Source organism: Pogoniulus pusillus, chromosome 26 (genome assembly GCF_015220805.1).
Source record: "Pogoniulus pusillus isolate bPogPus1 chromosome 26, bPogPus1.pri, whole genome shotgun sequence".
Taxonomy (NCBI): domain Eukaryota; kingdom Metazoa; phylum Chordata; class Aves; order Piciformes; family Lybiidae; genus Pogoniulus; species Pogoniulus pusillus.
In genome coordinates, this window is record NC_087289.1 from 7797063 (window position 1) to 7941241 (window position 144179).

The following is a 144179-nucleotide window of genomic DNA, read 5'->3' on the forward strand; positions in this document are numbered from 1 at the left end:
GATTGCTCTCTTAACTGAGATAACCTTCCTCTGGTATGTGTGTTCCAGTTGTATCACAAATGCCACTGAAGAGAGGGGAGTAAAATCTAGACTCTTGCTTTTAGCTCTTTTCCAACTTTCTAGAAATAGCATTCCATCAAATCTTCCCAGCCTGGCTATCTGTTGAGATGAAAAAGGGAATTCATGAAGCTGCTTTGGTGTTAAAGTAGACAGTTGTGATAGATGCAACAACCCTGACCATCCTTTTGATCTAATCCATAATACGATTGCTCAAATGCTCAGATCTTGGGCATACTTCCTCCTTCTTTGTTTCTTTTTCTTTTCCAGTTGTTTGATACCCTGATATCAAACATGTTAGGCTGTCTGGTGTATTAGACACTACAGTATCTGTTTTCACCAGTGATTTGTTGCCACAAGACTCATCATCTGAGCCCAGAAAACTGAGAGTGCTTTAATCTGCTCTTTGCACAACTATACATGCCCACTCGTTCTGTCCTGGCTCAGTAGAGTTGTACCTCTGGTCCTTGGCTTTTCCTGATGGGCTGAACTGGTACTTTGGAAAAGACTTCCTCTACTTAGCATTTAAAATGCTGTTTTAAACAGTGAGGAAGACAGAAAACAAATATATTCATCAAAAGGAGGGATTGAGGAGAATTAATGCAAACAGATGAAATGTACAAGAAAAGAAATAGGAACCAATGAGGAGACAATGATAAAAAAAGCAAAGTCAAGAACAGCAGGAGAACAGCAGCAGAAGAAAGAAAGCTTCAACCAACAGAAAAAGGTTCAAAATTTAGGCTTTGATGAAGAAAGAAACAACAACAACAACAAAAAAAAAAGAATGAAAAAGATGAAGCAAGAAAGGAAGGTGGATAAAATGGGTGATAATTGGGGAAATGCAAGAGAGAAACAAGAGTCTTAGGGAATATATGAAAACATGTGGTTGTCCTCTCTGACATTCACATATCTTTCCCTCACTAAAAAAAGAAAGGAAGAAGAAAGGGTAAAACATATCAGCAACGTAACCCAGAAGAGTAATTCATATCTAACACAATATTTGGGAAGTCCAAGTTCAAATCTATTCCTTGCCAACTGGGAGCAGGAATTTGATTACAGTTCTTCTGCTGTTTGAGCATGTCTGTACCACAGTACCACAAAGTCAGTGTTGCATCACATCAATATATTGGACTAAGTTCTGAATGGAGCAGTATTCTTAAGGGCAGCAACATAGCCGTGTAACACAGCATTACACCCTACTCTTCAAGTCCTTAGCCTCTGTTGAACACCAGACAAGCATGGGCAAAATGTTATCAATGTCCAAGGTAGCTTATCCTGACCTCCTTGTATTTCAGCACACTGGGAAATACACATGTAATTCTGGCTTCTGCTGGTGAAGCTGTTATGCTTCCCAGAAATATTTACTGCTCACAGAGCTACAGGGTGTGTGAGAGTGACAGTGTAGATTTTGAGCCAGTGAATCCATGCATACTGATCACCATCACAAACACAATGGCTTTTTCTGTATAAAATAAAACTATGCTTATTCAAATCAGTTTACAGGAATGGAAACTTAATAAAAAAATATCATCTTCATTTCCACTTTATGGGACCAGGTTGAATATCTTTTAATTCATACAACAAATGTTTTAATAAGTGAATATTTTCATCATTAAATTACATTTTATTTTAAATTAAAACAAAATATGTTTTCTAAATGCATGACAATAATTCGAGATGACTTAGCTACCCCTACTTGTTCCTCTGAGAAAATAAAGTCTCAAATTCCCTAAATTCCACACTCTGGAGCAATTTAGGTCTCCTTAGAGATCACAGTTTGAACTACAAATGCAATAAGGGCTGCATCCTGCTGTAACTGAAATCCTTCCTAAGTCTACTTCTGCTTTTCAATCTCTCTAATTTTTCATTAGATCAAGAGTCACACATTTTTGTTGGCAGTAAAGCAATTCCAATTTGAACTGCCTTCTGTCTTCAATAGGAATTTTCCCAAAGTACAGAAATAAAAATGTAAAACTTTGCTGTGTTTCATTACTTTCATTCTTTTGAACATTGCTTCTCTGAAAGCTCTGTGTGAAATTATTAGAAGACAGGTTTTGAAATGCTTGTGAAAGTAGATGCATATATGGGACTCAAAGGGCCTTATTTAAAAAAGAAATTTGCCAGTTACCCTGCTCTCTGGTTGGTTATGCCCATTCAGGGATACAGAATCCATCATTCCTATGATTATTTTTACATCTGAACTTTTTTTTTATACTAGATAGACTTGAAACTTTCAGGGTCATTTGCCCAGCATGTAGTTGAATGTCCTGTGCTATAGATTCCAATTAGCAAGACCATGTTCAATGGTCCTACACCACCAATGCTGTCTAACTGCTTTCCACTTGGCTTTATATGTTTCTTCTTTGTTGCAGCTGCAACCAGGTCTATCTACCCTTTGATAGAAAAATTTCAATTACCCCAGGGAGAAGCTTTTAGCTTTATTAAGCATTGAAGTCTACACATTTGTTCTTCTGTTGAAGAACAGTTCAAAAGGAGAGTTTCTGAGGAAGTAATCTGATAAATTAGGGTAACGCTTGTGGACTTTTCACTGCTAATGTTTTTCGTGTAACCTGAGCCCAAGAATCTGCCAACTCAATGTATGGTTAAGCATTTCTTTAACACTTTTAGCCCCTGACAGATGTTTCTTATACTTTACAAGTAAATGGCTCTCCAGTGGGTTTTTTTTTATGCTGTGCTCTCAGCATAAAATTGATGTCACAGAAGGCTGGGTAGCTGTGCTCTAGCCTTGATAGATAGTGACAGAAAACTGTTCCCATCTGGGAGCTTTGTAGTGGCCTCTGAGTAAACTAATGGTTTCCTTTCTTAGATGACGGGTGTCAACTCCTCACCTCCTTGTTACTAAGAGTAGCATTAGTTATCAAAAAAAAAAGCAGGACTGTGTAGACCAGATCACTAATCTGCCCTCACTTTATTGTGATTGGCCTCTTAGGGGAGTGGGGTGCCCAGCTGAGGTGGAAGAAAGCTAGCAGTAACACTGTGGTAACATCTCTTTGTAGATTAAGAAAAGGAGCTGCTCTTCCTCATGCTGTCAGTCTTGTATTATTTCATTGGTGGGTTCATTTACACAAGTAAATAAGGCTGCAATTTATGCTTTTTCCATGTGTGAAAATTCCACAAAAGTTTCCTGTTGTGGGTTTGAAGATGATTTTTTTTCTCTATCTTGGAAGTTCATTTATTTGAAGTCCTAAATGCCTCTTGAGAGAGCTGAACATACAAGCTAACAATGTACACCTGAAGAGCAAACGTGAGTTACACAACTAAAGAAGATAACCTTGCAGTTGTATGGAAATCCTGTCACTCTTGCCTTTCTGTTTAAGCTTCATGTGATAAAGTCTTTCTGCTTTCAGAAAAGTTCTGGTTCTTCACTCATCCCTGTTCTGTATGGCAGAGGAAAATGCCATATGGAGTCTGTGAAAAGGGTACACAACCAAATGAAATGAATACCACCAAATTGGAAGAACATTAGAATTCTTGGATCAAAGGTATTTTTCTAGGAATCCTCAGGAGTGAAGAAACAAGAGAAGGAACAGAATAACCATGGAGAGAATCATCATCAGTAAGTTTGCAGGTGACACCAAGCTAGGAGCAGGTGTCGATCTGTTGGAGAGTAGGAAAGCCTTGCAGAGGGACCCTGATAGGCTGGATGGGTGGGCAGAGGCCAATGGGATGAGATTCAACAAGGTTAAGTGCAGGGTTCTGCACTTTGTCCGCAACAACACCAAGCAGTGCTACAGGCTGGAGACAGAGTGGCTGGAGAGCAGACAGGAAGAAAGGGACCTGGGGGTACTGGTAGATAGTAGCTGAACAGGAGCCAGCAGTGTGCCCAGGTGGCCAAGAGAGCCAATGGCATCCTGACCTAGATCAGGAACAGTGTAGCCAGTAGACAAGGGAGGTTATTCTTCCCCTGTACTCAACACTGGTCAGGCCACACCTTGAGTACTGTGTCCAGTTCTGAGCCCCTCAATTCAAGAGAGATGTTGAGATGCTGGAATGTGTGAGAGGCCTGGAACACAGCCCTGTGAGGAGAGGCTGAGGGAGCTGGGGTTGTTTAGCCTGGAGAAGAGGAGGCTCAGGGGTGACCTCATTACTGTCTACAACTACCTGAAGGGAGGCTGTAGCCAGGTGGGGAGGGCAGTCTCTTCTTCCAGGCAAGCAGCAACCGAACAAGGGGACACAGTCTCAAGTTGTGCTGGGGGAGGTCTAGGCTGGACGTTAGGAGGAAGTTGTTGTCAGAGAGAGTGATTGGCATTGGAATGGGCTGCCCAGGGAGGTGATGGAGTTGCTATCCCTGGAGGTGTTGAAGAAAAGCCTGGATGAGGCACTTAGTTCCATGGTCTATGTGACTGGCTATGGCTGGGTGCTAGGTTGGACTGGATGATCTTGGAGGTCTCTTCCAACCTGGTTGATTCTATGATTCTCCAAACCAACAATCTTCCCAAAGTTTGAAGCCACAGCATCCCCTTTTTTTGAGCACTGTTAGGTAACAGCCACTATCAGTTTTGAACAGGTAGTAAAATTCACATAAGGAAATCTCATCTGGCTAAACACTGCCCTATAAATACATGTGTTATAATCTGTTTTTAACACACAAGATTATATTCTCATAATACAGCTAAATATTACAACTGGAAATTTTGAATGAATTAGGCTGGGTGTTAGGAAAAAGGTCTATACAGAAAGAGTGATTGCCATTTGGAATGGGCTGCCCAGGGAGGTGGTGGAGTCACCATCCCTGGATGTGTCCAGAAAAAGTCTGGATGAGGCACTTTGTGCTATGTTTTAGTTGATTAGAAGGGTTAGGTGATAGGTTGGACTCGATGATCCTAGAGGTCTTTTCCACCCTGGTTAATTCTGTGATTCTGTAATTACTGCTCTTCACTCCTGTGCATCCATCATCAGGCCAATCTGTTACCTACATCTCTTTTACAACATGCTCTACTGTCCTTTTGGGTAGACACATTAAACATTTTTCTCAGCAACTGATAGTCTCACTAAAATCAACCAACCAAAAAAAAACCTCACAAATGGAAATCCCCAAACTGTTTGCTTTCTCATAGGAAAACACTATCTCATGTGCCATAAAAATACTAAGATAGAAATTAATTCTATACTAAAGCCCATAGAAGGATTCCTGTTGACATTAAAGCTCTGTGTTCTCTTTGATAGTGAGATAGCACATCATACTTGATTTTCTATGTATTATTTTCTGCAGAGCAGATGTATTGCCATTGCTTGTTAATGATTCTGCACAAAATTAAACTGATTTAAAAACAAAGGATATTTACTGCACCACTGAGTTTGTAAAATCTGCAACCCAAGATCTAATCTTGGACTTGAAACTCTAGTTAGAGCTTGAGTTTCCAATGTTTTCTCATGCTGTGCACACATAGTATTTTAGGCTTTCACGTCCAGTCAGTTAAGACCTCTCCACTTCACCTTTTAACTGGTATCATCAATGCAGCTGCATTCAATGCAACTGCACACAAGTAATTACATGAAACTTAATAAATAATTCTGTTGACAGGACAAAAGAGTGAAAAAATCATTGCCTCACTCTCTGGTTGAGTCTGGAAATATTAGCTGGAGTAGAATACACTTTTAAGGCAGCAGCTTAGACACAACATAAAGCAAGGGTTAACTTATTTATAAAACAAATCTCAGCCTGTCCCCATATCAGAATAGAAATAAAATCATAAACAAAATCCCCAATCTCTTTTTGATACTCCGCATTTTCTGAGTAGTCTGGTAACATTTTGGTGACATTTTGGCAGGTTAACATTTTAAAAGCAATGTTAAACCCCATCATTTTAAAAGAAGACTTGTTAATCTGTAAGGGAGTACAATCCTTCTGAAGCTGCCTTCGGTTCAGGTGCCAAATCACTACTGCAAAGCTCAAGGTCTGTGTTGCTGAATCAGTCACTGCTAGCACCAATGTTTAAAGCATCAAGAGAAAGTACTGAAGGAACGTCTCGCAGGTGCCAGACAGAGAGATGTCTATATTAAGACATATGCTGAACTGTTAATTTTTAGCTATCAGCAAAATCAAACTAAGAATCTGCATGCTCAGCTGAGGACATCAGTAGTGCAGCGTGTTCATGCTTCAAAGATAACAGTTGCTTTCAGAATGAAATGCTGAGTTTTTTTTCTCCTAGGTTTGAGCTCTTCATTTCAAAACCTATTCAAAGCTGGTTATTAAATAAGCAATGATTTTTTTTGTGTTTACCTCAGTGTAAGAGCTACTGGATTTTCTGGGATGTGAGGTGGCTTAGCGCTGCCTATGTGCATCAAGAGGAAGGAGTTTCTTTTAAAAGCATTTAAAATTCACCAAATGGAAACTATAACGTTCATTAATGCTGAATTCAAGCTGTGAAGTCCAGCAGAACATGGACTGAAGATGGCCATCATCTCTGTCAGGGTACATTTGACCTGTAGCTGGAGAAGGCCAACTTCACTCACCTTATGTGAAAACACTACAGTTCTCCGTGGTCTAGCAGACAGCTCTTATGCTGGTATTGGTCCATCAGGGATTCCCATTGTAGCTGCAGCCTGTCTCCTTCCCTGCCCAGAACTTTTGCCTTTCCCTTCTGCAGCCACCTCCTACAGATACAGAAAATTAGGTGTAGTGATGAGGACCATCAGGAGAGGTGAAAGATCAGTGAAGAGGTGGAGGGTAATGCTACTTACATATTGGGGGTAATTTCTTTTCCCTGCCTCATTTAGGAGATGACCAAGGTGGTACTGCTACATGTGGCAGTGTGCAGAGGTTGAAGGTTGCTTGGGCAGGCAAATTGCTGGTGGATGAAGCAGAAAAGGTAGGTTTAACTCCTGTGTGAAAGAGGGTAACAGCTGCTTGCTAGGAAAGGAGACATTGGCTGCAGCTGTAGATGGGAGGAGGGGGTGCAGGTTACAGGGCTCATAAAATTGAGATTCAGCTCACAGCTGAAGGTGCTTTGCATTGTCATAGAACAGCAAAAAGCAGGTGAAGAAGACTTTAAATGAGCAGAAGGGCTCTATCAGGAACTCTATGCTGATCAATATGACAGACTATTTTTTGCAGCACAGTGCTTTCAGTCAGATGGTACCTTCTCATCCTGATACAACTATTCATCATTTGAGTAACTTTTATTTCATGGACTTCTATTGAAATCTCCTGCCAGAATCATCCATACTAGGGAACAGTCTAGATGACCTGCAGAGAAGTCCTCCTCACTACATAACCTTCACATGCTATTAAGCAAAGATCTCTTTCTTACTCAAATAGTAGTTGGAGAATTTCCCAAGTCATAGTGCTATTTCTAAAGCACCAATGTTAAACAACGTCAACAAGAGGCAGATAAAGGTGCTAGTGAATCACTTTCTTTAGGACTGACAGTTACTCAGTGTAGCCTACAGTGTGAGACTATGAATGGAAGGGCCTGTATGTTAGAAATCACAGAGATGCTCTACAGAGCATAAGACAAATAAATATACAAAGTACTGGCGAACACTTCAAAGAAGCCACTTTCTGCTGCAAGGATTCTGTGACAAGCGCAACCAGTGCTTTTCAGCATCTCCAGCCACTCTCTCATTTCAGTTAATTAAGACACCTCTAAGCTTGATCATTATAGTAGTTAAAAAGGCAAGAAGTCATTTCTGTCTCTCTGGCTAACGATGGTATCTCACAGGCTGAGAGGACCACTTCAATGAAGTGGCATTGTATTGGTGGGCTGGGCACTCATGCACAAGCAGAAAACGTTTGTGTCTTAATGCATTTTTTCCTCTCCAAAGAAAAGATATATTCTTATAGCCTTCTTGTATTATTTCCACTTCCTGCATTACTCCACTTCAAAATATTCTTTCTAGAACATGTCTTCAGCCCTTTCTCCACACAACTAAACAGTAGGTCAGACACTAAGTGTATTATAGTCTCTGGCACAGAAGCGCCACTCTAAAGGAACATTCAATCATTGCAATAAAGAGTAAATAAACAAAACAATGAACCCTGCTGATTAGTCTCTTGCAGAGTATAGTTGCTGTTCAGCTGACAAATTAAATGCCAGGCAGAAAAGAACGCTACCAGTATTACTATACATATAAATACTACTATGGAGAAGGCAGCAGCAGTCCTTGCCCTCATCCCATCAACAACATTATCCGGCACCATCTAATGTGATCTCTACTATCAAGAGTTGTCCAAACCTTAAAAGAATCTATTCAAAGTGGAGAAGGAACAGAGAGATGTTACCTAGGTGAAGGATACAACGCCCTTACTTTCACTGTGCTTTTTCATCCCACCAGTAGAAAAGCTTTGTCTGTGAATATGGCTACTGCATGGAGGGAGTGAAAGAGAGATCGTGCGCATACACATCTTGCAAAATTAATGCCACAGTGTCAAGTTCAACAGGAATCTCATTTTAATAGGGAAAAATACTATTGCCATGGAACCAGTCTCCCTGGAAACACATACACACCCCAACAGCAGGTACTTGTACCTACAGGACAGGTGGCTAAACTATGTCTAATCCTCAAAAACCTCTAATCTCATACACATTACTGCCTCGCAACCATGAAGTTATGTAGGACCATCAAAGACATAAAGCTTGTGGCATGCCTCACAGTCCAAGTGACGCCTGGTACTCACCAGAAAATAGAAACCTCTGCACTTTTAATTGCAGAGCTTCAGAGCAGTCTGCAGCCCAGTGTGTGAGCTTCTTTTGGAGCTGTGAGGAAAGCCTGTAGTGAGAAGCACAGCAGCAGTGACACCACTTAGTTCTGAGGATTACTTCACTTCTTCTTCCAAGTCACTATAACAGTAAAGACAGAAGAGTTGCAGATTTTTTTGCAATCTTCAGTATTTGCTTCTTCCTTTACCCAATTCTATCCTTGTTTTCCTTTGGTAAGAGACATCCAAAATATTTTCAGTTTGAGTTTAGGATATGATAATACAGTTAAGCCTGATCAGTATAAGCAACTGGAGTTTATCTGGGAAAAGTGTCAGAAAATTTAAAGTAGCCTAAAATGATTGTTGGACCAGCTTACTTTTGAGAAAAGAAAGGTATTAGCCACCACAGAGGAAGTGAAACAAGACCTTCATACCTTTCTCAGGAAGTTTTGTTCAGGTGCTAAAGGTTTGGGTTTTTTCATTTCCCTATCCAAATTCTAAGCACTTTGAGCTACAGATTCCGCAGATTAAATTCTTCAGGGTTTATAATCAAAGAGCTCATAAAGAATTATTTAGACTCCACAGTCAATTGTTGGAACTGATAATCTGATTATCTAATTCCAATCTGATACATGAATAGATAACAAACATTTATGTAACAAAATACTTCAGTTAGGACTCATGCAGTGTGCCTTAACTTTAGCTCAACACAGGGCAACAATCCATTTCTGACAAAATGTGCTACTAACAGAATTAAAACTGCCTGAGGTGAAACCCTTCTTATCACTCAAGCAGGTTCCTAGACTGAGGATAATGCAGCAACCAGCTGGAGAAAGTGACTGCCCTGTTTCCCTTAACTCCATCATCTATTTCTGAGTAAACTCAGATCTTTTCATTTTATTTTCTCCAAGCAGTGAAGAGAATCTCATACACTGCATTCCCCATAATATTCAGTGTTTACACTTGGTGATGCATTACACTGCCTGTCACAGTCTCTGCTCTTTTGGCATAACAGCAGTGAATTTACACAGGGCAGACACCTGCAGTGATCTGAACAAACTTCCCATACTCAAAGTAATTTTCTGTAACCCCACTCAGCAGGTAATGATTTAAATATGAAGCTATTACAGGACTGCTTGAGCTCTTCATCTAATTGGGACCTTGTCTCCATCAGGAGAGGAAAACACAGGGAACTGAGGTTATGTGGTTCCGCCTCTAATCCATCCAACTTCTCCCTTCATGTCAGCCTTCTGCTGAGCTAGCACCTATGATGATTTCTGTTCAAACAATAGGCAAAATTTAGCTTTACCAGAACTCTGCATTCTTTTCTCTTCAAGGTCCTTTGACCTAGACTTAATGGATATGAAGTTCTTGTTAAAAGACACACGCAGAAGCTTATACTTTAAAAGGGACTAAATAGATGCTATGGTTACTGTTACTGCCTTAGCTTTCAAAAGCTGTAATTGTGCTACCACACAAACCCTAGAGCCAGGACAGTTATGCAAAGGCACAAGCTTTTAAGGGTCACCACACTACATCCAGCTGGAGAAGTGCTGTCATTTATATTTTCTGCATATCATTTCTTCACCAGTAAACCCCGGAATGTTCTAAGGCTGGTAAAAGGTAGCCTGACTTCAGAAGTGATTTCCCTGTAATTTTACATGATATTTGAAAGGGAAAGCGCCTACAGGAAATCTGCATTCTGACCTCTACCACTCTAACCTCCAAAAACTTGATGGGGCTTCACGTTTGGACACAGCACGAACACAATGAAATCTTCTTTCTCTCTCTATTTTGTGATGCTGCTGCCATCTAGAGCATAAAAGCGATATTGTGCCAAGAAACACCACCAGCGTTATTTAATTAGTAATGCGTTTTCTATTAGCAGCCAGCAAGTAGCATCGTAAGCATACATTTTCCTCTGTTTTGTTCCACTGCTGCCACCTTGAGTTATGAAACAAGCATTTAACTTTTCTAACCACAGCTGTGTAATCAGTGGCTATTTGTGTGTGTGTGTGTGAGATCCCTTACTTTTCCACAATATTCTCATTGCTTTGGCTTGTCTCTTTGTCCTCAATGTCTGCATATCCCAAGTACTGCATCTAATGTTCTGTCTTAAAATTAAAAAAAAAAACAAAGTGGTTAAGCCAAAGAATTAATTTGTTGCAATTTTAGTTTTTTGAAGGTTATCTTTAAGTAAGAAAATATCAACTTGACTTTTTATTTTTTTTTTCCCTGGTTGTAGGACATCATTCATCATAAAAATCGGACTTTTGATTTGTATGAGACCCCTAATCAGAATTAATAGGGAAAAAATAGGCTGCCCCCTAATTGGAATTAATAGGGGGGGAAAAAAATAGGCAGCCATTGTCATTAACAATGACAGGCAGCTGCTGTTACCCTGTAAAAAACCCCAAGATTTTACAGACCTCTTTGTGTGTGTGTGTGGCATAGAAAGCAACACATATGCCTTGGGGACTGTAAAACAATCAATAAAAGAAAATAATGAATAATAGGTTACCAAATCTGCAGTCACTAATGCATGTGACCTCCTTGTATATTTGAAGTTTCAAAAGAAGTCTCTTTTGATGCCTAGTAGGTAACTACAGAAATTCCTGGAAGAAATCCTAGGCATTCTTGTTCTTTTAGCCTATTTAATTTTTAGACAGCTTTGGATGACTGCACTGGAGGTAACAGCAACCCTCCAAGATCAAACATCCACCAACTCTTTACCTGGATTGTTCCTTCCTCTTTGCTGATGTAATCACTTTCATTATCCCTCTTCAGGTGGCCTCGACAGCTTACTTTGTTGGGAATCCTTAGCTTGTCATGTGTAGTGGAAACAGTAGCACTTTCTATATCTTTGTTTGACAGCTCTATTACAGTGCCTCAAAACTCAGGAATTTAATACATAGGCCTCCTCAATATCTAATGGCAAATTTCATGGAAAAAAAAAACTTTTCTTGGACTTTGATCACAGAGCTTTCTCTAGCTGGCTGTTCTTGGTTCCTAGTTCCTCTGACTGTGCCCCTTGCCTTCTTTCACCTACCTTGAAGTAAAGCCCATGTCCTGGTTTTGTCTTTTCAAACTATCTTTATGAAAACTAGTCGCAGCTCTTGTCACAATGGCTTCACCTTAATAGCCACATGAAAGTCACACAGGCTTCTGTATATCCTCCAAATAGCTCACCCCAGGAAAGCTGCTGTAGATAACACAGGTAGCCAAATGAAGGAAGGTTTTATTCTCAGGTTGGTGTAATTTGTCTTTTTGGTAGTAACGTGGACACTTTTGAATAATACATCCAATCAGTTCCAGTTTCTCAAAGAACGTCCTAGGCATAAATGCATAGATATTTACAGACTGAAGCAGAATTAAATGAGAAGGAGAGCTAAACAGGGGCCATGTGAAGCTCAGCTATAGAGATGGCTGATCCAGAAGCTACAGTATGATCTGTAATTGTCTACAGATAAAAGCTATTAACAGCGTGCAGTGTAACAACAAAACATCTCTTCTCTGCTTCTCTTCTCATTGTAGATACGAAAGAATTGGTAATGGTGTGAAACACAGGTCTGGAGGAAAGAGCCATGAGAGTCCAATATGTATAAAGGATGAAGAGCAAAAAAGGTGTGGGGATGGAAAGAGGCCCTGGGAGGCTGGAAGGAAAGACTCAGAGCTGGCAATGTGTGGGCATTGTGAGGGCACCCACAGTACCTGCCGTAGGGAAGGACAGAGGTGCTCAGGGTGTTGCTGAAAATTTCAGAGTGGGAGCATGGTGGATAAGACCCTTACAAGCTAGACAGCCAAATATGAATATTGCTCACTGTAAGGAAAGGCCTCAAAAGCAGTCTCCTGAAGTATTCCTCACCCTGAATAGTGATTACTGTATGAAACTATTCAAGAAAAAGAATCCCAGGCAAGCTTAGAAATAGCCTTTTTGTTAATGGTGCAACAAAGGCATTGGCAATAGGTTGCTGTTTTCTCCTAACCTCAGCTATGTATCTGAGTAACAATAAAAAACATGAGATGTGTAAACTACATAATCACTACTTCCAGTAGCTATCATAACCCCTCACTCATACTGTCTGCATCCTCCTAGACTATGATGAGTTTTGTCTCAGGAGCTGTAAAATTGACCCAGGGGTGAATGCTAATACATGACTTTTATGAGAGTGGACTCTTATCTTCCTGGGTGAGCAACCACTGCCTGAAATGTATCTTTTTTCCCCAGTCTGCAATAGGGGTCATTTGTTATCATGTTTCATTTGGTAACAATCATTTGAGGACCTCTTGTTTTTGTTAGATATTGGCAAATTTTTTTTCTTTTCCTTTGGTCTCAGATGTGGTAAATCTAATAAATGTTACTCTCAGTTTAAGAAAAAGGTATTAAGTTGTTGGTGCTTAAAAAAATCCATTTCTCTGGTATTTATGCTGATTTTTCTTCTAGTACTTGTGACTCTGTGTATTGTATTTCCACTGATACAACAAAGAATTACAAAAATGAGGCAGTTGCAATTTGTAAGTAACTACCTGTGAAGTTGCCAAATTATGCTCAGCCTTTGCCAAATTATAACAAGCCTTTGTTATTCAGCATATTCTATTCTAACTCGTTATTTTAAATGAAACTGGATCAGAAGGTTGCACCTCTGGGTGATCATCTAGTAGAAAGATTCATCCTATATAAGCTTCATGAGGTGTTTTTGTCCTTTATGAGGTCTTCTAAAATGATCAATCATTGGTTTTTGGAACTTCCAAAAGGGTTTCCCCCCCAGCCCCATGTCAGTTCTCCTTGTAGCATCAGTCATAATTCAGTCAAACTTCAGCCTGAGTGGAACATTCACCTAAGTCACTTCTCAGGTACCTCAGCATGTGATGGCTCTTTATAAAGGCTTATCTTGTGTGCAACTGTCCTTTCCTTTTGGTGTACTTTGGTGTAGTGTTAATCATTTTCTGACTCTTGATCTCTGTTATGTGTAATGCAATCTGTCTCTCAAAGTATGAGAGTAGATAAGCAATCCAGAGATAATTACTTATTCTTCTTCTAGAACCCTAAAGATTCATGTCATGGCATTTTGATGGCTTCTAATTGCTTGACTGGGTAAAGGCTGAACAGAAAATTTGGAAAGAGGTATCTGCAAAGTGAAACTCCTTTGATACTAAAATAATGGCCTCTTTTTTTTTCCCAAGTAAAATAACAATACTTCTGCATTTCAAAATACATTCATCATATCTGCCACTAGCTTTGAATTCTCATCTTGTTTTTTTAACAACGAGCTTATCAATACCCTAGTTGATGTCTGAATTTATTCAGAAATTAGAATCATAGAATCAACCAGGTTGGAAGAGACCTCCAAGATCAGTCAGTCCAACCTAGCACTCAGCCCTAGCCAGTCACCTAGACCATGGCACTAAGTGCCTCATCCAGGCTTTGCTTGAGCACCTCCAGGGATGGTGACTCCACCACCTCCCCGGGCAGCCCATTCCAATGCAAATCACTCTCTCTAGGAAGAACTTCCTCCTAACATCCAGGCTAGACCTCCCCTGGCACAACTTGAGACTGTGTCCCCTTGTTCTGTTGCTGGTTGCCTGGCAGAAGAGACTTACTATTTTAACTATTTAGCTTTCTTTTGGGGTTAACAGTTCATCACAACAGAATTTATATCAATGTGTTACCTTCTGCTAAAAGCACACAAAGAACTTAACAAAGTGCTTAAGAGATTTAAGAAAAGCATTTGAATCCTGATGAGCAGAGAAGGTTGAAAGCTTGATTCTGCAGCCAGCTCTTCAAGTTCACATGGGATTCCTGTTGCATTGTTTCAACTGCTATTTTCAGGCATTAACAGTTCTCATTCTGTTTACATCATTAAGCAAGCATAGGTTTTGCTTTTGACACTAAGTGGTCAGGCTCATAATGCCTCTAGTAATTATCTTCCACTGAATAACAATATTTATTTTCAAATTTACATCCAGGAACCAATCAGGTACAAAATCCTGCTTTGACAGTGTATTCAGAGCCTCAGAGAGAACTGCTCCCATGTGATGATAGCTTTGTCCTCAAGCTCATGTATGTGTGTTTGCTCTTATAGGTTAACAATTTTTCCTGAGTGGTACATGTTTGTATTATATAAGCAAGTGACACAAAGGGAAGAAAGGTAGTACAGTTTATTAGACCAAATGCTATCAATGGGAAAAGGCCCCTCAATTCAAGAGTGATGTTGAGGTGCTGGAGCGTGTCCAGAGAAGGGCAACAAGGCTGGTGAGGGGCCTGGAACACAAACCCTATGAGGAGAGGCTGAGGGAGCTGGGGTTGTTTAGCCTGGAGAAGAGGAGGCACAGGGCTGACCTCATTGCTGTCTACAACTACCTGAAGGGAGGCTGTAGCCAGGTGGGGGTTGGTCTCTTCTGCCAGGCAACCAGCAACAGAACAAGGGGACACAGTCTCAAGTTGTGCCAGGGGAAGTATAGGCTGGATGTTAGGGGGAAGTTGTTCCCAGAGAGAGTGATTGGCATTGGAATGGGCTGCCCAGGGAGGTGGTGGAGTCACCGTCCCTGGAGGTGTTTCAGAAAAGCCTGGATGAGGCACTTAGTGCCATGGTCTAGGTGACTGGATAGGGCTGAGTGCTAGGTTGGACTGACTGATCTTGGATGTCTCTTCCAACCTGGTGGATTCTGTGATTCTATGGTTCTATGACAAGCTTTTCATTGTATAGCCCTGTCTTTGAGTTTGAAACAGATACAGCAAAATGTAAAATGAGGTCAAATAAAATGATGCCAGCTTACCTACACAAATTATTGCATCCCCTCTCATGGAGCTGTTTTGAAATATTTTGCAGTTGTCCTACATTTGTGAAAACAAATTGATTGTTCTTTTTAACCTTTTGTTTTCTGTAGTTGTGCCACAGCAGATCTTTCTAGTCAATACCCTTCCAAGTCCATAACTTTGCTAACACTTTAACAGAAAGGAGACTTTTATAGTAGCTTTCAAAATACTCTGATGATTTACTGCAATAATTATTTTGGCCCCTTTTATTCATTCTACCATAAACATTTAGAATCATAGATAAAATGTAGATAAAATCCATACTAGATTGCCAATTAAGGACCACCTTTTGCTAAATTCATCAAAAATCTAAATATAACGTAGATAAAATTCATATTAGATTAACAATGAAGGACCACCTTTTGCTCAATTAATCTAAAATCTAAACATAATGTAGATAAAATTCACATTAGATTACAAATTAAAGACCACTTTTTTGCTGCAGTCATATATAATGTGAATATAATCTAGACAAAATTCATATCAGATTGAAAACCAATGTGTAACATCACTGTAATTTAGACAAAATCCATGTCAGATTACAGATTATATGCAGATTTAGCAGGAAATGGTCCTTAATTTGTAATCTAATACAAATCTTGTCAATATTATATTTCTATGACATAGGAGTTCAGCAAAAGGTGGTCCTGATTTGGTCTGATTTGGTCCAGATTTGGTCTGATCCACCTCATATTATATATTATCTAGGTCTGAAACGTAATGACCAATGATTTATCCAACAAGTCATTTATCAAGAAAAAAATGTTGAATAATATTATTGATCAAAGCAGCCTTGAAATAATTACCTTCAAAACACACCACACAGCAAAAAAAAAACCCAAACCCCACAGTTCCAACTCCTATCCTTGGGATTACTTCAGCACTCTACTTCATGACAGACTCTGGAAATAGACATTGTTGGCTGCCCTGGATTGAAATGTAGCTAGTGAAGTGAGATGAAGAATCACAATCATCCATTCTCTAGCTCTGTAAATGTCTGAACTGTAACAGCCTCTAGAGAAAGAACTAGCTCACATGCTCCACTTGTCTTACCTGTGAGGCAGCTAATGCACAGGCTGAACTTCAGGCAGAATTTTAGGCTTTTAGAGAACTTTAAAACCTGAGATACACATCTCTCCAATGTCAGACAACAATTACATGGAGCATCTGAGCAGATCTGAGGAAATTCTGGTAATTAAGTTGCACTTTAAAACCAACCTCCTCTGTAAATCTAGTTCCACAATAAATACATTATAAACTCTACCTAATATATTTCATCAAAGTACCTGGTCACGGCTTGTACCCCAGAGTTTATCAGAAATGCACATCTCTGGGTTTTACTGTTGGGGTTGTCTGACAGAGAAGAGCAAAGTTAGATCCAGCAGATACGTATCATTTAGGTATTACATTATATTTTCTGCTGTAGGGAATTTCATTCTAAAATAACAATCATTTTATATCAGAAAAAAAAAATATTGTTAACCAAATCAAATTATTTCAGGATGGAGTGACTTGTAGTTTAAAAAAGGACCACTAAGCTGGGGAAATTACTTCAGAATAACAAAAGGAAAATAATTACTCTGGGGTAGTTACGCAAGCTGATTTCAAAATGCAGCATCAACAGAATATGCTCCAAAAGCAGGCTCTTACATGCTTGAGGTAGTAGTTAACTTACAGCAGTGAAAATGCAGAAAAGTCACTGAAGTCCTGTGTTTGGGTGCCTCTTTGCTATGCTATGTTTACAGTATCATTATCATAATTTTATCATTATTTAGTTGTACTACAATAAGTTCAGACACTTGAATCGGGTCACTCTGCTAGGCAGTGTTGAAGCAGACTTGATGTGGCATTCCTTTCCCAAAGCAACCAGGGCAACTAGGTAAGTAACAAAGGTAAAGTAGTAACTTCTAGAGGTGCCTTTATGGGGAATTATCCTGCTGAAGACAAAGGTTTCAGGCTTGAATTTAGAATCAGATTGCTATTGTCCTCGAAAAAGAGCTTCCTCCCTATTGCCCGTTTCTTTTTCTATCTGATTTCATTGTGAAGACACAAAGACAAGAATTTGCAAAATCACACCATTTCCATGGCAACAGATTGTGATGTTGTGATGCCCACTGCTGGAGCAAACAAAACAAGAGACCAAGCTGGCAGGATAAGGAAGGATTAGGAGCAATTTATAACCACAGAGATGCATTTCTAAAAGTCGTTGCTGGATCATATCATATATCATACATCATATATTGTCTGAATCGTAGACATCCACTACTACTTACCCTACCATCCCCTTCCTCAGGGCATGTCTCTTTACAGAAGTCAAGAGGATGAGTTAAAAGGTTGATCTAATAAATAATAAGTTCCCACAAATTCTGCTTTTTGGCTTTTTTTTTTGGAGCTGGATTGGACAAGAAAGCACACCACTATGCATGTGATGTAGCTAAGTATTACTATTCATGTTTCAAGGGGGCTATAAAACAACTTGCTGCCATGTATTTATCTAGCATCATGTACTAGATCTTCAAAATATCTTTCAAGGGACTGATAAATGAGAGAATCCTTGTCCTATTTTAAAATAAATTACTATCTAACATTCTACTGATTCTTTAGATTTGCAACTGCCCAACAGGATGAAGTCTACTTAGAAGCAGTGAATTTTTATTTTCTCTAGGAGAGAGAATCCTTTTCAGGGTTAAAATTTGAATCAAAGTTCAAGGTTAAACATGATTTAAAGTCCAAGTTTTAAATAATTAGGATAGATACAAAAACAAGTAAGAGGGGAAAATGAATTCTGCTTCTTTATATTAATAACTTACTTGACTATACCATTATTTGTAGAAATATAAAATATTATCTTTAAAACTCTGGAACTCAATTCTGCTGCCACTGAAGCCAATGGAGATTTTGTTTCAATCATCCCCACTGTCAGGTTTATATTTAAAAAAAACATTTTATTATAAAGAGACATATATTTTAAAAGTGTCCCTTTGATAAATGGCAAGAGCAGAATGGAATCTTTGAATAAGCTCTTTGAAGCCTGCAGTTTTATGAGCTCAGTGCCTTCAGAAGCTTCTAAAGTAGTTATAGACAAATGGAGGCAGCTAAGGCTTTGCACGCTTACTTCAAACATCAGTGAGTGACTAACATAAAATTGTAGTGGCCATTAAAACTTCAAAGCAGAAGTGTGACCTGAATATTACTTGTCATAGTGCAGGATTTGTTATTGGAAGATCTGATCAACTTTTTAAATGATAATGCTTCTACCAAATGCCAAGATCACAACTTAGATAAATTATTCTGCCTCAAGTAAAATTTTATCCCTGAGATTTCACTTGTGATACCAATGAAAGCAAGCACTAGCTGGATAGTCATATGATGCTGGCTCCCCCTTCTTGCTTCCAGCTAAGTCTTGTCTTTATCTTGCTAAAGCTGCTGTCCTCAAAAGCTGTTCCACCTTCTTCCCACCTCTCAGTGGTGTCTTTGCCCAGAAAGCTTTCCTTCTACTGCAGGACATAAAACTGTTCTCCTTTCTTAAAAATCCTCCACTTTTCCCTCCCAGTGTTTCTTGAGCTATGACCCCACTTTCTAGCCACCCTACAGACACAATCACACAAATACTCATGGTAATTAAGATGATGAAGAAGTTGCTGCTCTCAATGCATCTTTTGGTTATCTTCCTCTGTGAGAACTGTGGTAATTGTTTGTGTGGATTGATAATCCTTTGAAAAAATCCAATGATCTAATAGTCTTTCATATACTTATCTTCCCATTCTTTGCTAGATATCATCTGTTTCTTTGTCAAGTCCTTTTGAATCTCCCTTCGACTATAAGGTCCTCAAATGTAACGACTTCTTTAATTATATTAAAGAACAAAAGTAAAACATGTTTGTACTTACTGTGATATGTAGTGGTGTTTACAGCGTAATAGTTATGTTCCATTCTTCCATTCTCTGGAAAATAACCAGAATGAAACAGAGAATGTGAATGACTGCTATTTACATATCTGGAGAAAGAAGACAATCTGGTCTTTTACTATTTTTTTGCAACACACACTAATCCTAACGTCTTATGACCTGTATTTTATCCTGTCGTGGGTTTCAAGGTCACTGTGTGATTTGACAGCTGAGTTGCATGTGTACAGTTGGATGACTGACTACAAAAGTTATGGCTTATTACTCATCCTGAAAGGTTGAAAAACACAACAGTGAGAATATTTGTTACTCATCAGGAAGGCCACCATTCTGTTAGGCCAACCACAGGGAGTTTGGAGATACCAACCAGAACTGACTATTGACTTTGATATTCAGTAGAAAGCAATCTGGGAACCATGACTACAGACAAACTCAAGGATATCTGCAAGTCTTTCATTCTTAAGTATATTCTTAAGAAAATTACATGGCCCATGGTTGCATCTACTGTTTAAAAAGAATAAGCTAGGAAGTCAGGAATACAGGATATGTAAGTGGCTTTGAAGCACAATTTTAGGTTTGTTAGTGCAGACTTCAGTTCCATTATTGCAGGAAGCCTGCAGGGTCAGCAGAGGGCCTACATAACTTTGGAAATCTGCAGACCTTGGTTTAGAAAATATAAATTGTCTATAGAACAAAATGAAAATGGGAGCCTCCTGTCTTCAAATGAATTCTTAGCCACTCCCATTAGCTGTGAGAAGCCTTTTAGCTTGCCAGAGTATCTGCAGGAACATCAGTCATAGTTCTTCTAGCTACAAGCAATGACAAATGGGCGCATTTCTCATATTGTTTTAGCAAGTAAGGTTCCCTATAATTAGGAAGATTCAAATGCAGGTGCAATGGCATGAGTCCCTACAACTGAGAAAGAGTAAAGTAGTTTAGAAAAACACACTCCAAGTACCAAGCTTTTCAACTATTGTAATACATCTGTGAAATGTGGATCACAGCAGGGAGATGCCTATGAGTTTGGTAAGCTGTAACACAGAAGCAAGCATTAGTTTTGTCATGCATATAATAGTAATGTAAGTTTGAAATGTTGTTTTGAATTGCTCCACGTGCAACTCTTATTACATCAACATTAATCCTTAAAACCAGTCTAATATTTCATGTGCAGTAGCCAGAAAGCAATCTCCAGAGATAACCTAGGTAATACATAGTAGGGACTTAGGTTGCTGAAATCATGTTCTTACTAGAAGAAAGAAGAAAGATCTTTACATTTTGGGATTCAGGTTAAAAATTCCATGAGACAAAAGCAACAACTAGCAGCTCAGAGAAGCAACTACAAATAGTCTTTGAAAAGTACTTCCACGTGGCAAAATATGATGAAGCTAATTGGCTACATTGTCTGAAGGTTTGTGAGAAGTAGGAACAGACACCATGATCAAGAGGGATTTCTCCTCTTTCTGGCTGTATTTTCACTTCTGCAGTGAAGAATATGACTCTGCTAGAATTTCTGTGTTATTTTCACACTTTGGTCTGTGTAATGTTAGGAGTAAGTTGAGATGAAACTTGCAATCATAGAATACACTGTTGCTTCTCTAGAAGAAACCCTGCATCTCTAAATTAGCCTTAATGGCCCCTCTGGTATTCTGACAGGAGGCAGCTTCATTTACAAATATCACTAGTGAGGATGAGGAGAATTTTGCAGGTAGTAGGAACTCTTTGATGTTGCTGAAATGAGAATTGGCTGTATGAAAGTACAGCTCCACCTACATATGTGCATAATAAATTAGTTGACAGCGTTTTCACGAGTCTTTCATGATGTCCTTTGGAGCAAGTCCTTTGGAGCAACCTACAGTGACCAGTTTAGCAGAAAGTGCTGAGAACATAACTGCCATCCAAGACTGAATCAAAGGTCTCTTCTGCAGTTGTGTCTCCTGACAGTGGCCAAGAGCAAACACAGAATAGTAAGGATAGGGCAAAAGCAGAAAAAGATACATTCCCCTTAGAATGGCATTGGTGACCTCTGAAAAAACAACACCTGGGGAATTGGAAGAGATAGGAAATGTACACTCCACTTATTCATCAAATGTATGCTCAAATGTAAGCTGGTGAAGGCCCTAGAGAATAAATCTTATGAGGAGTGACTTGAGGGAGCTGGAGCTGTTGAGTTTGAAAAAGAGAAGGCTGAGGGGAGACCTCATTGCTGTCTACAACTACCTGAAGGGACACTGTGGACAGGCTGGAGCTGGGCTCTTCTCACAGGTAATCTGAGACAGAACAAGGAGGAATGGCCTCAAGCTGAGGCTGGGGAGGTTTAGATTGGATATTAGGAAAAAGTTTTTCACTGTGAGAGTGGTCAGGGACTGGAATGAGCTGCTCAGGGAGGTGGTGGAGTCACCCACCCTGGATGTATTTAAGGGTCGTTTGGTTGTGGTGCTTAGAGATGTGGTTTAAGGTGAATCTTACAGAGTAGGGTTATAGGTTGGGCTTGGTGATCCTGAGGGGCTTTTCCAACCTGGATGTTTCTGTGATTCTGTGAAAAGAAGATACTAAAGTCCATTTGGCAGGTTCCACACATATGTTAAAGGCATCAAAGTGCCAATAGTAGCTAAGGAAAAGAAATCAACAGCCAGATGGTAAGATCTGCAGAACAGGTCTTTACATTACAAATTCTTTGAGGTGTCTGTCTTCCTGACTGCAAGGTTTCTGTCACACTCTTCTGTTTGTTCTTCAGATAGATAGCTCTGAGGGCTTGATCTCCTGAAAGCTTTTTCCTGAATACTGAGTATAGAGCTGAGAGCACAGACGTAAGTATTGTAATCTTCAAGAATTAGCTACAGACTTGCTCCCACATTACAGTAACCTTTTTGGCAACTGGAGCATCAAAGGCACTGTCATGGTCTCTGCACTTCTCCTTGCCCTCAGCCCCGCTCTGGCTACCCCCACTCTACCCAGTAGCTTGTTAGAGGGCTCTGAACAGACACTTGGGCATGTAAGTGCAATGAAATTTTGTGAACAGGTAACATGCTTCTAAACTTGTTTTCCAGAGGATGCCCATGGAGTAGAGGAAGGGACAACACCTTTTCTCTGGGCCTCATATTCATCCAGTTTGTGGTCCTTTACTACTTTACTACTACTTCCTTCCAATATAAGAAGCCAAGAAGAGGAGAAATAATGCCACATTTTATTAATATCTTTTTCTGAGCAAGAGGAATTTCTGACCTTACAAGTATAATACATCCACAAGTTAATGAATTACTAGGTCATATGAAGTCAGTTATCAGTTTCAAGCATCTACTGAGAACAACAATTAGCAGAGCTCCATCTTTTATAAATCTAGGAAATAACTAGATGAATGATTTCAATCATTCACCACTTTGATGCACCAGTTTACCACCTCCTTCTTCTCAGGCCTGAAGAACTACCTCCACAAATATGCATAATTAATTTTCTATGGAGAACTGTACTTTCCAGGTACACAAAGGACTTAACCTTCCTTTACTTCAATAATCTTTCAAACATTTCTGTATGCATTTGACAAGAAAAATATTCATACAGAATCATAGAATCAACCAGGTTGGAAGAGAGCTCCAAGATCATCCAGTCCAACCTATCAAATAGCATGAGCATTATATTTATAGATATGTGTGTGTATACATAGACACACAAATTTATAGTTATGAAAATGTACATCCACATAAATGTCCAGAGATTGCTCGAGGTGCTTGCTTGGGCCATGCACAGTAGCTTGTGTTGATGTGTAATGAAGCACCACTAGACAGAACAGTCACTTGTGGCAGGTAGCTAAGAAATTTCAATAAAGTAAACTCTCAGTATTATCAAAATTATACATTTGGGGCTGTTAGCATGGCCTAGAAAAAGATGAGGACAGGCTCATCTCATTAAATGAGAAGAAATAGTGGAATTAGCTTGAATCTAATTACAAGCCACACTATCTAATGTAAAAACATGACTGTTTTTTCACTCCCATTCATTTTGGCTAGTAATTAGTTTTGGCCTCTAAAATGCCACCCTTTAATCATCCAAACACAGATGTGATTTGCCGTGCAATTTAATCTTGCTTTAATGAAGAACTAATGGACGCATCGCAAATTACTTTCCCTGTTGGAGAAAAATTCTATTTCCTGCTTTTCAAAAGATCAAGAGTATCTTGTGATAATAGCCCAAGCGGCCCTGGCAGCCTCCTCGCACAGAGCAAACAAGCTCTTTTACTCAACTCCCAATTCAATGGAGAAAAAGAGGCTACAATTAGCAACAAAGCAGGGGAAACGCGGCATTACAGCCGAATCACTTTCTGCAGCTCAACCCCCAGCAACCACTGCCTTGTTAGAGCCAGGTCTAAAGTGTCAGGAGCGAACAATGTGCTGTGATAAATTACTCTCTTCAAACAGCTGCACTGCTAATTTTCAATTATACACACAAATGGCTCTCAGATTGGAAGAAAATGGAGTGCATGGGGAGAACAGTAGTAGATTTCTATGTTTGTTTGGTGGTGAGTGTGGAGGCGGGAGAGTGACATCCTGAAAAGAAAGCTGTAGCATGTGGAGTTGGTATTTCAACACCGGATGATGAGCCCTCCCAAATCTTACAGAACCTGGTGGCTTCCTTTTCATGTTTCTGCTAGGCTGATGGAGGAAAAGAAACAGAATCAGCTAGATCAAGTTTTAGAGTTAAAAGCTTTGACCAATGGCCACATCAATAGCCTTGGCAGCAGATGCAAAACAGATGAACAACTTAGAGGAATGGGTTCAGATCCTAAGAGAGCTGATTCCCTTTCTCAGCTTTTCAACAGAAAGGCAGTGGATTCCATGTGCTCCTTTAGATGGGACATGTACTGAAGTATGTGAAGCCATGATTTGATGTGGACAATGATCATAGGATGTGTTCTGGTGCCAGCATCAGTTTACCCATAATGAAAGTAGAGCTCATTGCCATACAATGAAGCACTGTACCAGATCCAGATGCTATTGGATTCAGATGATGAATTCTCCAGAACTTACTTGGGGAAAAGTGCTAGTGAAAATGTTTAGGAGTTTTGTTTAAGTCCCAATTCCTATCTTTATGCCTTTGGAATGAAAAAGGCAATATGGAGGTACAGTTAGGATTACTGTGAACAAGATGTGGCTTGGCTTCAACACATTACAAAGAACTGCTAGTGGCTGTTTTCCTTTGCCTTAAAAAAAGTCATCAGGTATATCTGACCTTGGCCCAATATGGTAAAGTTTTCATTGATGCTTCAGCATGATTTCTTTTCTAAGAGGTGTGAAAGGAGTAATAGACCTATACAAAATCAAACAGCTTGCACCCAAGTAGAAGAATCAGTTCAGTCCAAGTTTTGCCAGAAAAAAACCCAACATGGTTTTCCTTGCATTATTTTACTTGACCTTAATTTTGATGAATGCCAGCACTGGGGGGGGTAGGAGAAGAGGCAGGGCTGGTTTATGTTTTTACCTGCACAAATTGAGGTAGCTTTTAAAGAATGGATTTCTTTAAGATCTGACACTCAGATATCATGATTTGATTGTTGCTGTCAAATCTGATGTCCGGAGAGAAAACAATTCAAATCCTTTAAAATTTTGGGACATTTAAAAGAAGTTTTCCTAAGTCTAGGGAGAGAATTGCTGAGATACTGGAACGTGTCCAGAGAAGGATGACGAAGCTGGTGAGAGGCCTGGAACACAGCCCTGGAACACAGCCCTGTGAGGAGAGGCTGAGGGAGCTGGGGTTGTGCAGCCTGGAGAAGAGAAGGCTCAGGGCTGACCTCTTTGCTGTCTACAACTACCTGAAGGGACACTGTAGCCAGGTGGGGGTTGGCCTCTTCTGCCAGGCAACCAGCAACAGAACAAGGGGACACAATCTCAAGTTGTGCCAGGGGAAGTATAGGCTGGATGTTAGGGGGAAGTTACTGGCAGAGAGAGTGATTGGCACTGGAATGGGCTGCCCAGGGAGGTGGTGGAGTCACCGTCCCTGGAGGTGTTCAAGAAAAGACTGGATGAGGCACTTAGTGCCATGGTCTAGTTGACTGGATAGGGCTGGGTGCTAGGTTGGACTGGATGATCTTGGAGGTCTCTTCCAACCTGGTTGATCCTATGATTCTACAAAAAGTGATTTTGGTTGATGGGAGCAGAGAATCTACAATTTGAAAACAGCAATAAGTTATCTAAACCAATTACAAGGTCCCTAAAGTTCTTTATTTGTAGTATATCATCAGCCATTTACTAAAAATGGGTACTGAACACAGCTCCCACAAAGGCACAGGAGAGATGAGAGCTCACAGATTAAAGTGAACCATGCAAAGGTACATTCTCCACAACTGTTAAGTTACTGCAGGTCTCTTGATTTCATTATGAAGCAACAGCAGCATGATTTATGTCCTGGAAAGTTCTGGTTCATAATGATTTCTCTTTCCACACCTTCCTTATCTTAATACTAACCCTAAGTTAAGAGTGAATTTTGAAACAGATTTTATGGTAATTGTGGTCCACAGTATCCTAGAGACAGTCAAATATGACATATATGATTAAAATGTTTATGGAAAGGGTTGGCACAGTCATCAGATTTGTTTCATAAATAGCTATCATTTCAAATTAAATGGGCAAAAAAAAAAAAAATCTAGTTGATTCTAATACTTTTCAGCCCTGCTTTTTTTCCTACTTTCAATAAATGCTAACATTGTGTCTCCTAATTATAGAGTGCATTACCACACAAAAAGGATTATTTTTAAATTTCAAAATGCCAGTCACCATTTAAAATTACTTTTCTCAAATATGGCTCCTCAGAGAAGCTAAAGAGAGAAGAGAAAGTAAAGGGGGGTTGGAATGAGAGGGGGAGAGAGAGAAGATGCAATATTGAATTGTAACAAGACACTTTTATTTTTTTGCTGAAGTGGGATTTCACTCCCTCTAGTTTATAATCGTTACAGAAATTTAAACCTCAAACCATTTCAGTCCAAGCTTATACTAAGCTTGTTAGTGGTTTCTGATGCTGCATGTGATAGTGCTACAGCATTACCATAAATCAGCAGAATTAACTATGATCTTCAGAAGCATGCCTGAAAGTGGGTGACAGAAGTCTGCAATTTGGTGCTCTGAATATTATGATAACATTCTATATTAAATGTTTATAATCTACTTAGAGCTGAGCTTCAAGTATATTTTATATTTGTGCTTTGCCCAATATTAGAAATCGTGGGCTATTACAGCTTCCCAGCCCTATGTTGTTTGCAATGTCCAAAATTACAGAAAATATAAAAACACAAGGTGAGCAAGTTTGTTTTCCTACAAATGCAGTGTTATTAATATTAAGAAGTTAAAGTTACCTACAGGTTTGACAATTTATATGCACCTTGCAATAAATACACTTTACTCCTTTCCATTCACATAGAAAATAATCTACAGCACTGACTGGATTTCAGGAACTCCATCCTAATACAATTTACAAACTCTCTGCTGGTGTTGGAGATACAGACTCAATTTTCCTTCCAGTCTTTGTAAAAGTAACATATCTAAATTATTCATCTAGAAAGTAAATAATGATGACAGTTTGCAGAGAATAAAATCACCAACTCGACAGTTTGCTACAATCAAGGTTGCTACATTACACAAAGAAATGTTCTGATCCTGAGCAAGCATGATCCAAAGATCTAAAAAAAAATAGCACTGCCTGTACTAGATGGGGGATCTCATTCTTTCCCTGCTCCAACTGCTAGCCTCTCAACTGGAAAAAACAAAGGATTGGAGTAGCTGGTACTTTCCTACCCTTCTATTTAATTACAAGTGGCTGCAGGATAGCAGGAGTGGATGTGCTTTCATCAGAATGCTTACTGCTACATAAACAATCCCAAGAGACAACGAACTCTGTCCTCACTAACATCCATCAATATCTCTCCATGCCTCCTAGCACCAGCTGATAATCTAACTTCATGACTTTTCAAGTAATTCTGGGAATGAGCTAGAAAACAGTGCTGGGATTGTTGTTGAAACTTATGGTTAAGAGCATCTTACTTAGGGTTTAGACAACCAGAAGCAGACACTAAGTAGGTGAACAGGTTTTGTTTTGTTTTTTCTTCTCTGAGAGGACCCCATCCATACAAACATCAAGGAGCTGAACCTACCATGCTAGTTACAGCATGGAGGGTCTGGCAAAGATACCTGACAAATTTTATTGTGTAACAAGATTATTTGATTCTGATTTTAGAGAAGTTTAATAATTAAAAAAGCGTGAGCTAACAAGTCCTTTGCTGTTCCTTCGCCTTCTTTAGGCTCCAAACTGCCATCCAGAAAGACAAATGGTGAACAGAACCAAAAGGCAATGTCCACAGCATGCGAGTCCTGCCTTACCAGGTACACCTAAATTACTAGCACCCTGCCCATATGCTCTTACACAATGCTCACGAGGCAGGAGACCAGACCAAAGGAGACATAAGCAGTGTGTCATGTTTGGGGCTGCTCTAAAGCTTGCTCTTTCAGAGCACCACAGGGCAGCAGTAAGAAGTGTCAGCAACTCAGTCCTGTAAGTTAGCATATTCACTTAGCCCACATTGAGCTGTTCAATATGCAGAGGGCTGCTTTTTGATTTTAAAAATGACCTTATGCTGCTGCTGGAAAAGATACAAAGAACACCAAACCACCCAACATACTGATTCAAATATGGCCAAAAAAAAAGGGAATTAAAGGCAAACATGTCTGAAAATAAAAAAGTAGTTTTGAGGGTTGACAGCTACTGAAAAGAAAATCACCTTCTGCAAATATTGCTTTCTAAATTCTAATCAGGCACTAAGACCTATTGATCTGCTGTCTAAGTGGTGGTAAGTGCAAAGCCAGAGGTGCCTGGAGACAGCCTAGGCAGCTTCTCAGGCTGTCTCAATCCTCTTGTTTTTCCAAACAAGCATGCCCCACACTTACCTCTTCATCCATCTGAATTTTGTCTAAACTTTTTCTCCTACTTATGGTGTTAAATCTAAGCCAAAATAAATCTATGTATCTGCCTAGTTCATGAATCTTCAAGATTAATTAGACTTGCAAATAGGGACGAATCAATATAGCAGCATCTGTGGATGAGGTTTTCACACAGAGGCATCATAAAGTGAGGAAGCACTGTGTGCCTTCTCCACCCCTAACAGGAGCAGGCTTTGTCAGCAACCTATTTCATGTTTTATCTGGATATGAAATCTAAACTCTCTTCTCCCCCAGCTCAGATTTCACCCCTCTGCTGTACGCTCCCCGCTTGTAACTGCACTCAGACATCTAAGGATTAATCCTCAGTGGGCTGGCTTTTCTCTTTCTAGAGCCACACATGGTTAAACCAGGTTGATTTTGCTGCAGTTTGGCACCACAATTAGCCAATGACCTTGAAGGTGCAGCTTTGCCACTGTTTAAGAGGAATTACACCAATAGGAAAATGACTGCACCCCATAATATATGGCAGGTAAGAGGGAAGAAAATGCAACCTATTCTTTCCTTACTTTAGTTCCCATCTAGAATGTTTGTTTTTTTCTCAGTGAGAATACACTGAAGTGTAGATGAACACTCTGGCAAGTTGGTTTGCTGTAAGTTTTATTAGAGCTTTTAAGTTTCTTTAAGCTGCAGCATTTTCCAAGTGAAGGACAGGAGCAGGGATTTACCCTTACGACATCCACTGAAATACATTTTTGTGCTGGTATGAAGACTACGAATTAGCATTTTGTGATGTTCCTGAAATTAGAAGCCCCATGAACTAACCACTTTATGATATTTATGCTTTGCTTCATAATGCATTCTCCACAGATGAATCAAAGGGCCAAATGCAATTGGAGTTGTGAGATAATAAGGCATGAAGTGGTGTGTTTGGAATTAAATTTACATAAGACGAAAGATGGTGGGAAAAGTTTAGGATGACAGCAACAATCGGTGAGCATACCGTGGTGCTGGCTCCTTCAGAAGCTGCTGAACAAAATACCACATCATCAGCATGAATAATTAAAGCAGTATCTGAGGAGTCAATCAATTTTAAAAGGAAGATTAGAAGTTTTCCAATATTTTCCCTGACTTTTATGATTAGAGCTGTATCTGGGACCTATATCTAGGATTTCTATCAGATGTATTTCCCCATGCAGCTTGCTGGCTTTGCTTCTCTCTTAGATATGTGTTCTATAGTTAGCAGAAGGTCTGTTGGATTAACCTAGGCAGAATCCTGCACAGAGCTCCTGGATTCAGGTGAACCTACAGTCTCAGCCTTTCATTTTCCACTTTTCTGTTCCATGGGTGAAGCAGCCTTGTGTCCCTGACCCCACTCTGCTGCTCCTGAAAGTCACTGGAAGGAGGCAGTCCCTACCTTGTAGAATTACAGTTGTGGCACAGTAACACCTGCGAGTCTCATTGCTCATGAACTCCCAGAATGGAAAAGCACAAAGTTATAATTAGTACCACTCACATATTCAAAGTACCTTACAGATATTAATAAATCAGCATCCCTCTTACCCTCACATCATAGGTTCCAGCTCATCCTGCTAGCACGTGGGGGAAACTGAGGTATGGAGAAATTAAAACATTTCAAAAGCAGCTTTTACTTTCTGGAACATTTGAGGTTTCTGATTTCAAAGACTTTGCATGTCTGCAGTTTTAAGCTGAAATGATTTTCAAGGAGTGTGAATAATGAGGCCTTTTGAAGGCACAGCTATTTAGGCACAAAAATTAGACACTCCTTCAAAACACAAGTGACATCATGCTCCCTGCTCCCTCTCTTCCTAGGGTCATGTGCCCCTTTGGTGGAAGAGTCAAGATAGGAATTAAAAAATTCTCAATTCTTAAATCTCTTCCACCACAAAACCCAGTTAAAATAGTCATCACCATCTAGGAATTATACTTCTCAGATCCATTCCTGATTGTGCTGTAGCAATCTGTCAAAGAGAGGAAACCACGAAAGTCACAGTAAGACATTCTTACAAAGAGGATGGAATCTCTCTGGAGTGGCCAATGCACTGACTTTAGTGGCTGGTGTCAGCTGTAGGAGTCATAAAATCCAGAAATTAAACTTCTGAAAAGTTTTAAATTGTCACATGCTCACTTTTTCTGCAGCAAGCAGCACTAAATGTCTCTGGAGCACAAAAGGAAGAGTGACTGATTTCAAGCAGTGAGTACTGCTCCCCTCCCCAGCATGTGCTGAACCACGGCTGATTGAGGACAGCATCCAAATAAGTGATGGAAGAAGAGAAGGAGAGGAAGTCACACTTCCAAGGAGTCTGATAAAACATTGTTGTGTTCAAATCACAGATAGGTTCAATGGAGAGGCCGTTTTGACCTGAATGTTATCAATTTTTATCCTGTGGATAGTCTCACCAGAAGGTGGGCAAAGTGACAGCTCATCACAGCACAGTTACCTCTAAGTATTAGATTAAAAATGAGAAGGGTTTCCTTTGGCTGATGAGCACAAAGGCAGACTTTTTCAGATTTTCCCTCTGTGCCCAGGTTATACAACCTTTAAGACAATAACAAAACCTCACATCTTACTCATTAGGATCTCTCTGAGTTTCAGAACACTGTGAAGTTGGAAAATATCTTCAAATGGATGTTTCTTAAAGAGATTAGAAAGCAGAACTCTAGTTAGCTTTTGTCTGTCTGTTTAGATGAGGGTGTTATTCTAAGAGAATGCAGGAGATGAATGATCAACACTGAAAACCCTGACGCTTCTTTAAATGCCTTACTTTCATTTTTAAAGAAATATGACAGCAAGAATTAGTACTGGCTCTTCTGCTTCAATAATGGTAGTCATGTTGAAATGACAACAAACATCATTACATTTACATGCATATTTATGTAGACAAAAATTGTCATTACTTATTTTGGTGGAACGTTTTCTAATTTGCCCTACAAACAAATAAAATCTGTATAAGCTGTTTTTAGCCTTCAGCAGTCTGTCAACACAAGCAACTTAGAGCTAGACTTACTGACACTTACTGGGGAGTATCTCCTTCCATGTTTAAAATGCTTAAGATTAAAAATATAGTATCTGTTTTTTCAGTTTTTAATAATACTGTGAAAATACTTTTTGATTGCTGGCTCCAAATGAAAAAGGAGATGCTTGGATGCCCTCAAATGTTGTACATTTAAATGAAAATAAGGGCAAAATAAAGACATATTCACGTGCCTGTTTGGACTTCAATGTTCTCACTAAGTAAGAAATAAAATATGACCAAAAAGAAAAGAAGATGCAAACTGGGGGAAAAAAGTGCACCTTTTTTTACTCCATTTGCCAAGAAATCTTTTTCTAATGTTCTTCTACTGTCCACTTTATCTGTCCTCACTTCTATCTCTTCCCTCTGCTCGACTGACTGATATAATCCAATATACTTTGTACTACCCTTACAGAAGTCTTATGGTTAAGGGTGTAAGTGCTAGAAGCACTTTAGCACTGAAAGAGATGAATTGGCTTTTCTTAGAGCTACTTGTTGGAATATACAATTGGACAGAAGATTCTGGAAGTATCTGGGCAGACTATGGAATAGCTGGAGAGAGCTCCAGTTCTACTGGGCAGACCATGGAATAGCTGGAGAGAGCTTCAGTTCTACTGTGCATAACTAATATTGGCTTTAAAACAAAGATAAAATAAGGAGACTATACAGACAACAGCAGTGGGAAAAAACCTCAGCCTGCTGTTGTATTTGGTTTGTCATGACATTTTTTCATCAAGAGATTGTATATCAGCTTTCAACAGAGAATGGGAAGGCAGAGAACCTAACAAGATGAAATCTCAGATATTTATGACCAAAATTACCTGACAGATCTGACTGCAAAAACCTCCCAGATGCTACAGATAATCTTCTAAGTTTCTATGCTACATGTTAGCACCTGGTCAAATTAGCACTGGTTAGATCATTTCATAGAGAGGTATGATACAGAATGGAGAAGGGCTGACCCTTATGTTTCACTCTTGCCATGCTAGCAGGATACAGCTGTCAGCAGATGGTGGCAACATGTCTGTGCACCTTATAGAGCAGTTTCAGATTTGTTAATATTTCTTCATGTATTTCTTCTCTTTTACACATTTGCTAAGTGACAAGTGCAACATGGAGGGACCTTATGAAGCACAGTGTGTAAAGAGTCTTGCATTCTATTCGCTTGAATGTTCCCATTTGATTTCTAACCATTACCATTTAATACACTAACTGTGAGTCCTTGTCGCAACAGAGCCAAACTGTCCCTCTTTGTGCTGAGGCTGAGCAAAGTCTGAAGGAATACCATTGACCTAAGCAGAACTATTCTGTATTTGCTTCAGTATGGCCAAGAACAGCTTTTTTTTCACCTGAGAACTTGCAGTTCTCTTTAATATCAAGTCTGTTTTCAGTATTGGTTACCTTGGGCCAAACTCTGCTTTTTAAGTAGAGCATTATATACCTGGATTAGCTTCACTTAAGTAAATATGGACATTCTACATTTATACCCCTGCAGTTTACCTAAAGATTTTCCTATTTCTTAGGGCCTTTAGTAGTCAAGATAGCTCTGTAAAAGTATTGAATGTGTAGCAAATATAAACTTTGCTATCACAGTAACCCAAGAGAAAAAGTCATGTAAGTGTGACATACGTGAGCACTGATAAAAGAAACTGAATAAGCTGCTAAAGAACAGCTGGACACAGTCACCTCACATGGGTCAGGGTTACAAAGGACTATCTCTGTCATATGACTTGGGTCAGTGTTATTGGTTCCAACAACACAGACAGATCTTTCCTCTTTTTTGAAATTCAAATGTGAACAAAATATATTGCTAACTGCAAAGAACTGGTACAAACTAATTCATCCCTTTAAAGTGATGCTAACTCTTGGTAGCTGCTGCTTGCTTCTTGAATTGTATCAAAGAAAAATCATTTTAAGACAAACAACCTCTCTCTGCCCTCATCCTTATTGCAAAAGATGATTTAATATTAGATGAGCTATAGATTTAGCATAGTCTTTCTCCTTGTCTCAAAGAAAAATACTGTGTGGCAAATGCCATTTATTATTAAAGAGGATGCAAGAGTGGCCTTATGTATTGTTGAGTATCATAATTAAAAGAGAAAACTCTCAACAGAGATTTATAAGGTAAGAAAAGCTCCATTTGGCTAATTCAAATGATTATATTTGTTACTGTTTTAAAATGCTTTGAATAATGGGTGCCTAGATTCTAAATATACTTCTGTTAATGAGTAGTGAAAATGTAGCAAGCAGAGAAACACATAGTTTGCTTCTCTCTCTCCTCATTTAGATTAGAATAAATTTGCAACACATTGATTTAGTTTTAGTGTTGTTTTCTTCATAAAGATCTAGCCTTACTCGAGGTGACAGAGGTAACAAGGCAGGCATATACAATAGATTTAGTATCAGTGATTGAAATAATGTGAGGAATAACCAGACAGAAGCCCTTAATTTTCTTTCTTGACTAAGGAGGAGGGAAACCTAAAAGTAAAACATATTCTCATCAGGAGGGGAGGAAAAAAAAATAATTTAAAAGCTTGACATAAATGAAAACAATTCGCTTGTGCCAGTGTCCTTAAGTGCCACAAACTCTTCTGCTTCTGCTGCTACATTCTCTAATGATATTACTGCATATAGCACATCTCATCTAATCTGTTAGTAAAATCCTAAAGTCACTTATGTCAGTCTCTAATGCAAGCCAAATGAGTCTCCCCAGTAATAAGAAGCTTCGCAGAATTAGTTTTCGTTTTGCAGAAAATTGCCATTGGGGCTGGCACTTTTATCTAAAAATTTCACTCGTGCATAAGCAAAAAACTCATATATTATTTGGTTACATTCCATCAGTATGAGAAATAACATTGTGAGAATTCTATGCATGCTAATGATATATAGAAATCCACCTGCTTTCAGATAAAATGAGTTTAATTTTCTGTTGCCCACTGCCTGGTTGGCCTTTCATAAATTACTTATGCACAGCTATTATTAAAATAGAGGGAAAGCAAATTAGAAAGTCCTCATATCTCTCCACTGGATTTAACCAAGGCAGGGCTGTGACAGCTAGAGTCAGCGTTTTTGAAAAAATTCTGCTCTCTTGAAAAATTTTGCATCTCTATACAATTCTATGCCACTGTTGTAAACGTTCTGACCTGCCTTCTTACCAAATTAACCTAAATCCTTTCTATTTTTCAACATTAATGGAATCCTCTAGAGTCCTGCTGATATATATTAAAATATATTTATTGGTTAATTTGAATTCCAGCATTTTGTACCTCATTTCCCACTACTTCTGTTATATCTGAACAGCCCGGAGCTTTAGCATTAGAAACTTACAAATTAAGATAAATATATGTGACAATTATCAGATCAAAACAACTTAACTTTCATTGGAATATATGATTGCAAATTTCCCTTCCTGATGAAAGAGAAAATGAGGACTGTCTGCTTGAAACAGTTAATTGGATTTGAAAGTACTGTACGTTTCAGCAATCGGTGCAGCTTTTGGTTGGTCAATGACTACTTGACCTCCTGGTTTTCCAACAGACAATTGGTTTTCATTTCTTGAGGGTCTTTTAAGTCCATAGTTCATGGTGACTTTAAGTTTAATTTGCTGTTAATGATATTATTTTGCTCTTTTAAGATAAAACTTTCTTGTGATGTGCTGAGCAGCAGTGGCAATCCCATTACTGTGTGAGGAAGGACACCTTCTCAAATTGCATTCTTTTAATATTGTCTGTATGGTTATGCTATTTCTAAATGTCATTTTAACACTTTGGGTTTCTATTTCATGTGCATTTAAACTGATAGCTACACTGCTCCTTGAAAAAATCCCAAATGTAACCCCCCCCCCTCCATAAAAGCACTTGTGGTCACTTGCCCAGTCCAACCTTCCTTTAAAGTAACAGGGTTCTGATTCCAATCAGCTACTGGTTTAATGCCTTACACTTCAGTAGACTGACTCCTGATTAGGAGTGGCGTGGGTTAGTTTGGGCCAAGGACACACCCTACAGGTTTCAGGCTCAGTCTCTCTATTTTCAAGCCCATTAAATTTGCATCTCTACCATGTAACAGTGCATTAAGCCCATCCACACAGCAGGCGATTTTCTAATGCTAACAACAATTTTGTCCATAGCTGACATCCCTAGCGCTTTGCTAAACCCAGCCAATCAATGCTGGCACTTGCTAAGAAGTCTCTGCAGTTCTTATACTAAAGCAGCTTTCCTAACGACTTGAAGCAATTATTTTGGAGGCATTTTTCACTACATTTACATAAAATGCAGATTTATTTGTTATCTGCCATAAGTATTATTTTTGTTTCATGTGAACAGGAGGTGCTCCGCACTGAGTTCTCTTTATGGCAGGTAGCAAGAGCACAGTGCCAAGGCTTTGGTGGCCTTTTGGACTTGGTAAGCTTGTCCTCTGATGCAGTTGCCTGTGTGAGCACTCAAGGTTTTACACTGAGTTTTAAGCCAGAAGTACTATCTTGCAGAGAATGAGTGTCTACCTTTGTAGGCAGATAAAAAAGAAATGTGACCATCTAAGCTTTACCCATATCAGTAACTTGTACCTCCCTCAGGGTACTCATGTAGAAAGCCAACCAGAGTGTTTGGCACCTGGATCTTACAGAATAACTCTAAGGAACTTATGTGTTTATCATCCCTAAAAGAATGCAGAAGTTTTTAATTCTTGAGAGTACTCCCTGATGCTGAGCAGCTCTGCAACAAATGGGATAATTCAAACATCTCTTGCACAATGTATGTTATGAATCATAAAAAGTTTTACCTGGATAGAATACACAACCCAAACACAAACCTATGACTGCACATAGTTTTCACTAGATTCCTAGCAAAAACTTGGGTCTTAACTGCCTAAAACTTTCCAGAACTGGTTCATATGTAAGCATCCAAACATAACTGTGCATTACATAAACCTATAAATCTCAGAATGAGTCACATAAAGGTTGAAATGCTTCTTAATATGCAAGATCCTCAAATTCCTTTCCCTATTAATTTTAGAACATATACATTTGTGCTAGTTTGAGCCTAGCTGGGATATTTTAGTGAGAAGAATTAGAGGCTGTGAAATGGAAACAATGGTGATGTCTACTTAACTCATAGGCTTGCTGAGATGTATAAAAACAAGAACATAAACATAGATAACGGAGTTGCTCTTGGGCTCTGGCTGCATGCACTTCTCTCTCTAACTTGCTGCCTAACTAATCCATCTGCTTCCTGACACCCCTGGCTAAGCCTCCAATCTCACCTTGAACATAAGGCAAAGTCTAGGGAAAGTAGAGGGGTGGGAAGAAGGTGGAAGGATGGTTGAGAGCCTCTCCTGGGGACTCTGGTTTCTGGGAGGGCTGTTGTGTTTCTGTATTACTTTTTAACTTGTATATTTCTGTATTTAGATAGATATGTTGTAAGTACCTGCATGTATATTGTGCTAAGCTGTAAATATATAGCTTCAGTTCTTAATTTCCAGCATCTGAGTCTAGTCTGGGTGGTTTTCTTAAGTGTGGGGAAGCAGGTAACACACAAACCATCACAACAGTTGATCTAATTTCTTATAGTTCTGTTATCTAATCAAGAGGACAGATGGCTAACTGATGAAATGCCAGTTTTTACCAATATCTAAACCATTAAAAATCTCCTTACTCAGCTTCTCCAAAAGAATTATTTGATTTAGCTACACATATTGCTAAGAGATACAAATATTGACAAATTTGTTTCTGATTTGGAGACCTGTACACTGTATTTCCTTCATAATCTCCAAAGTTAAAACTTTGCATCCATCTCAGTCCATCCATCAATGACAATCTTTCAGTGCTCTTTAATGCACAGTGTTAAGTTGTAAACACTGTGATAAAGTTGTAAAAATGAGCAGGCAGGATGTAATACTGGGTTTCACACACAAAAATATGTATTGTCATAGAATCATAGAATCAGTCAGGGTTGGAAGGGACCACAAAGATCATCTAGTTCCAGCCTCCCTGCCGTGCGCAGGGACACCTCACACTAGATCAGGCTGTCTAAAGCCTCATCCAGCCTGGCCTTAAACACCTCCAGCAATGAGGCTTTGACCACCTCCCTGGGCAACCTGTTCCAGGGTCTCACCACTGTCATGGTGAAGAACTTCTTCCTAACAACCAGTCTGAATCTACCCATTTCTAGCTTTGTTCCATTTCCCCATGTCCTATCACTACCTGACAGCCTAAAAAGTCCCTCCCCAGCTTTCTTGTAGGCCCCTTCAGATAGTGAAAGGCCACAGCAGGGTCACCTTGGAGCCTTCTCCTCTCCAAACTGGACAGTCCAAACTCTCTCAGTCTCTCCTCATAAGAGAGCAGCTGCAGCCCTCTGACCATCCTTGTGGCCCTTCTCTGGACATGTTCCAGCACATCCATATCCCTCTTGTAATAGGGGCTCCGGAACTGGATGCAGTACTCCAGGTGGAGTCTCACCAGTGCAGAGTAGAGAGGGAGGATTACTTTCCTCGTCCTGCTGGCCACACTTCTCTTGATGCAGCCCAGGATCTGGTTGGCTTTCTGGGCTGCAAGAACATACTTCTGGCTCATATTGAGCTTCTTGTCCACCAACACCCCCAGGTCCCTCTCCTCAGAGCTGGTTTTATGCTTGAATAAACTGAATTGCAATCTACTAAACATTACACAGCACTGCTATCCACAATAGCGGATTATTCCCTTCAGTTTCCTGTCCCTCCTGACAATTCGGTATCGGTAAATCACACCACACATTTTGACACAACTCTTCCCCTATGCAGTCGAGGCCCCTAAGCAGTTCATTTTGAGGCCTTAAACACATACACTGCCAAGCCTTTGGACACAGTGATACAAATCATCTGTGATGAATTACTGCAATTTAGGGATTACATGATGGGTACACACAAGAATTCTGGTTAGGATCCCACTATGATGGATGTTAAGCAGAAGTTTGCAGATTAAATAATACAAGTGGTAGACCTATCTGTGAGCATAACACAATATGCTACATAAATAGCTTGTGAGGAATCCATAGACTGATACACCTTCTCCTAAAACAATGGCAGATAAGTTTCAACACTAACCAATTCCATTTAAAGAAAAAAAAAGTATGTAAAACTCTGTTTCCAAATCGTTCTTGAACACAACAATGGAAGTATTCACTCACCTGGAGGCAGCAATCAACACTGAATAAAAGCCTGTCACGAATTAAAGAACATTCTGGCCATAAAGAACACCAAACACTATGACTTCTCTCTATACTCTCTCAAGTACAGAATGTCCTGTGCACTAGTAGAGGACATCCTATGCTTTAAGACTGTTTATATGCTATAATTAAAGGTCTGTCAGAGTTTCCATTAAATCCCTGATTTTCAGGGTTTAATTAATAATAACACTGAAAATTAATGTGAGCAGAATTAAAGCCACTGTCATAGCTGTACTGTATATTAATTCCTGATTTTAAGTCTCTAGAACATGTGGGACTGATCCAGCCTCCTCTCTTTAGGAAAAAACTCCTGTCAGAGGGAAAACCTCTTTCAATGTAGAATTCCTCACTCGATATTTGTTTGAACATAGGAAGTGCAATGTGGCTCTGAAACCAGCTAGAGCATTTAGACTGGCAAGTTAAACAAACATTTCTGAATGTCAAGAATGACTCAGTTGCACAGAGTTTGGAAAGAACTGTGTTCAGTGCACATCAAAACTCATACACCCTAAACCCAATGAATGTTCACAACTCCTCAGTCAATCCACTCAATGCAATCCCTTTATCTTTGAAATATTAGCATTCTTCATTACCTTTTTTTCTAAGCAAGAACTAAGATGTTGGCTCCATAATGGAAGATGGAGAACATAGGTAAGCACTGGGAAATGAGCTACCCCTGAAAGCGTGAGAGCAAATCAGATGTTCTGTTTCTGAAACAAAGGGTACTAGCATTTTGCATTTAGGTGCAACTCATTTGCAACACAGAATGTTCCCTCAGATTATTCCCTGAAAATAAGCACTGGTATCTCACCAGACAACACAAGGAAATTTAATCTTTTGCATAAAAGGATCAAATGAAATTACCTCGGTGTGGAAGTCTGGAGAGGGACCTGGCAGAATACTAGAGGATATTCATTTCTCTTCCAAGTAAATAGTATTACAGCTGAAAAATGTGAGAGCATGAAATTTTCTCAACACTGCTGTGAGAAACAGACCCAGAAACACCAGACGCATGCAAAATACTACAGTGAAGGGTGGAGGCAGTAAGTTCAGAAATTGTTTAAAATGTTGAGAATATTTTGTTTCACATAAAACACACTTTTTGGGGGACCCAAACTCGTAGATGGCATTATTTTATCTTTCATTAAAAACCTGTGTTGGAAATTTGTATCACACACTTCAGAGGTTAAAAGGCAAAATAAAAAGGGTTTGATACTATTTGCTGTTAGGACTGCTAACTAGGTCAAGGAAGTTCAGAAGTAAAAAGAAAATCATGTTACAAAGAAAAGTGGGAATTAGCATGGTTAATGAAATCTACTCTGTCTCCTTACTGAAAAACAAGGTCCACTTAATAAAAAAAATCACATTATATCCTATAGAGAATCACAGAATCAACCAGATTGGAAGACACCTCCAAGATCAGCCAGTCCAAGCTAGCACCCAGCCCTGTCCACTCAACTATACCATGGCACTAAGTGCCTCATCCAGTCTTTTTTTGAACACCTCCAGGGATGGCAACTCCACCACCTCCCTGGGCAGCCCTTTCCGATAGCATGTTCATAAATAAGATGAAGCATGGAATATAATCTGTTTTCAGTAAAGCTAGACACATTTGCAGCACAACACTGAAAAAAAAGTAATAGAAGGCAGGAAATAATTATCATAATGATAATAATGATAATGATGATGATGATAACAACAAGAAGAACAATATTTTTTAAATAGCATGCTGCTTCTATTGCAATCTTGTGTCACTAATGTCTTGATATCTAAATGTGGGCATCCACTGTGGTTGTCACTGTGTAATTCACTAAAAGACACAGTATTTAATCTGTAGATCTCAAAAACTAAACAGATAATATAGACAAAATGTTGGAAAAGAAAGAGTTATCATAGCTTTATCAGTCTGGAACTGAAGCTATAGTTCCAGAACAACCTACACCAGAAATGCAACTGCAAAGCTCTGCCTCTGCCCTTCTCTATGTGCTTCTGAGACACTTGCTGAGCTTTTCTGGTTCACTGTTCCAGCATTAAACCAGCCCTACAAAGCTGAGCATACTTATGTTAGGTTAAGGTACTGACCTAGACCAGTAAAAGGAAGGCGACAAATACCTGAGGCAGGAAGGGGGACAAGTGTGTGGCCAGGTGGAAGAGGATAGAGGGGAAGGACTCCTGCTCTTGGATGAGTCAAAGTAATTTATCCAAATTCACTTGGAAATTCTATGGTGTGCATCATATATTTTTTCTATTATGAGGATAAGTAGCTATAAACAGATCCTGGATAAATTTAGGATGGACATTTCAAGATTTTTTTAATCCCTAGAGAGCCAAAAGTTTGCATCAGTAACTCTGTGAGGTTAATAAGAGAAAAATCTCCTAAGGAGATTTTAGATGGAGCTTTGCATTATATGAGGTAGTTGACAGAGATGATAAAGGGTTAAGATTTGGAAATTCAAAAGTGTCCTTTCAATCCTATGCATTTTGAAATGGCTCAACTAATTCATAACTAAGAGAGGCTGAAAAAGCTCCTTCAAGTACACTGTATTAAAATAAGTTTAATCAAATGAATGCCAATGCTAAAAGCAGGAAAAAGATATGAATCTAATTGTGCAACCCTTAGGAGCTCAAGCTAGAACTCTTTATGATTTAATATCACTATAAACCAGTATGGCAGGAACACTGAGGCTCCTGATAGAATAAAATTACCAATCAAAACAGAGTAATTGATTCTATCAATCCGGAGTGCACCTCGCCCTGCTTCCATAGCCTGTCAGAGTTTGAAGAATTAAGGAACCAACCCAAAACTTTACAAGGGGACTGCCCCTGTACTCTGCACTGGTCAGACCACACCTCAAGTACTGCGTTCAGTTCTGGGCCCCCCAGTTTAGGAAGGACACTGAGATGCTCGAGCATGTCCAGAGAAGGGCGACGAGGCTGGGGAGAGGCCTCGAGCACAAGCCCTATGAGGAGAGGCTGAGGGAGCTGGGGTTGTTTGGCCTGGAGGAGGCTCAGGGGTGACCTTATTGCTGTCTACAACTACCTGAAGGGTGGTTGTGGCCAGGGGGAGGTTGCTCTCTTCTCTCAGGTGGCCAGCACCAGAACGAGAGGACACAGCCTCAGGCTGCGCCAGGGGAAATTTAGGCTGGAGGTGAGGAGAAAGTTCTTCACTGAGAGAGTCATTGGGCACTGGAATGGGCTGCCCGGGGAGGTGGTGGAGTCGTCGTCCCTGGGGCAGTTCAAGGCAAGGTTGGATGTGGCACTTGGTGCCATGGTCTAGCCTTGGGCACTGTGGTAAAGGGTTGGACTTGATGATCTGTGAGGTCTCTTCCAACCTTGGTGATACTGTGATACTGTGATACTGTAATCCATGTCATGATAAAACAAAGACTCTCTCCACCAAAATGGGTGAAGCTGTGTATCTCTGTTGCTGAGCTATGAGCTCCTGTGTTAGATGTCAGTTTAGCATTGCACCACCCCCTTCCTCCTCTCTCCTCTTCTCTAATGCTGAAGGCACGTGACAAACATCTGGAGATCAAAGTGAAATCATGAACTGGATAATTTCTATTTGGATGTTACTTTTTGACTCCACTTATTCCTACAGCTGGAGCTTTTCCTTCCAGCAGTTCTCTGCTCGGTTGTGAGCAACGCTGGCAAAATGCCATAAATTTATGAGGAACTCTGAAGGGGCTCAGTGTTAAAGACTTCTACTTTCAAATCAGCACAGCTTGAATCACTAACACTGCTACTAAATATAAACAGGTACAGTGGAAATTTTACAAAGCAAAACCATTTGTATGTAACATCAAAACCAGCACAAGGTCCTCTTTCATAAGAGTGCAAATCACATTTAGAGCAAGGCCAGAGAGAAAAGCAAGATTGCTTTGCGATGATTTGCTGCAAAGTTCACTACACTATTTGCTTGATAATGAATCCCAGTCATATTGTCAGGTACTTGAGGCTTCATCAGCAGGAGGGCTACATTGCAAAAAATACTATTTTAGCACATTGGAACAAAGGTGGAAAAAGGAAAAAAAGCACACGTGATTATTTGATTTCCTGCTAGTAATAATCCATACAAATATCATTTTACTATAAAATAAATTCAGGTTTCTAACGCATATTAGAACAAGGGGACACAGTCTCAAGTTGTGCCAGGGTAGGTATAGGCTGGATGTTAGGAAGAAGTTTTTCACAGAGAGAGTGATTTCCCATTGGAATGGGCTGCCCAGGGAGGTGGTGGAGGCACCGTCCCTGGGGGTCTTCAAGAAAAGACTGGATGAGGCACTCAGTGCCATGGTCTAGTTGACTGGCTAGGGCTGGGTGATAGGTTGGACTGGCTGATCTTGGAGGTCTCTTCCAACCTGGTTGATTCTATGATTCTATGATTCTATGATTAAACACAGAATCAGAACTGCTTCACTGAATCTCAGGTTCTTAACTTCCATAGTTTTATATTCACTGCAGCAGGTTTTTGCTTTTATTTTTGTTTCCACCCCAGCAGACTAAATAGAATATGCTTTGGGTTTGTTGGTGCTTTTTTTTAACCTGAAAAATAAAAAACCAGAAAGAGATAAAAGTTCTTAAAATAAAGTTTAGAAAACTCCTTGTTTTATCCAACCTCAAATTCCAAAAAAACAAAGTAACAAAAGATGGAGAGTGCTGCTGAAAGAATAAATGTGGATTCAGGCATAAAAAAATACTGGCTAATACTGGCTAATTATGTGGTAGGCTTTTGTGGCCATCAAAAATAGCAAATGGGAAGAGACTGATAAATACATTTCCACTGCAATGATAAGGAAATTGTTTCTGGCATGTTGCACTTGTAACACGCTGACTTGGGTTTTTTTTTGCTTGCCAGGATCTTATCTAAATTAGTAACAAATAAAAGACAAACAGCATCTTCTGTTGCCTCTCAAGTCATACTTCAGCGTGCTCTCAAGACCAGATATGCTATCCAAATACGCATGGCTTCAGGCAGACTCAGAGAAAGCCTCACGATCAAGTACACACAGTGCCTCGGTATGCTGGAAGGCTTCACAAAGATGACATGCACATAGTGTGGATGGGAGACAAAAAGCACATCAAGCTCTTGGCTGCTCCAAGTGTGCTTTTGAGGAGCTGTATACACTAACAGGAACTGGTTGAGTAGATACAAATAGTCTTCTCCTAGCTTTTGTGAATGTATAAAAGTATGGCCCCCGTAGCAAGTAAGTGAAGTGTTTATTGGTCATTTCAGGTTACAGAAGCTATCACACACAACAGGGGAGAGCCAAGTTTTGTGGCTCAAATTCCCATGGGATAGACAAAGAACTACACAGCTCTTGGTCCTTCTCTGCTCCTCTTCAATTTACACTCTGACTGCTTCTGCTCATAGAGCTGCTCGAGTTCTCATGGCTATGCTTTTGAATTAGCAGGACATGGAGGACAGTTGCTTTTACCACAGATCTTGCTGGGAACTCCTCAAGAAAACTATTCTTCTCAGAATTGGAACGTTTCACAGGAGTCTACCAATTTTAGTGAAACTTTCAGAGGAAAAAAGTACCACAAGGCAAAGATAGGATATCTGATAAAGGTAAGAGAGGCCAGGCCAGCATGCCAGAACATAGGGACTAGCCTGGAATGTCAAAAAAAGTATTCAAGTGAACCTGAGACAGTGTCTGTAAAGTTGTAAATATCAAATTGTACTTATTATAATACCTATATTTTCCAAATTATCAATATAGAAGCTGCTTGGGTACATGATACTCCTAGATGCTGACTCAAATTATGACCTTTACAATACTGACACCATTGATAAAGAGTCATCTTTCCTTAGGAAGTAGGAAGCACAGTGCTGGTTGAATGCCCAGCATGTCTAGAAACCTTAGCCTCAGGGAAGATGCAAATCAGAGCTTACTGCAAGCACAGAGAAGGAACAACTGGCAAGACGGCTAAGGACTGTGAAAGTGCTCCCACAACATCCATTGGATAAGTCACTCCAATGAGTTCAGTGAAATTATCCTTACTTTATACAGGGGTCAGAGAAAAATAAAGCTGCTTAAATTGTACAAACATACCTTGTACACCTTATCATGCAAATTAAATTAAAAACCCCCATGGAAATAGTCCAAAGAACTTCCTCTGCATGTGGCTGTAAGTCATTTAAGTCACTCAGTGAGACAGGATAATGGCCATTATTTTTCACTTGGCCAGTTCATATTGTGACACTAGGAGAAAGACAGTCTGTCAAGTTTTTGTCTGCAGTGTCTAATTTTTCACCACACTGCTCTTGCCCTCCCTCCATTGTGTGAGGAGTGCATTAGGTGTTGGAAGGGCCACGAGAGACTCAACCAGTGGGTGGAGAGGCTGGAGAAGGGGGGTTGAATTGTAGGCAGCCTGCAGAGTCTGTCTGAAAGGCTGTGCTGTTTCTCTTTATGGCTGATATGTATCTGTGTCCCCATGCCATATTACATGGAAGGGATTAGAAACAGGATTTCTGATATTTCAGCTGACATGTCAGGAGAGATCAGTTCATGCAACTGTCTATGTTGCAACCTAAATTCAAACATTCTTCCTTTTAAAGGGATCGTGAGTATTTTCATCCATACTCTTAGGCTCATAACCTTATTCTGCAATGACTGCTACTGCAATGAAAAGCATTTCACAGAGCCTAATTCACAGGTAACGTTAATCTGTGCTCACTCTCACATAAGTGACCAGAAGGAACAGGAGTAAGTGTTAAAATAGATCAGGAATGTGTATCAGTTTACAGAACTTTGAAAGTTTTTTTTGTAAGTCAAAGAAATTAAAGAAACAAAGTCACAGAAAAATGTCAACTGTAAGTGCAAGGCATCAAGGTCACTGACTATAAATACTATACATCTTAAACAGCTTATTGCAACTGCTAATCTAACTTTACAGTATTTACAAGATTAATCTTTCTAAAGAAAATTACAGGCTCATAATATCAAATCAGATTATGCTATGTCCTATATAGTATTTTACTATACACATGGCAAGAGCATGGCAGCAAATATGCACTTCAGAGATATCAAGTCACTACTGCATGCCAGATACTAAGCAGAGCAACAAGTCTTCAGATCATCTGATCTCCCCATACAATGTATATTATTAAACTCTTGCTATGTCTAATGGAAGGTGTATCATTTTTCATGGCTCCACAGAAGTATGTAGTGAATATTTCAACTATACTATACAAATGTCAGATTTCCTAACTGTTGCCTCTCAAGGCAGTAGAAATTCCAGGAACACTATAATGCAGAAAGTCTCCTTGGATCCTGCCCTTAAGACAGAGTGAAGGAATTTTGGCTTGGTTGTGCACATTTCTAGCACTCTTGCCATGCCATTTTCCATACTGAGTTCATGCAGTGCACAGTCTGCATCTGATGAAATTTGGCATAGCTGTGTCAGTTCAGATGGGCTATGGGCTAAGGCTCTGGCTCACTGTTCTTAAAGTTTGTCCATCATGAGAACCAAATATCCCAGTGAAGGCAAGCAGTATCACTGAAGGAATCCAGCTAGCAGTTTAGACCAACAGAGGCACTATTCTTCTGGAGCACTCAATAGTTCTAAAACACTAAGTAGAAAGTTTTGCTTGCTAAGAGTTCTAAATCAAGCTCCCTTTCTCTTCCAAAAGTGTAAACCCATTTGATTTCTGCTCATATTTAATGCGGTCATGCACAACAGAACACACCTTGCACAACAGAACAGATACATTGTATAGAAGTCTTCTGTTTGGTCCTGCAGTTCTGTACCTGTGTATAGGTTTGGGTGTTTTTGTCAGAAGCACAAGCTCTATCTCACATGTCACACTGTGTGTAACTTCTGCTTCCACTAATCTATAAGTACTGTTTGCTGTAAAGGCACCAGGCACATGTTTATATGATGTACAGCAAAAGACCTTGGTTCTCTGGAGGATATTCCTGCCACTTTCTCTTCTGCAGCTCTCCAAACAAAACCTGTTGCCTTGACAACTTTGGGACATTCTCTGGCTTCACTTATGCTGGCAGGAGGAAGGCAAATTTCCTTCCACAAAAAACCAGAACTGCTAAGAAATGAACAATTAACAACTGTTCTGATTCCTTCAGTACTGCCAAAAGGAGGAAGGAAATTAGGAATTTTTTTACAGACACAGGATTTTATAATCCAGAAGCAGAAGAATTCAAGCACTGAGGATTCATAAACACAAGTGGGGAACAGAAGAAATAGCAGTTACTTGAGACTCCAGCAAAGCACCATGAATGGCTACAGCTAAGGCCAGGCCAAAGTTCTTTTCTTTGATCAGCTTCCTATAACTGTAAAGCCACTGCCCTTCCACAGCATTGCCCTGCTGTGTTTATAAAGAAATCCGTTTTTAAAAGAGTTAAACAATATGTTAAAAAAATCCATTTGCAATTTCCATTACTTTGGCATATAACCTTTTATAACATTAAGTAGCACTAACTTTCTTTGTCTTGAATTTTGTGCCTCTTTTTTTTCTTGTTGAGTGTAACACTTGTGTAAGTGTATTTCTGAAGTGTAAAAGATGACACAAGAGAATCGATGGTCAAGAAAGATATCAGAGTAGCTGCACTCCACTAGTACATAAAGACACTATTTATATGTAACAGAGAGAAAACTATAAGCATGCTGCCTTGAAGCTCTGTTTTTTCCTGTAACTTTGTCTTTTCTGTACCCTGTAATTGAGCTGAGGCCTATTCAGATCTGGAATATTCAACTGTGTGGTTGCTCTGTACCCAAAATCTCACCACATCCAAGAGGAAAATCACATTCCTTGAAAGTCAAAGCTTGTATGTAGAAAGACAGATATGTTTTTGTAATGTTTAACTACTTCTTTACCTTAAGCACTTATCATAGCTTTTAGCACTTTTCTCTTACCAAACCTTCCCCTCCTGTAAGAGTCAAACCACAAGCTACCTGCATTGCCAATGGATATCTAATGTTAACAGGCTGTGTCCTTCACCAACATGTAATTAGTTTTGCAAGTATCCATTAGTAATTAGAGCTGGGTTTTCAGAGTCAATAGAAACTAAAGTACAGGAAAAGCTACTCACAATTTCATAACACAAATAGAATCTGTAATAAAAAGCCCTGCACTCTGTATTTCAAAGAGACTGCAGTATATTATAGACAAGTCTGCACTGAAGCTCTGGCATGCATTTTATCTGTTTGTTGTGTTTTATTCAAGGAAAGGACAGACAAAGGCTACTGTAGTAACACTTCTGCTGGCAGTTAAATTTAACATGCAGTCATGTATAGCCAGGCTTCATGATACACCAGCGTGCTAGTCAAACCATCAGCATTCCTATTCTAAGTTAAATGGAAGGGGATTAGGGTAAGAAAACTCCCTCTATTGACCACTGACATTGTTTATTACATAAAAGGTAATTGCTTAGAGAAGATTCTATCTCATTTTTGCTGTGGTAAATATCTTGGTTTGCTGTTAACCCTTCTCCTATTACAGTAGAGCCACATATGTACCACTGCTCACAGAAGCATAGAGAGCCTTCTGGATGATTGAGGGCAAGAACTTTGTAATGCACTACCTTTATCTGTCATACTTTGGTCTACAGCAGCAAATTTTGTATGCTTCTGCTGACTACTCCCTGGAAATATGGTAAAGATGTGGCCTTTTATACAAAGATAAGGTACACAGAAATGATATCCAGAGAAAATATGGTAATAGAAAAGAACAGGCTCAAGCAACAATGAACAGCTCACAGTCAAATTCAAAAGCATTAGAAGATTTCAGGCTGTGTTGGTAGAGTACAAATCCATCTTGGATCAAATTATTCACCCATTTACTGTGGTCCCTCGCTTGGCCTGGCAATTAGTTCAACTGTGGAATGCTACTTAGGAGGACATTCACAATCCCTAGATATTCTCTACAGCACAAATGGACTTTAGAGAGCAAGAGCTGCATATAGGCTGCTCTGTGTAAACAAAGCAGCAATGACTTTCATATGCGTTCAAGTTATGTCTGAAAATAAAACACAAGTGAAAAACCCACTCATTTCCTACTTTGTATTGTGGGCAATATGAGGCAAGTCTCTTAACTAAGCCTCTGTTTTGTCATCTTTAAGACAAGGATCATGCCTTTATGGGACTCACTGCCTACTTTTTGGATTTGACAGGATCATGACTTTTCCTGGTAATTCCATGTGCTCTTCTAAGACAACGATCTCGTTAGGCCATCTTAACATGGGAAAAATGGATGTGTTGAGCAAAAAGCTATGTTAGCAAAACTCATATAGGGAAACCAATTTCCATGAACAGAGAAAAAGAAAATATGATCTTTAACACATTCTTGAGTTACTCACCTGAGCAGGCTGAAGGCAGAAATTGATGTCACTGGGTAGGCCTGATCTGCAAAACAGATTTTTTCATTCAGCTGAAGAATCAAAGGAAAGGAAAATGCTATCTTTAGAATTACAATTTGAAATGCCTCAGTTAGAAAAATTATGAAAAGCAAAAGTATATTTTACCCACTTTTCCTCTATCAGTTCTGATTCATCATTGCTTGACACAATTTTTACAACAACTTACAGTAAGATATTGCAATTAGTTTAATCCTGTGGGGATGTGTGAGCTACTCTGTACATGCGTAAATAAAACTGCTTTAGGCTAAGCAGTCTCAGTCTTTTCCCCCAAAATGTTTAAAGTAATTTTGGTTATAATCAGCAACTGCTCAGAAAGTAATTATTCTATGACTGGCAATTTTGCAGTAAAGATTCTCATCCTGTCAGATGGGTTTTGAACAGGAAGGTCATTTTGGCTAACAATTTCTATGATTTTATCTTCCTCTCCCCCACAAAGTTAAAAGCTTGAGTTAATGTATGATGTCTTAAGGAAAATGAAGATGTTTTCTTCTAGTGTTTTATAAATGTGCTATAACCTTGACCTACACGAACAACTTCTGGTTTCTCAGAGTAAGTCCTTGGCTTTACTCCCAAATTCCTCAGAAGGCTGATAATCATAGCATCAAACAAAAGGCTGATTTTAAGCAAGTTTTGTGCTTGAGTCTGTAGGATTTGCTCATCTAAAGGACAGTACTCTTTTTCTTTTGCATTTCCCTGCTTCCACTCAGGGTAAGCTGGTCCTTAGTTACCTTTCAGCTGACTAGTGTCAATGATAATAACAATACATCTTTATTTTTAGAACACTCAAATCTAAAGACAAGTTAGCTCTGCACACGTATGCACGCACACACAAATGTAAGTAATATCTGAACATTTCCAAAGGACAACAAGTCCTTTTGGAATAGTAATGAATAGAGAAATCATCTTGTGCCCTGCATGAGATAGGTGCATTTCAAGATTTTCCTGTATAGCTTCCATGAAAATTGGCCCCTAAGCAAGGGTGTGAGTCATTGATGAATACAGCTCTAAGGCTTCACGCTGTGCAGCAAGAGCTGTAAAAGGCATTAGAGGAACACAGGGGAGGAGGAGGAGAGAGAGAGGGGGTTAGGAGGTTATTAAATAAAACCTAGTAATGGTTTTACATGAACATTTTCTGAACAGTGTTTTGAAAACGTACATCCCAGCCCACTGGGCACCATTCATACCGCTGGCTGCAGTGCCCTCTGTTGGCTGACGCTCAAAGCGGCTGCACGACCCTTCGCCACTGACATGAAACAAGCTTTTGTCTCTACTTAAAGGGATTTGTTGTTACAGCTACCCCAGCAGTCTCTTAGGGAAAACTCGGGTTGTACAAGTAAAATAAATTACCCTGTGTTCGCGTGGCTGATAGTAGTTTTTCAAATGTTGCAGCAAAAGGATGTTTCCTTCTCTTCTACACACATATACAGCACACACACACACAAATCCCACAGCACTGTACCAGCAAAAGTCACAGCCCTTACTGCCATGACTATGCAAAAAGTATGGAAAGGGACAAAGAGAACCTACTAGTGTACTGGGGTCAAGTTTTAACTTCCTCATACTTGAGAGATATTTGCTTTTGGCTCACATTTGTCTTTGGTTTTTGTTTTGTTGCTTCCCTCCCCCTAAGATCAGTGTATTCAAACTGGTGTCAACTTACAGAATTCATTGGTAACCAACAGACTGTGTGTAACCAGCAACACATCAGACCTGGATTATGACCAATTCCCCTTTTTATGCAACTGTGCTTCCCCTACCTAAGGCAGGAGATCCAGGTTTCAATAAAGATATCAGATTTCAGTCAATATATGACTCATTATCATGGCAGATTCTCCATCCTTCAGACATCCTGCACATTCTCATCTCATACTCACTTGTATGGTCCCCTTAGTCTCTCTTCCCATTTTTGCTTCTTCCATTGTCTTGGTGCACCCATGGGAAAGAAAAGATAAAATATGTCTCATTACATCTCATTATCAAACACCCTGTGACTTGCAGAGGAAAAGGTTCATATGGGAAATTTATTATAAACAGTGATGAAATGACACTAACAAGCCACACTGGATCAGCTATAAATAATCCAATAAATGAGTCTTTTCTCAGTAGATGTCATGGATGTGCAGTCAGGGAAAAAAAAATGTTTCCCTGATTTCAGATAATAAAAGTATGACTTGTTAGAAAGCAAAATGTAACTGAAATATTTCTTTTCACACAGACAACCATTTGAGGAGCTTGGGCATAAACAAGCAAACAAAAAAGTCTGGGGTTTGTTTGTTTGTTTTTAACAAGCACAAGAGGAGGTACAGGTGTTTTAAAGGCCAGAAGCTGTGGGCTAACACTTCTGTAATCTGAACAAATGGACATAGTGGTCTGCATAACTGAAAATTCAATCCAAGAGGAATGCTAACACAGGATTCGTCACCTTACAATGACTTTTGTTTCTCTAACAACTTTAAAAATAACATGCATAATTAAAACAAACCAAACCAACCTTCTCTGCGTATATCTGTATCTAGAAGAATAGGAATTGTATTTTTCCTTTTAACTGAGGAGTTGGTAACTGCTATTACTAAAAAGATATAATTAAAAAAAACCCACCATGACAAAACCCCTTCAAATAGGCAGACGTGCAGCACCATCTGCTGGGGTAGCACCTCCAGCGAACATCTCTGCAGTCACAGAAGTTTATCACCACAGGCAGAGCACAAACAAAAGCACATCACGGAGATTTGTTTAGTCGTATCAGGCCAGAGAAATCAAGGGGGGCGTGGGGGGTGTTGAATTTCCGTGAAAACTGTAAAAGAATACTCTTTACTCGTGTAACACTTCATGCTTTTCAGGCACTATGTGTAAGTAGCGGGCTCACATGTTTCGGTGAGTGCTGAATGGAACAGTTATGATTACAACCAGTCAGAGCTTCAGTATGTGCTTTCAATAACTGCAGCAGGATCGGTTTAGTTTGGTATCTTGCACGTATGCATTATGGTGCATGATTAAAAATTACCATTTTTCCACAAAATGTCCTCCATAGTGACCTAACAGCAAACTGACTGACCACCTAATAGCAAACTGACCACCTAACAGCAAATAGACTGACCACCCAATAGCAAACTGACCACCTAACAGCAAATTGACTGACCACCCAATAGCAAACCGACCACCTAACAGCAAATAGACTGACCACCTAATAGCAAACTGACCACCTAACAGCAAATTGACTGACCACCCAATAGCAAACAACTGACCACCTAATAGCAAACTGACTGACCACCTAACAGCAAAATGACCACCTAACAGCAAATTGACTGACCACCTAATAGCAAACAACTGACCACCTAATAGCAAACTGACTGACCACCTAATAGCAAAATGACCACCTAACAGCAAATAGACTGACCACCTAATAGCAAACTGACCACCTAACAGCAAATAGACTGACCACCTAATAGCAAACTGACCACCTAACAGCAAATTGACTGACCACCCAATAGCAAACTGACCACCTAATAGCAAACTGACTGACCACCTAATAGCAAAATGACCACCTAACAGCAAACTGACCACCTAATAGCAAACAACTGACCACCTAATAGCAAACTGACTGACCACCTAACAGCAAACTGACCACCTAACAGCAAACTGACCACCTAATAGCAAACAACTGACCACCTAACAGCAAACTGACTGACCACCTAATAGCAAACTGACCACCTAACAGCAAACTGACTGACCACCTAATAGCAAACTGACTGACCACCTAACAGCAAACTGACCACCTAACAGCAAACTGACTGACCACCTAATAGCAAACAACTGACCACCTAATAACAAATAACTCCCCCGTAATTTGCTTTCTCCTTCTCAAGCGCTATGTGGTCCCATGTGATTTGACACACAAGCTCTGCTTGGATAACGCAGGATTATCAGGTGCTCAACACTGCAATGACCATACTTTACAGATCTTAATTTTAAATCCCTGCGAGGTGAGGTGCATTTATTTTCCAGACAGAGCGAGTAAAATGAGCTTCTCACTCTGGGTAGGGACAGAAGGGGCCCCTTGTATGTACACAGTGACGTGCCACTGTAGTCTCTGCTGTCTTTATAGTGGCTTGTAGAGTCTTTGGAATTCAACCTTTTCATTCAGTCAGGTCACCTAACTGCACTCGGCAATAGCCAGCCCTTGGCACTCTCCCCTCCAGCAGGTCAAAAAGCATAGTACTTAGCAGGCAGCCCTTTCACCTGACACCTGACAGGTGACAGCTTCTACCTTTTTATCACACCACTGCGTCACCTCTGCACTGATCCCTTTTGTGCTTATCCCCATTTCTGATACAGTGCTCAGGGCTGATGGTCCCTAAGAATTCATTGTGAAAAGCCAGCTGTCCTCAAGTGTCCATCTTCCAGAAATCTCCTTCACATACACCAGAACCGAGAATATGTGTATGTGAAGAAGCCTTATTTTCCTGCCGATAGAAATTTCCCTTCTTAACGGCCATAAAGCTCAGCTATCTTTTATCCTCCCTGTACATGACCACCTTTGTCTTGTCCACACTGGCAACCTAAGTCAAACCATCCTGCATTCTCTGGAAGACTCTGGCTGTATTCTGCACACCATCCTTAGCATCAGATGGACATCCTCACTCAGCTGCAGACTGCAAAAGCATACAGATAGGAGAGCAAATGAGAGGACTTTGGCTATCACAACTTCATGAAGGGGCACTGTAGCCAGGTGGGGAGTGGCCTCTTCTCCCAGGTAACCAGCAATAGAACAAGGGGACACAGTCTCAAGTTGTGCCAGGGTAGGTATAGGCTGGATGTTAGGAAGAAGTTCTTCCCAGAGAGAGTGATTTCCCATTGGAATGGGCTGCCCAGGGAGGTGGTGGAGGCACCGTCCCTGGGGGTCTTCAAGAAAAGCCTGGATGGGGCACTTAGTGCCATGGTCTAGTTGATTGGACAGGGCTGGGTGCTAAGTTGGACTGGATGATCTTGGAGGTCTCTTCCAACCTGGTTGATTCTATGATTCTATGACTCTATGATTCATACATCTCCAAGGGCAAACGGGGAGCTAACAGCAGAGGCCTGTGCAGAAACAGGACACCTACTCTCCACCCCCCTTAACTCTGTCTCAGCAACAGTTGAGCTTCTCTGTGTGGCTGGACCCCAGCTCTGACGCAGCTGGGATGCAGGCTGGTTGTGGCTGGGAGGCCACTGTCTGGGGGCCTCTGAGGCGCTGGCAGTGGCGTGTCGTCTGAAGGCCCTGGGTCTGATGCCCTCCAACACGGTTACAAGCAACTGCTGGCACCTCCGGCAGCTTCCCTAACACCTGCCCATTCTGCCAGCTGCCCTTAGACAAGGCATTTCCAAGTGAGGCGCGCTAAGGTCATACCAGGCCGCAGCCGTTCCAGCAGCCGGAGGACAGGGAGCGGCAGCCCGCGCGGCGCAAAGCGAGCTGGGCTGGCTGGGCGGGCGCGGGCCCCGGGAGAGGCGGGACGGGAGGCGGTTCCGCCCGCGGCGATTTCCCGGTTGGCCGCTCGCAAGCGGCTCGCCGTTGCTAAGGCGTTCGACGACGCCAGGCCCCGTCGGTTCGTGGGCCATGGACAGCGTCGGCAGCCGCTCCACCGCCTCGGTGCTGGCCGAGCTCCATTGGGACGATGGCTACGCCGTCCCCGTGGCCAACGCCGAGAACAAGTTGCTGGAAGACGAAGTGAGCGCGGGGCTGCCGCCGGGGAGGGGAAGGAATCCGCCAGCGGCCCCGCATGGGCTTCCCCGGAGCGCGGAGCCATCGCTCGGTGGTGGTGGGGGGCGTCGGTGCCCTGCACCTCGCTGCGGCTTCAGGAGCCTTTCCTGTTGCGGCCGGGCCGGAGATAAAACCTCCGAGTTCTAGGGGGCTGTGGAGGGAAAAGGAGAACGAGGTCCCAGCCCGACAGCTGTGCGCACGTCAGGGTCCCCTTCCCGCCTGCGGTCTAGATGCCGCTGCGGGCTGCGCATCGCCCCGGGCAGGCCCCTGGCTCCGTGAAGGGCGAGCCGCGGGGCGGTCCCGTAGCAGAGCGCCGGGGGTTCTTCTGGACCCCGATTTCACTGCTTTGGAGGAGCGCAGAGCACGCGTCCTGCATTGCTTGATGAACAGTTTCAACGGCTGTACTTTTAAGTAGTTGCAGGTAATAAGCACTGAGCTAAACCCAACGACGCTTCCCTTCAATAGCTGCAGAAGATGCAAAAAGAAAAAGTAGACCTGCAGAATGAGTTGACCAACTTTAAAGAGCGTGTAGAAGCAATGACATCTCACCTGAAAAATGTAAGACAAGAGTACAGCTTCACACAGGTAAATCACTACCTCTAGCAGATCCACTTTATCAGGCAGATTTATACCTCAAGTATCTTACTGCACCTGGTGTCTCAGTATATTTGCCAGTTCTGGTAGAGATTTGTCAGGACTCTCCATGAAACAAACTATAATTCACTGAGTTGCCAGAAGCTGAAGTTTCTAGGATGAGGGGCAGTGGTTTTAAATTAGAGTAGATGAGATGTTAGGAAGAAGCTCTTTACCATGAGGTTAGTGGAACCTTGGAACAAGTTGCCCAGGGATGTAGTTGAGGTCCCATCCTCAACTGATTTAATGAAGGATGCCCTTTTTCACTGCAGAGGGGTGGGACTAGAATCATAGAATCAGTCAGGGTTGGAAGGGACCACAAGGATGATCTAGTTCCAACCCCACTGCCACAGGCAGGGACACTCTACTCTAGATCAGGCTAGCCAGAGCCTTATCCAGCCTGGGCCTCAACCACCTCCCAGGGCAACCCATTCCAGGCTCTCACCACTCTCATGGTGAAGAACTTCCTCCTCATGTCCAGTCTGAACCTACCCACCTCCAGCTTTGCTCCATGCTGACTAGATGACCTTTGGAAGTCCCTTCTAACTCCAGCCATTCTGTGTTTCTGTGATAAACCTCAGTAATACTATTTGATGGTCATTCAAAAAACGTATCCAAGATGGATTAAGGTCTAAGGCATGCCATACACTCCCAAGTCAGTTTCTAAAGAGTCCTGAGTCAAAGCTGCATGCCTTCCAGGTAAAGTATCCTAGATGAAAAAGTCTTAAGAAACTTCCTTGCAGCTCAACAACTTTTACTTTTTCTGTTGTGCTAGATTGAAGTTTTAATCTGTTCCTAAAGAAAGTCTCTAGGGGAAGCTTCTAATAAGTAATAGATTTCCTATTACACAAGGGAGAAAACCCAGCCTGTTAAATAACTTGTCAGAAAGATTAGAGAATATAGAGATACTGCCATAGGCCAACCTGGTGGTGGTCTGCTTCAGCACAAAACAGTAAAATTACTTCTTTTGCTGTATCTCCTGAAGCTGACATAAAGCCACTGGTGACAAAGATTTTGATGTTGAAAGATTAAGAATTTGAATCTATAGTAAAAAAAATTTTGGAATTGAGGTTTTAGGGCAGATACTACAAGAGGGGTGTGTGTTTGTATGTGTGTGTATGTATGCATATATGACAGAATACATATGTTTAAGATACCAAAATCCAAACAAGATCATTGCTCTGAAAATTCCACATGGTGAATCGTACCATTTCTGACATGGGATTTGGTTGTCTGTAAAAAAGATTCTTCTGTTGGTATATGCCTTTTGTAAAATGCTGAACTGTATTTTTCTCTAGTCTCTTTATAAAGCCAGAGAGAATGAAATTGAAACTGAACAACACTTCAAAGCCCTTGCTGAGAGAGAATTTGGACGACTCAAAAGTGAGATTAAACAACTGGAAGATGAGATTGTTTCCTTAAGAGAAAAGAAAAACAGTCAAGAAGTAAGGCTTAAAATTTAGCAGTTGGATTCTATGATTTGTCCTCACTTGCACTTAGAGGAATAGTAAGTCAAGAATAGCTAACTATAATTAAAACTTCTATAAATGAATAAATTATCTGGATGTGCTTTTCCGTATAGATGTAGTGTGGGGTAGGAAGAGCATCTCCTTGCATAGACTGGTCAGTGAGTTAGAAGATGTTAACTAGATATTGACTGGAATTCTTAATGTTCTTAATACCAGATACACAGCCACACATTTATACCACCATCTTGTTAATTCTCACAGGTATTTTCTGTGTGGTGTAAAAATCAAATTGGTGGTGGTAGAACTTCTTCCCTCCATAAAAAAAAAACCAACAGAACAAAACAACCCCAAATAAAAGCAAACAAAAATAACCCCAACACTAACCAAACAAAAAAACCCCAACAAAACATGGGGCATAATTTCCAATAATTTGCTTTACACTGAAAAAAAAAGAATGCTATTTACATTTTACATGCTATTTATTTACATGGTTTTCTGTTTTCTGTCTCTTTTTCTTTCTGTGAACAACTGTAATTGTGTTTTGGGTTTTTTGGTTGGTTTGTTTTGTTTGTTTGTTTTTGTTTTAAATTCTCCCTTTCTTTAAGTCTGTAATCTCCAGTCTCTCAGAATGGATAGCAGGACATAGATATCCTTGCTATTCCAGCTGGATCCAGATTTCCTCATATTTGCCTGGGGAAGTCTCTTCACAGTCAAGTGAGGCCATTTGTAAATTGATATGCAGGATAAAGAGCTAAGAACTGGTCCTTGGTGTGTGAGGCAGAAACTTTACCATATGATGCCTCAGATCAGTTTATTATATGGAATAAATCTCTTGCATGTAAGAGGCTGACTTCCCTGTTTAAAATGACTGCATTTGAGGTTTGTGGTAATTTAATGTCTCATTTAAAACAAGGAAGTGTTTTAGCATTCCTCAAGTATAATACACAACTGAAAAACAGAAAACTAGTAATCCTGCTGACAAGGAGATGTGTGTGAACTTCTTGCAGTGGTTTGAACTGATAGTTTCAGTTACTATTCAAATAAAATATTGGATATTAAATATAAACCCTTGATTTATCTCTATTTTTGTTAGAATATTATAACTAAAACCACCCAGAAGCTGGAAAAGTTAAAACAACAGATGAATTGTGATGAGGAAGTTCTGGAGAGCTGGATAAAGGAATCTAATCGTAAAGATAATGATGCTATCACAATCCAGAAGTATGCACAACAAGATGAAGGGAAACTAGGAGTAAGTAAAAATGACACCAGTTTTCAGAAACAAAGCAGAGAACCATTTTCATAGAATCATAGACTTGTTTCAGCTGGAAAAGACCTCCGAGATCATTGACTCCAACTGTCAACCTAACACTACCATGGCCATTAAACCATGTCCCAAAGTGCCATGTCTACATGTGTTTCGAATACCTTCAGGGACAGCAGCTCCACCACCTCTCTGACCAGGCTGTTCCAATGCCTGACCACTCTTCCTGTAAATATTTTTTTCCTTAATATCCAATCTCAATTTTAGCATTTGAAGACTTTGTTATATTATTAAGTCAAGTAGGAAGAAGACAAGAGTTTGTACAACAGCTCTTTGAAACTGGTTTCCACTTAGCACAACAGTGCAATTCCCTATGAGGTTAATTTTAAAAGTGAGAGAGAACAGGCTTTGCAAAAGGTGAAAGGTGTCATTGAAGATGTTCATTTGTTCATCTGCATAACATTCAATTTTTCTGAGAGAGTGAACAAATGAAGTCTAGAAAACAGTGCTGTTGAATTAATGGAGAAGTTTGATCAAAACTGCTTGCCAAACATGGACGAATAATACAGATTTTCCTATTAAAACTGAATTTATTCATATTACTGAGAATAAAGTACAGCTATGCCAGTAAAGCTTCTTGGAATAATGAAAGATGTTATAGAGTTCAGACTTAGTAAAGGTTAATTCTTGGGTATATTGTTAATTTAAAGATAACTAACCCTGGTTAATGTTTTATGAGCGTTTGAATATGGGGAGGAGAAATTTGATTTCACCCATTTAGTACTTAACCCAAATATTTTCTCTTACACAATCTTGCTAACTATAGTTTATATTAGCAGCTCATAGAGCATAGTAGAAGAGTAAAGTGAAATGACTGATGCTAAAGATGCCGCATAAATATTTACACAGGGTGAAGGATTACTTTAGCCTTGTTGCAATCTAGTCCCTGGGGCTCACAAGAGGTCTGATATGACCAAAACTTTGGGAGGCTATATTGTAGCAGAGCTTTAAAAATTTGTAAGATGTTATATATTTGTTTTCAAATATTTTCATATCCTTCCATTTTAGGCTTTAGCCCTTCAAATAGAAAAGTTGACCACACAAGCAAATCAGAAACGCAGAGCTCTTGATAATGAGCTTACAGAAACCATCACAGCTCAGGTTTGTCCTTAAGGTTCTTGAAGATACCTTTTTTAATATATATATGTGTGTGTGTATGTTTTTTAATAGCAGAAATCATAGGAGTGCTTTCTTTTAAATAGCTAGAGCTTGACAAGACAGCTGAAGATTTTCACAGAGTTCATCAGGAGAGGCAAGAAGTCATCAGACAGTGGGAGAATGCAATACAGCAGATGCAGAAAAGAGATCAACAGATTGATCATTGTGCTTTGGTAAAACTACTGATACTGCTCCTTATCACTACATCAACCTACTCTTGTATTTGTGATACTGATAAGAATATTGCCACTTGCACACAGAATGACCAAGTCAACATTCTCTTTGTGTTTACCTCTGTGTTTTGTTAAGTGGTGGAGAACATCATGGGTTGGGTTGAATCTGCTGATGATATTCAATACCATGTTGCTGTCATGCTAGCTTCAAAATGAGTAGTGCTGGATGAAGCAAAGTGTTGGGGGGTTTCCTGTTTCGGTTACTGCTTCTGGCTTCTGGGTTTGGGACATTGGTCTTTGCTGCTGGGCTGGTTTCTGCGTGCTTGGTTTGCTTTCCTGATGAAAGGCTATGCACTTCATTGCCCATATGGATGTTATATTATTAGCAGAATTAGTGGAATAAAGTAATGCAAGATGGATGTGGTAACTGGGCTGTACCCTGCAGAGAACTGTCTTAACAACAATCTGTCTTGTGCCCTATATTTATCCAACAAATCTTACCTAATGCAAGCAATTCTAAATGCTTTTCTTCTGACAGCTAATAACAGAGATAAAACAGGAGATCAGAAAGCAAGAAATAGTGCTGAAAGAGAAGACTTCCTTTTTGGTAAATGAAACTCTTAATAATATGGAATATGAAAAGAAAATTTCTTCCGCTGAACGGGAAGCCGTCAGTCTCCAAAATCAGTATCAAGTTCAGGATACATACAGGGTTCAGCTGCAGGATGAGGTAAGCATGACTGAACAAGCTGAAGCTACATCTTTTGACTCGATGGAAGAAATATAGGAGCAGCATTTGCTTTTCCCTGGGTTTAGATTAGACTCTTAATAGTTCAATGAAATGTCTTCTCAGTCTATTCATGATTATTGGGATCTGAGCGCTCAGTTGACAGTGAAGAGATTATCTTGTGTTCTGTGTTGTACTGGTACATAAGGGTGTAACGTCACTAGATGCCTCAGAAGGAGGTGTGCCTTTAGCATACATAGCAGTATTTTATAAAGAGGAGAGGAATCTCTTCTGTCTTCCACACAACTCCTATTCTGTGCTCTCACAAATGAGTGCCAACAACCTTTATAGTCAGGTTAGAATTCTTGGAAATAACTCAAACACTTCCACGTGGCTTTCTAATCAAAAGGCAGTAGGGTAGGTGGACAAGCCATGCGTGGTGCTATCCACACTTAACTGTCTTACCTGCATTTAATCTGTGCTTAAAGCTAGGAACGAGCTGCACTGCTTAACTACTTAATTCTACAGGCATTTATGTCTAAGAGGTAATTGAAGTCTCATAGCTCCGCTGAGAAGAGATACATTTGTATTTCCTGGGTAAGTTTTCTCTTGACAAGAGAAGGGCAACGCTGGGCTACTTGGTAATTTTTTTTTAAAGCCAAACCTGTATAGCTGTTGCCAGACCTGTATAGCTGTTGCCAAACCTGTATAGCTGTTGCTTTCACTTCGGATGGCAGGTGGTTCATAAACTGATACCCTAATTAAACTGTAGGTAGCTTAAACAAGATGTAGGCTATTAGATTACCCTGTAATTCATGCATCTTGAGAGTTCACACAATTGGTAGGTTTTCATCTCAAGCTGTGAGATTCTTGCTTTTAAGTTTTTCACAATACTACATAATGTGATAATGAGAACAATCTCTCATTATTAGGTGTTAGAATGTATGTGGTATGCAAGTGAGAGACAAGGAGAGAAGCAGACTTACAGTTCAGCTGACAACTCAGAACCTTCCATTTTCTTATCCTGGTACAGAGAGAGACTTGCTATATAGCCTTGGATCAGGTTTCTTCATCTGTGAAAGTGAAGACAGTTACTCTTAACACTGTTAAGTGATACTCTGAAGAATAATAAGCTACTGATTGTTAAGTAATCCTGTTTAGTGTGTGTATGCTGTCAGGTATTTTTTACCAAATTAAATGTCCATATTTTTGTCACAATGTTCCCTTATCTTAAAATAATCTTCTGTAACCAATGAAGTTTGAATTACAAATATTAGACGTATAGGAGTATCCATGTTCACAAAGAACCTCAAAATCAGTTGTGCTCCACAGCTGGTTCCACTTACAAAAATGCTGTTGGAAAAAAACTGCAGCCCACAGCACTTTCATAATTCACTGTCCTGAAGTATTTTGTCCCAGTGTTCAGATTATGTAAATGTGTCTACTGAGTTTACTAGCTGTGCTGATCTTGTCTTCTGCATTTTCTATCTGTGCTGATTTACAGCACATCCCATTTTGCAGCACTTCCTATTTGGAAAGTAATGTTAAAAAGAAAAGGAATATTTTCCAATAGGTAGGTCCCTTAGAATGTTAAGCATCCTGACATGTACCAATGTAAATATGAGCTTGGTTGATCCATTTTGTAATTTATTAGCTGGATGCTCTGAAATCCACTGTGGACAGAACTGCTGCTGATCTAGAGTCTTTGAGAACAAAAATAACCAATCTGAAGAAAGAAATTCAGAAAAAACAAGCCAGGTAAGAAACAGACCTTCAAAAATGTGATTTGTAAGGATTAGTAATGTAATCAAATCATAGGATCATAGGATGTTAGGGGTTGGAAGGGACCCAAAGAGATCATCATGTCCAACCCCCCTACTGGAGCAGGATAATACTATCTAAGACAGATCACAGAGGAACACATCCAGGCCAGACAGGCCTTGAAAGTCTCCAGAGAAGGAGACTCCACGATCTCCCTGGGGACCCTGTTCCAGTGCTCTGTGACCCTTACAGTAAAGAAGTTCCCCCTTGTGTTGAAGTGGAACCTCTTCTGCTGTAACTTACAATTCTTGAGCTAGAAAAGAATCTTAAATAATGTTGATGATTAAAGATTCCAACTTTCTGGTGACTTCATGTCCTGGGTAGTTTGTGGCACTGGGCAATTTAGGGTCTTGTTCATCACCGTTTTCAGTTCAGCCTGTTTTATTTGACAAGTGCTCAGTAAGGTATGCTGCTAGCTTTTGGCAGTGTAGTATATGTTAACATGCATTTAACTTGTTAAATCATGTTCATTTTTTTGTTTAGATTAAGCTTTCTTAATGAAAAAAATGCAAGTCTTTCCAATAAGCTGAGGCTTGTGACAGAGGAGAAACTCAGTTCAGAAGACAAAGCTTTGAGGATGGAAGAAATACTAAAAGAAGAAGAAAAACTTGTCAAGGTAAAATGTTTTTAATTCCTGAAAATGAGGATTAATATGAATTTGTGAGCTCTGTCTAGAACTAACATTTTATGGATTAAAATATGGTGGAAGCATTCATATGATATGTAGCTATTTCCTCAAGTGATCAAGATATGTGCATGTAGATCTGTCAGCATCTATGTTGGGAAGACTCTGGGGGAAAATAAGTGCTCCTAGTAATTGAGAACACAGGGCCCTGTTCTGTTGATACAGGATACTGGAACTGCCATTGTACATATCAGATACAAAGCCAGTATTCTGACTGCATCAGTGAACAGGGAACTTACCTCTGACATCAGCTAGAAACTTGACTTGACTGAAATAAAAGTTACTTCCTTGAATGTGGTATATGTTGGTACAGAGTAATGTCTTGCTTCTGGTTTGTAACGATGTTGAAAACACAGTCAAAATCTGGTATTTTGCTTAGCTCATCTGGGAGTTCATCTCTCTAACATTCGGTTTTGTGAGCTGCTGAGGAGCAAGGGTCCTTGATCTTCTGTCAGTTTCCCATCAATAAGGTTGTCAGTCTTCTCAGGATGACTTTTCAGTAACATTACCACTGAAAACTGCTTGACTTCAGAAGAACACTACCAAATCTTATAAACCTGCAAAGAGCTGTCACACAGAATCACAGAATATCAGGGGCTGGAAGGAACCTTGAAAGCTTATCTAGTCCAACCCCCCTGCCAGAGCAGGATCACTTATACCAGATCACACAGGAACATGTCCAGGTAGGTTTTGAGTATCTCCAGAGAGAGAGAGAGACTCCACAACCTCCCTGGGCAGCCTGTTCCAGTGTTGTCACCCTCACAGTGAAAAAATTACTACTCATCTTTAAATTAAACATCCTATGCCTCAGCTTCCACCCATTGCCCCTTGTCCTGTCATTGGGCATCACCAAGAAAAGCCTGGCTCTACCCTTCCGGCACTCACCCATATTTATAAACGTTGATGAGGTCACCTCAGTCTCCTTTTCTTCAAGCTAAAGAGCTCCAGCTCCCTCAGTCTCTCCTTGTAAGAGAGATGTTCTAGTCCCTTGATCATCTTCATGGCTCTGTGCTGGACTATGATTTTGGCCAAGTCTCCTCTTCATTGCTGGAATTCTGCTACATGGTACTTCAATCCATCTAACTTGTGAGCTGTGAAATAATTACTGGCTTACTTTTGATTTAATTTTCACAATGAATAAAGATTTTGATCAAGGAAGTAGCATGTACAAGCTGTAATATAGTGAATATTTTTTTGGCAGGTCTAGTAATACTTTCTAAATTCAAACCCCTCTTTTTGTGTTGCAACTGAAGTCCAGGAATGAAAAAATCCTAATTCATTATCATCTAGTGAATGGCAAAGGGCTTTTGAATAAATGCAATATTGTACTGCAGTGATCAGAACTTACCCACATTTCAGAAAATGTGCCTATTCTTTTGTCATTTTGCTACTAATTCTCTCAAAAGTATTTTGCTGCTTAGCTTCTGACAGAATCTAATCCAAATATCCATATGTTTTGGTGGAAAACAGAGTACTGGATATGCTGAAGCTTTCTTTACTGTTGAAACAACCAGGTTAAATTCATGTGACAGCAGGTGTTCCCACACAAGTGACAACAAAGCTGCATCTACATACCACTGGAGAGCTTTTATGCCACTAGTTTGTATTACCTGCACATGTATACTGTGTCCAGTTCTGGGCCCCTCAGCTCAAGAGAGATGTTGAAGTGCTGGAGCATGTCCAGAGAAGAGCGACAAAGCTGATGAGAGGCCTCGAACACAAACCCTAAGAGGAGAGGCTGAGGGAGCTGGGGTTGTGCAGCCTGGAGAAGAGAAGGCTCAGGGCTGACCTCATTGCTGTCTACAACTACCTGAAGGGAGGCTGTAGCCAGGTGGGGGTTGGTCTCTTCTCCCAGACAACCAGCAACAAAACAAGGGGACACATTCTCAAGTTGTGCCGGGGAAGGTCTAGGCTGGATGTTAGGAGGAAGTTCTTCACAGAGAGAGTGATTGGCATTGGAATGGGCTGCCTAGGGAGGTGGTGGAGTCACCATCCCTGGAGGTGTTCAAGAAAAGCCTGGAGGAGGCACTTAGTGCCATGGTCTGGTTGACTGGCTAGGGCTGGGTGCTAGGTTGGACTGGGTAATCTTGGGGGTCCCTTCCAACCTGGTTGATTCTATGATTCCATATGAAATAACCTCTTGGAGAAGGTTGTTCTTTTTCAAACTTCTTAACTCCGTAAACTGTACATTTTAAACATAAATACAGAAAGTAGAGAGGAGATGTCTTTCCTTTACAGATTCTTCAACTGGTTTGGTTTTTCTGATGATTTGAAACCAAGCAGTAATGATATAACAGTTAATTAAAATGAAAACCTTTTTTAATTTCCCCTTAAGACTGTTACCAGGGTGGCTAAACCATTAGCAGAGTTTCTTTACTTGCATCTGCGGCGGATAACCTAAGATGACGTTGAGCCTGGCAGCTCCACAGCTTCAGGGTAGTATTTTAACTAGGATGAACTGTTGTTGAACAATGTCTATAATGTATTAGTCAGGAGCATGCTTTCCATCACCATTAGACACACATGTCTGTTTGCTGCATCTTAATTTACTGTGAAGAGATATTTGCAGGAACAATGCAGATGAAATGTCACTATTTTGTGGTCATTCTGTGATATTTCTCCCTCTTCAGTCTGTGGCAAAATACTGTTGCACAGAGAAGCTTACTGAACATTTTATCTCTATTAACAACCTCACTTAAAGGGAAACAATCTATTAAATAAATTCCTTTAGATATGCAAGAAAAACTATGAAACGAAGGTCAAGTTGTGATCCAGTTTTAGTAGATTAATTCATCATCGTCATTAGCTTCTGAAACAGAGCACAGAATTGGGCACATGCATAAAACCAGTTTACTCCTGAAGTTAAATTTTGTTCAGGTATGATCCAAAGCCCACTGACAGCAGTGTGAAATGCTGCAGGCCATGATGACTTCCTACAAACTCAAACCCACTTTTTACTTTCTGAGTTTTGGATTTGGAATTGTCCTTTTCAGTAAGTTCAACTACAAAGAAATTTGGTTTGGTAGGATGTGATTATGAACTTGTAAAGGAGTTCTCTCGTGCTGTTAGTTGGTACAGCCAGAAAGAATGGTTCACAGGCAAAATTCATAATGTATACATCAAGAATAAACACATTTTAAACTGAAATAGAAAAGGTGTTTTGCTGTATTAATTTAAAGGTGCATTTCCAACCTCTGTACCAGACTTGAGCTAAATGTGAACAAGTCTTTCAGAACAAGATTTTCCTGTAGATGATTACTAAAGGCAAGGAGTTCCTCAGAAATTACTTCTGATGCAATGAATTACTTCATACTCATTTCTCACCAGGAAAAAGAAACAGAAATTAACCAGTTAAAAGAACTACTTTTCAAGAAGACTCAGGAGCTAAAGGTGCAGAAGGATAAGGAGAAGTGTGTTCTAGCAGAAATTGAGGGAAGTCGAACATTACTTAAGAACCTTAAGAGTCGACTGCAAAGACTTGATGCAGATGCACTGAAACAAGAAGAATTAGTATATAACCAGGTAAAATGTTAAAGTTCTTTCACATTAAGATATTTCCTCGGATCTAACGACAGTAAATTGCTTGAGTTTGTTAGTCTTACCATCCTGGAAATGCCCTAAGTCTGCATTTGTTTCTCTCTGCAGATGTATGGCTAAAATCAAAATAACTGAAACCAGCTCTAGTACCACCTATATTATCCACTTGTGTATTTCATTATTTTTTTTGGATCTGCTTCTTTTCCCACTAATTTGTCAGATCAGTTCTTTACTTTGATCCCTCTGAACCACACACACCTCAGGGTAAATTTTTTAAGCAATACAAGAGGTACATGCCAAAATTCTGTTATTTACTAATTGGATTTTGTGCATATTTCCTACGCACCACTTTGAAAATTTCTCTTTTCTATCAGCATCCACTGCTAACAGCATGATGGCAACTCCACTGTAAGCCTCCTTACAGCAGACTGTGCTGACTATGCTTTGTTGCTCTTGTAGAAGATTACTTCTGAACCATCACTGCACATCAGTCATCTAAGAGTATTTTGCTAATGAGGTCTATAAGCCATAAATGATTATAAAAACAATAGCTTGAGTGACTGTCCTAAAGCCAGCATTTAGATCCAAGTTTACATCCAGCATTTTAGCTTTATAGGATGGCTCTAATTGCTTATCTCAGACTGTTAATTCTCTTTAAAATTATTTTAACAGGATTTTTATATTCAGCAAATACAGAAACGGTTGTCACAGCTAGAAGGGGAGGTTAATGCAGATGAAAAACAAGTTTTGGAAGCAAGAGTTGCTGAACTTAAGAAAACCTTAGGAGAAAAGAAGAATGCATACGATACTTTACAGGCACAGCACAAGAAACTTCAGGTAGCTTGCTTGGAACATGGGGTTGAATGTGTAACATCTAGAAACCTCAGTCAATGAAGTAGATTGACTCAATAATTTGAGGTTAGATTAAAAGATAGCTGAACTTTGTAACCCATGTGGAAAACCTCATGTGTTCCCTGTACCAGAAAGTACAGGTTGTTACTGCACAACTGAGAACCCTTAGCATGAAGACAAGCAGGAAGATACTGGAAAGGCAAACTTAGCTTTTGTTTAAAGATGTTGCTGGTTGCTTGCAAATGTCTGAGTTCATGGTTAGGGCCACGTGGAAATAAGAGGATGTTACATTGTTACTTTAATATTTTTCATTAAATGGTTAAGTACAGTTATGTATTTGAGTTAGTTGACCCTACCCAGATAATTAAGTAACACTGCTTTTGTGTCTTTATTTTCATGAGAATTTTGCATATAGATGCTTCTTCTCTGGTTTTCCACTGGCCAGTGACCATCACTGATCCTCTAAGAATGTACTTTCTTTTGCTGTAGATGGGAACCAGTCAGTTATTCTGTAGCAAATGTATTAGTTATTTTTATAAGAAGTGCATTTGTTTATTGATCAGCTTCTTGCTAGCACATTTAGAAACTTCTTTTCAAAGAGAAACCATACAAAGGCAAAAGTCAGATGTTTTAATAAAACATCAGAACTGGCTGCTCAAAGTGATAAAGATGTGATATGAGAGCCCTTTAGCTGGAGATGCACAGAATCCTATGATTCTATGATCCATGCAATAGCAAGATTTAATGTTGGGCAGCTAGTGTGCACGCTTCAGTTTTGAGGAGATGCAAACTTTCAGCCATGAGTATAACCAAACATTAAAACACACCTCCAGGAATTTATTCATACTCTGGAGTATTATCAAAGACAGATGGCTTTATGAAAATGAACTATAAATATCACAGTCAGGGTCAGACATTCCCTGAGAGATTTTTCTTTAATCTAGACCAAAATACATGACTGTATTAGCATTGCTTTATTGGCTTAAAAGAGCTGTACTGTATAAATAACCCTTGCTTCACAAGCAATGACATTAATATTGCAACATAACTCAGCATGTGGACTGCAGTGCTCTGGGCACTGCTTGCAAAGCAGCACATGGACACAAGAAGATGGTGGCTTCTGCTTCCAGGACTTAAAAACTAGAGATTTTAACATTAACTTGCAAAAAAACCTGCCACTTATATTCACTGAACTAAACATAACTTATCTGGAAACAGAGCGATGTCCATTTCCTCAAGAGAGCAATGCATAAGACAGGAGAAGAAACGAGTGGTCTGATGATCAAGATAAATGAATTAAGCCTTTTCAATGAGAGATCAGATCAGGAGTTAAAAAAAGCAAAAGCAACTAAACAGGTACAGTATGATTTTTCAACTTTACTATTACAGGACACATTTGTTGGTTTGTTCAAAACACAGATACTCCTGACGTGTTCTGAAGGCTGCTGTCCCCCACAGTGCTACATCTTTATATCCATAGGAACCTTCTTGGTAGTTTCTTGACTGACATCTTCCTTCCCAAAGTTTGAATTGTCATTGCTACTGCCTTACTGGGCAAAATGTTGCACCTTCTCCGTGTATTGCATAAAGTTTGTTTTGGTTTAATCACACCTTACATAGAATGGCAGGGGCTGGAAGGGAAATTGAAAGATCATCTGGTCCAGCTCCCCTGCCAGAGCAGGTCACACTGGAATGAATCCAGATGGTTCTTGAATATCTCCAGAGAAGGAGACTCCACAGCCTCCCTGGGCAGCTGTTTCCAGTGCTTTGTAACCCTTACAGTGAAAAAATCCTGCACAGGTTCACATAAAACCTCCTATGCCTTGATTTCCAGCCATTGCCCCTCATCTGTCACTGGGTATTACTGAGGCTGGCTCCATCCTCCTGGCACTCACCCCTTATATATTTGTAAACACGAATGAGGTCACCCCTTAATCATCTCCTCTCTGAGCTAGAAAGCCCCAGCTCCCTCAGTCTCTCCCCATAAGGAAGATGTTAATCATTTTTGTGGCTCTGCACTAGACTCTCTCAAGCAGCTACCTGCCCTTCTTGAGCTGGGAGGCCCAGAACTGGACACAATACTCCAGCTGAGGCCTCACCAGTATTCAGTGTTCATTTTTTTCTGAGAAACTATTGCCATTAAAATAGAAAAAAGTATTTACTGGTGAAGGATGTTGTCTGCCACTGAAGTTTTAACCTCTGAAGCCAACTACTAAGTTTGGCTCAGTTTTATTATTCAATTGTGATTTTTTTTTCCCCAGCAAATGGTTTGGATCTGTTTATATTCCACTTTCAGTAATTGGAAATTAAATGGAAGTCCTTCTCTCTGTATTTGACAAACATTTCCCAATCCTCTAATTGCAGCAGGGGTTTTTTTCCTGCAATAAGCTCTAGCCTTCCTAAAGGAAGCACTAAGACAGTACAACAATACAGGGTCTAAGGAGCAGGGGAAAAGTTTTGCCATTGATTTAACTGGTGTGCATGCTCTTCAATGAAAACTTCCCCTAACCTGGAACTTTATACTTGGGGCTGAAATTCAGAGGAATTCAGAAATTGGTAGCATAAAAAAACTTGGAGAAAAAAGCAGGACAGAGTTTGGGATCTATGAGAGATGTTTAAAAATTATTCAAGGTGTTTGCATGCTAATGAAGTTCACCACCACTTGCTGCTTTTTGTAAGCTTTGCCATATATAAAATTGCTCATCTAACATGGCTCATGGTTCCAGTGGCACTAACTGCTTCAGAAAGTTCCTTGTAAGGTCTGCTTAATTTCTCTGAAACCACTTCAACGGAGAAGAAAGTCAAAGATGGAAACATCTAGCAACTCATACCTCAATCTGAATTAGACACTCTTGATGAATTTGTATAAAACCATTCAGGAAGCAATCTACTTCTGCTGCACTCACCAGGTGAACTGTTAGCAAATGAGAAAGTGAGCAAAAATTGTTGTACACATATGAACTGGATGCATTGCCAAAACCTGAACTTATTAACTGCTATAATTTTAAATGATGCTTTCTTATTTTGAGAACTCTTTGGCATTTACTAGGAGATGATAGTCGAAGACAATCTCTTAAAACTAGAACTGAACCGTCTTCAAGATACTCTATGTAATAAGGCAGAGAAAGTTCTAACACTGGAAAAACAAAAGCTGGAGTTAAGGAAAGCCATAGCAGAAAGGACTGAGGAAATTAAGATTCACAAGGCAATGCTGGATTCCCAGATAAGACTTGTGGATCAGGAAAGGCAACGCATAAGGTAACAGTTCTCAGATAAACTCCTCACTTCCATTGAGTGTGTTTTACATTGGGTCTCACTGAAAACCAGAAGCATTTTACTTAGAGACATTAAGGATGAAATAAGTTTTGCTTGAAGTTATATATTGTGGCAGTTGAGCTTAGCAAGAGATCCCTTCTCTGAAATCCAGCCTACAGCTTTAACCCCTTGGTGAACAAGGAATTCTGTTTAGTCTGTTAGTGACCATCCTGTACAGTACCAAGAGGGAGCCTCACAATGTTGCAGACATAGTTTTCAAGTGAAGGTCCTGTGTGTGTGACCTTGAATTGTTCAAAATAATCAGGAAATGTGAAAACAGAAAAGCTGCTTTTAAAGAGGGTTTACTCCCAACTCCTTGATAAAAATTGTGATTTCTTTGATTCACTACAGTAAGTCTGTGTTGAGGCTTGGGGTTTTTCAGTTTGTTTTGGGGTTTTGTTTGCTTTTTTTCCTTTCAGAAAATTCTCTCTCCATTATGTGTTTTATATAACAAAATTAAATCTTCTATGTTATGTGTGTACCCTCTTATAAAGTAACTATATAGGAGATAACTGCTCCCTTCTGTAATAATCAGTGCAAAGTATCTGGGACACTTTTAGCACTGAAATCCCAGTGTCTATATCCAGCCCCAAATCAACACTTCAGCAGCTGAACTGCTAAAATCTGGCAGGCTTTTTATTCACTCCTCTGCTAACCACACCCCACATAATAGGAAATTAGAGTGATTTAGTGTGACTAAAGCTTAACTGCACACCGAGAATGCAGACTGTGTGGCTTTTTCCCTTTGATAATTACACAGCTAATTGATACTTGCCTGTAATTTGATTTGGGGTTGTTGCCTACTGTTGCTCAGGCTCCTCTAGTAGTGGCAATATTAAGATGCATCAGCAGGGGGCAGCTTCTGCAGCTGTAAAATTTAAATGCCAAACCTTCAACATTTTTGGGGAAGACTGTGGCACAGCCTCCCAGGCTGTAGTAATCTGGAATATGAAAATAAATTTGTTTCAATTTGCAAAAGAACTGTAGGCAGCCAGATATATGGACGACTGTGGCTGGGAGAACACTGAAAACAACAAAAAGCAGCAGAACTGCTGCCCTGCCTGATTCCTACTACACAGTCAAACTGTAGGAATAACATCCACAATTTAAGCTGCTGTGGAAAGAACTGCCCACAAAATGTACCTTCTCAACCCATTTGTTTTCCTCCCCCAAATAAATCAGTGCTGAATTTCAAGATCGCCTAAGTAAAATTGATAAACTGAGATGCAGATATGAACTTCTGACTGCTACCATGATGCCTCCTGAAGGAGAAGAGGAGAAAACTCTTACCTACTATGTAATTAAGGTATTTTTACTAACACTATTTGTAACAATTCAAGTATTTGTGCTAGAGTGGTTCCTGGTTCCTATTCAAGCAAGTAAAACAAGCTCCTTGCCCAGTCTAATTGTTTCACATTCTCTGGCACTTGATTATTTCAAAGATAGAGCTATTTCTCACAAATCACTGTGGTCAGACCTGATGCCAGGGTAACAATTCTAGTATTTCTGCTAGAGATGTTCCTGATTCCTATCCAAGTAAGTAAAACAACCTCCTTGCCCAGTCTAATTGTTTCACATTCTCTAGCACTTGGTTATTTCAAAGATAGAGCAGTTTCCTATGAATTGCTGTGGTCAGACCTGATGCCAGGGGAGCCTTGGTTCTGGGCAGACTGTATATTCTCACTTCAGTGCTCATTAATTGACAAATACAGAAGTAGCACTAGTCATGTGCTAATCTGCTCTACACTGGAAACAAGTTCATCACAGTCTTACATGATCTTAAATTCTACCCCTCAGAGAGGTTTTTATTTCAGGTTTCTGTTTCACCATAAAGTGTTTAAACGTTGGAGAATGTCTGCTTTTCCCTTTTTACTTCTCACTTAGAGACACTGCAGCATTGCTGGAAAAAGAAAAATCAAAATCAGCATTTATCCATAATCTAATATCTTGATTCTGTTAACAACAACAAAAAATTTTATGTCCTCACAAATTCACTGATTTTTCTCTTTTTTTTTTTTTTCTAGCTGTGACCTTGGCTCTGAAGTACATTTCCCCCTCACTCTTTAAATTTCTTTAAGGTGTCTGCCCTTGTGGTCCCCTGTTGCTTCAACTATGGAGACTTTTCACTGTATCAGATTTTCTGAGCAGCTTTATCAAATGCTTCCCTTTACCATTTGTGTTTAATCTCACTGTAGAATTACATTTTCAGTATGCATGCAGTCCCCTAAAAGTGTCAGTTTTATTTTCAGGCCGCACAGGAGAAAGCAGCACTTCAAAGTGAAGGTGATGATTTAGATGCAAAGATCTGCAAAGCAGAAAAAGAAATGGTAGCTCTGGAAAACACTTTGCGGGTACTTAGTAACTGCAACAGCAATTACAGAAACTCTTTCAAGGAAGTCACCGAGACGAGTAAGTAACAGAAAAACCGTTATTTGCTGTGTGATTAGAGGTGGTGTAACTCAGGTACCTGTGGAAATTCTATGGCAAGGTATGAATTGCAGAGACTAAAGTGATAGTAGCAAAGGGGAGTTCACTATTCGCACGCTCAGGTGAATAGTTCAGCAGAATAAGCACATAAGAAAGTGCTGTAAGGTGTAATTAATCTTTACATTCTTTATGTGAAAAGCTCTAAGCCTGTATACATTTTGTGAAAAGCCATCAGTAGGAGCCATCAGAAGAGGCAAAGCATGAAGGTGATTACTGAGGAAAAGAGGTCAATACTGGGAAAGATGTGCACTCAAGTACCTGCATCTAGTAGATACAACTTTGCACAGTATAAAGACAGTAGCACTATGTAATACTGCATCACACACCTTCAAACTGCACAAGCAGAGCAAGCTGTGACATTGCTGGCTGTATTGTGGTAAGCTGAGCCAGCTTGGACACAAAACTGAACCCAACTGTAAGCAACTACTTAGGTGCATGTACTACTGATGAAGACTGATCCCATAGCTAGACCATCCTTACCTCTCTGATTTTCAGGTGGCAGAGTGGGGGGAATTGAAACCTGTCATCTGGGAAAATGGTGCAGAAGAGTAACACTTTAACAGTATTATTTTAGTGTAGTGTCAGCAGATTTAGGACTACCTAATTGCAAGTTTTTTAATGCTGGAAACTCCTCAGAATTGTGAAAAAGATCTTTGTCTGCTATTTCTGTTGCTACTTAGCTTTCCTAAGTTTGCTCTCCTTCAGTGGAACTGCCTAGAATTAAGTTTATTTAGCTTTTGTGCCCTCTGCTGGTTCTGGCAGCAGTAGCTCTTAAATCACTCTCATGAAGCCAGTTAACTTTTTCACAAGTAGCAGAGTATTTTAGAAGATGTACTTTAAACTCCTTACACTAATATAGTAAATACTCTGCAGTTTAAAGTGTAGCTTCTTTAAAAGTGAAAATGAAGCTGTATACACTGCTTGTCTGGCATTAATGGTGCCTCATTGTTTGGGATCACAGGTGAGGAATATGAGGAAAATTTGAAATTAGAGGAGGAGAAAAGGGCTGCTGATGAAAAATACAGATACAAACGAAGACAAATCAAGGAACTTGAGGACAAGCTTCAGGTAAAATAGAAGTGAAAGCTGCAGTCAGACAAAGCTAAACCATGCAGCAGTGCTACTGAAAGAACAGGAAATGTTGGGACAAACATTTTGCCCTTTTACACACTATGCTTTGCATGAATGGACATGAATATTTTAGAATGCTCTACCTTCCCCTTTGTTTTGATTTGAATTTGCTTGAATCACAATGAAACTTCTGGCTCTTTAGTGGCATCCAGCTAGAACTTTTAAATACTGCAGAGGGGGTTGGACTAGATGACCTTTGGAGGTCCCTTCCAACCCAGACCATTCTATGATAGATGCTGCGTTCTGACAATGTATTTTTGCGTAGCATACACCACTACATTGTGTCATCCTGTCTAGCATTGCTGAGATTAACATCCACACAGCTTATGTTCTCTGGCATCCATGTCCAGGAATTGTCTAGGAATGTATATTCTGTTTTATTAGGATTCAGCAGACTACACTTTTCAGCATACTACACTTTAAGCAGTATTGATTTAGCTTAAGAAAGCTAAATGCAGGTAAAGGATAGCTTATATTCAGGTATCACATCAAGGACTTACTCTTGGTTCCCCATTACCAGAAAGCCCACTTTGCCCTCAAGAAAGAACACTTAAATCTGATGTGAGGCATTGTTTTCTTAAGCAGAAGAAATCACAGGGCATCCTGTTGTACCCCACATGATTATTCTAAGCCCCAAGTCACTGGCCTACATGCCAACAGCATCCCTACCCTTACTCTGCCACTACAGCACATGTACCTCAAGAAATAACACCTCTGAGAGTAGAGGGATACATACCTGCATCAGGGACTAGATCTTAGGATATAAGAAGATGCCTTTATTTCTTGAGAAACAGAGCCACCCTTGGAGCTGTTTGGGTTTGTATTTTTTCTTTCCAGTCAAAGGTTTTCATCTCTTCCCACAGGAAAAAACAGTTATTTTTCTTAGGATAGCTCACACTGATAAGTTGGTGCCAAGTAAAACTGTTTGTGGACACTACTCAGAGACATCTGAAAATACATACCTACAACTTCATTAATAGCACCTTTTAAAGTTATTTTTACAAGATACACAAATTACCTGTTTTGTGGTACCATTACTACTAATTGCTTAATCTACACTTAGAAACAAGTAGTGGTGATAACTAAACCTGCTGTTAAATCAATTTTCAGAGCATGGAGGAACATCTGGACACAGTACTGAAGCAGGAGGCCCTCTTCCAAGAGCAAAAGACAGAAAAACAAGCCCTTATTTTGCAGCTGAACAGAGACATAGAAAAACAGAAACCAAAACTAGAAAGGGTTATAAAACAGGTCTGTATATTCCTTAACAACTTTTAACTTTATAGTGCTAGATAGCAGGTTTCTGAATGTTTTGCTTCTACATAATAGCAGTGCTTTAAAAAGATTTGTGTTAAGTGTTGCAGACTATCCAAAGAAATTCAGTCTCTGAAGAAAACTACAACAGAAACACAAGAAGAAAGAGACATTGATCTTCGTGACCTAAAAAGCTTCAACAGAACCATTGACAAATTGTTAGCTGATGTTCTAGAAGCAAAGCCTGATTTGACCTCATCCTTTCAAACACACTTTCACCAGGTGAGTTTTCCATTTATCTGCCACCAAAACCTTGATAGTTTTAGTCTGCTGATGAATGTCTTTCAAGGGCAAATTCACCAATTAACTGGTCCTTAGGGTAAACCAGGGTAAAATGTTCATCTGCATTCAACATCTTTCTAAATACAAAGGCTTATACACCCTCCGAATATACCCAGCCCTTTTATACCATCATTAAATCAGCTTTTTCTCTTTCTACATTTTCTAGTACAATTTTGAGCTTCCTACAATTGCTTCTGCTGGTGGTAGTCAGAGTTCTCAATCACCATCCAGACAAAGCTCACTAGCTTCTACCAGGTATGTGCTAGCAATGGAGGTTTCTGGCTTTCTGTGTTACAGTTTAAACCACCAAAAATTAGCCCCTGAGTAACAGAATTCCTCACTCCTGTAAGTATTCTCCATCTTGTCTCTACTTCCTGAACGTTCTGTAGGAACTATCTCCTTGCACTGTCCCATGTCCTGTTTTTAAGTTTCATACATTTTTTCTAGCACAGAAGTTTACTTCAGCATCCATCACAGTTTAAATTATTCTGTAATTACTGATTTATTTTTCTTTTGCTAACTGTAATTCAAAGTAGTTTTATATTATAAAAGCACAAGCTTGAGCTGTAGCCACACTCTGCACCTGACAGTGAGCTCTGCTTGCTAATTTAATAACACACACACACATGCTTTTACTGACAGCTTCTTCCTCTTTTCAACATATAATCAACTAATGGTGCCTGGAACATGCTGACACAGTTGTGACCTAACATTCCCACAGGTTACTTAGTCAATGGTAATGTCTACAGAAACCTTTGTAGGGGATCTCATTCAGAATAAGCACTGCTGCAAGGTGGCTTTATCATAAGCCAGCATTAGAAGCTCTACAGTAGATTCAAGGATTTCTGTATACTGAACAATGTATTCTTTGTCTTTCAGATCCTCCTCCAGAAGCACAAATTCAGCCTCTAGTCGGACTTCATCACTCAAAGTGATCGATCTGAGCTTGCCTATCAGTACTTCTGAGGAAGCAGCTGCTGTTGGTTCAGAGCCATCCAGCAGAGCTAGCACCTCTGGTATTTGTAAACGCAAAAAGTAGTCTCAAGTCATCTTCTGAAGGCCACAGTAGAACCTTCGCTCTAGTTAAGGCTTAACTCATTCACCAAGGTATAGTGGCTATCTTAAAATGTATATTTCTGATGGGAAGTTATGCTACCTTCCTTCTATAGTACACCTTAAATTATCTAGGAGAAATGTTAAGCATACATTTTACATAATAAATTAGCTTCTGAAATTGCTTTCTCATTTTGTTGTTGAAGATCTGCAAAACACTTCAAAAGCATTAATTCACTTATAACTAAAAGGAGGATTATGTTAAAGCCATTAATTTTTTCATAAACTGGTTATCTTCACTCTGTCAAAATTAGTTTTAGATTCCAGTGCAACAAGCCACAAAGAAATGTTTCACTTCAAGATCAAGCATAACGATTCATCAGTCATCTCAGAACATACCTTAATGAAAGATGGCAGTATATATATGACTGCAAGTCCATAAAACTGTACTTTTTCTATCAAATCACGGAGCACCTTTTTTTGTAACTGCTATCTATGGAATTACTTGGGAATTCTGCAGCTGAAATAGAACCGATACTGTGTAGTCTGCCAGGTGTGAGCTCCTTAGTGTCTTCAGCCAACCATCTCTGAAGATCTCACTGTATGCAGAGCACCACTTCTTCCACAGCAATGCAATCATTCATTTAAGCAGAACATGTAAAACATCCCAGCAAAGTTAATGAAAATCAGGACACATTTAAGAAAAACTAAGAAAATTTAATGACCAAATGAGCTATATACATTGATGGCAGGTGACTTTCACTCAGTTATTCCCTTCCTAGTGCTGGAAGTTTGATACAAAAATATCATCAATAGTACCCCAAAGGATGAGAAAAAAAAACAAACAAAACCTATCTGTTGTTAAAGTGCATATCTGATGTGAGTTACAGCTACCTGTAGTCCAGGGGTATCAAAGGATTTCAACCCACTGGCCAGAGAATGCTGTGCAAGAACACCCCAAATTAAGAGCACAGGAAACTGAAGATTTTAAATAACTGATACTTTATGTAAGGTATCCTTGTGTCTCTTTCCAGCATATAATCTTAATGCTTAAGAATTCTTTGACATTTTGCAAGACAGAAATTTTGCCTTTCTTTCACTCTTTATAAGCATTTCCTCAAGAGATACTCAGGTAGAAGTTCACTGAACTACATTCATGATAATAGCAATCGCAAATGTACTTTACTGTTTCTTCTGCTTACTTCCTTTTTCCCTCTCAAACTCAGCTATCTGATTGAATATGTTCACTAAGTTCTGGGGCAAGTTCCTTTTAATGCCACTTTCCATTTGTGCTGTATCACTTAAAGACGTTTCCTCATCTGCTTCCTTTGCTTTGTCAGTTTCCTCGGGACTTCTCTTCCTACTCCTACACTCACTTTCTGTTTTATGCTGACTTGACACATGCCTATCACTATCATAACTTCTATCACCTTCCCGTAAGGAGGTGCTAGAGTATGATCTGTATTTCCCCACTGACTTGCCAGAATAGTCAGATCCTGCTGGAGACATGTAATATCTGTCCTGACCTGGGCCATGTTTTCTAAACTGCTCTTTTCTTCCCTCCACATCCCTTTCCGACCTTCTAAAATAATGCCTCCTGGGTTTATCATCTGACTTATGATATGAACCTGAAGAACCCCTTTGACTAGAGAAAAATCTCTCTCTTCTACCATATTTTTCAGTTTTGCTACTACTTGGTAGAGTTCTGGAACTACTGTAAGAATCTCTTGAATCTTCAGACCTACCTCCAAAAGTGTCTTCATCATCACCTGAAGTCCTCGAAAAAGAATAGTGTCTGTCTTTCTCTTTTACCTGTGTTTTTGGACATACTAAGCTGTCTTGCCTTTCCAGCAGATTTTCCACTTCAAAACTTTGGTTAAGAAAGGAAGCAGAGGTATCAGCCGGAGGCGAATACCACTCCTCTTTCCTAACCTGATCTTTGTAACGGGAGGATGCTCTAGATGAGCGTTTCTTTGAGCTGTGGGAAGACTCAGATCTATTTCGACGCTTTTTCCTACGTTTCTTGCGATCGGAGGAAGAGGAGGAAGAAGAAACTGATACATCTGATGAAGAATCACTTGATGATGAGGAGGAAGAGGAAGAAGAGGAAGAGGAGGAGGAAGTTGATACTTTCCTTTTCTTTTTCAACCTATAAAACGTAATTAACACATTAGATAATCTTCAGCATCAGGTAAAAATATATGTAGAAAGCAAACCTGTACTCCCCAGTGTTTGGCTGAGATTGGACTTTTAAGGCATGAACGGAAACTGAGCATAACCTGGCAAGACAATTTAAAAGGTGACTTTTTGGGTAGTTTTAATCTTAATTTGATAAACAGCTTGTTATGAGTTTAACACAGCACTAGACTTTGAAAAGACCTAATTTTCCAAAGCAGTCTTTAAACTTCTCTTCCACATACATCTCCATGAAAGGTTAAATGCCCACAACAAAGCTCTGAAGGAAATGTAGCTTACCTAGGTAGAAGTTCAACCTAGTTTACTCTTGAACAACCCATTTCCTAACAGGCTGTCCAGAGTCTTATCTACATTTATTGCCACATAATGTGCATACCGAATATAACAGTGTTACCTTTTTTCTTCTTTTAAGAGCTTACGCAATTTTTCTGCACTTGTTTCTACTTTCTTTTCTTTCTGTCTCTCTTCTTTGGCAGCTTTCTCCCTCATTTCCAAAGATTTCTTTTTTGAACCCAGGCATCATAAAAAAAGTTACATCAGAAGTGTTAACAGCGGTATTTTTGCCCATGTCCCCAACCCCATTCAAATGTATAATACCAGGGAGTCCCAGACCAAAAATGAATATTGTTCAGAAGTTTGCCATTGGCCATTGTGATAAACAAGTTTACATTAGGGACCATATTGCAGTTTTTATTCCATTAAAAAAAAACAAAGGGATTTGACCAGCCATTGCAGTGGTACCAGTGATCCAGCACACCATGAAGCATCGAGCCCAAAAGGCACAGGTAAGAGTATGCAAAAAACCCACAGTCAGCACCAACACAGAGAAAAGAAGAGGGGAGGGGGGGATCCCAACCAAACAAAAAAGGGATGAGAAAGGTTTGAGGGAAAAGTGTAATTATTGTAGTTTACCAGTAAAACATGGCAGACCCCATTTTGAAAGAAGAAATTCAAGTTGGCCCCATTTGAATACAAACCGTCGTGTAACAATTTCACAGGCCAGTTTGGTGCATAGTTTACGTAAGAAATCATGTCCCACAGGTTCGTTGGTGATGAGCAGCACCAGATGTCAGACAGCAATTAACGGTCCAGTTCAGAAGAAAATGCATTGGAGAAAAACACATAATCAGTATTACAGGAAAGAATGTTTCAGTGTTGCTTCAGCCATACTAGCACTACACTGTTGGTATCAGACTGGTGTATTAATTATACAGGTAAAATGCACAGGAGCGTCTCCCCAGATGAATAAACCTCAAACTACTTAAGCCCATTAGAGACCAGACCTCTCTCATCTACAGGTCCAAAGAGTAGTTCCACTCTTCTTCTGACTGAGCAGAATGTCTGATTATTGTTTTAAAAACTTGGCAACTGTCTTAACAGATGCAGTAAGCTTATTGCAGTTCAGGCTATGCAGACCAACAAACAATAGTTAGCCTCATAGGTTTTACCTGCTGCATCAATTTCCCTTGATACCAGGAATATCCTAAAGCAGAGTAAATTTATCCTCACCTTGATAAGAGTATTTTTCACCATTTTAACTGACACCTCATTCTAAAGCAGTCGAATGTGGACAGCACTCAAATACCACACAACAGCTTATCTATGATGCACTTCAGTTTTATTGAAGATTGTCAGATCTCCTCTTCCCCCTTCTTTCAACATAACCTGTCAGCATTATGGCTCCACCAACTGAAGAAGTGTTGATTAGGGCCATCTACCCCAGACTATGTACTTTACATGCAGAGGCACAGAACAAAATAAACAAGCCTGTTCTCAGTGCTCTATTTTAATCTTTGGTCCTTTCTGGAAGATGGAAGACAAGTAAAGGAGGTACATAAGATAGAAAAAAAAAGAAGAGAAGAAGACAACTCAGGTTAGCAGAGAGACCCACCAGGGCTCACCTGGGATACATGCTGCATGCAAAAGAGGAAAAAAAAACACCACCAGAGAAGAAAGTGAAGATATTCAAACTGCCTGCCCACGAAGCTCTCCATCTCTGCTCTTTTCCTTTACATCAGTTCCTAATTTCCCCTCCCATGATCTTCCTGTGAGTTAGCTTTGGCTGATGTTAGCTCTTTTTCTAATTACTCCAAATGAGAAGGATCTGGCAGTACAACAGTGTGGAATGATTACTAGGCTTGCCTAAGTGTTTGACACTTTGCATGCTTCTAATCACAGAATGTCTTATGTTAACATTAGTAATCATGCTTGTGTGATAGAATATTCTTATCCTTGCTTTAGCAGACAGGGTTAACAGCTTTGTCCTTTCCTGTCTCCACTGTTTGGAATTTCTTCACTATCCTGTTCAAAACAAGAGATAACTTTCTTCTGGTAGGTACAGCCATAATGCTCACTATAAATGATTTACTGTGGAAAAGGGAAGCAGAGAATAAGACAAACCATCAAGTCAAACTCTCCCTGATTTAGTCTGATTTTTGACGTTTTATTGTCACCAAGAGTGCTATATGAAGAGAAAGTAAAGAATCACCTGCATATGCTTACGGAGTTTCGTTAGGGCCTCTTCTGCTTCCTGAAAGGTCTCATCCAAACTTAAGGCTTTTTTATAGTAATTCTCAGCATTTAGCAGTTTATCTTCCTCTTCCAACCTAAAATTCAAGTTATAATTCACAAACAATAAAGGCACTGATCTCGACAGGTTTTTTTCCTTGTTTCTAGGACTACCTTTCTTATTTGCACTGTAACACTACCACTACATCCCTCCAAGATCTTATCCATTATTAGCCCACTTCAGTAAAGAAATAAAATTGTCTTTCTGACAGGTTGTTAACCCCTGATCATCACCAGTAACACTGTTCTTTGAGATGTCAATTCCAGTTTTGAAAATACTGTTTCTCCTTAACACAGGGCTCAGAAGAAATCCATTCCCTTAATTTTCAGAAGTAAAATTGTGTGTTACAGTGGTTAACCAGTATTGTAGCACAGTAACAGAATGTCTTTTTATTAAATATACTTCCTTTAAAAATAACAAACCACAAACAGCTTGCTGGGATAGAAAAGACGATGCAAGCCTGGTAAGGTGCCCTACGGAAAGGGTATCAAGGATTAAAATTCAAGTACTTTGCCAGAGATAACCGAGACAGAAGAAAAAGTGCAAACCAACTGCACAAGCAGATGCATTTCCAACAAAGATTTTTGTGGAGTTTTTAAGATATATAGCCTGAGAAGAGGCTGTTCTGTGTCCTACCTAGAATGGTATTTAAAAAAACAACAGACCAACCTCTGAGAAAAATTGTTAGCAACAAAACAAACCCACAAGCCCACCACTTACTGCCCGCCTCTTTCCACCAGCGTCTGACAGAGGTATTTCCTTGCGTTTCTATGGGTAGGGCAGTTTTCCAAAGCAATTTCAAAGTCACCTATGGCTTTGTTTAGACTGCCTTTTGTTGCATATCTAGGATAAAAGAAACGTTGCATGGCTTTTAGTGATGCTTCTCTTTCACAAAGTAGATAAGCCAATGAAACGAGCAGACTTACAGAGCTCCACGTGCTACCAAAGCCTCAACGTTTTGTGGATCAATTTCCAGCGCTTTGTTGTACTCGTTCATGGCTTCCACGTGGCGTCCATCCTTAAAATAATCAACCCCAGCCTTCACACTGGAGAACAACATTGAGAAAACATACAACAGTTATCCCATGCAACCATGCAGATCTCACATTGTTAGTCACTCACAAATGGTTCCAAACAAGCAACAGGTCACAATACTTGACCTTGTTCCCACGTAGTTAAAACACACATTTCACGTTACTGGAATATATTCTCCACAACAGTCTAGGTCTTTAATTCAAAATCTTCAGGCACTGGAGAGCATTTCTATAGGCACTGCTTGTCATTTGTAGAATGAGTGTTTAAGCACTTCTCTGCACAAAATCTGTGACCTACCAATGCTAGACTGGAAAAGGCTTCAATTACATGCAAAACTGAAAGTCATGATCAGACCAGCGCCATGAGGCGAGATGTGGAGATGGTACAAACTGAAACCAGTTCATCTAAAATATTTTGAGGTTTCATATTTCAGATTACCTGAACCTTTCTTCTGATAAGTTAATCTTTTGGCAACTGTAGAAGACAACTGATATGAGCCACCTTTCAGTGCTTTTCATTAGAGAGTTCTTTAAAAAGTGGAGTTTATATTTAACACGATAAGCAATTTTTAATGCAGTTAATCCAAGTTGCAAAAGACTATTAGGAGAAATGTTACTTTCTTAGCATAAGAACCAGAAATTCTGAGGCTTCTCTCAGATTATTTTTCTTTAGCTAGTAGATTCAAGAGAAATTTTTGCACAAAGATTTTACATTTTTAGGAGAAAAGTAGCTCTTCCTGCTGCCTTTTCCACCCTGCAGTGTGCTCAAAATCATTGCCTAGCATAAAAGCAACAGCACCCACTCAGAGCTGCTCTCCCACATGCAGCCAGGGAAATATATCCACCTTCTGAAAGCCAACAAGTGCACTTGGTAAACCTACAGTTTGAGGCTTCAACACCATGACAAGCAGTATCAGGTCATTTGACATTCAACTATAAAATGGAAAAACATGGACTTGGCATTGTCACAAATCCTGCTCTCACCCCATCCATGGGCTAGCATATTTCAAATATTCAAAGTTCTCCCTTACACCTGACACATACTCTGGAACTCAATCTTGAGATTTTATCATGAATCCACCTGGCAATTAGAGTTACTGTTAAGATCTTTCTGGTTACATGCAGTAGAAAAACTGGTTCAATGTGTATTTTCTTTTAAGAAGTATAACCTGTAATCTAACCTAACAACATGGAACAACAGGTACAAGATAGAACATGGGAGGTTCCACTTCAACACAAGGAGACACTTGTTATGGTGAAGGTAATTGAGCACTGGAACAGGCAGCTCAGAGAGGCTGTGGAGTCTCCTTCTCTGGAGACTTCCAAAACCCACCTGGATGAGTTCCTGTGTGGTCTGCCCTAGGTGATCCTGCTTTGGCAGGGGGTTGGACTTGATGTCTGGAAGTTCCTTCCAACCCCTAACATTCTATGAATCTAACAATAAGCTCTGTTAAGAAAAAAAAGTATTGCATACCATTTCAAGGCCCAAGATGCAGACTGCTTTTTCCTCAATGCCGGGGCAAAATCTTCTTCATTGAAATTTTTACTTTATAGAAAAAAACAACAAACAAAAATCATCAAACTGGTCTTCTACAAAATTAGACTTACATTACATAATACAGGTGAAATAAGCTGAAACACTATACAATCCCTTACTATCCTTCCTCAGACAGGAACGTTCTTTTGTATTCCTGAAAACGTTTTTTCCCAACTCATTCTAAAAGTGCAGAATTGAACCAGCTGCAGCACATTTAACAAAACCATACTATAGTCACACTTGCTTCGAAGCCTAATACATACAGGGCTCACATCAACAATCATTGCATATGTCTGAGCCCATTTCACTAGAGAGGTCTGATTACTACAATAAAAGTTGTGACTAAACAGCTATCAAGAAATATTTTAACAAAGATCCTGCATTTCAATCTAAAGACACTGAGAAGATCTAAGGAATGAACTCCTAAAGTATTTGGTATCAAGTTTTGTGTGATAAGGTATCTCACTTATTAAAAGCAACTGAATTTTAAATGGAAATTCCATATGCAAGGAGTTTGCTTTTAAATATTTAAGGACATGTAAGCTGCAGCCATGCAAATCAAAATGAAAAAGGTTTAAGTGGCCTAGGACTTCCACTCACAAGTCTATCTCAACGGATTAGAATAATCTCCACAAAGCTACAGGATAGGAACAATGTACAAATCACTTACATTTGAAGACTTCTCATCAAAGACGGTGGATTTGATTCACTTAGTCCCAGTTTTTCTGCTAAAAATTCAACTAATGATGGATTAGCAAATCCTGGGGAACGATGCAAAACCTCTTCAAATGTCTCTCCTGTATTAGCAACTTCCATGCTTCGCCTTAAAAAAAGCATCAACATACACAATCACAATCTCACAGACACTATACTCAACTTGATGATGCCTGCTTAGACTATTAATGCTTGCGAGCTCTTCTCTTTACAAGCACCTATTTTCGTACCTCTTAGCAACTAGCAACTATCACATCCTTTACTGTTTTGAAATCTATTTTGGCATGGTTCTAGAGATGTCCAGGACATAAAATACACGACCAAAATTGCAAAGATAGCTGTGTCCTTCTGCGGGTAACTTTCAAGTTTTAAAAATTTCATATTCCAGTCTCAGGAGGGTTTTGTTTCCTGGTTTTGTTGTTGTTTAAGTTTAGTTTAGTGGTTGGTTGTTTTTTTTTCCTGTTAGCACAGTCCCACAGCAACAGATTCCTCACCCTATTCTTTGCTTTCCCTACATTTTGGGCAAAAAGCTAAAAGACCAACCACACCTGACACATCCAAAACAAGCATGTGACAAAGAAATCAACAATAACAGTATGCAGTCATCCTACTGGCAAGTTTAAAGAACAGTCTGACAAAGACACTCTTCAGACACAGTGAATACACCCAGCAAGTACAGTTCAATAATATTCTTACTTATAATGTAATGGGAAGTCATCAGAAGTAATTACACCTAGTTTTGTGCTGGAAAGACTGGGTGGCAGAGCTGAGCTGTAAAGTGACACGGTGAGCTTCTCATGGTAACGATCAATGTCCTTGATTGCAGCTGCAGAAACCATAAAAATTAAGATTAAATTACAGAAATGAGGTCTCAAGACTGAAACAAATTCCTGGCAACTTTTGCAGCTACTTGCCTCGAATAAGGTCCCCGGTTTGATAGTAAGATAAAGGATCTCCATGGTTGCTTTGTGGAGGTACATCTCTCAGTGGACATAGAGCCTGCAACAGAAAAAACTAAGAGTATCATAAACAAAGCCAAATTATTGCTGTCTCTTCAAGATTAAGAGAAAATAATATCAATTTTAATACACATCAGAGCAGTGATAGTTAAAGACATGGCTTGGTTCAAATAAGAACTTCTGCACTCATAAATGAACAACTTTCCAAGTCAACAGTAGTAGAGTATGGGTCATTATAAGAAATGTTTGCTGACTCAGCCACACACCATAAGCTGACCCAAAATTCAGATCCCACCCACCACCCTGAAGCTCAGTTTCAGCCTTAAAGACACAGCCTCATTAAGAAATGCACCAGGCAATTAATGCATTAAAAAGTTATTATTTAAAAAGAATAAAATACTGATCAAAGCTGTATCTTACAGTGATTTCTATGTCTGCAATCTCCCGTATGATACCACTTCCCAGGCAGATCAAGACCATGAAAAAGCCAAATTCACGGATAGATGTAATCTTTCCAATCACTATGTCGCCACGTTCAATGTCTCGGAAAAACAATTCTCTCCTGTCTTCCTTGGGCACATCCATGAATCGTTCCAGGGGAGGCATAACAGCATAGTACTCTGCAACAGATGAGACAACCACAGTTAGGAAAGGACCAAGCTAGAGCTTGAAAACACGTAATACTTCACGGCAGCCAAACACGTTAATACCTGACTCACTTGTACTAACAAGAAGTTTGTGTGCAGCCTTTAAGAACAACAGCACTAAGTTTGCACTCCGTTTCAAAAAAGCACTACTACTACATTTAAGCGCAGTGTCCTTACAGCACCCCGTGGGCGCCGCAGTGACACCTGTGCCGGGGAGCCCGGCCCGCCCCCGGCCAGGCCTACCTTCATTTTCTTCAATCGTCTCGGCCATAGGTCCGTTGGGTTTCCACGAGTGCGCGAAAAGGAGATCAGCTTTTTTCGCAATGAAGCGCTTTATCTCGGTGTCAAGGCTCGACTTCTCTTTCCTAGGGGAAGGAGAAGGCGGTGAGAAACACCCCGCGGCCCCTTACGCCTCTCTCGTTCGGTTCCCTCGACCGCCCCGCCTCGGCGCCCCTCACCAGGCGGCCGGCGGCTGCGAGGCTCCGCGGGGCGGCTCAAGGCTAGTCCCCGGCGGCGGCAGCAGCCCGCGGAAGTCAGGGTTGTCGTGTTGCTCGGCGCGGAGCAGCGAGAGCAGCGTGGGGCCATGGTAGCTCAGCGCCTGACGCAGCAGCTCCCGGTCCATCCCGCCGCCGCCTGGCCCGGAACAGAACCCGGCTCCGGAATCAGTTAGACGCGACCAGGGAGCAATGCGCAGGCGCAATGCGGTGCGGTGTGCCCAGAGCGCCCCCTGGGGAGTAGGAGGACCATGTCTTCGGTCTGAGGGGTCGCGGCAGCAGCAGCGCTCGCTCGGTTTGCGGGCCCGTTCTCAAGGCTCCTCCCTGCCTGCGTTAAAAAAAAAGTACATTAAAAGCAAAACTGGAAAGGTAAAAGTTACAAACTGCCAACGGCTACGCGAGTTCTCCCCGGCAGCGAGGGAACGGCGCTTGGTAGTGGCTCCTACCGGCCACTGCCGCGGCGGCTGTGTCGGAAGAGGGCGCTGCGCCCCCGCGCTACCCTCACCGGCCCCGGCTGAGACCCAGTGCGCCGCCGCAGGGTACAGGCAGTGGAACTAGGCAATGCGCTCGCACCTGAGTGCCTCGTTCGGAGGCCGTACAGCCAGTAGGCTGCTTTTTCTCTGTGTGTCAGAAGGTAGAGGATCTCCAGAGCTGCAGAAACACAAGAAGTTCTCCATCAGTTCTCACGTGTGTGCACTAAACGATGACAGACCTAAACGAAGGCGCACCACCTGCTGTGCGGGGTTGGAGCTTAGCTAGACGGATAGGGAACCTAGCTCGGAAGTCAGTGAGCTTCTGGAGCTCTTCTGGTTTGTCCCTCGGGCAGCCCTCCCTGCGGGAAGTCACAACTGAAACAGTGTACGGGGAGAGACCTTCTTGCTCTGTTAGAGGAGCTGTGCTCAAGCACAGGGAAAATGGGCAACTGGCTCAGGAAAAGATAATGCACGGAGATCATAGCTAGTAGGGCTAATGCACGCTTCGGGGGTGAGTTTACCAGCACTAACTTGGGATGCTAAAAAGGCATTTAGTTCAGGTGGCTCTTCGTGCTAATCACCTCTTCTGGCTAACGGAGAGAGGTGCTTAAAACCAGCTGGGATTAATCCAAGTCTATTAGAAAGATCACAGTTCTTCGGTCCCCGAGAATAATTTGTCCCCAGCATCACATGTAATAATTAATTTTAAAAGGAGGGGGAGGGGAAGGAGAAGAAAACCCACTGCAAACGGCATAATGTCACTTCTACAGTACAATGCTGGAGAAAAAATAGCAGCCTGGCTGTCAGCAGATCAGTGACACAAACTCCTCTAGGAAGCAGCGTGACTGAGAGGGCAAGGATCATATCAAAGACACTGGTCTCAGAAGCTGGCTTCAAAGCCAGCAGGGATATCACTGGTATAGCAGACTTGGGCAAGACACTAGAAGGGCAAATTTATATTTTATTTTCATTTCATGTCCCCCTGTTTCAATATAACAAAAGATAAGGGAGGGTTAATGCTGCCTATGTACCAAACAGCTGTCAGGATTTCAATTTAAAGTCTTCCTGATCTCTTTAAGATCAGGTATGTACTTAGTTTTCTGGTTACCATGGTGGAAAAAACCCATGAACACCAGATGGAAACTTCTAGGCATAAAGACTGATTGACGTGGAAAGGTTAATGCACCTGCAGTGATGTGGTGCAGAAAGGGAGCCTTTCCTGGATGAATTACACTGCAAGTGCAATGTCCTGATCTGAGTTGCACAATTGCAAATAAAGGCAGTTTTATTTGAGGGAATGGTGTTTTGAGGAAGAGCTAATTTGTGTTGCTTAGCAAAGACAAAGAGCTAGCAATAAAAAAAGTTGTTTGAAGCACAAACTCTGCTTATGCAAGCATTTCTTCAGTCTAATATGCAGACACATTCACAGTGTACAAGGCATAATGAATAAATACTGTAATTGTGTTTTGGCTTCTGGACAAAAAGTCATGGTGAAAGCTGAGCTACCTATAATTATGGACTCTTCTTACATGCATTTTCTTCTGTGACTAGAAATCAACTGCATTTTAGGAAATTTAGTAATTTATATCACATTAGCACACAGAATATAGATTAGTTACCCCTTAACATGAGAGTTAATTTCATATTTAAAGTGAACCTTTCCTTAACTGAGCCCAGCAGATTCTGAAGTTATCTTAATAGTTAAAAAAATAATTAGAATGCTCCAAATAATCCCATCTTCAGAAATAGCTTTGCCAGAGCAGGGTATATGAGCATGGACCTGTAATTTTCTTTCCTATTTTTCAAGTTACAGCAATGAACTCAGAAGCAAAGCAAGACTACAGCATATTGTGTGTTGTTCCACCTCGCTTATGGCACACGGAAGCCTTTGCTGTGCTCTTCTCTCATGGGATACTGCCTGGATATCCACTCTGCTATTAAAAATATCTCTGCATCCTTTCAGTGGTGGACCTTTCTTTTTCTTCCCTTTTTCTTTTCTATTGTTGCTTGTTTTACTTCTGTTACCTTATAGGAAATATTTTTGATAGCAGCCACCACAGTTCAGGCAGGGATAATGATAAATGGGACAGTATAGAATAAACCCAGGGGTATATATACAGTTTAAGAGATCTCAGGCCTGAGGAGGGGGCATGCTCCGTAGGCTACAATGTTGTTAATCCTCTGTTCCATTGCCTTAGGAACTGGGTGGATAAGTATTGCTTCCTCCCATATGCTAGGTAAGCAAAGAGAGTGAGGAGAAAGTGTTCTGATCTGCAGGAGAAAGTGATACACGACAACACACTGCCCTACTCAAAGAAGATCATTCCAGATACTGGGAAACCAGACATATCTCAGTGAGTTTGATGTAAATAGTCTGACAGCTTAGGTCAATGCATGCTAAAAGGCAGGTCCCCAAATCCATCATGCAGCCTTTAACTCCCACAACAGAAAGCTCATGATTTTACACCAAGCTAGCATTGAACCCAGGGTCAGACTCAGAGTGATAAGGCCTCTGGACAACCCAGACTGGTAAGCATGATAGACTTTCAAAGTGGAGATGTGAAATACTTAGCAGATTTTCATCAAACTCCAGTAAGCACAGTTGAAATGCAACAAGGTCAAGCTGCTTTTCAAATGTCCCAGAGTATCCACTATCAGTGGTAAAGCTTATAAGAAAATTGCATGGAGGAGGGATTTTGTGTCAAGAGCCACATTTTAACACTGACAAAAAGATAAGATCCTCCAAGATCGTGCTTGTCAAAGTATTTGCTGCAAAGTTTGGGCAGATTTGAGATAAATTTTAGGGTACTGCAAATGGAAATGAAATGTTCAACTAAATATATTCTTTGGGCAAAGAAAGATGAAACTAATAGTACTAATGAAAATTAACATGAAGAGCTATACTTCCAGCTGTGTTGTCAGATTTTTGGCAAATTCTACCAAAAACAGTCCTGCTGCCCAGACTTTCTGTTAATTTACAAAGCAGCAGAGGGACACCATATCCAAGATATTATTTTAGCTCAAGAGTGTTGAAGAGAAGTTCAGCACAAAATAATTGCTAGCCAGTTAGCAGCTCAGAGGAAAACAAGATGTCTGCAGGCATAGCCACCAAATATAATGGAGAGGTATGAAGGCAGCACCAAACTTAGAGTGATGTGACAACCCAAGCCATATTCTTTTGAAGATCACCATTAAGTCCCCCTTTTGAACATCTTCACCATTAAGTCCCACTTTGGCATGGTTTGTGAAAGAGAACATGTAGACTCACCTGGAGATGTGCTGAGTACCTGCTTATGGTGTCATGGCCCCTTCTGCTTCGCAGATTTCTGGAGATGTGTAGACAAAGAATAGTCAGTTGTATGTCATAAGTATGCAAAGACAGACCATGGAAGCTGCCCAGGCTCGGAATCAACACTTTGGCCCTGTTGGAACACAACAGAAGTAATAGTTAAGAAATGTCAATTGAGAACCCCCTCTGATTTCTTGTGATTTCTGGCAAACTGCAGGCAGTGGCACCGCTGAGCCTTTGTATGGCTGTAGGGATTACTGCTTGTGTACTTAGTGCAGCATTTTGTGCCTACAGATTAGTGACGAGTGTTTGAAGGTTACAGGTGACACTGAAAATGTTACCAGAGGAAACATTGCCATTTTCCTACCAACATATGAAAAAACAGACTGTTGTGAATAAGGATTTGCTTATCTGACAGGAGTACCAGTCAGGCAACTTAGAAATAATCATGACACAGACAATATGTGTACACCCACCTGTGCAGCTTGCAACATCTAGAAATACTGCCTACAGAGGAATTTCCTGGGATGCATGAGGGACTCAGCAGAAAGTATGCCAAGCAGTCAGGTGTTTGTGGGTTTTAAAATGAACTTTCCAGCTTCTAACAATCCGTTGGCTGATAATATCTACTGCTTCATAGCAAGGGAGATTCATCCTGGTTTCTGAGTTTTAGGGTCTCTGCAACTTACAGTCAATGTCTGCAACTTTCCAGTCAGCAGTGCAGATCATTACTTACAACCTCAAATTATGTTTTGAGCATATAGCAAATTACAGTAAGATTGTTTGATCTCAAGTCTGCAGACAGTACAAGCTTTTAGCATGCAACTATTAAGTCTTTCCTCCCCAACAGAACAATATTCATGTTGTCATCATAAAGTTCTTTCTCCAGTAATTCCATTCTTTCTAAACTGCCATGTCACAAATATGAATTTTCCAAAGGTGTTGAGAGAAGTCTTTAGGAGATCTAAACCAGCTGGAGTTCTTCTATTTCTAGTAAAACAATTGGTTGCTTTCTATGTCTTATGGTCAGTTGCTGTAATATTCCTTTGTGTAGCATGTGTATATATGGCTTAATATATGCAAATATATAAGTACTGGCTAAAGAACAGTTAGCAGATAACAAAAGTTGTTTTCTGAGTTGCTGACAATCACCCAGGTATGTAACCATTGTCACAGACTAATTAGCAGCCTCTTAACTTTTAAAAAAACATGTCCCTATTTACACTATACTAAAATTAAAAAGTGGAAGATAGTTTAATTAACTCATGAAGAATGAAACAGTTGGTGAATTCACAATACGGATTCATTATCTCCTTGTTTGCTTCTATTTAATGCACAGCCATGCCATTATTTAAAGCAAAATGTATCAAAGAATGAGTTTTGTCCTTACCAGGTGGGACTGCCATTAAATTTGATAAGCTGGGCTGGTATGATATGATTTCCAATTAATTTTTATCTCTCTGAGAAGTATCTGGAAATGCAATGATTAAGAAGTAGTTCTGCAAATAGAAAGGGAAGTTAATTCCAGTATTATCTGGATAGAATCATAGAATCAACCAGGTTAGAAGAGACCTCCAAGATCAGTCAGTCCAACCTAGCACCCAGCCCTATCCAATCAACCAGACCATGGCACTAAGTGCCTCATCCAGTCTTTTCTTGAAGACCTCCAGGGATGGTGCCTCCACCACCTCCCTGGGCAGCCCATTCCAATGGGAAATCACTCTCTCTGTGAAGAACTTCCTCCTAACATCCAGCCTATACCTACCCTGGCACAACTTGAGACTGTGTCCCCTTGTTCTATTGGTGGTTGCCTGGCAGAAGAGACCAACTCCCACCTGGCTACAACTTCCCTTCAGGTAGTTGTAGACAGCAATGAGGTCACCCCTGAGCCTCCTCTTCTCCAGGCTAAACAACCCCAGCTCCCTCAGCCTCTCCTCATAGGGTTTGTGTTCCAGGCCCCTCACCAGCTTTATTGTCCTTCTCTGGACACCTTCCAGCACCTCAACATCTCTCTTGAATTGAGTGGCCCAGAACTGGACACAGCACTCAAGGTGTGGCCTGACCAGTGCTGAGTACAGGGGCAGAATAACCTCCCTCATCCTACTGGCCACACTGTTCCTGATACAGGCCAGGATGCCATTGGCTCTCTTGGCCACCTCGACACACTGCTGGCTCATCTTCAGCCCACTATCTATCAGTACCCCCAGGTCCCTTTCTTCCTGGCTGCTTTCCAGCCTAACAGCCACACGTAGCGACCCTAACATGTAGACATTTGTTAGCCACCTGACAGAGCAAGTTTGTCCAATCAACAACTAAATGCAACGGAGCAATGAAATGCCAAACTGATGTATATATGTTGTATTTGTTTGTTCAAACATTTGGTGAATTCCTCACAGTGTTACATGCAGAAAGCTGGACTGAGTTGTAAATAAATGAACAAGCCATGAAGACAAAAAAATCTGCTCTGAATGTCATAATTATTCCTAGGTTTATAATGTATTAAATGTTTCCACTTTGTATCAGAAAACTTTTAAAATCTCTAAGTCAAATCTGTTGCCTGCTGTTCTGATCTGCCTTTTGGCTCAGTGAACAACTTACAAAGGCTGAGACAGAAACAACTGCTACTGTTTACAACGGGTTGTTCAGTGCCTCTGATGGATTTTGGATGGGGACTTGGAGGGCTCCAATTGACTTCAGCAGGTTTCAGGTCAAGCATAGAAGTCAGAAAGCAGTCATCAAACTTTCTGGGCTTGCACTGCTGTCTACAATTAGGCAAGCATTAAGCAATCAAGTGTCAGAATCCAGACACTGTTTGTCTTGAGGCTGTTGAAATGTAAGTAATATACATCTGTTGATTTTCTCTAGGCTGTTGTCTCATTAAGGCAGTTGAACTCAAATATATAATCACAGGCATGAGAAGTTCTTCACTGAGAGAGTCATTGGCTGCTGGAATGGGCTGCCCGGGGAGGTGGTGGAGTCGCTGTCCCTGGGGCTGTTCAAGGCAAGATTCGACGTGGCACTTGGTGCCATGGTCTAGCCTTGAGAATTGTGGTAAAGGGTTGGACTTGATGATCTGTGAGGTGTTTTCCAACTTTGTTGATACTGTGAAGTTCTGAAACAAGTGAAAATCTATAGCAGAAACAAGAAAAGAAGGGACAGCTTGAAGTGTGGAAAAAGAAAACCCCAAAAGAAACACAAACAAATGAACAAACAAACCCAACAACAATGAAAAAAAACCCAGATGTTGCAGAAGACCTCCTAGCTTGCCACGGGAACATGGTCAAGGCCCCCACAGATCAGCGTGATCAAAGGCAATGCCACATGGACTCCAGACGATTCAATGTGAATTATGCCAGAGAGGTTTATTGATCATTTTGGCTCTCATTATATAGCCTCAGAGCACAGAGCACACACCTACACATTAGCATAATTAGGCAAGGACAACCCACTCTATCTGCATAAACCACACCTTGTTCTCCTCATTAACGAGGTGTGCATTATCTATCCTTTCTGAGGTAGGGTAGCCAGCAGCTGGTGGGAACCAAGGTCAACATCTGCCTGTTATTACCCTTCTTCACTTTGCATTCCCACAAACAAACCCAACAACAACAACAAAAAACCTCCATCAAACAAACAAAACCCCCAACCAACCAAATAAACAACCTCCCCCCAAAAAAACCTTATTTGAAAGAAAAATGTGTGCTATGCACTTAGACTAGGAGAAAAGGACATGACTGCAAGAGCCAGAATTTCTCTCCCTAAGAGAAACCTCATCAAACAAACTCTAATATTGTGTCCCAAACCAAATGTAGAGACAAACTAAAATGAAAAGAATGCATTCCATTATCTCTTTTTTTGTAGCGTGTTCTATGACACTGATTCTGTTTTGAAGGGTATTGGCAGCTCAAGTAGGCAGCTGCAGTGACAGAGTGGTCCCTAAGAAGTTTCCAGGAAAGATTTAGAAATATGTTAGCTGTGTAAATACCTTTGCAAACTCTGCCCAAAGAAGGGATGATCTTTAGTACCACAAATGAATTTCAGACATATGCAAATGGAATTGTTTGCTGTCACAACTAATTACCAATGTGATTCTGTGCTGTGTTGATTGTGAGGAGTAAACATGTGAATTTAAAACACTGGTGTTTAAACTCTCCTCTTGTAATTGTGATGATCTGATCCTCCTAAAACTGGTGAATGTATATGTGAGGGACTGTGTGTACATGTGTAGGAGAACAGTAAGTGGGAGAAAGAAGTCCAGATTTTTCCATCTGTACAAAATGTCAACATATTGTTGACATGCCTATAAAAAGCCATCAACAAAATCCATGTGAACACAATGCAGTCTGGCCAAGTTCTAATCTGTATCTTCACTGACAGACAAAGTTAATCAAAGCTCCAATACAAAGCTTCCTTAAAGCTGAGAAGCTGAAAAGCAATGATGTAGCCCTTTCCAAAATGCTCCACAGCTTGGTTAGTGCTAGATAACATACATACAATCCAAAGTTTAAAAGGAAGGTTAATCATCCAGTAGAAGGCTGGTCCTGAAAAGTAGCAGATGGGGTTGAACTGTCCTGTCAGCTTCCACTGCCAGAATGTGCCTTTGAGAAATTTAAGTGACAGCTAGGGAAATAGATTGTCCTCAGGTCCTTAAAGGCAGGGTTCCATTATATTTTATCTTTCATTTCTCTTTCTGGTTTTTGGTCTCATAATGCAAATTTAGTGTGTTGCTTCTCTGCAACTAAAGACTTCCTTGTGATCACAAAGTACATCTGAGAAATACATGCAACATTTTTTTCTTCAAAATCAATGAATTCAAGCAATGAATGACATCCAAACAGCATTCTGGGTCCTGCAATCCAGAAGAGGTCTGGAAAACTAAAAATGTGAGGAGAGCTTCTCCTTAGACTGCAAAGGTCATTTTGATGTTGTGCCAAAGATCAAAGTCTTTTCTACCCAGAGCTAACAGAGCTTTCTTGTAAGAGTGGGCAGCAGAGAAGCAATTTATGGTATTAGACAGCCAGAAACTGTGTAGAGTCTTTGACAAATCATTTGTTGTCAAAAAACAAGTGTTGTCAGAAAGCCCCAGCCCAACAACAAATAAAGAGAGGCTTTAGGACAGGGAAATGATAGAGGAAAAGTCGATTAAGATACATGATATCTTCAGTAGGAGTAAATGGAGGTATCAAAATATAACAAGGGCTATAATGAGAAGTCTAAGATACTGTAATTGCAGACTCTGAGCAGTAGTAGGTTCCTGTTGGTACCTAAAATGGGCCATAATCTTCTGTATTCTACTTCAGAAATTGCATCTCGCTCAGCTGGGAGATGAAACAGTCATTTGGTCTCTTTAAGAGCCGTGTTAGGAGCCAGAAAGTGCAGGAGAAAGCAGCAGCTTGGCTGGTGTGATAGACAATTTCCTTTTTTTTCACAGGAAAAACATATTATTGCCTTCATGCTGTAAAATATTGATCATAGAGAAGAAAGACATATTGGAAAGTAAGATAAGAGTACGAGAGCTGTTGGTCTTCACTGATACCAGTGCAGACATTTTTAGCAGTTTAGCTGGAAAAAAGGAAAGCCATTACTCCCAACACCCCATCCCTGAAGGTGTTCAAGGCCAGGCCGGATGAGGCTTTGAGCAACCTGGTCTAGTGGAAGGTGCCCCTGCCCATGGCAGGGGGATTGGAGTTAGATGATATTTAAGGTCGATTCCAACCTAAAGCATTCTATGAACTAGTGAAAACCTGTAGGTTTCTTAGGTAGAAACATATACTGCATAAACAAGTGTACGTTTTCAGTGGGGAGCATCCTTCAGTGCATCAAGCTGTCACGCAGCTTAGCAGTGTGACACATCTTAGTCATAAAATGCTGGCTCCCTGGCAAAGCTCAATAAACAAAACAAATGAATTTTTCAGGGGAGAAGGCCACTGTTCTCTTATCTTGTAAAGCAGTTCTCACAGCTGAGAAGATGCAGTAGCTGGATAGGAGAAATTAAAGTCTGTCAGGAGATGAACAGAAGTTTGAACTTATCCCTTCCTAGGGTATCACTGCCTTCAGTCTCACTTATCTCTTTATGCAATATACACCATCACATACACATTTCACTTCACTTTGAGTTTTCTTCCCAGTATTTGTCAGCAAAGGAGCTGATCCTGAGCTTAGCCAACTAGATGCCTTCACTGAGCCCACTAAGCTTAAAAGACCCTGTCCTAATCTCAGACTTTGCACTTTGATCAATGCCAAAGCAGTTGGAACATATATTACAGGTCCATTTCATCATGCAACTGCCTTGTACGTAACTCATCAGCTAATCTGAAGAAGAGAACTATCAGAACTTGTTCACACTTTGTTGTATCTCAGATTGTTCACTATTTCCAGTCCCACCAGTATGTTACCATCTGCTAAGTCATTTTAGGCTTACTTTGAATGGTACAAAAAAAGTATTGCATTTTGGATGACTTAGTGATGTTTATCTACTTTTGTTTTCTTTGTGCTGGTGGAAGTTCTGAAAGGGTCACATACAGCAGCTGACCGTGAAAAATATTCTCCTTAGGTGGAAGGTACTGGGAGTTCAGGGCAGGAGGCAGAGTCACATGGGGGCTGATGAAATGCACACACTGACACTTGACAGGATTGCGATTATCCCGTAGTTTAATAGCATGTTAATCATCTTAGAGTCATTATTCGCTCCCAGGGACACACTGTACTCACATATTGACATTAAAAATATTCCAACAAAACCACCAGAGGACATCTCTACAGGGCAAACACACTAGAAGGCTAACATGATCCTGTTACTGAACATTGTCTCTTTAATGGTCCTAGAACACAAACCCAAGAGAAAGGTGGTGTGCTTTTATGCTACTTAATGCCAGTCACCCCAAAGGAGTTGCACCGTACTTGCATAGACTTTTATTTACTAGATTTAATATCAATGTGAATGTAGAGGTATAACTTAGTCTTGGTGTCATATGAACACACTGTGGTAGCACAAGCAAAACTTTCTCCCAATAGCTTACTGGGTTGCAAATGCTCCTGTGGGAAATCTGGTTTTGTTTCGTTGTTAGGTGACACACCTCTCTGTGACTTCTCTAACAGAGTTGTCAGTGTCAGGTGCAGCAGTAACTTTTACTAGTTTTCATCTGTATCATCTGTGATTTGAGGTCACAACTATTTTCATGGATGCTACTAAAGGCTTGTTTTGTCTGAATCTGTCTGAACTACAGCTGAGATATGAGTACTATGGGAGGGTGCAATGAGCAGTGTTTGATCTAGGCATTCTTACTCTGTGGATGAAAATGTGTCTGAGATCACTGGTTCCATCTACCCCATGAGGACACTGCTCCTTCCTATGGAAGCAAGTGGCAAAAGAAGCATGACAAAATCACAGCAAGCTTTGCCTGCAGCCCAGGCAAAGACAGTGAGACACTTAGTGCTACCAAGAAGAAATTCCTAAGGCCTGGAGCAGAAAGCCATTCAGCTGTGAAAAAGCAAATCTGGAAGGAAAGATACAATCTGCAAACTCACAAACACTAAAGGCAGATCTTTTTTTTATTATTAATTTGTTTTCACTTCAGAGATGGTTATAGATAAATAAGTTAATTACTGTGGTTTCTAGTACAACCTGGTGAATGAGTTCAAAAGCCTTTTGGAGGTACTCACTCAGTGCAGAGCTATACAGACTGATTTTGGAGGATGGACTGGTCTCAGACCCTGTGATGAGTCTGAACTGCATTTGTTTGGAGTTTGCTGTACCCCAGCTGAGTGCTAAGAGCCAGCCCAGTCCCTGCTGCTGCTTCATAAGGCACATGCAGAATGCAGTGAAGTTAATGGGAATTTGTGAGAAGGTCATGTCTTGATGCTAATGGAAATAAATTATTTGCTGAAATATATTTAGCCAAGGCTTTGTCCAACCCTTCAAGTAATGAGGTTTAAATAGTTCCCTGGGAGAACTTTACACCGTATAGTTCATTTCTGTATCACAGTTTTTATCTTAGTATTCCATCTAGATTTTAATTTCTTCCTTCCTTCTGCCTCAGAACATCCTACATAATCCCTCTTCCTTCTTGCTGCTTATGCCCTTTGTAGACTGTTGGCAAGTTCCTTGGTTCTCAACCACTTAATTTTCCTTTCACCGAAGTATAAATATTGATCCATTCCAAACTCCCCTCTTCTGTCTATTCAGAAATCCCTCAGTAGTTATTTCTGTTGTACACTGAATGACCTTCAGTTTGTTTGTTGTAATGAGCTGTCTAGAAAGGCAGTTACTCTTCTGTCAGAGTTGTGTGGAGATGAACAATTGCCTCCTTATTCCTGCTGCACAAACACAGGCACTCCCAACAATTTCTCAGCCCTTCACATTACTGCTTTCCAGACTTGTCCACCACAGAATATATGCTCAACCTGAGATAGATTAGCAGGCATTTTCCCAAGATTAATCCAATTTTTGTTGCATTTCATCAACTTTTAAAGACCTCTAAGAAACAGATTATTTGTTTCGCAGTTGCTTTCTATCATTTTTTTTTCATAACTCAGAGCACATCCAAAGCACAGTCAGGAGGATTTTGTTAACATCTGAGTTACTTTTCTGTCTAGGTTATTAGTGGCTGCATATTCCCAGGAGCTACTAGTGATCTCTGCTGTACAATTAATCACTTTCTTCTAACCCAGCATTGGCCCATTTATCAAACAGAATCTTACTGTTACTCTTGACTCATCGTTAGCTTTAGGAAACAAACATCTGCTTGGCTTACATTAAAAGGTGTCATGTCAATTGAATCATATTCCAGGGATGGAGACAACTGCAATTTTGGTATAGATATACACAGATATATTTATAAAAATGAGTATGAGCCACTGCATGGATTATAATTTTATATTTCCAACTCAAAAAGACTTCAGTCTGTTTCTAGTAATACAGTAGATACAGCAGCAACTACTGCCTGCAGCAATAGCTCAGGCAAGCTTGCAGCAATAGATGTTATAATTCACTATGCAACCATAGTGTCATCTGCCCTGGATGTTAAATCGAAATGGTCAAGAACTTTCTGCAAATTCCTAATAACAAAACTTCTCTCAGTAGTCATAGAATTCCTTCTGTTTAATATCTATCTGCAAAAGAAGCCTGGAAGCCTGTTCAATAGAGTTAGATTAGTTGTCTGCTGAGAAGAAAATTTCCTTCTGCATTCCAGCCAGAGCAAATGAGATGCTGTTGAGCTTTTGGAGGGAGAGCCTGTAGCCACCTGCATCATTCTGGCTTTAGCCTAAGTGCTTTTTTTTGGATTTAGACAAATAAGACATCATGTATTTAAGTCCCACTGTTCAGGGCTTCCAGCACCTGCTGAAAACATCTCGTTATAGCTATTTAGCTAGAGCTTAGAATCCTTTCTTTTCTGTCTCAGATGTTTCCTCAAGCTTGTCCTCACAAAAGGTCACAGACTAGAAGAAAGTCCTCCCTTTTTATGACCCTTACATAATCCTATTGATTTACCCTTTCTTTGACCCAGTTAATTTCAATTTACCCTTTTATGATTTATTTCTCTCAAAGTTAATAAACCTGTGATAACCATTTTAGTTCCAGATATTATTTGTTTGTGCCAAACCACAGGGGAGAAAAAAAAAAGTGATCTCTTGTGCTGTGTGTCGAAGCAGTGAAGCACAGAAATCAGAGCCTATGGCATGAGAAGCGCTGATGGCTTACAGAGATGGTACAGTGCTGGTGGACTGACCAGCTGCTGCTAGGACATGAGGACACCTGTGGTTCATACATGCCACCCAGCCCATCGGGAGCACCTGCCTTGTGGCATGAGCAGGGAGGTGTTCACGCCCCTGTACTCAGCACTCGTGAGACCACACCTCAAGTACTGTGTCCAGTTTGGGTCACCACAGTATAGGAGGGACATTGAGGTGCTGGAGCAGGTGCAGAGAAGGGTGCAGAGGCTGAGGAGAGGTCTAGAAAACATGACCTATGAGGAGCAGCTGAGGGAGCTGGGGGTGTTTAGTCTGGAGAAGCGGAGGCCGAGAGGGGACCTTATTGCCCTCTGCAGCTACCTAAAAGGAGGTTGTAGTGAGGCTGGAGCTGGTCTCTTCTCCCATATTACTAATGATAGGACAAGAGGAAATGGCCTCAAGTTGCGTCAGGGGAGGTTTAGGTTGGATGTTGGGAGGAAGTTCTTTACTGAGCAGGTGGTCAGGCACTGGAACAGGCTGCCCAGGGAGATGGTGGAGTCACCATCCCTGGAGGTGTTTTAAAAAAGAGTGGATGTGGTTCCTGAGGCTGTGGTCTAGTGATGAAGGATGCTGGGATGAAGGCTGGACTGGATGATCCAGGTGGTCCTTTCCAACCATAGCAATTCGTAGTGATAAGATGTTATGCTGAGGGATTTGGTTTAGTCAAGGACTTGTCAGTGTGAAACTAATGATTGGACTCGATGATCTTGAGGGTCTTTTCCAATCTAAGAAATTCCATGATTCTATGATAGGGGATCCACCTAATTTTTTATGAGGTGTCTGGCCTATGACATAACTCAGGATTTACACATTCATCTACAATCTAATCTACAATATCTCTTTCAACTTGATTGTGCCTTTTACACAAAAATCTGCAGGCAGTTTTCCATGGCAGTAGGTGCACTGTGGGGAGAACTTATCTGAGCAGCATTGGGACATTTATACAGTGCACACGGCACTGAGGTCTCAACAGCAACATTGCTGCTTTGGTGTGGTGCCAAAGCTGAGGTAATAACACCAGCTTCACAGGCACACTCATTAGTTCAGGAACATTGCATTAAAGAAGTTAGACTGCTCTCAGTTTCATTGTGTGATATAGATGTGCCCTTCACAATGCCTGAGCAGTTCTCTCAGGCTGGCATCCTTTTCTGATATTGTACTGGGTTTTTTTTGGTCAGATGTAGGAAAAGAACCTATAGACTGCAACAGATACAAGCAAAAGAAATCAGGATAGATGAGGATACCTGACAACATAACCCTGCACCAAGTACATGTTTAAGTGATACCTTGAACAGGGATGGTGTATTGTTATGGAACAGCCTCAGCATTCTCTTGTGATCATCCATGTATGTATTCTGCAATGTTCTGGGACCTCTTTAAAATATGCTGAAATGTCCATAAATCCTGAAAGCTGCATTCACTCTCCACAGGTTTTTCTGGTAATATCAATTAGACAAAGGTCAGAATTTCACCACAGCAAACACTACTGAGTGGCAGTGCTTAGGGCAGCAGTGAATTTAGCCCAGATGCATTAGCCTACAATTATATTTCTCCAAGCATTTACAGGAAAGTGTACCCATGCCTAACGACAGATAATTTGGTGCTCCCTTCTCTATCACCTGAATGATCTCTCCAGAATCCAGTTCCAGTGGATATCTGTAGCATCTATAACTCTTCCTGCCTGTGACTTACAGCAAAAGAAACGTTGGAGAAAAGATAAGCTCAGAAGTATGGTATCAAGTGGCAAAGTAGAGCTGAAATTTATCACCCTGTGGCCTCTGTGTTAACCCTATTTCAGACAAGGGAAATGTTTTTCCAAGAAGACCAAATACATAGCTATAGATCCTGTACAAATATGATTTTAATTAGATTTGTAGCAAAGAGAAAGCACAAAGTATAATTGCTGACTGACTCAAATAAGAAACAGGTTAGAGCAGTGCATAGTGCCTGGAGATTTTTACCAGGCAGCAGATCAAACAGCTGAACTCTTGACAGACTCAGAAGCTTGCCTTTCCCTGTGGTTTCCTGGAACAGTGAATTCAGGAGCCATTTGTGAGTCACTGGTCAGCTCATCCTCACAAACTGTTCATGTCACACCTGAACTTTCAAGTGTCACAATGAAAACACCTACCCACAACCAAAAAGCTCAAACAACAAAAGTGACAAAACAAGGAGGAAAGGAGAGGAGGGGAGGGAGGAGGAGAGGAGAGGAGAGGAGAGGAGAGGAGAGGAGAGGAGAGGAGAGGAGAGGAGAGGAGAGGAGAGGAGAGGAGAGGAGAGGAGAGGAGAGGGAAGAGGAGAGGGAAGAGGAGAGGGAAGAGGAGAGGGAAGAGGAGAGGGAAGAGGAGAGGGAAGAGGAGAGGGAAGAGGAGAGGGAAGAGGAGAGGGAAGAGGAGAGGGAAGAGGAGAGGGAAGAGGAGAGGGAAGAGGAGAGGGAAGAGGAGAGGGAAGAGGAGAGGGAAGAGGAGAGGGAAGAGGAGAGGGAAGAGGAGAGGGAAGAGGAGAGGGAAGAGGAGAGGGAAGAGGAGAGGGAAGAGGAGAGGGAAGAGGAGAGGGAAGAGGAGAGGGAAGAGGAGAGGGAAGAGGAGAGGGAAGAGGAGAGGGAAGAGGAGAGGGAAGAGGAGAGGGAAGAGGAGAGGGAAGAGGAGAGGGAAGAGGAGAGGGAAGAGGAGAGGGAAGAGGAGAGGGAAGAGGAGAGGGAAGAGGAGAGGGAAGAGGAGAGGGAAGAGGAGAGGGAAGAGGAGAGGGAAGAGGAGAGGGAAGAGGAGAGGGAAGAGGAGAGGGAAGAGGAGAGGGAAGAGGAGAGGGAAGAGGAGAGGGAAGAGGAGAGGGAAGAGGAGAGGGAAGAGGAGAGGGGAGAGGAGAGGAGAGGAGAGGAGAGGGAAGAGGAGAGGGGAATGAAGAATAAGAAAACCCATCCTAAATCTTTCTAGTTTCTAACAAAACAGTTTCATTGTACTTTTTGGAAAGTGTATTTCAAGTGACTGACAGGTGTGTATTGGACATAAGTTTGAGTGGGGGGAAAATAAATAAATATATATATATATATACGCCCTTAAAATGTTCTCTTAACTTTATTCTTCCACTGAATGAATATTTTCGTCATGATCAAGCATGCTAAGTGCCATTTCTTGAGTGCTTGATGAGGGCTTTTGAATTTTCTTTTATTGAGGAAATTAGAACAGCAGTTGTAACTTCCCACAGTTCCCCAGGGAACTAATACATTTTAGTCCAGAGAGCAGCATAAGGACTTATAGACATGTATTTTTTTAAACAATTTTGCTCATGGATTTTGTGCCTTAAGGAGTCCAGGATTCAGAGCAGCCTTTTGTGTGCTGCAACAATGAAGATATCAGCCAATGACATTTATAAATCTACTATTAATTGCCCATGCTCCTGTGCCTGGCATCTTGTGCCTAATGCTTTGAATCATATATCTAATAAAGTCCAAACTAAAACATGTCAAAGATGAGGAGGAAGAGAAATAATCATATAGGGATAAAGAGCCAGACACTCTCCTAGCTGCTGGCTCTCCAAAGCTGCTGATTGATCAGCAAAACCTAAGGCTAAGAAGGGTTACCTGCAGTATTCCTGCTGCTGTTGTTCCGTCTTATGTCACCAGGGCACTATTTATCTCCAGAACAGTTTTGTTAATGCTGTCTCCCCAGCTGGGAAAAGCGGGCAAAGATGCAGACAACAAGAGCTCAGCTCTCCCTTGCTTGTGAGCAAACTCTTAACAGGAGCCCAGCTCCTCAGGCCCAATTACAGTCAAAAATTCTCCCTCTAGTAACTAGAATCCAACTGAGATTATTGCTTGCTGGAGATAGAGAATGTATTTTTTCTTTAGATAATTCAACCTCTGTTTTTTGGGGGGGATAATCTTTAAAAGTATTATCAGTGTTCTGAGGTGATTAAAGCCAGGTTTCTAAGAATTAGATGCTTCTCAGGGCAGCACACAGTCTGACCTGGTGCACAGAGCAATAATTTACAGCTAAGGGAGGTGAGAGCTCTGAATTTTTCAGGAAGACTTTGTATGTAATAAATCCCAGAAGAAACTAGATATGACATTAGATATGAAAAAGCCTGGATCTCATACGTCTACAAAGTGCAGTTTAATTTAAGTCTCTTCTTATAACCTTGAATTAAAATGAAACAGTTCAGACTATCAAGATGGAAGCACTGCACAAAATGAATTCTTATAAAAACAATACTGCCCTTGTACAACATTTGCAATCAGTAAGTCTCAAAGTTACACAGAGAAATATGATTATTCACAATTTCTAGATGAGGAATTTGAGGTGAAGTCACTCATCTAAAATCATCCAGTGAGTCAGAAATCTCAGTCAAAAGCAGATTTCAAAGCTGTCACAACAGCTTGATGTGTCAAAGAATTCCGAAGGGAAATTACTTATATTCACATCCATTCATAACCTGAAAATGAAATTCAGGTTCTTGAAGTACCCAAATACTCAAAATGAGTACCTGGTATTGCTGCTGAAAGTTATCCTCCTTGGCTAGGTAAAGGAACCTAATGTACTAGGTGTGTTTCATAAAATTAGTAAATGTTTAGTGTCTGCCTTGAAGAGAAAATTGTAGTCCATTTTGTTATGTATAAAAAAATCCTTCCTAAGTGTTTCCCAATTTTGTCTCCCTTGCTATTAATTACATATCTGTTTCTTAAAGTTTTCAAGTAACAGCTGCCTCAGAGATCAAAGCCAATCAAAATATCAGGGGGTGCTGGGAAGGAGTTGTACTCTCCTTAATACATTTCTGTGCTTTTGATCAAAGGATACAGAGAATCACATTAAGCAGAGACTGAATTTAGTGGGATGCAGCCTCAGTCAGCTGACAAACAGAAAAATAATCTCCTTTAGTTTATTGGATGCATAAGTCTGTTTATCCTCTTTCTGTTTCTCATCTCCATTTTTTTTTCTACAGTCTTCCTTATGTCTGTGCAAACTGAATGGGTTCAGGGGTGTTCAAGACTAGAAAGTAGCCCATAAACTGATTAGGGTCAAAACTGCTTTCACTTTGCCGTCTCAGTTATAGTTTCAATTGCTGAACTCTCTAACCTCCAAAGTGTGGCTGTAACAGCACAATGATGAGTTGCAGCAAAGGTTCTCAGTGAATCCTGGAGAATAATTGTTAATGGGGATTGTTCCAAGCTTTGCTTTTGTGAATAGAATCATAGAATCATAGAATCAACCAGGTTGGAAGAGACCTCCAAGATCATCCAGTCCAACTTAGCACCCAGCCCTATCCAATCAACCAGACCATGGCACTAAGTGCCTCATCCAGGCTTTTCTTCAATACCTCCAGGGATGGTGACTCCGCCACCTCCCTGGGCAGCCCATTCCAATGGCAAATCACTCTCTCTGGCAAGAACTTCCTCCTAACATCCAGCCCTATCCAGTCAACCAGACCATGGCACCAAGTGCCTAATAGAATATTACCTCTATGCATAAATCCACATGTTGAGGGAAGAATATATGTATTTTAGATATGTCTTGTGTTGCTTAGGAAAGGGTCTAGAAAGCTGTTGTTGAATCTGTTTGAACTGGAAAAAGCAGCCTTTCTATGACTGCTCAGGTTCACCTAAAGAGAAAAAAATTGCTGTCAAGCAGATAAAACAGCCTGTTTAAGGCTGTGTTGTTTTCCAGTGCCAAATGTTTGGCTATATATCCATCAAGCAAATCAAGGAAATCTATAGGTTTCTGTAAAGGTTTTGGTGCACACAGGATGGTTATATGAGGAAGTAGTATCTTTGTAATTTAAACCAATTTTTCTACAAGTACAATTACAATATTTCACATATTCTGTATTTTAGTAAGAACCCAACTAGAGTAAAATGTTTCTAACAATGTAACATAAAATGACTAAAATGAACCACTCAGTTTGCACTAGAAGAAACTGAAAATTTCTAAGCTAATCTAATCCTATTGGATTCAATTTAGATTGTAATTTTGCTTTACAATTAAGGCTGTAAATAAGTATCACAGAATTATAGAATGTTAGGGGCTTGAAAAATCATCTACTCCAATGCCCCTGCCAGAGCAGAATCACCTAGAGCAGATCATACAGGAACAAATCCATCCAGTTTTGAATGTCTCCAGAAAAGGAGATTATACAACCTCTCTGGGCAGCCTGTTCCAGTGCTCCATCATCCTCACAGTGAAAAAGTTTTTCCTTATGTTCATGTGGAACCTCCTCTGCTCCAGCTTGCACCTATTGCTCCTTGTCCTATCATTAGACATCACTGAGTGTGGGTGGGAAGGCAGCCAGTCACGATGCCATACCAATGTGGTTAAAGTCGTGCTCCCTTTATTGCGGTGATGCAGTGACTTTCATGCCAAACTTAGAAGAGGCATGCACAGCGAGCTGAATTAGGATTGGTACACGTGTAAGGCACAGATAGGCTAAGGCTGGGTGTGAGTACAGATAGGGTAAAGCTTAAAGAAAACATTTATGGGCAAGCCTCCTGCGGCCAGCAGATCCTGCCCCCTTGCAGCTGGACGTGGGGGTTTGTTTCATCACCTTAGTTCCTGCCTCCAGGATGGGCTCAAGGACACTTCACAGCACAGGTTGCTCATGTTTGTCAAATCATGTCCTCTGTCAGCATGCTGTGGATGTGTCCACAACTGAGAAGGGCCTTGCTCTGTCCTCCTAACACTTACTGTGCTAGTTTGAGCTTAGCTGGGATATTTTACTGAGAAGAATTAGATTATAGGCTGTTAAAAGGAAACAATGGTGATGTCTACTTCACTCATAGGCTTGCTGAGATCTATAAAAACAAGAACAGAATATAGATAACACAGTTCCTCTCTCTGTCTCTGGCTGCCTCCCTTCTCTTCCTAACCTGCTGCTGTCTAATCTGTCTGCTTCCTAACCTCTTGAATGTAAGGCAAAGTCTGGGATAAGGTAGAGGAGTGGAAAGGCGGTGGAAGGGTGATTGGGAGCCCCTCCTGAGGACTCTAGTTTCTGGGAGAGGTGTTGTGTTTCTGTATTCCTTTTTAACTACAGCTGTATAGATTGTAAATATCTGCTTGTATATTGTGCTAAGATGTAAATATAAAGCTTCATTCTACTTTCCAGGCTTGTCTGAGTCTAGTCTGGGTGATTTCTTAAGTGTGGGAGGGGGGTGGGTAACACCCAAACCGTCACACTTACCCTTCATGTATTTCTAATCCTTAGTGAGCTCACCTCTCAGTCTCCTCTCAGAATACCAGCGAAGTTAAACATGTTGCCAAGGGCAAAGAATATAGATCCATCAGACTCATAATACCTCTGATCTATTGCTAAAGTTACAGAAAACCCCCACACATAGTCAAACTTCCTAACATTTTGTAAAGACGTCTGAAGGCTTCATTATTACAGAGAGAAGTCCAATTTTGAGATATTAGACCAAAGCAGAAATTATTACAGAAGTATTTTTTTTGCTTTTGAAGAAAAATGCTATTGTATTTTCAGAATGAAGGTGGAAATGTCAGCTTTTCCTGGGGAAGATTGGGTTATTATTTGGTTTTAATCAAAACAGAAAAAAAGAGAGGGAAATTTCCTTCAGCTTTTTATTAAGTGAGAAGCAGTTGTCTGACCCATCTATATGAGACTCTCCAGGCCAGCAGTTCTTCAGGAGCTGGCCAGTATCAGGACAACTCTGTTTGTTCCCAAGAACATGAAAGGCTTTTGAGCATATAGGACAAGGTGGAGAATCATGTGGGATGTGCTCATCATCGTGGCACGTGGCACAGGATATGTCCCATCTGCTTAGGGCTACATGGCAGAGGCACATTCGATGCATTGAGATGTGATGATGTTGAGATGAGAGCTTGAGTCCTGCCAGTGCTGTGAATGTCTAAATAGTTCTTTTTCAGCTGTGGCTTGAAAAGGGGAAGCATGGATAATTCTGCATGCTGGCATGCAGAACAGTTATTTGTTCTGTGCCTGAACTCAGGGAAAACACCAGCTGGGTAAATGGTGAGCTCTGGCCTGGGCAATGCAGGGCGTGATATCCAACAGCTGCACTTGGGCAGGGTGCCCAAGTCCAGGCAGGTTTCCCTGCTTGCCTGATTTCTGGGAAGGGCACTTCCATAGTACACAACCCTGCCAAATGTTTACATTTTGACACTATCAGCATTTTCCAAAGGAAACACATTCCCCCTAAAAATGAGCTCTTCTCATGTGCCTATATTGAAATGTCAGCACAGGCAAACTGCGTTTTCCTCATTAATTTTATCTATGCACCTAAATTCTCTCTTTTTGATTGGGATCTCCTTTTCTACCTTTCCTGAACTCAGCTGTGACAGTCCTCATATGACACTGCAGTGCTCTTTTGCCCTCTCGAAGGCTTTGTTAAGTGGTAGATTATTAGCTACTCACTTTTAAAGGGCCTAAATATGCTCTTACAGTCCCCTTCACTGTGAGACATTGCATAGAAGATGTGTAAGGGGTGAAGAAATGGGGAGGACAGTAAGGTCAAGCCCAAATTGATGAGGTTCTCTAGAATAAAAAGAAGTTATATAAATAGAAGATTATATTTTCTCATTAACAAGAAAATCTTATTAATTTTCTTTCTGAGGCCTCAAATCTGCTGTTCAAGGCAGTGTGTGCTTTTGTTTTCAGTGCCTAACTTTGGTGCTCCTCAAAACATCCTAATAAACAGTTTAGCTTGCAACTTGCTTGCTAGCAGATGGTGAGTGCTAGGATTAATGTTAGTGGGCAAGGGATGAAAACATTTCTCAGGCTGAAGAGTTCTCTAAAGATGAGTACTTCTTTTTAATGCCTAATGGCTAAATTCTGCTTATAGATTCTTCAGCATCAATCAAAAGCAACTTTATCACTATCGTGGGTATTAGAAAGGTAAAACCCTAATAAATGAGAAGACAACAAAGCCTCAGGGGGTGTTTAAGGAAGTGGATTAGTTTAGGTAATTTTGAGCAACTATTCTGCAGGAATCACTTGGGGACAGTTAAGTTTAATTAGGCTGCATCTCGTCCTAGCTGTGGGTGGTTTTGCTGCTGCTGCCACAAACCTCTTTTCTTCTCCTCTCACATGTACCAGTGAATAGCACTGATAACCCACTGAAATGGCTCATTTGTCAGTGAAGGAAGAGAGAGATGACAGAGCCTTTCTATACAAGGTGCCAGTAAAATCACCTTTGGTCACTCTTAAGCTAACTAGGGCTATGTCTTACTGCAGGAAGCAGGGGTGGATGGAAGAGGTACTTGTATATACAGACTTACAAAGACCATGCTGTGTCTGCCTCAAGTAGTGTTAGCAGAGCTGGGATTGTAACTATTCCTTTCATCTGACCATTATTTCCACCAGGGATCCTCCAGAGTGTTTCGTGCTCTGCTATGATGAGACTGTATTCTTCACATTTCCCTGCTGGGATGTTTATGAAGATGCCATCTTTACCTGCTGAATCCCTCACAGCTATTACCTGTTTGGAGGCAACACCACTACGAGAAGAAAACTTGATCTAGTGCGTACAAAGCCTAGGAAATGGTTTCAAGTTGCCATTGGAATGGGCTGCCCAGGGAGGTGGTGGAGTCACCGTCCCTGGAGGTGTTCAAGAAAAGCCTGGATAAGGCACTTAGTGCCATGGTCTGGTTGACTGGCTAGGGCTGGGGGATAGGTTGGACTGGGTGATCTTGGAGGTCTCTTCCAACCTGGCTGATTCTATGATTCTAAGTTTTTTCAACTATTTTTAGTTTATTTGGGTTAAATTTTAATCAGGCAGAAAAATGTCAGTCTAACAGCAGTCAGTTAATTAGATTTTGTGTTTTCCATATTCACCCACATCAATGTGGTGTCCTTGACATGTTGCATTTGAGACAACAATGTGGCAGAATGACTCAATTTCATACAGAATGTATTGAATTTTTTTAAACTCTACATTCCTTGAGTCATTTTCATGTATAATTGAGCTTAACTTGCATTTGGCTTATTCTGAATGAGGAAATCTTGTATTGGATCAGGTCAGATTTATACATGCTTGGCATCTCAATAAGCCAAAGCATCTCAATAAGAAGCCAATTCTAGGTCACTACTAATTTTTTTCAAGTATCCATGAATCTACTTAAGCCAAAATTGAATTGCTGTGCTTTCAAAGTCTGGATTTGGGGGCTGAATATATGAAGATAGGGATTCTTTTTCCCCACTTTCTGTGTATTTTCTTACTTTCTCTTGAAATATAAAATTCTCCAGTCAATCTTTGGGGTTATATTGTTTGAAAGTACTTATGCTAGCTTTAAAGAAACATCAGAAACCCAGTAAACTTAGAGTGAAACAAACAAAATATATCCCAGGCCTAAGTGTAACCTCTATCAGGCACTCTGAAGCATTTGCTGAGGGAAGATATTTAAATGCTTAGAGATTCTACAATATATAATCCTGCACACATATGGATAGTACCTTCTTTGCACAGGGCAGCTGATCCTGCACAAAATAGGACAAAGAGCAGAAAAATGGGTGCACAGAAAGTGCTAATTTGGGAAGATGTGATTTTTTTTTCTTCCCAGTCTTATCACACAAATGCTCACAGTTAGCCCAAAAATAGGAGCTTGCAGCCCTAACTATAGCCTTGTAAAACAACTAGAGACCCATAATGTCTCTCCTACTAGGATTTGCAGTTTAGAAAGTGGATAATTTGGCACAGCACATTTCATCCACTCCCACTAAGTTGGCAGAATATTTCAAAGCATAGCAGAGCTCAGCAGCACAGGTCTATCACTTTAATTATAATTCATCCCAGGTTTTATCACCTAGGATCCTTTTAGCCTAATTTTGATTCATATTGACATGTGAACAGAAAGCTGGGATGATGGGGAAAGAGAAGGAAGGAGAGAAGGAACTCTATGGGGTATCAATATTCATGGCAGCAAACAATTCCAAAAGTTTGTGGTGTGACCTTGGAACATCAAAGTGTAAATACAAGAAAAAAATATGATCATTCATAGCAAAGGCAGCACTTGGGAATGTCACCATAATTATAGTAGCATCACCATTTCTATAAGACATTATTTACTTGCCTTTTTTCCTTACCATTGGATCTTAAACACTACCTCAGTTCTACAACTTGGATTTCAGTACCAGCTCAGCAGGAACTTCCCTGACAAAAGTATCAGGAGAGTCAAATCTGTTTTGAACGTTGAATAAAGCAGTTATTTAAAGCCTTTAAAGCAGGCTTGTTCTGCTAAGCAGTCATAGCACTTTGTTCAACATGGTTGGTCTCTGATATGGCTGCTCACTTAAATGCTAAAGGTAAACTTTAAGGCTCCCACATGTCCTAGGATTGATGCATCTAAAGTGAACATTTATTACTTTGTACAACAGATGAGTTACTGCATTTTCATTACTGCTTTTTGTCTCCCTGAAGGCACTGAAGGTGCAAAGGCCTTTGGAAATTTTGGGTTTGGCAATAACCAAGAAAGAGTATTTAACTTTCCTTCCTTACCTGTCCCTTCATGAAAGATATTTTAAAGTCTAAATATGGGTATAGAAAATCAGTAGGCTGAGCAAACAAAGTACTAACAACATTATTTAGAGCAGAAATAAAAGATTTTTTGTTCTGCATCACTGTAACTGTGCATTTTAAAAAAGGCATAAATATTAGTAACTGTAAATATATTCCAGGATTGCAGATCCCAGCCCTATCCAATCAACTAGTCCATGACACTAAGTGCCTCATTCAGGCTTTTCATGAACACCTCCAGAGATGGTGACTCCACCACCTCCCTGGGCAGACCATTCCAATACCAATCACTCTGGCAAGAACTTCCTCCTAACATCCAGCCTAGACCTCCCCCAGCACAACTTGAGACTGTCCCCCCTTGTTCTGTTGCTGGTTGCCTGGCAGAAGAGACCAACCACTTGGCTACAGCCTCCCTTCAGGTAGTTGTAGACAGCAATGAGATCACCTCTGAGCCTCCTCTTCTCCAGGCTGCACATCCCTAGTTCCCTCAGCCTCTTCTCACAGGGCTTGTGTTCCAGGTTTATAATTCCAGGTTCATAGTTCCAGTTCATAATTGTGCAAAACAATGCTAATGAATTTGCAGGGTTTCAGGATGATGAGAAAAGAACATTTTTGAAATCTAGCCTCTGATGCCACATGAGATCTAAAGTTTTGAGAATTAGGCCCTGGATGTTTTGTTTCAGCTTTATGAAGCATTTTTGTGTTTAAAGATGAAGAGAAACAGATAGGGAGATTTAGAGAAGCACTAAAATGTTGGTTCTTAGTCAATGAACACTAAGCATACAAGCCATTCAGATGCTTCTGTATGTCTAGCTGTCCAGATGCATATCTAAAATTAGAAAACATTTATAAATCAATTCCTTTGAAGCTACAACCTCTCATAAGCCATATCAACTCTCTGGCATCTGAGTATCCAGGGATGGATTGCTTTTAGCCTCGATTTTTATTTCAAAGCTGAAGACAACTGAAGCATCAGTTGTGATTTCACTGGGCACTACAATTCTGTATCTATTTGACTGATTTCCCACCCCATCCTCTCCAGGACACATGATATGTTGTTTAGCACCACAGTCTGCAAGACATGGGAAAACATGTTTTTCCTAAGGGATAGTACCTGAGCTACAATAACAATAACCTTTCGCATGTCACAAAAATAGGGTGAAGTATTTGGAGATGTTATCTCCACTGAGATTTTATATTCGTGCAGAGCCCAGTAAAAAAGAGTATTTTGTCTAATACAGACTTGCTAGGAATGTACAAGGAGATGGCACATGTTTTGCTTGGAACAGATGCAAACTTGGATCTAAAATGAGAGGTGTGTTTTGTAAGTTGTTACTTATGACATATGGGCATGACAAATTCAGGACAGATTGTCATTTAACACCAACAAGAACCTTACCCTTCAAATGAGGCTAGATATGACCCTGACTGATTACATCACTGCCTGCACTCTCGTCTTTGTGTCCAAGAGGAATTGTTTCAACTCCCTTGGCATTTTGACAAGTTCACAAGGTCACATATGTCATTTAAAAGAGTTGCTTCGATGAGTTCGATACTGCCGCAAGTGCTCTCGTGATGCTATGTGTTTCTTTATCTCAGTTGTATCTACATATGTAGATCACACAGCATGCATGCAGAGACAGTGACAAGGAAAAGAAGAGCAGAATATCCTCAGTCTTCTGTGACACTGAGGCTTACTGGGGGAATTTGAACGTGAATCACTACTGCTGAAATCTGATTCCCCAGTATTTAATTTCCAGGTTTATGTAGTGTAAAGCAAGTGAGAGCCACTCTGCCTTGACACTGCCAGCGGATGGAAGGAAACCTCACACAGGCAATGTTGTAATCATACTTAGTGGCAGCTTAGAAATGCTGATTAGAAGGAAGGTATTAGGCTTTAGCTGCAAATCAGAAACTTTTTCTTGATACACAGTTGCCTACAAGTGACTGTGGATTAGTGATGGAAGAGATGGCTGCTTTCCATGTAGCTGCTTTCTGGCTTGTAACCATCTCCTTATTATCTTACCAGCCTAAGCAAATTTCCAGAGAGAACTTGAATCCAGACTGACATGAGGAAGAGCTATCAAAAGAAAGGTTAAAAAAAAAAAGGGTGGGGTGGGTGGGGGGGTGGGGTGTAGGGATCTGCTCCTCAAAGAAGCTTAGAGAGAGGTGAGCAGAGTTGTACAAGTTGTCCAGCTGCCAGAGAAGAGAGAGAATCTTCTGAGTGCCTAAGTGTGCACAGGGTACCTGACTCTGTGACTGCACATTTTGATTGCACATGGGACTAGTTCTAAGCAATGCTCTCAATTTCCATATTAATTCAAGGACTGCAGCCAAAGGTAAAAACCCAGAGTCTCCAGGGAAGGGAAAGAAATCTCTTTGACTTCTGAAGGAAATCAATATTAGACAGTGCACTGGTGAAAGTGTGGAAACCCATGGATCATTTCCAGATTCGATGTGGAGACATCCCTTAGGAATTCTTAGAATAGATCTTCATTATATTCAGCTTAGAAATGCTTTGAGCTGGAGACAAAGTTAATCTGGACAATTCTGCGAGTAGCTTTTCTTTTGGCTTAGAAACCAAAATACATTTTAGTGTAATTTAAGAGAGTCTGGTAAACCTGTGAACTCTGGCAGCAAAACCACTTCTCTGCCTACACAATCTCCTGCCTGTGAAAATGATGAGCAAAAGAGCAAGCCTTAAAAGTTAAAGGGTCCTCTTTCCCAGAAAGAGGTGATACTAGGTGACAGGAGAATTTACATAAAATGATACAAGATGACCATCTTCAATTACATCCTAACTTATAAAGCTGGGTCCTAGAAGACAATTCTGTAGCCCTATGAAATAATGTGGAATTAGAAGCATGAGTTACAGGAATATGAACTCTAAGAAGAGAGAATGCACTATATTGGTTTAACCACTCTTAGGAAAAGGACATTCCCTCCTGGTTCCAGCTGTGCCAGTGCACTGTGCTGCCATTCTCAATCTAGTCCTCAAGGCAAAACATCACATTTCCTGTAGCAGAAATATTCTACTCCAGATCTTTTGGTGCTTAGGCTGTTCATGTGCCTTTTCCCTAGCATGTGTCTGTCTAAATGAGGCACAAGAGTTGTAATGGTTCCACAGTACATTTTTTCACTAATCCATCTGATTTTGAATAAAATGGGTTAGGGAGCACATGCACAAGCAGTCCTGATGGCAGTTTTGTGGGGGCTGTTACCTTCAGCACAGGAATGGTAAGTGGGTGCTGGAGAGTGTTTAACTTTCAACAGCTCAACAGAACTGTTTGCAAAGTGAACCTCACATCTCACTCTTCAGTTACCTCTTAGCACTTTTGTTTTTCAGTTTCTTTGACCTCATAATGCTCTGGACAACCAGCAAAGTTAAGCCTAAAAGTGAATAATTAAAACCAGAAAAGATGGGGGGGAAAAAAAAGTAAAGACTGTAATAAAATCTTGCTTTGTCCAATCTCACACTAAAGGATTGCAGCTGCTCCCATTTAATTAAAAATCATCACCATGACACCCCTATTACAAAGATAGTGATGGTTTCAGAAATCAGGGAGCAACTTAAAAATGTGACAGCTTCCAAAACCTTTAAAGAGCCAGTAAAATCCACATCATAGTCATGACACATGGGTTCGTAATGAAACACTTATTAAAATCTGAAACCACACATACACAGTCTCAAAGTCAAAAAGCATACAGAGATCCATGCCACACTCCATTTACACAAAAGCCTGGTTAAAAAAGGAGCAAGTCACCATCTGCTGAACCATCTGCTTCATCCAAGTCCTGTTCTTCATTTACGGTCACTGGGATAGAAGCTTCCACAGGGAAAAAATATTCAGCGTCGTCAGAATCCCCAAATAAATATTTAATACCTTCTAATACCACCCTCAGCTTAGTCACAATTCTGGTTTCAGGACCAAATTTTGGCTCAGGACACAGATTTGACTTAGCTGGCAGTATACTTCAGGACTGCAGACATGTTTTTAAACAGTACTTCAGGTGCTAGTGAGTTGGTCTAAGGGGTTCTGTTCTCTCAGCTTTAATGCTTGCCATGGAGTGAGGGGACCACAGCCTTGGCAGAAAACCATTATGTGAAGAGCCTGTGGAGTTGTGGCTGTTTGCAAAATTGGTCAGGCTTTGCCCATTGACACTGATGTGCTTTCACTTGAAGAAGGAAGAGGGAGACTTGCAAGACATAGATTTCTTTCCATTTAACCTGGCAACCAATTTGTTTTCTCAGCATAACAACTATTTTAGTCTAAGCCTACCTTAATGTTTAGCCTAACAATATTTTTGAGCACTCAGAGAGAAATTACTTCCCTGCCCTTTCCCTAAAACAGTCTTGCTCTGGAAGCACTGTGTGTGAATGTGATGCAAGCATAGAAGGGTAGAAGTTTTCTTTGACAGTTCAATGTTTCCTCGTCAGCTCACTCTTGTCTGTATCTTAGAAGCCTGTACAGGCATGCTGAATACCAGGCTTTACTTTTATGCATTGAGAACTCCTGCATATCCAGGGGATCACTGTGTGCCTGTATTATTTACTGTGCAAGCAGCAGAAGATGGAGCAGGCAGCTATTCCAGTACCTTCATCTGTAAACAGTTCAGTAAACTTTTAATCCAAAGCAGGCCTGTTTGATGCTGACCAAAGCGGTGCATCCCCTAATTCCCAGATGCAGATGTCACTACAGGGATCAGAATTTAGTGGAGATGGAAACTGGCATTTTAAAGGGCTTGTGGCTATGGTGGCAGAGAGATCTATTTTAGTTAGATCGCTGTTCCTAGCTCTGTGCCTCGCCCCCCATTGGACTTCACTACAGCAAAGAAGCAAAATGGATGAAATGAGCCTTTGCTCCAATGCAAAGCAGATGAGTTAGTTTAAAAATCCCAGTCCAAACTAGCACCTGAGCTGTCATGAGGCACCTAGGCACAGCAAAGTGCCTTCCCACTGCTCAAAGTTAGGATGCTCTGTACAAGTCTCTTTTGCTGTCCAAATCCTGTTTTCTTCACTTGACGATTTTTCCACTTAGTTCAACTAAGCTCATCTTGCTTTCAAACACTGCAGAAAATAGGTATTTTAAAAAGTCTAAATAGAAAACGTCCCTTTCCTCCCTAAAGTCTTAGTTCTTCCTTTTGACCCTTTTTTTCCCCTGAAACTGTTTCAATAGATTCTCCCACCAAGGCTTAACTGCAACATCCTGTCATCTGTGGTACCATTTCCCTGTGTGAATTAGTATATTTGTTGGGGGACTGAAAATTACACTGGAACAAAAGGGAACCTTGGGTCCTTTTGCCAGGTTCCTATAGCAACTCCGCACTTCAAACGGCACTCAAGCAGGTACAACTTAGGGTAAAGTGGCCATAAATCTTTTGCACTCTGACTTTTGTCTTCAGCTAGAGATTGGCTTAGTTCCATGGCACAAAGCCATCTAATAGAGGTTGCACTGGTACATCATATGTTGGCACAGACCCAAAGGGATGTTCTTGCAGCAAAGACTATGCTATGACTGACAGACATTTCCATTATCATGTTTCAAAAACAGGAGCTAGAAGACAACTGATAATGTGCTACCATTTTGTCACTCTCCCACCTCGAAGTCTCACTTACTACAAGAAATTCACAGACACATCAGTATTTTGTTTAGTTCCTAGAGTGGCAGAATGGAGCTAGAAAGGGTCATTATCTAATTCACCAGGCTTTGTTTTCCATTGCTTTGTAAGCTGATCCCTAGAGCTGCAAAAGGCAAAGGTAATGTGGTTGTAAGCCTTTTACAGTCATATTTCATCAACACCAATTATAACACAATGTGTAAAGCATAAACTAAGAGATTTTAAATTCATGCTAATAATCTATTCTTCAGTACAAAAGGAATTAATTTGCATAACTGCATTAGCCATTGTTTATATAAATGTTGTCCCAATTTATCATAAACTCCCAGCCTTGAGGAATGATGAACTATGATAGTGATTATTGCTGAACAATTCTCAAGGTAGCTATTTACTAGAAAGGCAACGAAGACTTAAAATGAGCAAAAGGTTGTATTTAGAGGAGGAGCCCAGGGCAGAGTGCTCATTTAGAACAGGAAGGGTGAGTGCTAATTGCAGCTGATAGCCAGAGCAGGCTCACTTGCTACAGCAAAATGATTTACTGCTACCATTAGAAATTCCACAGAGCTGGAGAAAAAGGCTGGGAAAACTGGCATGGAGCTGTGCGTCGGTGTAGAAACATACAGCTCCTCTTTGAGCATAGGAACCTGCAGAGGTAATGATAAGTGGATAATGGACAGGATTAGCACAAAAACTCACTGCCCCACGGATACATGAGCCATGGTTTATTTCTCTCTTGAAGGAGAGAGAAGTCATTCAGGACAATATACCTGAGCTGGAGAAGGTACATAAAAAAGAGATTATTGAGCTTACTCTGATAGTTCTTTCCTGAGGGTGAAATTCTGCGGCAGCAAAAACACGGTAACCTCCTGTTCACTCCTGGCACATTTGGGATCCTTTGTGCTGAAAAATGAATTTGACTGGAAATAGGGTATTTACCTTTCTATTCTGAAACAACAGGCATACATTTTTTTGCTTCACAGCACACAGGTTTGCCTGATTCAGCACCAGTTTAGTGAAAAAGAGACAGGACTCTGTCATGATGAAGAATATTCAAGCCATAAAAAATGGATCATACTCCTCTCTGACTCTTTAAGTCCCCAGTGGAAAAAGCAAACGTGATCTATATTTCCTGAACATTTGGTAACTGCCTCTGTCAGTCCTGGCCTCCTGTGAAAGTAGATTACACTGCCCAGCTGAGACGCCTGCACATATCCTCGTTTCCCTACTTCATTTGTATGGAGGATAAGGAAAATATTTGGAGACAGTAGTTTAGGGGAGCAACTCTTCTGAAAGCTGTGCAATTGGCAGCATTTTCAGAAGAGCATGACTCTGAGTAACTATTTTGAGCATTTTCCATAGACATGGAAGTATACAACTTTCAGGTGACCAGCCCTTGCACGAGTTCATCATTGCATGCTTAAGTACATTCATGTTCAAATGCCACCACAACAAATTAATGCCATTTTAAATCTAAATTTAAATAGCTAAAAATGTTGATTTTGCACACCAAAGATTTGTCACTACTGGTTTTCCAAATTACAGCTTGTTTCTGCTAGTCACAACCCCAAAGTTTTACTGGAGTTGCAGCTGAAGGACAAGGAGCTGACTGCTGTCCCAGTTTTCGCTTTTTACACCAGATTTGCTTCACAAATTTCAGCCATTTGTTTTGCAGTGGCAATAAAGAAATCTCAAAGGTATCAGAAGTGGCACTGTCTGGCCCGTAGCATTGCTATTACCTACAATAATGCCAAAGAAATCTGAGTCAGGCACTGGCAACACCTAACACTGCAGTGTAGCTACATTTGGCTGAGGTGAAGGGAAGGAAAAACACACAGTGAGATGAAGTTCAAATTGTATTCCTTTTGCAAAGCAAGACAAAATGAAACCTGTACCTCTAAAACATAATCACATTGTTAGGAATGGAAAAAGTAGTTACTTATCTTTTAATCAATCCCATTTCAGAGCCAGTTTCTTTTAATTTTAAAGAGTCAAGTCCCCTGTGAAGATTAAACTAAACATTTTAACTAAAGCCATTATGAAATTATTTCTCTTTCACGCTCATTCAACTGCTACATTCATTCAGTGTTGAAAATTCTGCTTGTGCAGATTGTAAGTCTTAGTGGAATTCAAGGCTAAAGAACTTTACAGTGTGCTGCACTCCGTCATAAATCATGACAGACTACGTGGCCAAGCTCATTTGCCATCATTAGCAGAAGTGATATTGCTTCCTATTTAATGAATCTATTTAAGAAAATTAACAAACCTATACCATCAACCCTGCAAATTTGCCATCATTCGAACCAGAAGGATCCTTATGTAGAATCAATAATAGAATCATAGAATCAACCAGGTTGGAAGTGACCTCCAAGCTCATCCAGTCCAACCTATCACCCAACCCTATCCAGTCAACTAGGCCATGGCACTGGAAGGCCTGATGCTGTTACTCTGTTGAATATAACCTAACAGCAGGCTTGAACTGGGCAATTCAGTAAGTTCTTAGTGTCTCTAACTGTTGCGGTTCTATTTAGCAGCTGCCTTACAATAGAAATATAGATGCAGCCTATGGAAAGATTTCAGACTCCCAGTGGAGATGGGAGCCAACCCAGCATTTTTAAACTTTGAAAATGAAGATTGGGTTGATTTTGCCAAACTTGGTGAAGAACAAGTGACTGAACAACAGAGCATGTAAGAAATGGGTTTTAGATTTTATGCTCTCTATGGAAAACACATGAAAAACTCTGCAAGAGATGCCTGCCTTCTGCATTGAAGAATCTGGGCCAGGTCAGCATTAGAGACAGAGATGATAAAAAGCTGCTAATAATTTTCTGTTGAAAAGTATGTCTTTGTCAAAACAGAGATCATATCAATAGAGATCTGCTGGAACTTGCTGCATTTCCCCCGAAAAAAATACTGGATGGTATCTTGCAAAGCCTCCACTTCACATCAGTATGAAAGCTCTGATTCCAGGCTACCTTTTCGTCACAAGTCATGTAGGGTGTAGACACATTACAGCATTTCTCTGGATTTCCCTGGTTCTGGAGTCCTAATTCTGAAGGTTAGGCTTTGTGCTGCTGCTGTTGTGAGACTTTCAGTTTCTATCTGAACCCACCCATTTCCAGGATGAGAGCAGCTTGTTAGAGATTTGTACAGAATACAGCAGTGTAGGCTCTGGAGCTCAGGCAGGATTCACCAATACGACTGAGCAAAGCGACTGTAGTTACTTATCAGTGAGATACACACAGCTCTGGGTGAGATCTAGCAGCACACAACACTGCATAGCAGATAAGGAAGGGGTGATCCAAGTGAAACTGCCAAGACAATTTATGAAACAATCCTCTTGCTCAAGAGATAAGCCTTGTCTGTCCTTGGAAGAACTTTCATGGCATTCTTGTTGACTTCAAAACAAACTATGCTCTGGTGTGTACTGGCATGCAAACTTTACTAGCATTATCTGAATCCTATACTTTTCCAGAGAAAGTTTCTTGGTGTCTTTACTTAGGACAAACTGTCCAGATCTGAGAAAGAAAATTTCCTCTTGCATTGACTCAGAATGCAGTTAACTATGTTGACAGGCAGCCCAGGGCTTGGACAGGGGCACTCTGTGCTGGGTTAGGAGCTGGCTGGATGGCCTGGCCCAGAAAGTGGTGGTGAATGGTGCCACATCCAGTTGGCAGCCAGTCACTAGTGGTGTGCCCCAGGGATCAGAGCTGGGCCCAGTCCTGTTTAATATCTTCACTGATGATCTGGATGAGGGGATTGAATCCACCATCAGTAAGTTTGCAGATGACACCAAGTTGGGAGCATGTGTTGATCTGTTAGAGAGAAGGAGGGCTCTGAAGAGGCACCTGGACAGGCTGGATAGACAGTCACAGTCCAACACCATGAGTTTTAACAAGGCCAAGTGCCAGGTTCTGCTCTTTGGCCACAAAAACCCCATGCAGTGCTACAGGCTGGGGACAGAGTGGCTGGAGAGCAGCCAGGCAGAGAGTGACCTGGGGATGCTGTTTGACAGCCTACTGAACATGAGCCAGCAGTGTGCCCAGGTGGCCAAGAAGGCAAATAGCATCCTGGCCTGTATTAGGAACAGTGTGGCCAGCAGGACCAGGAAGTCATTCTGTCCCTGTACTCAGCACTGGTCAGGCCACACCTTGAGTACTGTGTCCAGTTCTGGGCTCCTCAATTTAAAAAAGACGTTGAGGTACTTGATTGTGTCCAGAGAAGGGCAACAAGCTGGTGAGGGATCAGGAGCACAGCCCTACGAGGAGTGGCTGAGGGAGCTGGGGGTGTTCAGCTTGGAGAAGAGAAGGCTCAGGAGAGACCTTATTGCTCTCTACAACTACCTGAAAGGAGGCTGTAGCCAGGTGGTCTCTTCTCCCAGGCACCCAGTGGCAGAACAAGAGGACACAGTCTCAAACTGCGCCAGGGGAGGTTCAGGTTGGACATTAGGAAGAAATTCTTCACATAGTGATTGGCATTGGAATGGGCTGCTCAGGGAGGTGGTGGAGTCACCATCCCTGTAAGTGATTAAAAGGAGGCTGGATGAGGCACTTGGTGCCACGGTTTAGTTAATTTGAAGGGTTAGGTGATACATTGGACTTGATGATCCTAGAGGTCTCTTCCAACCTGGTTAGTTCTGTGACTGTGACTCTGTGAGTGGCTGCAGAATGACTGATCTGTAAAATATGCTATGGCTGTAGAATGATTGGTCTGTAAAAGATGCTATGGCTGCAGAATGACTGGCCTGTAAAAGATGCTAGCTTGGAATTGAGTACTTTTCTCTCCTGCTGCCTGGCCTTTTTCACACTGCAATCAACTGTATGACAGTGGTGCTTAAAGGAATGCTTGCAGTGGCCACTGGAAAAGTATTTTAGTCATGTCAAGTGTCGTAAAACATCCAAGTTTTGTCCTTACCACTGACTGTGTAATTGCTACCAAGAGACAAATATTGTGCATATGAAGTTCCTGAGTCTCAGTGCAGGCTCTTGTAAAATGTACTTGTTTTCTTCAAGTTCTCAACCCAAATATTAGCTATGCATGCCACCCTCCATTTGAGAAGGCTCAGGGATTTCACAAATGACAGTGGAATGATTCAGACTACTTTCTTTAAACCTGCCTGCTTGCTGACTTTACCTTATATACCAAGTGTCAGAGGAAATGCCTTTTTCAATCCTCACTTATTGCTACTGTTATCTATTGCTATTGCTGAACTACAGCAGTGCCTAGATCCCAATTTTAGATCAGTATTTTAGAGAACAAAGCAAAATACACAGAAAGCCAGAGAAAAAGTATTTGCTCTGATAAATAGTTTAAGTAGACAAAACTTAAACTGGATAAAAATCAAATATAGATACCTAGAAATTTGGAGCAACTTGTTCAGGATTATAAAGTAAGAGTAGGAAAGCTGGAAACAGAGACAGTGCTTCTGAGGAGTTGCATTGTGCTTTATCACTTTTCTATTATGATATAACTGGTATTCCTCATTTAACACAATAGAGAGACTGCTTGACAGAGATTACCAATACAGTTGAGGTGTGTTTCACAATATCTGTCTCTAACTGGCAAAAGGTTGCTAAACATCGTAATCATTAATTGCACGGAGAAGTTATGTGTGTGTGTGGAGAGAAAGAGAGGGAGGAGGTGAACCAGAAAGAAATTGGAAGGCACAAATCTGTTTTGCAGAGTCACAGTATATTACAAAGATAATATAAGAGCTACCTGCACAGCAACATGATAAATCACAGAGCATCTGCTTTGAAGTCCTGCATGCTGCTGAACTGCACTGACAGAAAAGGTTTATCTTTTATATCTTTGCAGTGACCTTCCTTCCTTCCTTCCTTCCTTCCTTCCTTCCTTCCTTCCTTCCTTCCTTCCTTCCTTCCTTCCTTCCTTCCTTCCTTCCTTCCTTCCTTCCTTCCTTCCTTCCTTCCTTCCTTCCTTCCTTCCTTCCTTCCTTCCTTCCTTCCTTCCTTCCTTCCTTCCTTCCTTCCTTCCTTCCTTCCTTCCTTCCTTCCTTCCTTCCTTCCTTCCTTCCTTCCTTCCTTCCTTCCTTCCTTCCTTTCTTTCTTTCTTTCTTTCTTTCTTTCTTTCTTTCTTTCTTTCTTTCTTTCTTTCTTTCTTTCTTTCTTTCTTTCTTTCTTTCTTTCTTTCTTTCTTTCTTTCTTTCTCCCTCCCCCCTGATGATTTTTTTCTTTTGTATGTTTGTTCCTTTCCCACAGAGACTTCATCTTTCCATGAATTTTCTTGTAGTATTTACATTGTATATGATACTAGCAGAGTTTACAAGCAAAGACTACAATTCAAAGCACTGAACTCTCCTTACATTAATGTCCCTTAACACTATTCCTGCAACAAAAGGGCCTTAAAGAAGGTAAGGTTAATTTGATGAAATGTCAGCACAGGGATTCCTCTTTTGCTTGCAGAGAGCTAGAAAAGACCATTTACAGTGACAAAGGTTATGAGCAAACTCCACTGTGCTGCATGTTTCCTTCATCTCCTGAGATCCACATGAATCCTTGTGTAAAGAAGTAAATTGCTGCACCTTCAGATCAATACATGCCAGAAATCAACCAGATTCATGATTCTCTCCAGGGCAAGGGCATGTAAATGATGCCTGGAGTCAAGACTTCTACTCTTTGCTGGCATAAGATCTCAGGGGTGAGATCAGTTTTGAAACTGTGTGATTCCAATGACTTCTACAGACTCTTTTCTGCTTTCAAATAAAACTCTGATCTAAGAACTCAGATTTGATAGAAAAATGTCCTAAAATACTCTAGTAGACAACCCTACAGTCCCTGGCACTGCTTTTATGGAATTTGCATGTGCATACAAAAGCAGATTTAGATGGTATTAGTTACATTTAAGCCTAAATGTAAACCATCTGATATAACATTACACATTCCCATGAGTTTTGTTTGTTTATATGCATAAGCAACATTCAATGATTGCCTGTTCATATATTATTCAAAAGATTTAAATGAATTAAAAGAATTTTCTACAATTCACTCATAGCCAAATGCTGGTGCAGTTTAAACTGGCTCACTACCTCCCTCAAAAACAGCGGGGAAACCAAGCTGAAGATGAATATGGATTTAGTCACTTTAAGAAAAATACTTCAAGTGTTTTTCCTCCCACATTACAAAGTAACTGAAGAACCATGAATAATTAAAAAGATTGGTCAGCTCTTAAATGAGCCTGGCTCTTACTTGCTCTAGTTTAAATAAAGCTATTGTGATCATTTAAATAAAATCGATTCTATTTTTAGATGATTTAGCTGGTAATTAAGAAAAGAGCACTTCAAGCACTTGCTCTTCCCTGTATTTTCTTGCAGGCAAGGAATGCACAATATTTTGCATCCCAGGCCTGCAGACCTTTCTGGTAAGGAAAAAAAAAAAGTGCATTTGTGGCTTGCAAAATCCTGTCACTGACAGGATAAAGCACAAGAGATGGCAGAGTCCACACAGGCATATCAGCTTTTCATGGAGATAACTCTGCATTTCTGAAAGAATTCTCACCATTTCTGTAGAATGTTACACTGGATATGGGGCACTTAGTGCCATGGTCTAGTTGATTGGATAGGGCTGGGTGAGAGGTTCGACTGGATGATCTTGGAGGTCTCCTCCAACCTCGTTGATTCTGTGATTCTCCCTGGAGTGTAGGCTGTATCCTCTGACTTTATGGATTAAGAGCATCCTCTTTACCTCTTCCCTGATGGACAAGAGGTGTATTTACTCTACTCACATCAGACTTGAGACTTGTGAAGTCGGTGTGATGTTTGAAAGACTGAGTTTAGGGGCTGAGATTTCAAGATTAAGATTTATTTGCTGTGGTTCTGATGGGATGTGCATTGTTCCTCTTTTTGTTAGGGGAATACATCTTTAAAAGCACTGAAGTCTCCACTGATCTTACATTCAGAAGCCAGTGAGAGCCTATTATTAAATAGGAATTAAAATTCAGTGAGGAAATAACCTTTCTTTTCATGACCCGAGTAGTTATTTTAAGTACGGAGCAACTTCTTTCACTAACCAAGAGAAATTCAATGGTTAGAACACAGCAGCTGATTTTCCAAGGCGTTTTTTTAACAAGAGGACTTAAGCATTTGTGAAGCTTTATAAATCTGCCCCACGGTGTACTTCCTACTTACAAATGAACTAAAATAATGTCAGTGTGTGTTGGAAATGGGGAGTAGTGCCACAGTTCCATGATTAGCAGGCCCCAGATGGGAAGTCGGGTTGAAAGTGACAACTTGTTTCTACAGAGGAGGTCTGCTTATGCTTCCAGCTTCTGCTCTGTAGATCCATCCTCATCTCAGAGTTGTTTCAGTGCTTTCCCTTCTACTTCAAGCACTCCTTAATTTACACTATTTTTCTCTCTCAGGCTTGATGTTTGACAGAAGGTTTTTATTTAGATGTTGTTTATTGCCCTGGATGCCCTACAGTAGACACATCTCTTGTACTGCTGACATGTCCCAGCTATTTCCATCTCTCCTGATTTTTTGAAAGGTGAAGTACTACTGAACAGTGGCAGAGCTTTACATGCCTAATAAACTTATTTAATATCTCAGATTTTTCCGAGTCATTGACTCTTTGGTTATTTACTTTAAAATGCCCAAAGACATTCCTCAGCACGATGAAGTTTATTCCCAAAGCAGCTTCACATGAGCAGGGGAACTGATAGGGGAACAGACATTATGTAGCTAATATTCAGCCCCGTTGAATGTCATGAATAAAAACAACATAAATATTCCAGGCAATTTTGTAACTCAAACTGCAATAAAATACCACATCAGATTGACTTCTTTAACATAGAGATTGTATCTCAGATAAATTTGAATACATTCAAAATTAATTAGCCTGTATGCTTTCTGTTGTCTGCCTGGCTATGACTCTTTCTATCCCTGGACTATGATTTACATGTATGTACCCAAGCCAGAAGGGTATATTAATTAGCCTTGTCTGAGGGATTTTTTGGTACATCTGTAATAGTTCTAAAGTTTGAAGCTGTTATTTCACATCAGTGAGCAGAACTGCTGAAGGCTGCTTGAGCAGGATTTACCCCATCTTTAACCTCACTCTGCAGGTGCTTGTGCCAGCACAGGGTGTTTTGCAGCAGTACAATAAGCCCCAGGATTTATGTGCATGGGGAGGTGATTTCTCATTTCCTGTCTGAATTTCCCCTTGTAGCCAAACACATAGAGAGACTGATGCTGGTGCTGGTACAAACTGCCAAGGGAAAAGCTGCAGAGTTAAAGGCAGTCTTTGATCTTCTGAACCTTCCTGCTGGTTGGGGTTTTCTTGTTGTTGTGTTTGCGGGTTTTTGTTTGTTTGGTCTGGGTTGTGTTTGGTTGTTGGTTGGATTTTGTTGTTTGCTTGCTTGTTTTTTAACCTGTTGTTATAGCTCAATGTTTTTCTATACACTTCCAGAGATCCTTGGCAGGTTTTTGATTCCCACTAAAACCATGACTTATATTTATCCATATCCCTACTTGCTATAAATCCTTGTCGCTCACTGTATATCAATAAAGCAATAATAGTATGCAACAAGTTAATAAATGTCCCTCTTAATGTCAAAGGAAAAGGAGAGATTTAAGCAACAGCTGCAGGTTTATTCACAAAAGGCAATAGGACTGAAGAACATGTGTAGGTGTTTTGCTCAAGGGTGGCTCAATGGAAAGTCAGATCTGAACTTCCTCAGTCAAAACTGTCTGAAGTTATACAGATTAAAATGCAGTACAAGAGCTTAGGCAGAACCTATAAAAAAACCCAAGCAGCTAAATAGCATATTAGGGAGTTTCATCTTTTTTTTTTTCACAGTGGAATTAGCCTAACCAGTTTCCATGCTTTTGGTAGAAGATTCACTGAACAATCCCATTAGAGAAAGAGAAATTGGATGGGCAGCCTATTGTAAAAATAACTGCTCACTCTTTGTCCTTTCCAGATGATTTTTGAGAATCTGAACTCAAGAACCCTCTTTATGCTAAGCATGAATTGATTTGTCTAAAAGTCAATTAATTTAATTTGGGAACAGTCATGTTTGAAGGAAAAATGTTGCTTGACCAAAATTTATTATTTCCATCACTGATTTCTGGGTAAGTGCAAACAAACTATGAAATACCTATATTTTCAAGATGATTTTGTCTACAAGTGCTAGTTTTTCTTATCACCAGCAGCAGGAGCAAACTGTTTGCTACAAAGACCTTTAGACTAGCAGCTTTAATATGAAAGGAAGACACAGAAGTCTCAGAGCTCCATTTTCTCCTTAAATACTGGATAGGGTGTGTAACCTTTCTATATTTGATTTTGACATAACAGGAAAGAAATATACTCACAAGCCCAACTGACAGCCACACTTGCACATACATTATTAATTTAGAAGTCTGCAAGAAAGAATTTCACCAAGGCCAAAAGCTATAATTTGAAAGGCTCAAAAATGCAAACTAGAGACAGTTACACTAATAGTAGAGAGACTATCTGTAAGATGGTTCTACACATCAGAAAATATCTAGAGTTTTTTTAAGGTGTTCATTACAGAAAACAGCACTATGAGAGTCAAAAAGAGGAACTGCATTCCAGAAGCCAATACAAATTTATTTAGTAGACCAGTGATGTGTCAGTTAATGTATTTATATACTAGATAAGACTGCTAATCTCTGCAAGAGAACAGTGAAATGGTGTGATTCCAAAAGCCACTATTCAGCCAACATTTCTAGTTAATCAACCAAATTTGTAGAAGGACTAAAAACGGGCTGTTTCTGCCATTTGCCCTAGAAAACTAAGGATGCTTAGCAGCTTGGAATTCATGTCTGAGCGTAGTTAGAGAAGGACTGCAGAACTACACCATATGTTTACATTGAGCTGTAGCATGTAGTTTCTTTTCTTTGTTTTTAAATTTCCTTGCAAAGAGCAACATGCAGAGTACAGGATTTCTTCTCTTTTTTCACTAGTTACTCAGGCATGATTAATTTCCACTGAGTTGCAATATAGCAACAAACAGGATCCTAATACTGGAGCCCCTTTACCCCATGGCACACGTGTGCTGAGTTCTGTCATGCCTGAATGTTCTGTGGTTGTTCATGTACACTGGTCAGGCCACACCGTGAGTACTGTATCCAGGTCTGGGCTCCTCAATTCAAGAGAGATGTTGAGGTACTGGAACGTGCCCAGAGAAGGGCAGTGAAGCTGGTGAGGGGCCTGGAACACAGCCCTATGAAGAGAGGCTGAGGGAGCTGGGGGTGTGCAGCTTGGAGAAGAGGAGGCTCAGGGCAGACCTCATTGCTGTCTGCAACTACTTGAAGGAAGGCTGTAGCCAGGTGGGGGTTAGTCTCTTCTGCCAGGCAACCAGCAACAGAACAAGGGGACACAGTCTCAAGTTCTATGATTCTATGAATAAGTGCATGCAGATTCATGTCTGTCTTCTTTGCTAGTGTTGTGAAGCCACCTTTCATGTAAAAATACAGTGTAGGAAAGCATTTTTCTCCCTGAAGATCACAAACTCTTTGAGTGTCCTGAAAATTCTCAAGATACTGATATTATGTGAAACAAAACTAATTCCCTTCAATTGCTGGCAGCTGCGTCTAACTCACTCTTGGTACAATTACTCAGTGCTAAAGGGAGCTGAGGCTAGTCAGAGGATAGTAATAAAAAGACACTTCCTAGAAACACAGGAGGGGAGCATTATGGAAAGATTCATGAGCTGAACACCTTTCAGCCACCTTGTGTAAGCTTCCTCAGCATCTCAATAGAATGAATTTGTCAAAGGGAGAGAGAGTTTCTCCCAAGGGGATTCACCAAAAAAGGTTTTTTTCCATTAGCAATAGTTACTGGTGTGTATATCCAATTTTTCTTTAGCTATTATATGTCTGAAAGCCTTAGACAACTTTTTTTTGGGTATTCTCCATTACCATGCAAAGGAAGCAGGCCTTCTGCAAGAAAGAAATGTATCTCTAGGTAGGAATATGAAATGAATGAAGAAGGGAACACAGTCTCAAGTTGTGCTGGGGGAAGTACAGGCTGGATGTTAGGAGGAAGTTCTTCCCAGAGAGAGTGATTGGCATTGGAATGGGCTGCCCAGGGAGGTGGTGGAGTCACCATCCCTGGAGGTGTTCATGAAAAGCCTGAATGAGGGACTTAGTGCCATGGTCTAGTTGACTGGATAGGGCTGGGTGCTAGGTTGGACTGAATGATCTTGGAGGTCTCTTCCAACCTGGTTGTTTCTACGATTCTATGATTCTATGGTAGTTCTTACTGAAATGATCAGACAGAATTAATTGCAACTGTTAAGAGAACCAGACATAACTCATTATTTAAATCAATGGAGCCTAAGTACACATTTTCAATATTTTACTGACAGGGGTTGTACTAAGAACCTGGAAAAAATGTGTTGCTAGCTTGATGTCTTACTGGATAATAAATGAAAGCACTTCATGCTTGTTTATTTATTTATTCAGAATAGGATGCCAAATATTTCAGAATCAGCAAGCTCCTAAAGATAGAACAACTCTCTTTACAAGTTTATTTAAAATCTATATGTGCACTTCAAGCTCTTTCCTACCTCCTGCTAGCTTTTAGTCTTTTTTTAATGAACTCTTCACTAATCTCAAATGGTCCTTTCCAGCTTGTGACATGTTTTTGGATTATTCAGCAGATCTAATTAGCATTAAGTCACTTTATATCTGAATCAAGCATTTTTCTGTTCCTGCTATCTTCCAGCATTTAATGAATTAGTGCTTATTAATGCCTCCAGGCCATTATTAAAGTTTGTCCTTTAATCTGGAAGTTTGAATTGATGTTCCCCTGACTCCAGAAAACCTGTGATCTGTGAATTTAAGGCAGGCAAATGAGATAAAAGGAAGGATGGCAGGCCTGGAAAGATAATAAAAACACACAGAAAGAAAGTCACTGAACAGAAATCTCATCGATAAGCTGAACTGAAGACTGATGTAGTGTTTGAGGGGAAGATGACTTTCACACCTGCCATTCAAGACTTCAGTAGATATCTCAGGCTGCAGTCATTCTGGAAGGACACTGAGTCAGCTTTTAAGAATACCCATAACTAGCTACAGAAATTAAATCTGCAGTGCAGAACAAGTTACACAAATTCAGGATAATTTACTAGCTTACTCTTAGCTACCTGTTTCAAGACAAAACAACCTGTGGCACATACAGGAGGCAGTCTGAGTTGGCAGGGAAAATAAATAGATAAATAATGCATAGAACATTCAGTATCTGAAGACAGGTTGAGTGAACATTCCTTTGTTGGCCAGGTATGAATGAAGAACATATAATTCAGAAGCCCAATGTCTCTCACCAAACGACACTAGTGGTTTTTTTGCAAAACCTGAGAATCCTTATTCTGTTCTCAGTTCACTGGATCTGGTGTTTTTCCCTCAGAGAACACAGGAAATATGATGCTTTTGTTTGAAAAGGCTATAGAATGCAACTGGGAAAAGAAAGCAAGAGGGAATATTTTTTAGAGACTATTTCTGCCACTCTTTTCATTTGTGCTTTTACTTATACTCTGTGTCTCACAGTGGATAATAGTGCTAAAAGCTGGATGGCACCCACACACAACATCCCAAGTGTGATGTATTAAAGAGAATTCAGGGAGCAGAGCTTCCCTTCCGAGCTCTAAACAGTCACATCTGTCTCAGTCCTTTGGGCTTTTTCCTTCTCACTCAGCATTTATTTCCTCTCTTTGTATCCGTCAGTTTGCATGAGCACAAAACCCCCTTCTCTAGCTCAGAACTGCTCAGACAGCTGCCTGGCTAGAGATGAAAGAAACCTGCAGTACAGGAACCAGAGCAATGTCAGAGCTTGCAGCAAGAGGAAAACGTGCTACTCAAGTGCAGTCATGGCCACAACCCTGGGCCAGCCTTGACCAAAGTGCTGTGGCCTACTTGAATTTCAAGTGTATATATCAAAACTAAGCTGGCCAATATCTTACCTCACCACATACTTCAGCAGCTGAATTTGCCTGTTGAAACTGGGAATTTTACCATCCATTTCACTTCAAAGACTGTGCCAAGGCAGCCTCAAGGGGCAAGCAGAGTACATGCCAATCTGTCCTATTTGTTCAAAGCAGATATATTAAAAGGTCAAATCTTAGTGACTGAAAAAGTACTTGCTATGTCTTTCACTGTGCATCTGCTGCTTCATAGCTTTTATTCAGATTTGGCTGAAGCTCCATCCACAAAGAAAGTTTGAAAACGTACTTGGAAGAATACCTCACTGCCAGTGCCATGCCTACTGCTGCCAGCTTTTGTGATCTGACTGCACAACAACCCAAAGCTCAAAAAAAGAGAAGGGCAAACCCTCAAAGCTGTTATTTTTACAGTTCATCATTCTTACACCATTTTTGGGGGGTTCCCAAATGACTGGCAGACATTTTAAACATATGATGTTGGCGACAGCACGTTTTGCTGTAGCTGAGATCAAGTGAGCTGGATCCTTGTCAACTTAAAGGAAGCTGATTTTAAAACATATATGTTAAGCATTCATCTTGACATCAACTTTCATGACTTCTCTGATAAGAAAACCCCAAACAAACAGGGTTCACAACCAGGCCAAAGTTAGACACTTTAATTGGCCCTGTAAATAAGAGCAACTTACCAAGACTCAGTATTCAGAAGGAAATGGAATTCAGGAGGAGAACAGCTCGGGGAAAGTGTGCCCATGGACTAGTTTAGTTTGGCTATTTCTTCTGGTGGCCAAAGAATGTTAAGCAAGAGTAAAGATCATTTAGGCACATTTGCAAAATACCAAAAGTGGACAGTTAAAAATGAATCATCTCTTCAGTAGTTCAAATTATTGATTCTAAAGTTTTCTGTCTAAACAGGAAAACCTTTATGAGCTCCCAAGGCCAGAAACTGGCCCAATCCTTATAGGCTGATGCCTTTCCCTATGCAGCAAGATACTTGAATTTAAAACACTGTATTACTTAGCACTCACAATCTTGGCTACGTATTCATTCTAATTACTTTCAAACCCAGCTTTTGACTGTGCAGAAAATGAGATAGCTGGCATGTTAGAGTAACACTGCAATGTTCCATTACTGGCTTTTTGTGCTGAAAGAGAAGTATACTGCAATATTCCCACTGTTTTTAAAATGAGCAAAAATGTATGCCTACAGTTTTTGTAATAGACCTAAAGGTGTTTTTTTTTTCCCAAGCTCTTCTCAGTGTGATTTTAGATAGTTCCTCTGGCTCTGAACTGATGCTTTTATAAGGAAACAACAGATAATTCATGGCAAAAGTCTTCTCTCTGTGTGCTATTGCTAGGTTTGTTTGATGCATGGAGCAAGATGCAGGTTTTAGACATATTGCAATGTCTTAATGTCACACAATCAAATATTGGTCAGTCAGTGTCAAAGAACTGTAGAGATGAAACCAGCAGAAAAAGAATGAAAGTAGGCATCCTGTTAGAAGCTTTCACACAGATGATACTTTGAGGTTAAGCATACAATGCAGTCTCCACGTCTCCCTGGTTTGGGGTAGTTTGCACTGCTCTGGGCATGTAAAGATGCCCTGTAGTCAGGTTAGCCATCTGCAGCAGTCATTTGTCAGATGGAGTGAAGCCAGAGCAACTCAACAGCCAACAAAAATTTCTGCAGCTGGTCAAAGGACCTAGCCAGAAAAATTAAAAAGGAGAGATGAGGGCAATTACCTTTGCTTTCAGTCACTGTGTTTCATCTCTCCTGTTGCTGTACCAGCATCTTACAATCCCCTACACTTCCCAAAATGACTGTAACCATTGTACTGCTATAATTTGTCTACAAGCTCAGAACACTCTGCACAAGCATAGAAATGACTATTTTCAACTAACTTTTGCTAAAGTACACACATATTTTCCATGAATTATAATGGCATTGCTAGAAATGGATTCATGGATGGAGTCTACAGCTGAAAGAGAACTGTGCAAATAATTTACTGTGGTGCTTTAAATGACATATTACACTTTTTTATCATTGCAACTTATTTTGTAAGTGATTGGTAGTTTCTTGAACATTCTCTGACAGCTTTCACAGATAATTCTTTATTTGCAACTGCACTTTCTTGGGAGATGTTCAATATTCAAAGTTTGATTTGAATAAATTGGAAATTCTGCTGACAGAAAATAGATCTTTCTATACTAGTTAATGAAATTCTAAACTATGGAGTTGGTGCCAAATATTATTGATTTAAAACTTACATTTTCCAGTGTCCCTTTCAATATTTGTTTTATACTTGGTGCTTCTGTCAGGAAAATAATTTCCTAGAATATGTATGTGAAAGGAGCATAAGAAATATAGGTGTTGTTGAAAAAATGTGGATTAACAATTCAAGTCTGTATTTGTGGCTGCAGTTTCACAATGTTCATTTAATTTAGAATGACTTCTACTAATATGTGGCACAGATATAGGAGTTCTTCTAAGTTATTTTTTCATTCAGAACCTAGAATCATAGTATCGTAGAAACAACCAGGTTGGAAGAGACCTCCAAGATCATCCAGTCCAACCTAGCACCCAGCCCTATCCAGTCAACTAGACCATGGCACTAAGTCCCTCATCCAGGCTTTTCATGAACACCTCCAGGGACAGCTACTCCACCACCTCCCTGGGCAGCCCATTCCAATGCCAATCACTCTCTCTGTCATGAACTTCCTCCTAACATCCAGCCTAGACCTCCCCCACCACAACTTGAGACTGTGTCCCCTTGTTCTGTTGCTGGTTACCTGGCAAAAGAGACCAACCACTTGGCTACAGCCTCCCTTTAGGTAGTTGTAGACAGCAATGAAGTCACTCCTGAACCTCCTCTTCTCCAGGCTGCACACCCCCAGCTCCCTCAGCCTCTCCTCACTGGCCTGACCAGTGCTAAGTACAGAGGAAGAATAAGCTCCCTTGTCCTACTGGCCACACTGTTCCTTATACAGGCCAGGATGCCACTGGCTCGCCTGGCCACCTGGGCACACTGCTGCCTCATGTTCAGCTACTATCTTACAGCACCCCCAAGTCCCTCTCTCCCTGGCTGCTCTCCAGCCACTCTGTCCCCAGCCTGTAGTGCTGCTTGGGGTTGTTGTGGCCAAAGTGTAGAACCCTGCCCTTAGCCTTGTTAAATCTCATCCTATTGGCCTCTGCTCACACTAGAATATGGTTGGTGTAGCTGCTGGCTGTACACCTATGTTCAAAAGTTCTCAGAAAGCACAAACTTTAAGAGAAGAGATAAGAGGACATAGACACAATATCAAACATAGAATTCAGTTTGCAGATCTGGGAGGCATAGATGGATTGCCCTGCCCTTGGTGGAAGTCATCTCTTTGTATAGACACTGCCAGACTTGACTTTTATCATGCCTCAGAAATCACTCTAAGGCACAAAACTGGTTTGCCTGAAAGGGCATCACATAGCATTTGCAGTAATTCCCAAGGGCAGAGCACAGCAAGGGCTTACCTTGCAGGACTGTTTGAGGAGCCAACAATACATTCACTGCTCAGTGCTCTGAAGACAGAAGGGTGATGTTAGTCCTTCATGTTTCTCATTTTTAAATGATTTTTTTGTGCTACCTCCACCTCGTCTATGCCTCAGGTCTAATAGAGAGGAATCCTGTGTCTGAACAATATGCATTTCTCCTTAGTTTTTATTCTCGTATGTATCATTGTATAGGCCTCTTGATTAAAAAAAAATCAAACATTTAAATTTTAAACATAAAAAAAAAAATGAGTTGTAATATAAACCAAACACATACAGACAATATGCTTCTGGCTCTGAAGTCCTTTCACAGCAAACCTCTTTCTAAAGTCAATGAGCCAGGCTGGTGTCCTTCCTAACTTTCAGATATACCTAATGGGTGCCTATTGAAGAACAAGGCTTAGTAAATGGGCCTGTCTTATCTCCCATGATGATCCAGGGGAGTAGGATGGGTACAAATCCTGTCCTGTGAGACAAACCTGTACTTCTCCTGGATTCCACTTCCCAATGCAACACACACTTCAAGAGCACAGCTGTGTGTTCCATCCACATAAAAAGGTTTTACTATCTGATGATATGAGGTAAAGCTATCCCTGCCAGGCCTCCACTGAGATTATCTGCATGTCTGATAAGTCATATCCCAGAAGCATGTCTGCCTTGGAGATCTACTACTCAACATACCAGGAAAGAAGAGAGAACCTAGAAGTGAATTCTTTTTCCAGGGTACCATTTGCATTATTAAAATAGAATGTCTCCTTCCTTACTTCTGCTCTCAAAATGCCTTATTTGCCTTCTATATAAACTTAAATATTCAAATATTAAAACCCAAGACATATAAACTACAATAATCTTCTACACCAAGTAGGTGTTCTGGATCCCTTACACAAGATTTTGAGTGCAGGGAACTTGTCCATATTCTGCGCAGTGCAAGGGATTCCTTATGTGGTGCTTCATCTCTGCACCTAGGACATAGATACAGAAAGGCATCCAAGAAAAAAATCCCCAAACAAAGCCCTTGGCCATTACCTTTTATGCAGCAACTGAATAAGCTTTACTATGAGGTTTTTTAATCATTGTGAAAAGGTTTTCAAGCATTTTGAAACCACTAGTAAATGCACTTGCTGGATTGCCAAACACCTCCTGTTTTTCACTGCCAATACATCCTAAGTTGGCAAAGCTTAGTATTATTAGATAAAGCTTTGGGTTTGGTAGCTTTTTTTTGCATTTCATGCATTTATCAGTAACACTGAGTTTCAATTTGGTTAACTGGTGCCTGAACAAATTCCTTAGCAATCTTGTGACCAGCTTACATGGCAGCTGGAGAAGTTCACAGGATAACTGAAAAGGACAATCTTCAAGATAAAGCAACAATCTCCACCAAAAGTAGAGTCATGGTGACAGTGAAGGTGGAGTCCAGCTGTAGTCCAAGACCATTATTCTAAGCATCACAGTAGACAGACTTGGGAGGGAGAAAATTATATCATAGAGTGAAGGGTGGGATAAGTAATTGTGATTTAGCAAGAGCCAGAAAAGTAGAGCTGATAGAGGGACTGTACATACCTCTACCAGTTCCCATCACAACTCAAAGCAGACTTCACTGGATGGTGGGAAGGAAAGGGCTACATCACTCTCAGCATTTTAGGTGTTTCTGTAACTTGGGTTAAGTAGAAAGAAATGCTGCTCTAAGGAGGCATAGCTATATCATGCCTCTCTGATGGGGCATGTTTCCAAAGCAACTGACTGATACCACCTATGACTCATCTTCATTCTAGGTTCTGTCTTTTCACTTTGCCCCTCTAGAGTCACTAATTCCTTTTTCTTTCCCATTTTTGACATGTGCATGCCCATCCTTCTCTTCTCCCTTTCCTGCATCCAGATGGGAGCTCTGCTTCCTCCAGCTCCTTCATAATCTTCTTGAAGTGCTTGCTTGTGCTTCAGCTATTTTAGACTACATTTCTGAACATCAAAACCTACCAAACACAGATTTTCCAATTCCTGAGTAGATAAGTCCTAGTGTCTGTAAAAATATATGCAGATATGGCCTATCTATTCACCAAGCAATGCACCCATGGGCAGGACATCTCTGTGCCAGTGTGACTTGGTGGTTTGTCTGGGAGCTCTTTTGTAAAAGAAACCTTTCCATAGCACAAATTTGTATGCACTCTTCATGCAGCATATCTGCTTTTTCATGTTTGAGGTATCAGAAACATCATCCAAGCCATTTCATTCTAAACATTGGACTATCATAGAGGGTGAAGGACTTGTTGATGTGTCATAGCAGGCCACAGCCACTCTAGTGCCAATACCCATGAATCAGATGACCATCTTGGGGATCAAAGAGGACAATGAAGGCTGCAGCACTGGTCAGTGAATGAGGAAGCTACAGGAGATGGCATCTACGAAGTGGATAGCAGAGGGGACAAGGGACAGCTGCTCTACAGCTTGTGGGACCAAAGAACTCTGATTTCTTTACACATACTCCAAAAGCAGAACATGATGCTACTCATGCTCTTGACTACAAGAAAACCATGCTGTTCCATGGCATAGTTGCACCATTTTCATTTAGAAATGGTTTGTGGAAATGATGAGCAATGCTTTTGAGACCAATTTCTGCTTCAGCCTCTCTGACACTGGTTGGCAAAGGCCTCTGGCACTCTCAGAGAGTTTTGCAAATGCAGCACTAAAGCTTTCATACCTCCTGTCACCAGTTATCACAGCTCTGGCATTACTTTTTTTGCAAATGGAAAGTATGGGGCTGGATTCTGTTTATCTGCCCAGTGCTATAATACCTCAAATTCAAAATGGCTTCAGCCTTGAGCATGGCCACAGACAGCACACTGGAGACCTCAGTTTTACTGCTTTTCTGTGAGAAAGAAAATAACCTCATCTTTTTTTGAAGGCTACTACATAATGAATAGAGAGCACTGACAAGTTGTTTAATTTTGTTTTTTAAAGGGGCAAGAACCACAGATAGTAATAAAGCTGGAGGGCTTAAGTTAAATTAGGGAAGGTGAGGAAATGGTAGTAGAGAGAAGGGAAGCAGAAAAGAAAAAGGACAGAAGAGTTTGGGAAATGCAGCTACTGCTATGGTAGCCAGCACAGAACAAGCATTTAGTCTATTTTACAGAATAGATGAAGGCAACAGAGACAGCAGGGAGCAGGGAGATGAAAGAAGCAGATTTGTCAAGAGGATGTCTGTACACAGAGGTATGGAAGTGGCTGAGAATAGCTGAACTTGGATTCCTCCAGGCTCACAGTTTTGTACTGTGGCAAGGCTGAGTGTTATAAAGGGTTAAGACGGGGGGGGGGGGTGTGTGGTGTGTTAGACCCCCTGCACATTAAAGGGCTCCTGTGCTCTGTGAGCAGTCTTTCCTGGAAACAAAAAGCAAGCTAAGCTTCAAGTCAAAAGACTTAAAAGAAGCTGAAATGTAATATTTTGGGAATACCAGAACAAAATCTCAGTTATTCTCCAGAAAAAAATAATCCTCTTTTTCTGTTATCAGGAATTATATTAAACCATAACTTTAATTATATTAAACCCTATATTTTTCTGATGAGCAAACTGCTTAATGTTTCATTTCTTCATCTGCTACCTGTTACTGCAGGTCTCAAGAGATGAGATGTTGTTATATACTAGCAAATACTGATCAGAGAAGATTCATTAGATGGTCCTCAAGATTAGTAATATAGTTCCTCAGGTTTGTAGGAATAAAAAAACTTATAACTTTGAACTGTTGTGCATAGAAGAGAAAGCCAGAAGTGGCTCCCTGTTACTTTCTGCTCTGGACTGCTTAGAGCAGCCTGAGAAAACACACACATGTCCACCAAAGTGAGGATTAAAACTCCCTCTGAATACAGAAGTTTATTGATGGGCCCAGACAGAAGAACACATGACAGAAGAGGAAGATAAGCTAAATGTGAATAGACAACCCTATTAGAAGATCCCATGAGAGATTTTCCAAAGCTGGAAGGAGGAGAAATAAAGCAGGAGATGTGCAGACATTAAGTTGTGCCGTGGCTATGACACAGCTGAACGCCTTTCTTGGAAAACTAGCTTCCACCAGAGGATTCAATCAAGTACAGGGCTCAGCAGCCCCTAAATATTTCTTCAGAGTAATCCTATTCTTAAGAGCTACTGCATATCCACCAAACAGACTAGAGTGTGTGTGTTCACAATCAGCTTTCAAAGGCAGACAACTGGACTGATGAGAACTGGACCAACAAAACTGTACCCCAAAATATGAAGATACAAAGCTGATAAATGCAGCAGAACAGTGCCAGATATCAAAGTAGTCACACCTGGTATATCTAATTGGTTTGGGGCAAGTGAAAATTCATTCTATGCAGCAATGACTCACTAGAGAACACATGTACACAACATCACCTTACCAGGTGTTATTAATGTTTATTTATGGCTATGTTTCAATATGGCTTTGAATTTTATGTTCTTCTGACTAAAACTCTGAAGGAATGTTATGCTCATGAGATGCTTGACAGAGCTACAATCTCAAAATAACTTTTTAGACATTCTTTTCATAATAAAAATTGTAAAGGCTGCTTTAAAAAAAAAAGAAGTACAGATAGTTTAGTATGATCCAGTAAATAAATAATGGGTGCTCAGCATAGAAGATGACTGCTTTTCCTCTCTCAAACATGCTGGCCAAGTGCAGAAAAGTAAATCCTAAGGAGACTAGGTCATAATTAATTTGACTTTCAAGGAAGAATATTAAATGATGAAGTCACATTTTCACTTCCATTAAAAAATAAGGAAGTATTTACTTTCTATGTGTAAGTAACACATTGTATTGTTTTATTTTAACATTCCTTTCCCTCAGACCACCTCCAAGAAGGTTTCCATAGAAACCTGAGAAGAAAAGCAAAGAGGAAGATAATTTTGCTCAGTTTATATTGATTACAAATACCACTGCACTTACACCAGCAATGTGTCTTCTGCACACATTTTTATCAGCTGAAAATCTAAGTGTTGCAGCTGATTAAAATAGCAATTTAGATTTAGCACAGTTATCAAAGACACTGTTTGCAGTTCAGTCTATCACCTACCCAAGTTAAGGCATTGTAGGACATCAAAGATGGGCAAGTTTTTAAGCAACTGTAATGAGCTCTATTGGTATGAAAACTGTTTTGGAACAGCTATGGTTTGCCATTCTCTCTATTTTTCCTTGGTGCTGATTTAAGGCATTATAGACAATTTATTAAATCTTTAAATAGGCTTCAGATATGAATCTCCTCAGCTTAACTGCCCTGTATTGCTGATTAACATAATGATTTCTCCAGAGAGCCTGACCTTTGTTCCTTCCAGTGGATGAGACCTGGCCACTTGCTGAGGATGATACAGCCTCTGATACCACTGGGCCACATGCTTTTTACAGCTTTACTGTCTTGATTTCTTTCTTTGAAAATGCATTATTTATTTCACCTTTTTTTTCTCCCTCTCACATTTAAAATCTTTTCACCAAAGCCACAAAGCAGGGAAAAGTAAAGAAATCAACACATTTTACATGATTCCCAAAGGCTTCAAGGATGCAGCCTCTTTCCTGCAAGCAGTTACTTATTGCTGTTGTTCACTTCTGACTCAATAATACGTGCCTGAAACCATTTTAGGAGACCCAGCCCAACAACTGAATAGTGTATTCTGAGAAGAAGCCTCATGCTGAGATGCCTGGAAGATTATATGTCTGAGCACAGAGGAACATACAAGTAGCCTCCCTCAGAGACTCTATTCTCCTTTCTCAAGGAAGCTGAAAATTAGCAAACCCTTTCAGATTCCAATTTTGAGACTATTTCTTTCTGCTTACAAAGAACTGAAACATGATGACCTCTCACTCTGTTTATCCTAAATGCCAGTTGGTGAAAGTCAAAGCTGTCTCAGTGGCATGCATCTAGCTCTTACTTTCATGCAGCTATAGCTTTGCTGTTCACAAAACCAGAATAAGAAGAAACCTGTTGAAATACTAAGCTAAAAGAATAAATTGTGTTAGTTTTGTAGTTTAGCATCCTTTATTTCTGCTGCCTTATCAGTTCTGGATGAAGGATTACTATTTATGCAAGCACAGCTACATGTGCTTTTAGAGACAGATCGGGTGAAGATGAAATTTTGTGCTCCCTTTTTATTTGAGGGGGATTGGCAAAGACAGCTTGTGAATTCAGGGTTTTGCTCTTATGGTTTTGGACTTTTTTTTTTAATCATAGTCTCTTTAGGGATAGTAGATACTTTTCTATTCTGTTTTAAACAAAACCTTTTTCTCAGGGCATACAGAGAATGACAGAACTCTTCCTGAAAAGCAAACACAGGGGACTAAAGCTTCTCCCCTTTCTGCAGTCACAAACATCAAGACACAGGTAAAAGTACAGAACACACAGCAAGACAATAAGCCACAGCACCATTTCTTGGGACCTGCCAAGCTTGATTTCCAAACTGTAACTCCATTCTCAGGCCATATTGCTTTCGTAGTGGAACAGTTTCAGATTTCCTGTGTATGTTTATTTTTGGGTCAGGTCTGCTAATGAGCTCAAAGCAAGTAGGGAAAAAACCCTCCCCTGATGAAGTGATGTTACAATTATGAGCTCTGAATTCGTGCCCAACAATGGTTAACAGTGTTGGCACTTGAATGACAGCCAGAACAGACCAAATTTCTGTTCCTGCCATTTAAAAAAGGAAACACATTGGCCTATCTTCCCTCATTCTCCGATAGTGAAAGGTAAAAATAGAACTATGCACTCCAGAGGGCTCCAAGGGCTCCTTTCATTAATGTGAAAAATCCATCATTTATAGCTCTGCAGCATGAATAGCTTTGGAAGACATTTAATCACTAGTGAAAATGCCACAACCCCAACCCCACTCCTGTGGAAGTATATATAGCTCATAGCTATTCATCTGGGCTTGTTGGAAACTGCTCAAGTGTTCCATATATTTTCCATAGTGAATGAGAGCAAAGGACCATATAGTGAGAACTGCTAGACCAAAATACAATTTACACTGAAAATATACAAATAATCATCCTGAAGGGTAAGTAAATTATATTGGTCCCTTTATAAATGTATTTTGTCCAAGTGCTTTCCAATGGGGACCAAATCACACTTTTGTTCTGTCACAATTCTTGGCATGACATGTGGTAGCAAATGGGAAAGCAGCTAGAAGAAAACTTATCTTGGTATTAAAGACAGGAAGGCTTGTATCCCCGAAGGCCAATCTGTATTCAACTTTAGACCCTGCCACAACCAGATTTGAAGGTTCTCTGCAGCTTCCAGGCACATCCTCGGGAAGACAGAACAGGTTTTGCTGTGAAAATGGTCTGATTCAAAATGCTCCACATGTTACCAGTGTGCTAGTTTGAAGCTAGCTAGACTATTTTGGTGAGAAGGACTAGATTACAGACTGTGAAAGGAAAGCTCATAGGCTTGCTGAGATGTATAAGAATAAAAGCAAAACATAGATAAGGGAGTCTCTTCTTGCTGCTGCAGGGGAACTGGCTGAGCTGCATCTTACTCTCTAACCTCACCCTCCATCTTGGACTAATCCACTTTGCTTCCTAACTCCCTGGCCAAACCTCTATTGTCCCTTAGGACTGGGGTAAGGTTGAGAGGGGTAGAGGGAAGGTGAAGGGGCAGTTGAGAGCCCCTCCTGGGGACTTGGGTTTCTGGGAGGGGAGTTGTGCTTCTGTGTTACCTTTTACCTTGTATATTTCTGTCTATAACTGTATATACTGTAAATATCTTCTTGTATATTGTGCTAGCTGTAAATAAAAGCTTCATTCATATTTCCAGAGCTGTCTGAGTCTAGTCTGGGTGATTTTTAAAGTGGGGGAGGGGGAACACCCAAACCATCACAACCAGAGAGAGTATAATAAATTTAATCCACAATTTTTCTCCAGATCCATGCATATAGGGATCTACTTGTGTTATAAACCAATTTAATTTCCTATAATATTCCCAAGAGTCGACTGTCTCCTTATGGTGCAACTTAAAGGTGGATATAGATGCTAGTGACATCTGTGTGATTCTCCTCATTTTCCTCACTGTTTGTCAGTTCAAACCCACAACAGAGTCTCAAAACCTGTTGCAGTTTAACAACATTTTTATTCATTGATTCATAGAATGGTTTAGGGTGGAAGGAACTTTTAAGATCTAGTTCCAACACCGCTGCCAAGGGCAGGGACACCTTCCACTAGAACAGGTTGCTCAAGGTCTCATCCAACCTGGCTTTGAACACCTCCATGGAGGGTGCATCCACAACCTCCCTTGGCAACCTGGTCCAGTGTCTCATCATCTTCACTGTAAAGAATTTCTTCCTAATATCCAGCCTGAATCTACCCTCCTCAAGCTTCTTGTCCTATCACTACAAACCCTTGTGAAAAAGTCTCTTCCCAGCTTTCTTGTAAACCCCTTTCAGGTGCTTGGAGGCTGCTATAAGATCTCACATAGTCTTTTCTCCAGGCTGAACAACCCCAACTCTCACAACCTGTTCTTCAGCCCTCTAATCATCTTTGTGGCCCTTCTACTGACTTTTGTCACTGACATTCTAGATACTGATTTAGAAAATGATGCCTGTAATGTGAAAAGTGTCTTTTGAAAACTGAAACAGAGCCCAGTAGTTAGTGCAAATATTTAAAGTAAGGGGCAATATCTTTTATTCTGTAACTCAACATGTCTTCAACTGATTGCACAAAGGGAAAGACTGCAGTATAGAGAATGAAGAGAACTCTGCAATCGATTCCTAAAATATATGGCAGCATTGGAAAGGATATCTTGGATCAATAAATCCAAATCTCACATAACCACATGCCATTTGAAAAACAGAGACTCATTTTCAAGCTTTCAATTTCAACAACAGTGAGCAAAGATCATTGTGATGTCTCATTCAGACCTTTTTTTTCAGAGTTGACAATATATAAATCTGTCTTTGGACCCCTTAGCACTAAATCAGAAATACTGCCAGCATTTGAGAAACAGCAGATATGGCATAACCTTTTATTGCCTCCTAGAATGAGCTGAATAAAATTGTCCAGCTACTGCTGCATAGGCAGGGTCTCTGCTGGATCTGGTGTTACCTGTCTGTGGCACTCCAACCTCATGTGGGTTAGGTACCATTCAGCCAGCAGCACAAAAGCAGAAAGCCCACACCAGCTCAGTGCTGTGTGCTAGTATTCAGTTGGTAGGAGAATCACAGAAACCTTCTGGTTGGAACAGATCCCCATGATCATCAAGTCCAACCACTAGCCCTACTCTGCAAAGTTTACCCTTAAACCCTATCTTCAAGCACCACATGCAAACGACTTTTAAACACACCCAGGGTTGGAGACTCAGCCATCTCCCTGGGCAGCCCATT

At 40.4% G+C, this 144179-nt stretch overlaps 2 protein-coding genes and 2 long non-coding RNA genes across 4 annotated transcripts; 1 reads left to right on the forward strand and 3 right to left on the reverse strand.

The window, feature by feature from the left end:
* Positions 1-8747: 8747 nt before the first annotated feature.
* On the reverse strand, positions 8748-48958 carry LOC135186770 (uncharacterized). The gene is made up of 3 exons (XR_010307093.1): positions 48907-48958; positions 19427-19480; positions 8748-8861 (listed from the first exon to the last, which is right to left on the reverse strand). It is a non-coding gene; the product is annotated as an uncharacterized LOC135186770 (long non-coding RNA).
* A 1877-nt stretch (positions 48959-50835) lies between these two features.
* LOC135187098 (uncharacterized) lies at positions 50836-52121 on the reverse strand. Its single transcript, XR_010307193.1, has 3 exons — positions 51833-52121; positions 51565-51760; positions 50836-50888 (listed from the first exon to the last, which is right to left on the reverse strand). It is a non-coding gene; the product is annotated as an uncharacterized LOC135187098 (long non-coding RNA).
* A 2387-nt stretch (positions 52122-54508) lies between these two features.
* On the forward strand, positions 54509-77210 carry CCDC39 (coiled-coil domain 39 molecular ruler complex subunit). Its single transcript, XM_064165582.1, has 20 exons — positions 54509-54670; positions 55169-55288; positions 56635-56781; positions 57899-58057; positions 59138-59230; positions 59332-59460; positions 59999-60190; positions 61842-61945; positions 62492-62624; positions 66021-66215; positions 66903-67067; positions 68301-68438; positions 70132-70340; positions 71580-71703; positions 72647-72806; positions 73846-73952; positions 75126-75266; positions 75372-75551; positions 75778-75866; positions 76491-77210. The coding sequence occupies exons 1-20, from the start codon at positions 54560-54562 to the stop codon at positions 76648-76650; spliced, it is 2856 nt and encodes a 951-aa protein (XP_064021652.1). The 5' UTR covers positions 54509-54559; the 3' UTR covers positions 76651-77210.
* Positions 77211-77360: 150 nt separating this feature from the next.
* On the reverse strand, positions 77361-86987 carry TTC14 (tetratricopeptide repeat domain 14). Its single transcript, XM_064165583.1, has 12 exons — positions 86779-86987; positions 86564-86685; positions 86094-86293; positions 85629-85713; positions 85411-85540; positions 84671-84823; positions 83938-84009; positions 82356-82475; positions 82150-82272; positions 81349-81466; positions 79255-79361; positions 77361-78813 (listed from the first exon to the last, which is right to left on the reverse strand). The coding sequence occupies exons 1-12, from the start codon at positions 86940-86942 to the stop codon at positions 77847-77849; spliced, it is 2361 nt and encodes a 786-aa protein (XP_064021653.1). The 5' UTR covers positions 86943-86987; the 3' UTR covers positions 77361-77846.
* Positions 86988-144179: the final 57192 nt, after the last annotated feature.

Bases quoted from the DNA above. Each gene is read 5' to 3' on its own strand.
- CCDC39 (XM_064165582.1), top strand. From the start codon at position 54,560: ATGGACAGCGTCGGCAGCCGCTCCACCGCCTCGGTGCTGGCCGAGCTC. The intron at 67,068-68,300 runs GTAGCTTGCTTG...ATCTGGAAACAG, and splicing joins CACAGCACAAGAAACTTCAG to AGCGATGTCCATTTCCTCAA. The intron at 72,807-73,845 runs GTAAGTAACAGA...TTGGGATCACAG, and splicing joins CAAGGAAGTCACCGAGACGA to GTGAGGAATATGAGGAAAAT.
- TTC14 (XM_064165583.1), bottom strand. From the start codon at position 86,942: ATGGACCGGGAGCTGCTGCGTCAGGCGCTGAGCTACCATGGCCCCACG. The intron at 86,294-86,563 runs GTAGGCCTGGCC...CATCTGTTGCAG, and splicing joins GACGATTGAAGAAAATGAAG to AGTACTATGCTGTTATGCCT. The intron at 79,362-81,348 runs GTGATTCTTTAC...GGTTCAAAAAAG, and splicing joins AACTCCGTAAGCATATGCAG to AAATCTTTGGAAATGAGGGA.